Below are 144,179 nucleotides of genomic sequence, written 5' to 3'. Positions count from 1 at the left end.
GGTATGCCTCGATGCTGATGCAATCTTCGCCAGGTCACACTCTATGCTGTACCCAGGATCTCTGTCAATACTGTTACCTGCCCCACCCACTATAACCACGGTGTCTTCCTTAGTGAAATCTTTGCAAAGTGATCCTAAATCCTCTGTCACCTGCTCCAGACCAGCACTAGGTTTAAAAAAATTGGTGACCTGGTATTCTGATCCTAGTTCATCCTGCAAGAGTTGGCCAACACCTCTTCCATGGGAACTACCTAACAACAACACTTTCTTTCTCTTTACTGATTTCCCTACATTCTTACTTTTCAATTTGCTGCTGAAAGTTTGTTGTGCCCTGTCTACACCTGTAACTGCTTGAGGCTCACCAGCTTCTAACTGAAGCAACAGGTCAAATCTATTTTCCACATTCACCATAAAGCTGTCAGACAAAGTTCTAGGCCTGTTCCTCCTGTTGCCTGTTGCCACTTCCCACCTCTCTTTACCCTTCTCCCTCCTTAACCTGTCAAGATCTCCCCTGGCCTTGTCTAACTCAGCCTGAAGGGCAGCAATTTTCCCCTCCTGTTCCAGTATCTTCCTATCTCTACTACAAATCCTACAAAACCACTGATGAGTCTCATTTACTTCCCCTATTCCCACGCCACTACAGTCACCCACATGGAAAAAACTACAGCACCCATCACACCAAAGCCCCGACCTAACAATTCTACGGCAAGTCAAGCACTTTTCACTCATGATAAACGTAATAATTTATTAAGAATAAGTCAGTTAAATTACAGATAAACACGAAAATATGGTTACACAAATTTGGCCTATACGCAACTGTGTGTAAACAAAAACAAAAGTGCAAAGTTTCTGAAACAACAAGTTAAACTTTACGCTACTTTCCGGAAATGCTAGTTAAATAATGAAGAGGTACGCTAAGTTAAATTGCTGGAGAGAGCAAGGAACAACTAAACGAAATTCTATAGATTTGCTGCAGCAGAACGTAAACAGAAAATACGACTGTACGGTCTTTTCGCGTTTTCTGCTATATTACGTAATGAGAAATGAAACCTTTAATGGTACACTTAAACGGCACACTAATACACTTATTTACCACGTAATCAGTACTAATCTATGTGTTTTATAATCTAAAATAACTTATCTTTACGAGAACACCAAACCTCGCGCTAGTCGCTTGGCTGCAGGGCTGCCAATGACAGCTCACTCACTGAGGTGAGGAAGTAATTATTTATTTCTTCTGGGACCAGCATTTCACCTTGTGTGTGGGTTTGTGAATTATATTGGTTGACGATGTCCCATGCTGCTTTACATTTGTTGGGAGCACTTTCAATGTAATATTCGCATGCATGGTTTTTTTATTTTTATTTATCTCCCCCCCCCCCCCCCCCCCCCCCAGGACAGTTTGCCTTTGTAGGTTTTTTTACATTTGAGATAAGCTCTATAAGAAATATGATCTAGCTCAGGTCCTTGTTTACAAAATTTTTTATATGTTCTGTACAGTCTCTGAGCATCTCCTCCCTAGTGAGAGCTAGCTCATCTGTATACCATTTTAGTTGTTTGTTTTTCCGTTTATGCTTATTGCTACTTTTGATTAATGGTGAGTATTTTCAGGAAGTTGTTAAACACCATTTCACCAGCACCTTTCCCAGGTTGTGTGTTGTATACAAAGTCCCAGTTAACATCAGATAATCTGTCAATAAATAAATTAATATATTCATCTTTCTGCCCTCTTATCCATGTGGCATTAGCCTTCATTCAGACTGATGTGTCTGATTTAGGCAACTGATCACAGCAGAATGTTAAAATCAACGGTTCATGATCAGCTAGGGCTCCACTGGCAAGTCTGACGTCATACATATCTCTAAAAAAAATTTAATATTATCTAAGCAAGCATTATCCCGTGTTGGTGTGTAATTTGTACATTGTAAATTTAGTGATCTTAAGATGTTCAATAATGTTCAAGTAACATGTTCATCATTGTTGGCCATTTCAATGTTGAAATTGCCACAGATAATTAATTTTGTTTTAGATTTTAGTATTTTCTTCATAAGCAGCTCAAATCTTTCGAAAAATGTATTTGCATCTCCACTTGGTGATCTGTGTAAGCTAACAATTATAGTATTCTGTGCATTTAGTTTTATACAGCTAAATTCTCCATGTAGTTCCGCACAGTAAGAGCTAACATCTATTTTGGTAAACATAGTATCTTTAGCAAATATTAAAAAACCTCCATTCTTTCTTTCACTTTTACACATAATGTCTCCAACAGCATATCCTTGAGTAACAAAATATTGTACTTGATCTTCTGTCAGCCATTGTTCTGAGACACAAACAACATCAACGTTTTCAATACTGCAAAAATGTTCTAATTGTAATACTTTGTTCCTAATGCAGTGAATGTTCGTTTACATCAAAGTAACAGATGTTTATTATCTGTGAACACACTCTCATTCGAATGTTGCTTTTAGCACCTAGTTCAAGTAAAGGAGGTTTATTACACGCCGATTCACTGACTTTTATGCTAAAAAATTACATACATTCCAGGTATTACTCAAACCGCTACTTTCGTAGATTGTTTTATTCCGTGTGAGTCTTTCTTTAATTATTTCATCGACACATTCCCACACAAACTTTTTCCCTTCATAGTTTAGGTGGTGCTCATAGCTGGTGCGAAGGTTACGTTGCAGTTTACTTATATCGACCACAGCACAATTTGTGTATTCAGAGCACAGTTTCTTTATTTTAATATTTGTTCTTCGAATTTCTTAATTAATGCATGGACTATAGATTAAATCGTGCCTATGAGGCACTGTAGCAACAACTGTATTCCTTGATTTATTTTTTTCTAGAAAGTTCTGAAGCACTTTTACACAAACATCTGCTTTATTTTTCGCAACATCATTTGATCTCATTATGCATACGACAAAGTCATTTTCTTGCGTGGATTTTGTTTGAACGCTAGTGCCTAAAACGTGTTTAGTTCCTGCTCCAGGTTTGACAACACTGGTCACTGCTATGTCTCAATTTATTTCTTGAAACATACTAGATATATTCCTGTCATGACTGTCTGTTAAAAAAAGCTCACTGTTCTTTTTACCTGATGTTCTCCGTTTATCATCATTTTTCTCAAAGTGATTATTCGTTTTCAGTGCATTGTCTTTTGCAAGGTCTGGATCATTTACACTGTCTTCAACACCGTCACTGGAGTGCAGAACACTGTATTTGTTTTTGTCCATAAATGTAACTGCTGTTGCAAAGTTCATTGTTATTTTTCCAGCTAAAGTCCTACCTTTGTGTTTTACTTCTTTACGATTTGTACCTTTCGTCAGGTGCCACTTCACTTGATTTGTTCTTCGACTGTAGTTCCCGATTTTCATTCTTGAGTGTGGTGATTTCACTTCTTAAAGTGTTGACTAAGAATTGTAGAACTGAAACTCGTTGTCTTAAATTTTTTATTTCGACGTTACAATTCTTGCAAACTCCCTTTTTTAGCACATAAATGTAACTTTTTCTCTTATTAGAGTTACACACTTCTACACTCGCGACCATCTTGAACAAATCGTAATACATCCTACGTGCCCGCTGTCCTCCTGACCTCAACCTTTGTTAGTGACTGTCCTCACACATCGAGCCCCTTCCCTGTTCCCATTCCAGCACTATAAAGCCGTCATTCCACCACCATATTCAGTCTTTTTACTTCTCTCCTTTTCCTCTTCTTCCCCTCCCCCTACCCCCTCCAACCCCTCCCCACCTCTCGCCTGCCCTCAGTCTAATCTGCAGCACTTCACTCTCCGCCACCCCCACCATACTATCCCTCTCCCTCCCCATCCCAGCCTCCTCCTTACCCCACCCATCATGCACTGGTCTGCTGCTCACAGTGTGGTTTCAGTTGCCTGAGACTGCAGTCGTGTGTGTGAGTTGCATTTGCACATCTACATCTGTTTTTGATGAAGGCCTTAATGGCCGAAAGCTTTGTTTATTTATGACAGTCTTTTTGTTGTGCCTGTCAGCGACTCTGCATCTCTGCCATATGGTGAGTAGAAACTTTCCCTTTCATATGTTGTTACATTCCATCCTGGATTTTCCGTTGTTTGAAACTATTTCAAATGTTACTCCAGTTGAGACAGAAGTTGCTCAGATGAGGGGGAGCTTGCGCTCACAGACTGTCAACAGACAATTGATCAATTGTCAGAGATTAGTGGGTTATCTTGGAGCTCGCTTCAGCAAATTTTAAAGGAAGATTTCTTCCACCACGACAATGCACCTGCATGCAGAGCCATCTCTGTTAGACAGTTTTTGGCTAAAAATGCATGGTCCCACTGCCCCACATATCTTACTCACCTGACCTGATTCTGTGCGGCTTTTCCTTATTTCCATGAATGAAAAGGGACATGAAAGAACACTGATTTGACAGCATTGAAGAAGTCAAGGAAAAAAAGGAGGGGGGAGCTGTGAGCCATTTCTAAAGATGACTACAAAAAAATGTTTCGAACAGTAGAAGCACTGATGGAACAAATGTATTAGTTATAATGGCGAGTATTTTAAGGAGAACAAGGTTGTTTTGTAAACAATTTGAAAAAATATAGCTTTTTTTAAAAAAATGTGTTTTATCTTAATTCTCTCCTCAAAACAAATCTTTCAGTGCTCATGATATATTAGTTACATTCAGTTGTTGCCCAGTGATCTTTAAAATGACAATAGTAAACAAACAGATCTATCTGACTTCCTTCCCAGTCATTAATAAAGTACAAATATTCCACAAGTAATGCAAGAATTTGTGTTTATGCAATTTTAATGAAACCATACAGCACAGTAACTCTCAACATAGATAACGTAAAAAAAAAAAAAAGTTTCTCCTCAAAGACAGCCAAAACAAGTATCTTCTCAAAATGCAAGATAACTTCTTCACTGTATAAGCAGAAATGTAAACCTGTCTTTCAATCAAATCAGTGCAAAACAGCTTTAGTATAATCATGTTTCAATGTCTCTTTGCCTCAACCAGTAGGATACAAATCCCTTTTCAAAAAATATGTTTACATATGTACAGTATGTCCATAACTAAAATCCAGTTTCAAAATGCTTTTGAAAGAGAACCACTGCTCAGAATGATGTCAAATTTGAACAGTTTGTTATTGATGCGGGGGAGGGGGGGGGGGGGGGGTTCATGGAAGAAAAATTGACCAGTCGATGTTACTGTGTCAGAATATGCACACCAACAGATGCACTGCACACCACTGTTCTATGGTTGGTGTCTGAGAACACCTAACATTAAACAGTACTGTCTCCATCAAGGATGGTGCTCTGCTGGTAAAACACTTTTCGACTGCGCCAGTAGCCATGGAGAAATTCCGGACACTGAGCGGTGTGAGAAAAGTCACTGGTCTCATAGTTGCGAAAGGTATGGAGAAAATGATTATAAAATTTGAAAAGACAGGTTCTCTTGAAGTGAGGCAAGGGGAGGAAAGCAGTTGATCCAACGTCTGCTGATGATGTGGTCACAACACTGCAGGAGGGATCAAGCAGTGGTGTGCACACATGCAGAGCACGGTGTAATCTTACCCTCCCACACATCACTATTAAAATTCTGTTTGTGCACAAATTTGAAAGCTTCTTGAGACACAAGATATACAAAAGAAAAAAACCTTTTTACTTATCTTCATTTTCTCTTGTTGTTGGTTCCAGTTCTTGTGTCTAGGGGTACATTCTCTCAGCTGGAATTTTGATTTAACATTGTGGGGTCCTGATGACTAAATAACTGATGAAGATTTGCGTGTACTACTCTTGAATTTTATTCTTTGTCACAGTTTTCAATAATCACACCGGTTTTACAATTTCCACTTAATACTCTAAATGACATTGTTAGTGTCAATCATATAAATACATCTGTTCCCATCAGAGGCTTACCCACTACTACTTGCATTCTGTGGTACTCACAATATTCTAAAGAGTTTACAAAGCAACAGAGTTTACTTTCTTGACAAAAGAAAAATCTTTACCAAGCCACACCATTATTTTATAAATGAATCCAGAAATAAGTTTAATAATTAGTGCCAGATTGTGCAATTAATAATATGAATTTTAAGTATGCCAGAATTTCTAATTTCAAGTATTTCTAAAAGAAGAATAATGTTAACTGTACGCACAGTGTGGAACAAACTAATTTCTTTTTATACATTTTAGTCTGAAATTTAATCATTGTATACAAAACCAAATGAAATTCTTTCAGTGAAACAGCTGAGAATATTCATCTATACCAGACTCAGGAAAAATCCTGGTATTGTCTACTTCTACAAATAAATTTAAAAAAAGGTTATGTTAGAAAAGGATGTCTCATTACAACATCCCCCTCACAAAATTTGGGAACAGAGTGTTTACAATATTTTGCGACAGACTACAAGGTTTGTCAAATGGTGTACATAATGATGACTAGGACAGCAGATAGATGTATAGAAGTATCTGATACATAACATATTACAGATAACACATGAAAAATATCTACTGTACAAATCATAATCTATACATATATCAGGACATGGTATTCAGATTTTCTGATCTCTGGAACATACTGTCACAAGACAAATAATACAAGGTCAAAACTGCCATATTATACCATTAAACTATAGAAATAAATACAGAGAGAATGTAAATTACTAGAATTATAAATTGTATATTAACATCCATACAATTAAACCTTCAAGATCTTCAAAAGGGAGGAGAGAAAATTTCAGAGCCAAAGTGAATGACAAGCGGGCGGAGTCGAAAAACTCACCACAACGGTACAGACAAGAAGAATGTACTCCATCATCAGTAGGAATCAATCAGCCTCATAAACCAGAGTATTCAAGGATATGTTGACTCATGAAAGAACAAAATAATTCAAAAATATTAGGGCCTAAGTTTGCGTTGTGGGGATCGTCCCAAGAATCCAAACCACACCAGGTACAAACCAGCAAAAAATGTTTCCACACAACAAAATGAATAAAGTTCACAATCATATCAATTATTTCAATCATATGCTAAGAGTAACTATGAGTGTGTCCACAACTTAAGTTCCAATCAGATACAATATTGTAATATTCAGGATAAATACGAGTACATGTAAAGAGTCCTAGTTAGCTGTGAATGAAGACACAATCCAGTAACTTTAGAACCAAAATCAATCTATGAAAGCAGATATGTATACATCTTGTTATATTGTCCATACTAGTAAATGTCTTCCACACTATTTGCCAATCGTCCATGCAAACTAACCTAGGTGCACCAAACACCTAGAACATTAGTTTACAATTGATAAAAAAATATATAGTGATTTAAAGTTACATAATGCATTGGAAAGTCTATCACCTTACTTGAAAAAACATACATTTATGCTGAATAACACTGTCTTTAGCAGTTTTGGCTAATGTTTCACAAATATCAGTCACAACACAGATCCAGTCGACAGATGCTTGAGTATGTAACCCAGCACCCACAATCTCTTGCAAGTTGACTGGGTCCAGCAGGGTATAGCCATACAGCAGAGTGGGGAGTGGATCTGCCCACACTCCAACAGATAGGTAACTTCCTGTCTAGCATTCACATCAAATTCTTAAACATTGGTTTTTGTGTACTAAATTTGCTGTTCAATACCTCCTTCACATCACACGACATATGTTCTTCTTAGTAACTTCTCAAAGTCGATTATATGGGATTTGTGTCAGGTGAAATTAAAAAGTGTTCACATATTAAACGTTAATAAGCAGAGTTAAATGCAATAAAAGAATGGACTGATAAGATACACACAGATATGCCCAGATGCTATTACTAATTTTTGAAGTACAAATTGTGATTGTCCCATTTCAAAATTGCAAAAGGATCTACTCATTTAGTCTCATGACATATATGTATCATATTCTAAAGCACATACGTATTACAGAACACGACTATATAATGTATCATACATTTCAATCCAGTCAACAGGTAAGACAGAACTTTAGGAATCACATTATCTTACTTACTAAATTAAAGACAAACAAAACACAGTTATATAGTTTTACAAATCTACAGGCATAGCAAATATTTTCTTCTAGACTAAAGATCATTATGCATCCATGTTCATAGGTCTTGTCCTCTATACCTGAGATTTTAACAGTTTGCTTTGCTTACCAGTAGCTCCTCTTATCTTTACACCTACAATGGGCATTTCACGAAACTTTTACTATATTTAATCTTGTCTGTAAATTGTACAGATATACCACAAACCAGGTTACCTTTATCAAACAAACAGTTCCCTTTCCACTGATCAATCTTAATGTAAGAACACCCAAAACCTGAATTATCATCTCTGCTGTTCGACACTTTATGTAAAATATAACTTTCAATTTCATCAAATGCTACGTCCACACTGTTTTTGCAGGGTTTTATCAACTTAACTGGTATCACAGCATTACCTTGGTTACTCATGTTGTCAGGTAAAGATTGCACACAGCGAAATGGTTACATAGCACAACCAACATTACTTATTACAGAAGAAACGCAAAATATATTACTGTCAAAATCACACTTCCTACTTAGATATTGTTTCACTTCATTCCACCAATCTGGATACAAATTTTGACTAACCACAGCTAACTTACTCCAGAATGCAAATTTATCTACATTATTGTCTATTTGGTCCCAAACAAATTTCAAAAAGTTTTCAACTTTGTTCTGTGGGTTTACAGATAACTCACCTTTACTGACATTAATGAAAAACTGCATCGACTGGACTGGTATTCCTTGACTCTCACTTACATCGTCACATACATCACTTACCTTAGCTGTATTTACAAATAACTCTGAAACTTAATTATTCTTAAACTCCACAAACACCTGATAATCATCATCATCATATTCTTCTAAAATTACTTCATCAACATCAGTAACAACACAAGTCTCATCACCATCAAAGTCGCACACCCCACCTACATTCATTTGCAATATGCTACCAGTCTCAGACTTACCAATCTCATTTATTTCACAGCTCTCATTCACGTCTACATAAAAATATCACCTAATTCAGTTCAAGAATAGCCATCACCTGTTTTACACATGTCAATAACACTGTTTTCTGACCAAGAGAAGAAATCATTGTACACACTGCATCAAAATTCTCATTACTCTCACGTTCTGGTTTGTGATTAGCACCTGCTTCACCATAATTAAACAAAGTATCCCAAAACTTTTGATCAAGACATAAATGAGAAATCTGATGTTCCTTCTGCTCAACTTAAGATGCCTGTACCACATTATTAATACTGTTATTATTTTCTAATTGTAAGTGTAAATTGGGGGTCCTGTACTTGGTGTTTCCTCACCCAAAAACTGTGGACCTTCATTGAGATGGACTGCCGTTTCCTGAGTGGCCACCTCTATGATTATTTCTTCTATTAAATTGACAATGGTTATCCCCACTATTCCTGTTCTGCTGAGATTCAAAATTTCTGTCTGTGTTACCATTTTGACCCTGATAGAAATTACCATTATCTCTGTTTTTGTAATTATTACCATTGTGATCTCTATCATTTCAATTATTATGGTACATGCTTCTTTCAACTGCCCTACCTACCCTGTCAACATACCATAAAAATTGTTCAAGGCAATCGCCAGGTCCGTGTAATAAATCTCACTGCAACCTTCCTGATAATCTCCTTTATAGTACATCAGTCAATGTCATGACATCGAATGGTTTGTAAAGGTGTGTTAATTTCTTATGTTGATTCTTACAGAACTCTTTCAGGGTACTGTCCCTATTCCTATAATTTGGAACATTCAGAAATTCAAAAAATTGTTCAAATGGCTCTGAGCACTATGGGACTTAACGTCTGAGGTCATCAGTCCCCTAGACACTGAATTACTTAAACCTAACTAACCTAAGGACATCACACACATCCATGCCCGAGGCAGGATTCGAACCTGCAACTGTAGCAGCAGCACTGTTCCGGACTGAAGCACCTAAAACCACTTAGCCACAGCAGCCGGCTCAGAAATTCACTTTTAATTATCCCTCGTTCAGCTCCTGACTAACATTTATTTAAAAAAAACATTTTTTTAAACTTTGGTATCTTTCCCACTGACTTAAATTTAAATTTACCCAAGACAGGGCTTAGACTTCAAGACATCTTAATTTTTTGATTGTCACTCGTGCGTGACACAAAACTATCTCTACGGTGGTATAGAAAATCCACTGGATGTAAATTGTCTGATGGAAAACTTTTGATCGGAATGTTAAGACCACGCAATAGCATTATTTGAATACAGATTGTTGTGAATGCAATTTTCCTGAACTACTGAAATTGTTTGATCTAAAACATTTACATTAGTTAGCATACTGTTTTCAACATTTAAAATCTTTTGATCTAACCTGCTACAGTTCTGTTCCATTTTTTCCTCTACGACCTTCTGTTGAACTCTGACATCATTAACATTCTTCTCCTGATTTGCAGATTGTGTAACTCACTTATTTTCCAAAACAATAAATTTATTTTCTAATACATTGACTTTTTCATTCACACTTCTTAATCCATCTGACAACCCATGTATTAGCTCGGAAACCTGGTGCATTTGATATTTTACCCTGTCCATTTTACAATTGTTTTCAGTTTTTAGGTCGTTTTAATTGTCCTTGTCGTGAAGTAAATTTTTTATCATTGTCCGTCCTTATTTCAGTTAACTGCACTAAATTTGCTATTGGTATCTGTTTTTATTTTGGTTAGCTGATCATTAACTGCACTAAATTTGCTAATGTTATCCATCTTCATTTCCTGTAATTTTGCTAAAATCAACTGCAAAATATCGGATTTCACTGTTTCTTTGCTAACTACACTTTCACGTGGTTCAAACATGTTCTGGCTGGATCCTACGGCTTTCATATCTACATCACCACCTTCTATTCATTTTCTTAGCAATCACATGAGTCAATGAAAAAAAAATTAATTTCACAAATAGTTTGTACTTGTCTTTTCTCTTAGTGATGTCCCTCATCGTAGTTCTAAAGTTCTCTTTCAATTCATCCGGTCCATCATTGTTGATATTATCTCATCGCTGTTGATCTGGCTTTGTTGTGCAGCTCTTAGGGTCTTCTTTCATCGAGTGATTGGAATTACATATGAACTGCAAATGATACGAATGTGTTTTTCCTTCTTCTGCAACAGACGAAACTTCACTATCAGTCAACAGGTCCTGGCGCATACCCACACTTGTAATCTTACCCTCCCACACATCACTTTTAAAATTTTCTGTCTCTGTACAAATTATGAAAGCTTCTTGAGGCTTAAGACATTCCAAAGAAAAAAATTTTTACTTATCTTCATTTTCTCTTGTTGTTGGCTCCAGTTCTTGTGTCTAGGGGTACATTCTTGCAGCTGAAATTTTGATTTAACGTTGTTGGTTCCTGGTGACTAAATAACTGATGAAGATTTGCTTGTACTACTCTTGAATTTTATTCTTTGTCACATTTTTCAATATCACACCGTTTTTGCAATTTTCACTTAATATTCCAAATGACAGTTACTGTCGATCATATGCGAGGCGTCTTTTTTAAGTAAGTATCGTTTTGCCACAGCACTGCGGTCGGCGTTCTGCACATGTGCACTGGGTACCTACATCTGTTGTCTACACACTGACACCATTACAGTCTGATTATTTGTTTACATTGTGTACTGAGTGTTTAAGATGCTTCCGATGATAGTGAGCCCCGCCGACTGTGAAGTACGAGCTGTTATAAGATTTCCTAGTGCTAAAGGCCTAAAAGCGATCGATATTTATCATGAGATCTGTGCAGTTTACGGAGACAACATTATGAGTGATGGAATGGTAAGAAAGTGCGTGAGAGCATTTAAAGATAGCCGCACAAATGTCCATGATGAACAATGGAGTGGGCGTCCTTTGGTCGCTAATGAAAGTTTGGTGCAGGAAGTGGACAATAAAGTGAGAGAAAACAGACACTTTATGATTTCCTCCTTGCAGGATGACCTTCCTAATGTTCCTCATAGTGTTTTGTATGGCATTGTGATCAAGCACTTGAATTACCGAAAATTGTGTGCACGTTGGGTATCGAAAATGTTGACGGATGTGCGCAAAACCAAACGTTTAGACAGTGCATCGACTTTCCTTGAGCGGTCCCACGATGACGGTGATGATTTCTTAAGCCAACTTGTTACGGGCAATGAAACGTGGGTGGCCTATGTCACACCAGAATCAAAGCAACAGTCCATGGAATGGCGGCATTCAGATTCACCTAGAGAAGTGAAGTTTAAGCAAACAATTTCTGCCTGGAAAATCATGTGCACAGCTTTATGGCATAGAAAAGGAGTATTGCTTGTGGAATTTCTGCTTCGTAATGAGACAATCAATCCAGCAGCTTACTGTAAGACACTGCACAATCTGCACCATTCAATTAAGAACAAAAGACATGGCAAGCTGAACAGGGGCATCATTTTGCTGCAAGAGAATGCCCGTCCACATGTGGCGAATCAGACCAAAGATCTCATCACATCTTTTTGATGTGACACTCTGGATCATCCTCTGTACAGCCCCAATCTTGCACCAAGTAACTACTTTCTGTTCCTGCACTTGAAGAAACACCTGGGTGGTCAGCGTCTTCAAGACAATGAACGATGCCAAAGCAGTGGTGATGCAGTGGTTACCAAGTCAGGCGGCAGACCTCAAAAACTGATACAATGTTATGACAAGTGCCTCAATATTGACAGAAATTATGTAGAAAAGTAGAGTAAGGTACAGGCTTTCATGTAAAAATAAAATTATTGAGATATCTTAGCACGTCTTTTCTTTTTAATTTCAAAACGGTACTTACTTAAAAAACACGCCTCATATTTGTAAATACGTCTGTCTCCATCATAGGCATACCCACTACTACTTACATTCTGTAGTACTCACAGTATTCCAAAGAGTTTACAAAGCAACAGAGTTTACATACTTCCTTGACAAAAGAAGAATATTTACTAAGCCACATTATTATTTTATAAATGAATCCATAAATACATTTAATAATTAATGCCTGATTGTGCAATTAATAATATGAATTTTAAGTATGCCAGAATTTCTAATTTGAAATATTTTTAAAAGAAGAATAATTTTAACCATCCATACGGAGTGTAACAAATTAATTTCTTTTTATACGTTTTAGTCTGAAATTTAATACATCATACACAAAATCAAATGAAATGCTTTCAGTGAAACAGCCATGAATGTTCACCTATACCGGATTCGGGATTAATCCTGGTATCAGCTACTTCTATAAAAAAGAAATAGGTTATGTTAGAAAAGGGTGTCCCATTACAACAGGGAATTGCCCACACATTGGACATGCTTGCAAGCATGGTGCATAAATCCTGCAAAACATCCTGCATTGCCATCTAAGCAAAATCATCTATGTTCAGGTGTTGCTTCCAGCTGACCTGCTAGGAAGACAGATTTGCAGTTTGGAATTTCTTGCTCATGTGGAAGTGGACAATGAATGGCCCTGGAACAGTCTGTGGACAGAAGTAGCCCATTTCCAAGAATTTATCAATAAACAGAATTGCAGGATATTGGCAACAGAAAATCCATTCTCCAGAGGTGACTATGTGGTATGGATTGACAACAGTGTTTGTCATAGGGCTGTATTTTTTCAAGGTGATCAGTGCTGTGGATCCTGTTACCTGTAGTATAACTGGTAGATGCTATGAGAGTCATTTGTGGATGAATGCCATTCCAGCTGTTCAACAGTGTGAATGTGTGGGTAAGATAATTTTTTGCAAAATTATACACTGTGCACATTGCGCAATCAGTGAAGCGGCTGCTGCAGAGGCATTTTGGAAATCCTAGAAGTATCAGTCATCATTTCACTTCAGCCTGGCCATCCAAATCGCGTGATCTTAATTTGTGTGTGTTCTGGCTGTGGCGTTATGTGAAAGATTTCTTCAGTGCTCCAATTACAGACTTATAGACAAAATTGAATTGGAGGCATGTCTTGCACAATGCAATCTGAACATGACCCACAAGACATTCTCTCGATTTCAGCTTTTGGTAGAAAACATTGGCCAGCATATTGAACATGTCGTATGCCAATCTCGTGACAATTAGAAATCAGTGTCATTTGTTTTTTCTGTGGATTTTGGTCTCGGGATAATTACGAAATCAATTTCTTCCAACTGGTGTTGTACAACATTATCGTAGTGGATGGGCATACCCAACTAACCGTGCCATAACTGTTGACTGCCAAACGTGTGCAGTCATGCACAGTGAACAGTACATGTGGTGTGATGTACAACTCAAACCACAGGTGGCGTATTGCGATTCATCTGTCATTTGTAGCTGACCCCCTTTAAGGTAAGGTGCTTACAGTGCCATCTATTGGTTAAATTTTCATTAATTGTTTTTATTCTGTGATGTTTCCACCTGCATCAATAATATGCTGTTCAATCATTGTCCCAAGCATTGATTCTCTATCTACAGTCTTTTGAAAGTGGAACTTTGATTATGGACACCGTGTGCATGACTTTTGGGCACTTCACAGTATAACTGCTATGTAACTAAACTTGAAATATCATACTACATGTAACCCTAATACCTATTGAAGAAGGAGTGCATGACAGTATATGATAACTTGAAAGATTCACAGGATAGTTAGAGGATGGATGTGGCTCTGGAAATAGAAATTTTGCTTATAAGATCCACATCAACTTGGGACTCTGTGCTCTCCAGACGTATCATACACAATTGAATGTATACACCCTGGAGTCTTTAACCCTTTCATTGCTGAGTGTGCCATAACAGTGTGCAAATGCATGTTTGGTCTGGATGAGCCATCCATCAGTGATTGCCAGGCTGGGCACAATGTGGTGCTGAGGACTGCAGTGCCTGCTTCTCTGAGGCGATATCAGTGCTGGTTTATTCTCGCAAATAAGTTCTTAAAATGCAGTGTACTTTGAATGTTATTTATTGGTGAAGTTGCTAAAATTAGACAACATTACAAAGAAGCACATTTCAATAAGTATTTTTGTGCAATATATTTCAAAACAAGACACAACGTACAGTCTCATATCGTATTGTTTACAATAGTAACACAATTACTTTCGTTTATTATTCTTGCTCCATATGATGCATCTCCTTAACATGTCCCATGTTGCTTTGCTGACGATTCCACTTTACTTAGAAACTGCAGCAACGGAGTTTGCTCTTCTGTTTGATGACATACTGGTTCTTTCCTTTCTTGGTGGTATATCACTGAAATCTCACGAACGATGCTGCGATGAAATTCAGTGATTGAATTATTCTTTTTGGTATTAACCTTTCTTTCATGCTGCTAGTGAAAGAGAGATGGGCTCGTGAACCAAGTGCCCACATATAGTGGTGTTTTATTTACTAAGAAAACCTCAAAACATATATATCTGACTTTAGCACTGCTGGCATGCTCAGTCCCTGTTGTACATATGGGTCGTTACTACTGGAGATGTGATGGCTGTGCATGTAAATTTTTGTTGCTAGCAAGTAAAGGTATGATGTACACAAATCATCATTATTTTAAAAACCTTCCATTTCTACCTCTAACATAAACTGGACACCCCTTTCTTAGTCCGATGATAAAATCTTGATTCTCACTTTTTTATTTCATTGCTTACCAGCGAAACTGTTTCTTGATGATTTGATTTTACAACCTAAACTGTTACTTAGATCACTTGTCAGTCCATTGATTTTAATCGCCCCCTTTTTTCTGGATAATTCTTTTGTTTGTTTATTAAGTAGTCCAGAACAAAACTTTTTATCTACTCAAAAATATTGTTGTAATAATTACATAAAAATGTTGTAGCCGCTTTTCTCTGCCTTTCCATGGAACGATTTTGCATAACACTGTCAAAATAATAATAATAATAAAAATAATGATAGTAGTAACAATATAACAATTAATATTATTATTATCATCATTATTATTATTATGCACAATTCACATGACTAAAAATACTACTGTCTTTCACTACTGCACAAAAAATACTCAACTTCCTTTTCACGTTTTTCACGATGATGTCCCTTGTAATTTATTTCCAGTGAGTTGGTTCGTCACTTTATTTGTCCAGCCTCCCCCCTCCCCCCCCCCCCCCCCCCCCCCACACCTCCACCCAGTTGGTCCACATTGATGTCAGTTTATCCATATTTGCAATTTGGGGTTCTTTTTTAAAATTTTGAAGTTTGTTTTGTGATGCACTGGTACCTGAAACTTAGAAATGACAAACAAGACTGTCTTGATGATTTTCAATATGTCCCAGCTCAATTCGCCAAATTTAAATGTATCTGTCTTATCCCAGTGACTCCAGTCAAATTAGAATATGATTACCCTTTACAGCTGCCAAGACCATTCAACTCGATACCTAACTTGCAGTTTCTTGAAATTCACAAATGGAGATGTGTATCTCTTTGTTGCAATTATCCCCCTTTGATAGAAAGTCTTAGGCCCTGTGTGTGTCAGGAGTGACTTGTGTTAATCAGATCTAATAAATGATGTGGCTGAAATGAAAATTTACTTGATAACTTGTTTATTTACACCACAAAGATGATGTAACATGGACCCTAGAAAATCTGCAGCAATACTAGCCATGCTAGGGCAGCTGCCACTGGTCCTTACATATCTTATGGTAACTGAAATATAAATACATTAATTCTTCAAAACAGTAATTTTCGGGTTTACAACTAAAAGTTGGTTTGTTTTCTAAAACAAGTTACATAACTTGAATTTACAGTTTTACAATCTTTTCAAAATAATAAACATGCTAAAATAATATTTATCATTGCTAAAATGCATGAAATACCTCCCTAAAATAAAGTTGAAAATGCTTATAACTTTTTAAATACAGGTTGGATTTTGATACTAACATGACTCCTGGATATTTACATACAATTGCTGTCAGGTTTCTGTGTGTGAGGTTTGTAAATGCATGTTTTAACATTTGTTACATATATTTTTGGATATTTTACTACAATAAAACCACGTTTTTATGTTTTCTCGCTTTTTTACGTTCATTTTAATGGGTCCCATAGAAATCCTATTCTGTCAATACAATGCTTTCCCATAATTAATGATTCCATGTTACAACATTTACTGCATTTTTAAGCTTTCTTTGATGTTGTCATGACTTTTAACTTTGTTATTCATTCAGATTTCTGCAAACAGTGCATCCAATTCACATTCAAAGTCATCCTTGGAATGAAGCAAAAAATGCAGACTGTGCACTAACCTATTGATCATGTAACATAGCGTTAACAGGGTAAGCAAACTTTTCATTGTTGATGTGTTGGGTCACGGTCATCTCTATTATTGGTTCGCAGTGTTTGGATGGTTGGGAAAGTATGCTGAGTCACGAGCTTAATGATAATCAGGATCTCTCAATAGTGATTCTAGTAGCAATCTTCCTTCTGCTCATTGTGCTGTCTTACAACATCTTTGATATAATTTCACAATCATATATTGTTCATAAACACCACTTTTGAGGATGGCCATCTCTCTAATGGGATTTCAAGAGTCATTATTACTTCCATGTGAAATACATTAGTCTGTACTAGGCGCACAGTTCCAGGTTTGTATGACATGTCAGATGTTAATAATTCTTCTCAAGATGCTCCATGACAGGATGACAAATTCCACCTTCTTTTTTACCCATGGCATCCCTCACCCAAGAGACCTCCTTATCAGCAACAAACTGTATATTTCATGTCTATTGTTCTGTGTTTATGAAGGCTGCCAACGTAAGCATTTTAATAAATATTGTGTTATTAGTTATATTTAGTGTAATTTTATGATTATCAATAAGAAGTCTCACATTAGAAGACAAATGTGCCTTTTTAATGTTATTCATGAAAGACATTTGCTTCCACGTTTCATTTACGTCATTGGACATGAACGGAATGAAGAGGGAAACTGACGCTTGTGTTTGTCTGTCACTCAACCACTGCCTTTCTGAGTGATGCTTTGTATATTGCGTTAAGACAAGTGGAGCTAATTGCTGTTAAAAAGAAACAAAAACATGTATTTTCAATTTTTTTTAATAGTCAAAATTTAAATTGTTTTCATTTTGTATTTTGAACAATATAAAGAGCATATTTTCACATGTTCCCTGATCCCCTTATTTTACACTTTCCTGCATTTTATGCCTTTTGTGTTAGTCCACTGAAAAGTATAAAATGGGGATTGTATAGTGTATTTCAACATCATTGTGTCCCTGGTACCTCAGTTTCATTAATTCAGTCATGTCCTGTCATTACAATGTGTGCTCATGTGAGTGTGAGTTGCATTTCCGCACTGGCACAGTGTGTTGTATTATTATTATAATGATTGTTCCCCTTTAGGAGAGCGATTGAACTTGAATTCATAATTTCATCTTCGGATGTTTTTCTTCTTTGCTTCCCAGAACCTCCTCATCCTCTCAGAATGCTCCTTCTTCCATTCCTCTGTCCATTTTTTACCAGGCTGACGCAATGTTCTTTCCCCAAACTTCACACTTGTGATTTTATGCCGGCACTCGGTGCGATCTTCGAGATTTTTTATGTTGATCTGCTGTAGATTCCTCTTGACTTCTTTCAGCCATTCCATGCCACATTTACTCCTTGTTATAATATTGAATAATTTCTTTGCTGTTCTGGAGTCTTCCATCCTGTAGATGTGTGTATAAAATTTGGCTCGGCACTTTCTGATTTCATCTGTTACTATGTTGATCTTTCTATAGAGCTCGTTTTGTGGTCTCTTCATCCAAATGCCATTTTTGTTGATTGGACCATAAATCTTCTTGAGAATTTTTCTTTCCTGCTTTTCTATTTCCTTAATTTTAGAATGACCATCAATCACCATTGTTTCAGCTGCATAGATTGCTTCTGGAAGAATCACTGTTGTATAGTGCCTTAATTTTGCATCTGTCGAAATGCACTTCTTGTTGTAATGCGTCCATGTTAGCTTGTAGGCTTTCTGGAGCTTGGTGATTCTTTGTTCATTGGCAATTCGGTTTAATCCTGAGGACTGTATAGTTTCACCGAGGTATTTAAAATGGCAGACTTGTGCAATTTTACCATATTTTGTTATTAAAGGGGATTTATTTTTTGGCTGCCTTTCCATATATTGGGTTTTTTCATAAGATATCTGTAGTCCAGTTTTTTGTGAAATTTCATGTAGTTTTTCCACTGCGTGAATCGCTTCTGTTCTGTTATTGGTGATATTTGCAATATCGTCAGCGAAAGCAAGGCACTTGACTTTAATTCGGTTCTCTTTCTTGATACCAATTTGGATACCCTTTACGTGAGGTTCCCATTCCCTGATTATCTTTTCTAGAACAATATTGAAAAGGATTGGGGATAGTCCGTCCCCCTGTCAGACTCCAGATTTGATTTCGAAGGGTTCTGATACTTCGCCCATGAATTTCACTTTGGCCGTTGTTCCTGTAAGTGTCTGTTCTGTGATTTTTCGTGTCTTTGGGTCGATCCCAAATTCTTCCATGATTTTAAACAGGGTTCCACAGTCCACTGAATCATATGCTTTCCTGAAGTCGATGAATGTAACTACTGTGTTTCTGCATTTCCTCATTTGTAATATTGTCTTTAAGCACCAGATCTGTTCCGCACATGACCATCCTTTTCTGAATCCGGCCTGGTATTCACCAATTAGTGTATCTGCTTGGGATTCTATCCTGTTTAAAAGCGCTTTGGAAAGGATTTTGTAAGCGACTGGGAGCAGGGAAATTCCTCTGTAATTGTTCATGTCTGTCTTGTCGCCCTTTTTGTGTAGCGGGTGAATTAGAGCGCATTTCCAGTCCTCTGGTATCTGCTCCGTTATCCGTATGTCTGATATTATACGGTGTAATTTCTGCATAAGTATAGGATCATTTAGTTTCCAGAACTCAGCAATGATTCCATCTTCTCCTGGTGCTTTGTTATTTTTCAACTGCTTGACTATCTCCATAATTTCTTCAAGATCCGGGGCATGTGAGTCTGGGTATGTGAATACTGGAGAAGAGAAGACAAGTTTTTCTTGGGGTGGTTCGCAGTTGAGGAGGGAACTGAAATATTGGGCTAAGATTTTGCAGTTATTTTTCGTGTTGGTTTCCAAAGAGCCATCGGGTTTCTTGAAGCACAAGCTAGGCGCTTGGTATCCCTGTAAGTTTTCTCTGAAAGTCTTATAAAAATTTCTTGTATTATTTTTGATGAAATCCTGCTGGATTTCAGAGAGTCTGTTGTTGTCATATCCCCGTTTTTCTTTTCTAATTATTTTTGAGGTCTGTTTTTGGGTTTTAAGAAAGTTCTCCCAGTTTTCTTCAGTTTTGTGACTGCTAAATTTTTTCGATGCAGTTATTCAGTTGTCAACTGCCTCATCACAGGTTGCATTCCACCAGCGATGTTTCCTGTTGCGAGGGGGTTGTCCTAATTTGAGGGCTTCCTGAATTTTCTCTGTTAGTTTCTTCCAGTCTGTTGATTTTTCCTGATTAATTTGCATGATGATTTTTTCTTTGTTCAGTTGCAGATATTCTGGATCTGGTTTGGTACTTTTGGGTGGCCTTTTTAGCATTCTGTTGGGTTGGAATTTTGTTTTTATTTGGAGAAGATGATGATTTGATTCAAAGACACCTTTGCGGGTTCTGATGTTTTGAATTTCTTTTATGTTTTCTTTGGAAATTGCGACATGGTCTATTTGGTATTCACCCTGTCTAAGACTGGGTGATCTCCATGTGGTTAATTTATGTGCAGGTTTTTGAAACTGGGTACTCATTATTATAAGTCCAAAGTTTCTGCAGAAGTCGATTAGTTTTTCACCATTCTTGTTGGTATGTTTGTGTTTGGTGTGGGGTCCAATGGTATCTCTGAATTTTTTTTCCTTCCCTAATTGTGCATTAAAATCGCCTACTAAGATTTTCACATGGTGCCTAGGTACTTTATTTGTTGTTTCTTCTAGTGTTTCCCATAAATTGTCCACTGTTTCAGGGTAGATTTTATTGTGGTGATTTGTGGGGGCGTGCACATTGATCAGAGTGTATGCTTTATTAGCTGATTCTACTGATAACAGGGAGACTCTTTCATTGGGAGACGTGAAGTCAATAACTGAGTCAAGTGCGGAAGTGTGTACGGCGAATCCTGTTCCGAAAAGTGGTAGTTTGTCTCTTACTTTTATGGCAGGTTTGCCCTTGTAGATCCTGTAATTCTCTGTGTTAAAGTGTCCTTCATCTGTGAATCTTGTCTCTTGCAGTGCAGTGATTTTCAGGTTAAATTTTCCCATTGCGTTGGTGAGTTGCTTTAATTTGCCTGTTTTAGTGAGAGTGTTCACATTAATTGTACCAATAAAATTTTTACGTTTCGTTTTGAGAGTGTGATGAGTTTTTGAGAAGCTCCGATTCTTCTCCGCATGGTGTCTCTGATCCCCCAGAATCCGATGATCAGGTGAATCCAGTCTATCGACTGGTGCCTGGGGTAGTGACTCTGTGGTCGTCTTTTCCATCACGCGTTCAAGTTGAATTTTAGTTTTTGTGGTGATCTCTGTTGAGACCACAGGTATACGACTCGGTTTTTGAGTTCGAGATTTTGTGCAGCCGCCTCAACTAGAGGAACAGACACTGACCACTGGCCGCCAGATGCTGAACAGACACCACTGGGTTTATTGGTTTTTGGTCCGCCCTGGGTATTTCATTTCCTCAGTACCACCTATATCTAGGAAGCTTTCCCCTATCTGCCACCCGGGGAGGTGCCCGATGGGGGTACCAACAACCCCACACAGGGCAGTGTGTTGTATTAATAAAAAATAAAATATTATTTCTAAATACACTCCTGGAAATTGAAATAAGAACACCGTGAATTCATTGTCCCAGGAAGGGGAAACTTTGACACATTCCTGGGGTCAGATACATCACATGATCACACTGACAGAACCACAGGCACATAGACACAGGCAACAGAGCATGCACAATGTCGGCACTAGTACAGTGTATATCCACCTTTCGCAGCAATGCAGGCTGCTATTCTCCCATGAAGACGATCGTAGAGATGCTGGATGTAGTCCTGTGGAACGGCTTGCCATGCCATTTCCACCTGGCGCCTCAGTTGGACCAGCGTTCGCGCTGGACGTGCAGACCGCGTGAGACGACGCTTCATCCAGTCCCAAACATGCTCAATGGGGGACAGATCCGGAGATCTTGCTGGCCAAGGTAGTTGACTTACACCTTCTAGAGCACGTTGGGTGGCACGGGATACATGCGGACGTGCATTGTCCTGTTGGAACAGCAAGTTCCCTTGCCGGTCTAGGAATGGTAGAACGATGGGTTCGATGACGGTTTGGATGTACCGTGCACTATTCAGTGTCCCCTCGATGATCACCAGTGGTGTACGGCCAGTGTAGGAGATCGCTCCCCACACCATGATGCCGGGTGTTGGCCCTGTGTGCCTCGGTCGTATGCAGTCCTGATTGTGGCGCTCACCTGCACGGCGCCAAACATGCATACGACCATCATTGGCACCAAGGCAGAAGCGACTCTCATCGCTGAAGACGACACGTCTCCATTCGTCCCTCCATTCACGCCTGTCGCGACACCACTGGAGGCGGGCTGCACGATGTTGGGGCGTGAGCGGAAGACGGCCTAACGGTGTGCGGGACCTTAGCCCAGCTTCATGGAGACGGTTGCGAATGGTCCTCGCCGATACCCCAGGAGCAACAGTGTCCCTAATTTGCTGGGAAGTGGCGGTGCGGTCCCCTACGGCACTGCATAGGATCCTACGGTCTTGGCGTGCATCCGTGCGTCGCTGCGGTCCGGTCCCAGGTCGACGGGCACGTGCACCTTCCGCCGACCACTGGCGACAACATCGATGTACTGTGGAGACCTCACGCCCCACGTGTTGAGCAATTCGGCGGTACGTCCACCCGGCCTCCCGCATGCCCACTATACGCCCTCGCTCAAAGTCCGTCAACTGCACATACGGTTCACGTCCACGCTGTCGCGGCATGCTACCAGTGTTAAAGACTGCGATGGAGCTCCGTATGCCACGGCAAACTGGCTGACACTGACGGCGGCGGTGCACAAATGCTGCGCAGCTAGCGCCATTCGACGGCCAACACCACGGTTCCTGGTGTGTCCGCTGTGCCGTGCGTGTGATCATTGCTTGTACAGCCCTCTCGCAGTGTCCGGAGCAAGTATGGTGGGTCTGACACACCGGCGTCAATGTGTTCTTTTTTCCATTTCCAGGAGTGTATTATTAGATATGCATATGAAGACACATTCCTGTAGGATATAATACGACTGCATTATTAGAAATGTTCTGTGCTTATTTAAATTTTTCTTGGCTATCGGACTTCGCTTACATTTCAATTGAAGTTGCAGGCAGCAGACTCTGAGGACACTGGTGTTTGTCATAATCAAGATAGTCCTCCTTATATGGTTTTCACTTCACTTCAATAAATAAAAAGTACTTCACACTGTTGTCCAATATACTATTATTCATGCACACATATGATACATAGAACTTGTAATACATCATATTTAAAACCACACATCTTCATCGCTCTCTACATATGAGAGAGAACGTAAAAACAAAAAACTGAACATACAATTTAATGAATGTTGTTTTCGTTTGTATGCACCTTACTGCGCATTCATAATTAACATCTTTGCCACCTCTTCTGGTCGATCGGTGTTTCATTTTTTTGTTTTTAATTAAATATTAATTTTATGATATCCTGGGGTCTTTCATTATGTACCTACACAATTGCCCCCACACTGTACATTGACACAGTATGGAGACATACAGTGTTTTTTTTTATTTTTATTATATATATATCCATCCACACATACACAGACACAAGCAGACATTTGTAAATGTCTGCTTGTGTCTGTGTATGTGTGGATGGATATGTGTGTGTGTGCGAGTGTATACCTGTCCTTTTTTCCTCCTAAGGTAAGTCTTTCCGCTCCCGGGATTGGAATGACTCCTTACCCTCTCCCTTAAAACCCGTATCCTTTTGTCTTTCCTTCTCCTTCCCTCTTTCCTGACGAGGCAACCATTGATTGCGAAAGCTAGAATTTTGTGTGTATGTTTGTGTTTGTTTGTGTGTCTATCGACCTGCCAGCGCTTTTGTTTGGTAAGTTTCATCATCTTTCTTTTTATATATATATATATATATATATATATATATATATATATATATATATATATATATATATATATATATATATATATATATTTATATATATATATATATTAACACTTGGTTTAAGAATCATGAAAGAAGGTTGTATACATGGAAGAACCCTGGAGATACTAAAAGGTATCAGATAGATTATATAATGGTAAGACAGAGATTTAGGAACCAGGTTTTAAATTGTAAGACATTTCCAGGGGCAGATATGGACTCTGACCACAATCTATTGGTTATGACCTGTAGATTAAAACTGAAGAAACTGCAAAAAGGTGGGAATTTAAGGAGATGGGACCTGGATAAACTAAAAGAACCAGAGGTTGTACAGAGATTCAGGGAGAGCATAAGGGAGCAATTGACAGGAACGGGGGAAATAAATACAGTAGAAGAAGAATGGGTAGCTTTGAGGGATGAAGTAGTGAAGGCAGCAGAGGATCAAGTAGGTATAAAGACGAGGGCTAGTAGAAATCCTTGGGTAACAGAAGAAATATTGAATTTAATTGATGAAAGGAGAAAATATAAAAATGCAGTAAGTGAAACAGGCAAAAAGGAATACAAACGTCTCAAAAATGAGATCGACAGGAAGGGCAAAATGGCTAAGCAGGAATGGCTAGAGGACAAATGTAAGGATGTAGAGGCCTATCTCACTAGGGGTAAGATAGATACCGCCTACAGGAAAATTAAAGAGACCTTTGGAGATAAGAGAACGACTTGTATGAATATCAAGAGTTCAGATGGAAACCCAGTTCTAAGCAAAGAAGGGAAAGCAGAAAGGTGGAAGGAATATATAGAGGGTCTATACAAGGGCGATGTACTTGAGGACAATATTATGGAAATGGAAAAGGATGTAGATGAAGATGAAATTGGAGATACGATACTGCGTGAAGAGTTTGACAGAGCACTGAAAGACCTGAGTCGAAACAAGGCCTCCGGAGTAGACAATATTCCATTGGAACTACTGACGGCCGTGGGAGAGCCAGTCCTGACAAAACTCTACCATCTGGTGAGCAAGATGTATGAAACAGGCGAAATACCCTCAGACTTCAAGAAGAATATAATAATTCCAATCCCAAAGAAAGCAGGTGTTGACAGATGTGAAAATTACCGAAGTATCAGCTTAATAAGTCACAGCTGCAAAATACTAACACGAATTCTTTACAGACGAATGGAAAAACTAGTAGAAGCCAACCTCGGGGAAGATCAGTTTGGATTCCGTAGAAACACTGGAACACGTGAGGCAATACTGACCTTACGACTTATCTTAGAAGAAAGATTAAGGAAAGGCAAACCTACGTTTCTAGCATTTGTAGACTTAGAGAAAGCTTTTGACAATGTTGACTGGAATACTCTCTTTCAAATTCTAAAGGTGGCAGGGGTAAAATACAGGGAGCGAAAGGCTATTTACAATTTGTACAGAAACCAGATGGCAGTTATAAGAGTCGAGGGACATGAAAGGGAAGCAGTGGTTGGGAAGGGAGTAAGACAGGGTTGTAGCCTGTCCCCGATGTTGTTCAATTTGTATATTGAGCAAGCAGTAAAGGAAACAAAAGAAAAATTCGGAGTAGGTATTAAAATTCATGGAGAAGAAATAAAAACTTTGAGGTTCGCCGATGACATTGTAATTCTGTCAGAGACAGCAAAGGACTTGGAAGAGCAGTTGAATGGAATGGACAGTGTCTTGAAAGGAGGATATAAGATGAACATCAACAAAAGCAAAACAAGGATAATGGAATGTAGTCTAATTAAGTCGGGTGATGCTGAAGGAATTAGATTAGGAAATGAGGCACTTAAAGTAGTAAAGGAGTTTTGCTATTTGGGGAGCAAAATAACTGATGATGGTCGAAGTAGAGAGGATATAAAATGTAGGCTGGCAATGGCAAGGAAAGCGTTTCTGAAGAAGAGAAATTTGTTAACATCGAGTATAGATTTAAGTGTCAGGAAGTCATTTCTGAAAGTATTTGTATGGAGTGTAGCCACGTATGGAAGTGAAACATGGACGATAAATAGTTTGGACAAGAAGAGAATAGAAGCTTTCGAAATGTGGTGCTACAGAAGAATGCTGAAGATTAGATGGGTAGATCACATAACTAATGAGGAAGTATTGAATAGGATTGGGGAGAAGAGAAGTTTGTGGCACAACTTGACCAGAAGAAGGGATCGGTTGGTAGGACATGTTCTGAGGCATCAAGGGATCACCAATTTAGTATTGGAGGGCAGCGTGGAGGGTAAAAATCGTAGGGGGAGACCAAGAGATGAATACACTAAGCAGATTCAGAAGGATGTAGGTTGCAGTAGGTATTGGGAGATGAAAAAGCTTGCACAGGATAGAGTAGCATGGAGAGCTGCATCAAACCAGTCTCAGGACTGAAGACCACAACAACAACAACATATATATATATATATATATATATATATATATATATATATATATATATATATATATATATATATAAAACAAAGATGATGTGACTTATAGACACACAAACAAACACAAACACACACACAAAATTCAAGCTTTCGCAACAAACTGTTGCCTCATCAGGAAAGAGGGAAGGAGAGGGAAAGACGAAAGGATGTGGGTTTTTATATATATAGGGGGGGTTGATGCCCTTTGTTGTCGGCTTCTTTTTTATTTAATGGAATGGATTATCTCGTGTATGTTAGAATTCTACAAGAAATTAAAAGATTATATACATAATATAATAGTCTATTACATATTTGAATTTAGTGCACTAACAATAATGTTCAGTTTGCTTCATTCTCATTGCCGGATTTTGCGCTGGTGCACTGGCCGATTTTGGCGACTAAGAGCTAGATGCTAACAGTCAATGTGCTAGATGCTACCGTCACACATGCATGCACTTGCTTTCTTAGTGCTGATTTCACACTGAGTGTCACACTTTCACCTGAGTATCACAATTGCCGTGTCATTTGTCTTCATTCTGGGTGCAGTGGGAGTGTGGTTATTGTTCAAAATCCAATGCTGTGGTAGAAGATCTCCATTTTTATTTCCCAGGTGTCATTATACCCATCATCCTTGCATTTTCAGTGGAGAAAACCCCGTCCAACAACATCCATCGATGAGTTAAGTACCGGCTTGAACAACTATAGTTTACTTGTCGATGTGTCAAGCACCATGAGCCACAATACTCAGAAGTTATTTCATTGCACATGCATGTTCATGTCACCACACTTGACCATCTACTTGTTAAAGGACTCATATAGCCATCCAAAACATTGTATAAATTGCATGTCTTTAAAATTCATTTCTTCATATAGAGGTTCGTTTCCAATGAAAATTCATACAAGTATTGAGTTACAACACTATACATAACATGATAGCTTATACCTATGGCTGACATTCCATCTATTGCTTATACTATGAACATAAATTTCTTAAGTTTTAAAACATCATAAAATTCTCATTAACTGGTTTCTGTTACTACAGTTTGTTTGTTAGCTTCAACTTATCTTCATTCACATCACATATACAAATTAATTACATACACATTATCATAATACGTTACAATCATATGATACATTTATGTTTCATTTTATAGATAGGCTTTTATCAGTTGACAGTAGCCTGTTCAGTCAGCTTCAGTGACTGACATAAGGGAATCATGTGCAAGTTTAAGGAGATTTTCTGCAGACATGTCTCCAGTGACATTTTGTTCCTTAAACACTCTCCTTACTTTTGCCCACACAAGTTCGAATGCATTTAGATCACAGTTATAGGATGGCAAGTGTATCACTCTGTGACTTTTGCTTGTGGCCAACATGTCGACAGCACAGCATTTATCCACAGGCTTATGTAGCTGAATTAACAAGCAGAGAGCCTCCTTTCTCATGCTCGTGTTGGACTCCATGTTTTTTTCCTCAGCCATTCAAGCATTTCCACCTTGGAATCGTAGTATGTGGGAGGTTTTTCCAGCTGCCTACTGTGATAGGGCACACTGTCGAACACAATAACTCAGTTAGGGGGAAGATTGGGTAAAATTATTTCTTCAAACACTTTTTGAAGTTATTAGAGTTGATCTGCCCATGGTAATCTTCTTGGCTGTTTCTGGAAAAGAACTTGAGCTCAGCTGCCCTCACAAAACCATTCTTAGAACCAACAGTTGCTACTATTAATCTGTTAGAAGCTGTTCCCCAAACTGTCACACCAACCACATCTTTGCTTTGTCACCATTTGCTGCAAGTAAGATTGTTATCGAGCCAAATTCGTCTAGGTAGAAAATTTTGCTTCCTGCCTCCCTAACGGCTTTCATCTCTACAAGAAAACAAGATCTCCAGTCCACAATGTCCTCATGTTTGAGTAACAATGTCCTCTTGTTTTGAGATGTTTTCCACATGAAACCCACTGAATTCAAAATTGTTCTAAGCAAATTACCACACCAGTTCCATCCTGTCTTGGATCTCAGAACTGGCAACAGTTTCGTTATGCTGGGAACAACTTTCTGCATTGTATAAAAGTCTCTTATCATGTCACGAATGACACGCTTGTCAAATTCATCCAATTCCTCTTGAATGTTACTATGTCTCCTATTAAGGAAAGAAATGAACACCTCTTCAAAACTTTGATCACTTTGTACAGTTATTATATCAAAATACAATACAGTACTTATACACAAAGTCATTGAAGTGTAATCAACGACACATGAAAAGAAAAATTAGTATCCAATAGAGGACAGTGGAACAGTAGACTACCAAATTAAACTAACCTTTTCTTTTTTGGCGTTTCTGGAGACTTGCCAGGATTAGTTTTCGTAAATTTTACCATTCTCTTCATACTAGACACACTTCGTCCTGTGTACTTAGCAGCTCTCTTCCCTGCCTGTGAAAGGGGTAGAACAATTTCTTCTGCTTTTTTTCTTCTTTTCAGCACTTTATGGCATTAAACACTATTTTACATGCTTGGCTACGCAACATTTTACTCCCTTTCCAATTAGGAGTGGAAGGAGTTAATAACTCCTCAGAAGGACCAGCATCACGCATTAGGAATCAATTTTATAAACAGTATTTACCCACAACATAAAACTCAACACACCGAAGGCAACACAGATTGACAACAACAATACCAGTAGGCAGTATTGCACAGCACCTATATTAGAACAAAGGTTGGTAGACATCCAAAACAAGTGAATATCGGATCAGAGTCATACACTGTCTTTCGACTTTGGTTGATTCTGCTCTCCCCCCCCCCCCCCCCCCCCCTCCCCCCGCCCAACTACAGCACCATGGCTCAACATTGTTTGTGCGACTAATACCTGCTACTCTCGTCGTAATTCTCTTTTTCTGCGCCGTGACGTTGCACTGGTCATTGAAAGAAAAGTACTTAAAACTAACTGCATGATGTAGCTCAGTGGCCATTGGCCATTGCACCTCTTGGCAGATATTTCCATACTCAATTGAAATTCATAGATTACTACTGTGATGTAGTTCAACATGGCACAAATAGTGAAAATTCGAGATGCCTTGAGCTAGTGATGAATGCTTGCGTTAGATACGTATGCAATATACGGTTGTATGATCATATCAGTCCTTCATACTCCCAGCTAGGTTGGATACGCCCACATAAGGCACGCGATCTCCACATGATGTGCTTACTTCATCAATTTCTTAGCCACTGATGCCCCCAATACTTATCTTCTCACATTAAACACCTATCATCATTCCACAACCGCAATACCAGATCGGATACATCTAGCATCTTGGCTGTACCTTTACATAACACAAAATCTTTCTCTGTGTCATTCTCCATCTCAGCCATACGACTATGGAACGCACTCCCCTGTGATCTGCGTCTTATCAAGAACCACTTAACATTCAAGAGGGAACTCAAGACTTACATATTAGGGACGGTATAGCCACCATTGTTGTGCCCCTCTCATCTCTTTCTTTCTCCTCTCCATCATAGCTTCGAATTTTACCATTCTATTTCTCTTCCTCTAACCTATCTACCTCTTCTATATCTCTTTCACCCCATTCTACGGTCTTATGTCTCTGCTTGATGAGAATAACTCACAAGCTGCAAGAATATAACGAGAAAATTCCCAACTAGCAATAAGACTGACATTCATAAAAGAAAAATATGTTTACTTTCATATACATAGTCATTACTATTATTATTATTATTATTATTATTATTATTATTATTCTTGATTGTTATAATTATTTTTTGATTGTTATAATTATCATTGTACTACTTTTATAATCTCCATTTTTTTTCTTTAACATTAATACTGTATAACATGTTATATGTCCTTAATGTTCTGTAGAAACTGAAATTTGTTGAATCTGAGTATGCCTGCTTAGGTGTAAGAGAGGGCCTGAAGGCCCTAATCTTGCCAGGTAAAATAAATGCATAAATAAATAAATAAATGATCATTTACCCTGCAAAGAAAATTATTTGACAATTCTCATGGTATTTAGTCATAAATCCTTAGCTTAGTTCTTATAGTTTTTCGTAATGCTTCCTTTTGGTTGTAAATATTTTATATTTAGCTTAGTATTTAATTAAATTTCTGTGTACACATATCAGCAGGTTCCTTAGTTCTTAGACAGTAGATGTATTTGTGTAGTATTTCCATTTACTTTGTAGTTAGGTTAGGTACATATTGCATTCCTATTTTAGTTGTGCGCTTATTGAGTGCGCTACAACTGAACCATACGCTAATTTTGTTTATACTTTCGCTTCACATGAAGCTGTGTATTACTTCTCATTACTGTTAATTTTTATGCCTATGTGTGCAAATCAAAAGACTTACATATGGCCGGGGTGGCCGAGCGGTTCTAGGTGCTACAGTCTGGAACCGCGCGACCGCTACGGTTGCAGGTTCGAATCCTGCCTCGGGCATGGGTGTGTGTGATGTCCTTAGATTAGTTAGGTTTAAGTAGTTCTAAGTTCTAGGGGACTGATGACCTCAGAAGTTAAGTCCCATAGTGCTCAGAGCCATTTGAACTTACATATGCCTATACACATTAATTTATCTTAAAATACACTCCAGAAGAAAAATTACACTTAGAATTATGTTCACTATGTCCAATTATCTTGTGATAATTCTATAAAGGCTTTTATATCTTTGTGAGGGTGGAGACCCTTGTCTCTCCCTGTTTTCTCATAGGCTAATATGTACATCCCAGGGTATGGCATTTTGGAAATTACATATGGTCCTGAGTAGTGTAATTGCCACTTCTTAATCAGTTTACGAAATTTTGTCGATTTAGGGTGTGTCCTTAAGAGGACTTGCTGCCCTTCAAGAAATTGTGTTAACCTGTTTTGGTTTCTGGTTATAAATTTTCCTTCTATACGCATGCTTGTTTTCTAGTGTAACCATGGCTTGTTTGATTTTGTCTTGTAGTGTCATTTCTGAAGTTGGTTACTTTGGTATCGGCGACTCCCACTCATTCATTCATTTGTTTTGCCTGGAACACCAATTCATTAGGTGTGAAATCTGTTGAAGAATGTGGAAGGTTGTTGACAACTTGCATCAGGCTGATTTGTGAGGGGTGTATGTCCTAATAAACCAGTTAAATTCTTTAAAGACTCAGACTACTGTGCTTGCTTCTGGGTGAAAAAGGCTTACTAATATGTGCTTTATGCCCTGTGAGGTCATAGATTGTTTACACTTTTGCCCAACGAAATATGAAGCATTATCAGTTAGTAGTACCTTTGGTTTACCTAATCTTCTCAAATAGTCTCCCTCGGTTCTTTTTCTTATATTTGTGGCTGTTGCATTTTTGATGACACACATTTTGATATGTTTCAAGAAAATATTGTATAGTGCTACTGCAAATCTAATTCCTCCTTTACTTCTTGGATATGGACCAGCTATGTACAGGGATACTAAATCTAGAGGATTTTTTGTGAGTATTGGGTGCAGCTCAGTATATTTTGACACTTTGGACTGTTTTGACTGTTGAGATGCTGCACATTTTCTGAATACCTGTAGGACCCGCCTTCTCAAATTTGGAAAATACCAAAGTGTTGCAATTTTTTCAGTTCATTTACCAACTCCATAATGTCCCCGTACTTCATGTGTGTGTGTCTTAGAAATATGTTGGTATGATCTTCAGGAATACACACACCCCGTTGATCAGATTTTTCATGTTTCCTATGAAACAAAACGCCCTTGTACTCCTGATACAATTTACTTACCTTTCCACATTCATCTTGCTTAAGATTGTGCATGACTTGACTCCATCAGCAATCTAGCTGTTGTATAATTTTCATTTGCTTGCAAAACTTATGGTAATCAGACTGTTGCCTTAATAATGTTCTGAGTTCTGCATCCTGCTGTGTTAATTAACCAAATTCCTCTAAACCTTGTGGTAACCTGGACAAGGCATCTGCAATAACATTTTGACATCCTTTAATATAACTTACTTCGAAATCAAATTCTTATAAATATAGACATCACCTAGCTAATCTACGGTGCAATAGTTTACACGTAAAAGAAACAACCAAGACTGATGGTCACAGTAAACTTTTGTATTCTTGCCCCACAAAAATTTTCAAACTTTTTAAATGCCCATAAACTTTCCGCTTCCGATAATGTGCGACTAGCAAAACTGGGTACTTCCTTATCTTCTTCCTCTTGCATCTGCAACAAGCTTGCCCCCAGCCCTGTGCATCTGTGCACAGACGAAAATCCTCGGACATATCAGGGTGGCTAAGGATGTTTGCATTGACTAATACCTGCTTAGTGTTATTACAGTCCTCTTGACACTTATCATCCCATAACCAAAGCCTATTTTTTCATAACAAGTTGAGCAATCCATCACTGTTCATCAGTTGTTGTGGTACAAACTTATGAAAAAATGAAGCTAAGAAAGACTTTTAGTTGTTCTTTATTTGTTGGAACTGGACAATTGCGTACGGCATCAAGTTTTTTCGGATCATGTAATATACTTTGTTCTGATACAACATGTCCTAAAAATTTGACTCACTTCTTTCCAGAACTAGACTTTTTTAAATTGGCCGTTACTCCATAACCTGCAAATCGTTGAAACACCTGTTCAATGAGCCTGATATGTTCTAACTAAGTGGGTGTGGCTATTAGCATGTCGTCTACATAAACAGTGATTTGCTAAGCAATTCTTGTCCCAAAACCTTGTCTAATGCAGATATAAACACTACTGCACTAATGTTCAGTGCAAAAGATAGATCACGGAATTCATAACTTCTGCCCCCACAAACAAATGCTGTGTCTTTTCGACTTTCTTTGTGGAGCTTTATTTGCCAGTAGGACTTCTTGAAATTGAGTATACTGAAATATTTTGTATTGTAAAACTTTTAGCTGTTCGTCCAAGTTGTCTGGTCTTATGTGTACTGGTACTATAATCTTATTGGTACCTCTAGCATCGAGAAATAATCTTACAGAACTGTCTAGTTTACTTACTGGTAAAATTGGACTACAATAGGGTGAAAATGGAACTTGTATAATTCCCCATTTAATCACACGATTGATCTCTTCCCTTGCTGCCTCTCGTTTTGCCAATGGGACATTACACACAATGTCTCATGAGGATAAACTTCAAATGTATATTCATGGTCTTTGATTACTCCTGGCTCCTTACTGAAAACATTTGCATACTTAAATAACAAGTTAGAAAGTTTGTGTTGTTGCATCCCATTTAGTACCTGTGATTCACTTAGTTTCTACTCTACCATTTCGTAACTAACCACAGTGTTTGCTTCTTGTTCAGAATCAAATTTATTTGTGAAATGTACTGCTGGAAAGCAATATTGGACTTAATTCAATACCTGGAGAAATTATTGTTTGTTGCACTGTGTGGGTACTTCACCAATTTGTGTCGTTAACTGCTGTGCCATTATTTTGCTGCCCAAAGGTCGGCTGCAGTACAGTGTATGCTCTGAAAGAATTACAATATCATCGGCAAACCTCAAAGTTTTTATTTCTTCTCCATGGATTTTAATTCCTACTCCAAATTTTTCTTTTGTTTCCTTTATTGCTTGCTCAATATACAGATTGAATAACATCGGGGATAGACTACAACCCTGTCTCACTCCCTTCCCAACCACTGCTTCCCTTCCATGCCCCTCGACTCTTATAACTGCCATCTGGTTTCTGTACAAATTGTAAATAGCCTTTCGCTCCCTGTATTTTACCCCTGCCACCTTTAGAATTTGAAAGAGAGTATTCCAGTCATTATTGTCAAAAGCTTTCTACAAATGCCAGGAACGTAGGTTTGCCTTTCCTTAATCTTTCTTCTAAGGTGAGTCGTAAGGTCAGTATTGCCTCAGTGTTCCAATATTTATATGGAATCCAAACTGATCTTCCCCAAGGTCCGCTTCTACCAGCTTTTCTATTTGTCTGTAAAGAATTTGCGTTAGTATTTTGCAGCTGTGACTTATTAAACTGATAGTTTGGTAATTTTCACATCTTTCAACACCTGCTTTCTTTGGGATTGGAATTATTATATTCTTCTTGAAGTCTGATGGTATTTCGCCTGTCTCATACATCTTGCTCACCAGATGGTAGAGTTTTGTCAGAGCTGGCTCTCCCAAGGCTGTCAATAGTTCTAATGGAATGTTGTCTACTCCGGGGGCCTTGTTTCGACGCAGGTCTTTCAGTGCTCTGTCAAACTCTTCACGCAGTATCGTATCTTCCATTTCATCTTCATCTACATCCTCTTCCATTTCCATAATATTGTCCTCAAGTACATCGCCATTGTATGGACCCTCTATATACTCCTTCCACCTTTCTGCTTTCCCTTCTTTGCTTAGAACTGGGTTTCCATCTGAGCTCTTGATATTCATACAACTGGTTCTCTTTTCTCCAAAGGTCTCTTTAATTTTCCTGTAGGCGGTATCTATCTTACCCCTAGTGAGATAAGCCTCTACATCCTTACATTTGTCCTCTAGCCATCCCTGCTTAGCCATTTTGCACTTCCAGTCGATCTCATTTTTGAGACGTTTGTATTCCTTTTTGCCTGCTTCATTTACTGCATTTTTATATTTTCTCCTTTCATCAATTAAATTCAATATTTCTTCTGTTACCCAAGGATTCCTACTAGCCCTCATCATTTTACCTACTTGATCCTCTGCTGCCTTCACTACTTCATCCCTCAGAGCTACCCATTCTTCTTCTACTGTATTTCTTTCGCCCATTCCTGTCAGTCGTTCCCTTATGCTCTCCCTGAAACTCTGTACAACCTCTGGTTTAGTCAGTTTATCCAGGTCCCATCTCCTTAAATTCCCACTTTTTTGCAGTTTCTTCAGTTTTAATCTACAGTTCATAACCAATAGGTTGTGGTCAGAGTCCACATCTGCCCCTGGAAATGTCTTACAATTTAAAACCTGGTTCCTTAATGTCTGTCTTACCGTTATATAATCTATCTGAAACCTGTCAGTATCTCCAGGCTTCTTCCATATATACAGCCTTCTTTTATGATTCTTGAACCAAGTGTTAGCTATGATTAAGTTGTGCTCTGTGCAAAATTCTACCACGCGGCTTCCTCTTTCATTTCTTAGCCCCAATCCATATTCACCTACTATGTTTCCTTCTCTCCTTTTTCCTACACTCGAATTCCAGTCACCCATGACTATTAAATTTTCATCTCCCTTCACTATTTGAATAATTTCTTTGATTTCATCATACATTTCTTCAATTTCTTCGTCATCTGCAGAGCTAGTTGGCATATAAACTGGTACTACTGTATTAGGCGTGGGCTTCGTGTCTATCTTGGCCACAATAATGCATTCACTATGCTGTTTGTAGTAGCTTACCCGCACTCCTATTTTTTTAATCATTATTAATCATACTCCTGCATTACCCCTATTTGATTTTGTATTTATAATCCTGTATTCGCCTGACCAAAAATCTTGTTCCTCCTGCCACCGAACTTCACTAATTCCCACTATATCTAACTTTAACCTATCCATTTCCCTTTTTAAATTTGCTAACCTACTTGCCCGATTAAGTGATCTGACATTCCACGCTCCGATTTGTGGAACACCAGTTTTCTTTCTCCTGATAATGACGTCCTCTTGAGTAGTCCCCAACCGGAGATCCGAATGGGGACTATTTTACCTCTGGAATATTTTACCCAAGAGGACGCCATCATCATCTAATCTTACAGTAAAGCTGCATGCCCTCGGGAAAAATTACGGCTGTAGTTTCCCCATGCTTTCAGCCATTTGCAGTACCAGCATGGCAAGGCCGTTTTGGTTAGTGTTACAAGGCCAGATCAGCAAATCATCCAGCCTGTTGCCCCTGCAACTACTGAAAAGGCTGCTGCCCCTCTTCAGGAACCACACGTTTGTCTGGCCTCTCAACAGATACCCCTCCGTTGTGGTTGCACCTACGGTACAGCCATCTGTATCCCTGAGGCACACAAGCCTCCCCACCAAGTGCAAGGTCCATGGTTCATGTATTTCTTATTTTCATCTGGTGGGACAATGGAAAATGAATCAGTGTGTGAAAAGTAGAAAACAGAAGAAAGTGATGAGGATACGGGATTGGAAACTGAAGGAGAGTGTATGTGCTGAGAAGTACAGAGAATTAATCACACAAAAATTTCCAAAAGAAGTTTTCTGCAATGTAGAAAAAGAATGGAGTTTATTCAAAGACACTTTAGTCGAAGCAGCACAAAAAGTATGTGGCAGAACATCTGGAAAGGAAAAAATAAGACAGAGAAGTGGGATGATACCACAATCCAAGCAGTTAGAAGAAAAAATGGAGCATAGAGAAAGTGGTGGAAAACTAAAAATGACGAAGACCATAAAAGACATATAGAGGAAAAGAAGAACTGCAAAGAAATAGTGGAAACAGCAAAGAAAAAGGCATGGGAAGAGTTTACAAAAAAAACTTGAAGATGTGAAGAGCAATAAGAAAATGTTCTATAAAATGATGAAAAATAAAAGGAAGGCTTCTGAAGTACCAGTAAAGATGGAAACAGAGGACAGTACCATTATTGAAGATCCAGGGAATATAAAAGATCTCTGGAAAGAACATTTTAAGAAGCTGTTAAACGCTGAGGAGCAGGTACATGAGGAAACAACAAATAATGGAGAAATTGAGAGAAGTTGGGAACCAGAATTAGGACAAATTACACGGGAAGAAATGGAAAAAGCTGTGAAGAAGATGAATGGGGGAAAGCCCCAGGACCTGATGAAGTATCAGTGGACATGATGAGAGCAGCAGTTCCAGTGGGAATGCAGTGGCTGTACAGAGTACTATCAAGCGTGTGGAGAAATAGTACAATACCTGACGACTGAAGAACAGGAGACATTGTTCCCATCTTCAAGAAAGGCAATAAAACACTTTGTAAAAACTACAGAGGAATAACCCTTATGAGTCATACAGCGAAGATTTTTGAAAGAATTTTACTAAATTGAATAAGTGAAAAGATAGAAAAGGAGCTGAGTGAAGAACAGCATGGGTTTAGGAAAGGAAGAAGCATGATCGACCTGATATTTTCTATCTGTCAACTGATGGAAAAAAGTTGGGAGTATAACAAAAGGGTAATAATGGTTTTTATGGACATAGAAAAGGCATATGACTCAGTTGACAGGGAAAGACTCTGGGAAGAAATGAAGAAGATAGATATAGAAGATGGATACATTAATGTTATAAAGACAATGTACAGAGGACACAATTGTAGAATTAGAACACCATTGGGGAACTCTGAATACTTTGAAATAAGACAAGGACTTAAGCAAGGAATTATTCTATCTCCTGCACTTTTTAATGTTGTGATGGATGGAATGAATAGGGTAGTCAAAGATATAGTAAAAGAAAAAGACAAAAAGATGATTTTTGCAGATGATATGGTAATATGGGGTGCTAAAGAGGTAGATGTACAGTTACAGCTTGATGCGTGGAAGGAAATAATGAAAAGGTATGGATTAAAAATAAATAAAGATAAGAGTGAAGTAATGGTATTTGGAAGAGAGAAAGGAATCAACGGAAATATGATCTTGAATGGAGAACCCCTCAAAGTGGTAGAAAGTTTTACTTATTTAGGGAGTGAAATATCTAGGGATGGAAGAATAACTAACGAAATTAATAGGAGGTTACAGAAGGGAGGCAATTTCTACCAAACAATAAAACACCTGATTTGGAATAATGAAGTTTCAGAAAGAGCAAAACTCCTTATGTTTAAGAATTATTACATCCCTATTGTCACCTATGGTGGAGAAACATGGACAATGACAGAAAGGGACTGGAGCAGACTGCAAGCAGGGGAAATGAAATTTCTCAGAGCAGTTAAGGGAAAAACAAGAATGGACAGTGTAAGGAATGTAGAGATTAGAAAGGACCTCAAACGAGAAAGTATGAGAGAGGAAATTGAAGGAAAGAGATTAAGATGGTATGGGCATATTAAGAGGATGCATGGGCAGAGACTCCCCAAAATTACGGAAGAACTAAAGACGGATGGGAAAAGACCTAGAGGGCGCCCAAGAACACGGTGGAAAATGGGAGTGAGAATATCTGTAGAAAGGAGAGGTGTGACCTGGCAGCAAGTGGAGGAAGAAAAGTGGTGGGAGGGCCGAGCCAAATGGAGAGGACTCATCAGCACCCAGACCCGGCAGTAGCTGGAGCAGGATTCGGATATAGATAGATAGATCTGTTGATTGACATTTTTACTGACATTCGCTTGTTAACGAGCAAATATGGTTATCATGCTGATGTAGTTTCAGGTTACTCCTGTTACCTTTAGGCTAGTGTGTTGCATTGAATTTATGAGTTACTTCTTATCTGTGGATTCACCTACAGGTTACAAGGTATCTGCATACATAATACCTAACGTGCTTCCCTTTACTTAAAGCTGGTTCACAGTTTTACACTTCCTTACTCTAATTGTATTCTGATGGCTTGTAGCACTATGTGTATTTGATTGAATTATTCATGTAGTACTGACAGCTTTGCTATACAATTGAATAACATAAAAAATATCCTTGTCACTTGTACTCACAAGGACTACTGGTTACATTACATTGACACTACTGTTTTATACTTATTTCTGTTAGGTGACTGATGTCCTTGCTTTGTGTATGTATATCATGTTGTATGTTTGTAGTAATCTTTCATCATAAACTGAATATTTTTTTTCATTACTGGTTTCTTTTACTTATGTACATTGATATCTATCATTTGTTTCATTTATGTAATATTATGAGTGATTTCCTATAATGTGTTTATCTGTTGTCTTGTAACTTTGCAATACAGGCCTGAAGATGCCATGATTGGAATATCAAAATTGGTACAGTATTATTACATTTCATTGACCAGTGGCTTTCCTGCACTCTTGCCCCAAGATGGAGTTACACTTAGTCATGGTCAGGGTTCACTGTAGACTAGGTGAATGTCACTTTTAGTCTCTGACAGATGAGGTAGGTTTGTTGTGTGTTGTACCACTTCTATAAAAATTCTCTTAAATATGGAACGGAGCAGAAAGATGAATTGTACAAGGCGTATCTTGAATGTAAGAGAATCTACAGAGCTAAACTTAGAATGACAAAAAGAACAGCATACGAAAGATACATTGAAGGGGCTCCTAATAAGTGAAAAGCTGCATGGAATGTTGTTGCACAAGAGCATTGCAGGAATGATGAACATAGCATATCTCTTGACCCCGATAAAGTTAATCGTTTTTTCATGGACTCTGTAAGTGATATTAGGAACAAAATTGAAACAACAAACACTAATACAAGTGATATACTTAAGCAACAAAAACCTGCAAACAATACCTTTAAATGGAGGACAATCACACCCACTGAGATTACAAAGGTAGTGGCAAAGTTCTCAAACTCCAAGAGCATGGACTACTCTTGGTTGTCCAATTACATAATTAAAAAAATAGTGCATATAATTAGTGAACCATTGGCCTTTCTGTGTAATGGCTGTCTAGAGTTTGGAGTCTATCCTACAACTCTAAAAATATCGAAAGTTATCCCAGTGTATAAAAAAGTGGACAAACATGATCTCAAAAATTACCAACCAGTTTAATAGTTCCCAATTTCTCGAAAATATTTGACTCCCTTATTTATAACCAACTAGACTACTACTTTGAGTCATATAACTTACTCTCTAATAGTCAATTTGGCTTCCGCAAGGGAAGGAATACCACCACTGCTGTTCTTTCAATTGTGAATCAAGTAATAACAACCTTCGAGGATAAAAATAAAGCCTCACTTATTTTATGTGATTTAAGTAAGGCATTTGACTGCATTTCTCATGATATTTTACTTGCTAAACTCAAATTCTATGGTGTATAAGGCTCTGCAATGGCAGTAATTGAATCACACATAAACAATAGGAAGCAGTTTGCATCTGTCAAAGACAAAGACTCACAATTGCTAGAAGTTAAGACAGGAGTCCCACAAGGTTCTGTCCTTGGGCAACGGCACAAAGTAGGGGATTGCCTTTAGGGGCGATGTACAGCGGGGACTTTGTGTGCCCCAGGACCGCTACGGTAGCTGAGAAGGCCCTATGGGAACCCTGAAACGTGACGGCTAACGGGGCTCTGGTGAAGCTGCGATAGGCCTAGCAAGCCAGTAGTGGATAAATCAACTGCTTTCAAAAAGGGAACATGCCTCGGATCACGGAACGGATTTAAAGGAAACCGACCAAGCAATGGAAAAGGATTACGAGATGGTTTACGGCTGGGCACCTTAAACGTAAGGACTCTAACTGGGAAGTTAGAAGAAATTGTAGAAATGATGGAAAGGAGGAAATTGGACATCTTGGGACTTGCTGAGACTAGGTGGAGAGGAGTTGGTGAAAAACCACTAAGTAAAGGATGTAAACTGTACTGGATAGGGAATGAGAGGGGAAGAAACGGAGTGGCAATAGTGGTCAGAGAGGGTCTGCAGGAGGAGGTGGAAGGTATCAATGATCGAATGATAAAAGCCAGAGTACGGGTGAAAGGAAAAAGCATTGAAATCATCCAAGCATATGCCCCACAGGTGGGGTGTACAAAAAAGGAGAAGGAGGAATTTGAAGATGACATGCAAAAGCAGCTAAATGGAGGAAATCAGATTATAATAGGGGACCTCAATGCACATGTTGGCACAGACAGGAAAGGATTCGAGGAGATAATGGGACCAGAGGGCTGGGGGAACCGAAATAGAGAAGGAAAATTGTTGCTGGAATTCTGCAAGAGGAATGGGCTGGCGATCGCAAATTCGTGGTACAAGAAGAGGAGTAGTCACAAAATAACTTGGTACAGTGGGGACTGGTCCCAAACTTCAGTAGTAGACTATGTACTAGTGGATAGGCAGATGATGAGCAGCCTCACAGATGTTAAGGTCATACCATCTGAGGCCTTAGACAGCGACCATCGGCTGTTGGTAGCCACCCTGAGAGAGAAAAAAGATAGGAGGGCAACAGATATACAGGAGAAAAGGTTGAAGACATGGATGCTGAAAGAGGATGAACGGAGGACCCAGTACCAGACACTGATCAGGAAGAAGCTGCCAAAGGAAGATCAGAGAACAGTGGAAGAAGAATGGGGCGATTTTAAGAGGGCTCTAGTTGAGGCGGCTGAGACTGTGTGCGGAAGAACTAGCACAAAGAGGAGAAGTAGGGAAACCCCATGGTGGAACAACATATGTAAAGAGGCAGTACTTCGAAAGAACAAAGCCTTCAGAGAATGGTTCCAGACCCGAACAGAGGAAGCTAGGGTAAAATATAAGGAAAGCAAGAAAGCGGCACAGACCATAGTAAGGGCGGAGAAGAAGAAGTGGATGGAAAAATGGACAAGAATGTTAGAAGAGGACAGTGAAGGGAACAAAAAAGTACTTTACACCATGGTAAGAAATAAGAGGAACGACAGAAGCGAGTGCCTGAGGATCATGGATAATAATGGAAGAGTTGTGGAGGAAATGCATGAGCTCAAAAAGATTTGGAAGGAGTACTTTGAAGATCTGTTGAATGCTGCCAAGCAGGTAACTAACAGCGATGGAGAGCCTAAGGCAGCAGACGATTATAATAGTGGGGAAATTGATGATCTAACTTGGAATGAAGTGGAAGAAGCCATAAAGAGGATGAAAGGGGGCAAGGCACCAGGTTGGGACGAAGTAACAGTGGATATGATACGAGCAGCAGGAGAAGTAGGAACCCAGTGGCTATACAGAGTGCTGAGGGTGGTGTGGAAGGAGAACAGAATTCCTGAGGATTGGAAGAAAGGAATTATAGTCCCGATCTTCAAGAAAGGGGATAAAAGGAGATGTGAGAACTACAGAGGAATCACCCTGCTATGCCACTGTGGAAAAATCTATGAAAAGATGCTGGAGAAGAGAATAAGAAGCAGTATTGAAAGTAGACTGCAAGAGGAGCAGTACGGTTTCAGACCGGGAAGATCAACAACGGACCTCATATTTGCGGTAAGGCAACTGCAGGAAAGGCACTATGAGTACGGGAAGGACTTAATCATGGCCTTTTTGGATATTGAGAAGGCGTATGACAGTATCTGTAGGGACAAGCTCTGGGATGTGCTGAACGCAAAAGGGATAGATGAAGAGATTACACGAAAAGTCAGAAAAATGTATGAGGGAAGTGAGAGTTGTGTGAAAGTGGGGAGGGAACGTACTGCATGGTTCAAGTTGGAAAATGGGCTGCGACAGGGAAGTGCACTTTCGCCTTTATTGTTTATTATTGTTATGGATGAAATCCTACAGCAAGTATCAGATGCAGTTGGAGATCATAAAATGAAAGCAGTGCTTTTTGCCGATGACCTGATGTTATGGGGAAACTGCGTGAAGGAGGTGCAAGAGCAGTTAGATGCATGGGAGGCAACGGCAGCACAATATGGAATGCATTTCTCTGCAAAGAAAAGTGAAATAATCGTCACAACAAGGAAGAAGAATAGGCCAAATGTGGATATAACTTGTGGAGGGGAAAAACTACAAGTGGTAGAGAACTTCAAGTACCTGGGAAGCGTGATTGAAAGTAAGGGGGGAAACGCAATGGAAATAAATGAAAGGTGCAGAAAAGCAGGGCAGTTCTACAAATGCATTAGGGGGCTTATTTGGAGCAAGGAGGTGCCACAGAAATCCAAGGGAATTATATACCGAACCTACTTTGTCCCCATATTGACATACGGAAGTGAGACATGGGTAATGCACAAAAGCGACAAAAGTAGAATACAGGCTAGTGAAATGAAGTTCCAGAGGAGCAGGTTGGGTGTAACAAGACGAGACAGATTGCGAAATTTGTATGTGAGGGAAAGACTAAAGGAGGAACCAGTACAGGACAGGATAGAAAAATCAAGACTGCAGTGGTATGGACACATGAAGAGAATGGATGAGGGAAGAATTCCAAAGAGGATGTTTGATCTGCAACTGGAGGGGAAGAGGCCCAGAGGAAGACCAAGAGATAGATGGGTGAAGGAAGTGAAGGAATGTGTGATGAGAAGAGGAGAGAACTGGACGAAGGTGGAAGAGGGGGAATGGTGGAAAGACAGAACACGATGGAGAGGCTTGTGTTCCCGACAGACCCAGCCAGTGGCTGGAAACTGTCCAAGATGATGATGATTTACCCCATTGTATCCCCAATACTGTTATTTGTTGTGCTGATGACACAACTTTGCTTGCTCAGCATGAGAACACATCAGTTCTGCAAGATGGCCTGGAGCAGCACTAAATTGGTTCTCATAAAATACATTGCTTTGCAATCCTGAGAAAAACCAACAGATTATACTAAAATTGTCAAAAGAGGTAGAAGTGAAAGCAGTTAAAATTCTAGGAATTTATGTAGACTCTACCTTAACGTGGGAAACACACATCAACCATACCTGCACAAAATTGTCTCGAGTTACATAGTTAACGTGGAAACTGAGAAACCTGGTGACAAAAGAATATTTAAGAGTTATTTATTTTGGACTCTTTCAGTCACATATAGAGTATGGACTGCTGATATGGGGACACTCTCTTCATGTCACTGAAGTTCTAATAATTCAGAAGAAAGTGATACGGGCAATGAGCAATTCTGGTAGTTCAGAGCACTGCCAGCCACTGTTCATTCAGCTGAAAATATTAACAGTTATTAATCTTTATGTATACGCCTCAGCATTGTATGCAAAAAACCAATATAGCAGATTTTGAAATGAAGGAAAACGTACACCACCATAATACCAAAGGCAAAACAAAATTAGACATACCTAGGCACAAGCTGACAAGAACAGGGAATTCCCATCTAATCAATAGTCTAAAAATATTTAATAAACTTCCATTTTCTTCTCGGTCGGCTCACATAAGTACCTTCAGGAGCAAGCTACTAAACTGGTTACTAATCAATCCTTTTTGCAATATAACAGAATTTATGAATATAAAATCAACTGACATTAATTTTTAAGGATTTCATTATGTGATGTCACTGAATGTATTTATCTTATATTATGGTGTATGTTATCATCTATGGGCACTATTTGTAATGCTCATTTAGCTTTAAGGTACTATTCAAGGAAAATGCTATATGATATCCATGTAAATTGCCTATTCCACCTCAGGTGGTCAATGGTGAATAAAGAATCTGAATCTGAAGTTTGCAACTTCTGCTGTCAGTTTCTCTGAGCAAGTTATTGGTTATGACATGCAATAGTATTGTTGCCCTGAGGTATCCATAGAAAGTGATACAGGCAATGTGAATATAATTCACATAATCCCCTTCATCCATCTCATCTCTAAATACTGCACCTTCATAAAATAATGTGCACCCCACAATACTACCCTACAACCTTCCTGTCTCACATGCTACACCAGATTCAACTTATCATCAAGATCTTGAATGTTGCTTCAAATCCTTATTTCTTCTATCAATGTCCATCTCATATTATTATTTTGGTAAATTACTCATCGGTTATGGCACACTGATTACTCTCCAACATACCAGAAAACACATAACCAATATCAACAGCACTCAACACTGCATTACCAAGAAGAAACTTTTTCATAAATTACATTAGTTCTTGAACATTTCAGCATTACCACCTTCTTACCTTAGGTTTAACTTTTAACCTTCTGTCTGTCACGTCTTGGAGTGTTTCTTTGTTGCCGGCCGCGGTGGTCTAGCGGTTCTAGGCGCGCAGTCCGGATCCGCGCGACTGCTACGGTCGCAGGTTCGAATCTTGCCTCGGGCATGGATGTGTGTGATGTCCTTAGGTTAGTTAGGTTTAAGTAGTTCTAAGTTCTAGGGGACTGATGACCACAGATGTTAAGTCCCATAGTGCTCAGAGCCATTTGAACCATTTTGTTTCTTTGTTGGTCAACGTGCTTTTCAGGTTGGCATACATTATAAACATGATGCTCCCTTGTTGTGCCTTAAAGCTTTGAATTTCACATATCATCCTCCTTTATTTCATTGCTGAATGGGGTTCCTCTACCATGCAGGTACTCTTCCCGTCAACAGCATGGGCAGACTCATATCCAAATTCACATCATTTCACAATTGGACTCATAGATCTCTTAGTTCTATGTTCATATTGGTATAACAATATAAATACATCATTAAATCACTGGTTGGCTTACAAATTAATTGTATTATTATTCATGTCATGCGAATTTCATCATTTGAGGCACCTACAGAGATCATCCACAACTGCCATCCACCCACCCACCCTCCCCAGGCAGATTAAGAAGTAAATAATCTCATTCTTAATTTTTATTTTCAGTTAAATTGTTGCACTTTTTGCACATTTTTTTTTTTCCGAGGTATTGACATCTCTGTTTGAAATACAATGTTAACCAATGATGAAGTGCTTCATTTAACAACAAACACACTCTTCTAGAGGCTTTAAATGTTAAACAAATATTACAGCGCAATATATAAGCAAATTGCCAATGACATTGCTGCAGTGGTAACACTAGTTCCCATAGATCACTAAGTTAAGCACTGGAGGTCTTCGCTAGCACTTGGATAAGTGACCGCCCAGGTCTACTGTGCTGTGTTGGCAAGCGAGGCATATTCAGTGCTTGTAAGGCCAATTGAAGGTACTTGACTGAGAAGTAGCACATCCAGTCACGAAAACTGACAACTGGCGCAAAAGCGGTGTGCTCAACACACACCCCTCCATATCTGCATCGAGCGATGTGTTGTAAATGACCACAATGTGCTGCAACACATGCTTCAACACATTTCTTCATTTTAGATGATATTTTTTGGGCGGTGGCTACACTTTTGTGGGATACTCCTCATGCATGTGTAAATAAATTAATGGGAAGAGTAAGCAAACAGACAGAGGAAGTATTCAAGGAATTTCCGTATGCGAACTTAATAAATCTAAACAAATTAGATAGATCCATACATACTAGCTATAGTCTTCATTGAAATTGCAGTAGGAAAACAGGTTTTTTGTTTAAGAAATCTTTCATTTAGTACACTTGAGTCACAAGAGGCATAATATAGAAGCAGTTCAAGTACTTTGGACAAATAGAGAGATGTGATGTCGGATAAAAAGAGTGATTGACATTTTTCAAGAAGTAGACTGTGTAACAAAAAAAATGTGATACAGAACTAAACTGTAAATACACACTAAAGATTGTACAACAAAATGTCAATCATTGATTAACAAAAAGCTGAAGAAATAAACATATCCTCAACAGTAAATGAAAGATGTTACTTTTTTTTTTTTTAAGATTGGCAACAAGACGAGTATTTTTATCACTTAAAAATAATAGATTTTAAGTTTGCAAACTGCTTTTGTAGAATGGGGTCAAACGGGGAGGAACTTGTATATATGCAAAAGAAAATGTAGATCATAAGACTATAGCCTCTGTATGCAAACTAGATTGTGAAAGGGACTTTGAAATTTCTACTGTTGAATTAGTGTTCAAAAAACTATTATTTGTGTATATAGATCTCCTGTTAACAATATACGTGTGTTTTTTCCAAACAACTGGACCTTGCTTAAGATTACTGGAAAATGGAAATGCCATGTGGCTAGGGCCTCCTGGTGGGTAGACTGTTCGCCTGGTGCAAATCTTTCGACTTGACGCCACCTCAGCAACTTGCGTGTCGATGGGGATGAAATGACGATGATATGGACAACAAAACACCCTGTCCGTGGGCAGAGGAAATCTCCGACCCAGCCAGCAATCGAACCTGGGTCGTTAGGCACGATAATCTGTCACGTTTACCACTGAGCTACCAGAGGCAGACATTACTGGGAAAACAGTTGATATACTGATTGATTTTTATTTGGCCCCATTTGATTACATTTGCAATATAAGACAGGTCAACTTAAACCTATTTTCTTGCAATATTTAACTTATTTATTACAATTTAATACATTAAAGTGGCAAACCTTACAATAATGTTGCATACACTTTTCACCCATATTTTAGGTTCTGATAATTATTTACATACTACATTATAATCATATTTACATTTTTCTCTCAGTATTCATGTTTTCAAGTTATTTACATACAATAGATTCAATTAGTTACAGTACCTCTATAACAGGAATAGCAGCATTTTTCATTCATTGATACATATACTCTTCTGCACTACAAAATTCTTTTTCCATTAAATAATCCTTTAAAAGTTTTTTGGAATGCCGTTTTGCTCACATTGTCATGTGAGTTCTTTGGAAGGCACTTTATGAGTTTGACACCCGAGTATCGAGGTTCTTTTTCAGTAACTCTGTGTCAGTGTTGTAAACTTCTCAGCTGGCCTTTATTTCTTGTTTCATATGTATGAACGTCTGCATTTCTTTCTAGTAGTGCATTTCCTTTTATTAATGATATTATTGCTTTGTAAATGTATAGAGATGGAAATGTCAGTATTTTTAGACTATGGAAAACAGTTCTGAATGATTGTCTTTGTTTCTTGTTCAAGATGGCCGAAACAGCTTTTTTTTTTGCAATGTAAATATTCTTTTTGTATTTTTGTTGCTGGAATTTCCCCAAACAGTAATTCCATATCGTAGGTATGGCTCAAATAGAGCATGGTACACTGTACATAGGAGCTCCTTGTTGACATAATGTGCAAGTTGTTTCATAACAAATATTCCAGTGCTTAATTTACAGCAAACTTCATCTACATGTCGTCTATATGTTGACTCCACTGGAGCTTATTGTCAACTGTAATCCGCAGTTAACAGTTATGAACTTACGGGCCACAAATTATTTAACAAACTTCCACAAGTTATACAAAATTTACCAGAGCAACAATACAAACAAACACTTTATGACCGGTTGGTTGTAAACCCATTCTACAATATAAAGGATTTCATGACCTGTGATATTAAACTGTAACGTTAATAACAATTCTGTTCTGTATTGTATTATGTGTATGACTTGGTCTATTGCTGTAATGGCTTAAAGACAATAAAATAATAATAATAATTATTATTATTATTATTATTATTGTTATTACTATTATTATTATTATTATTATTATTAGTAGTAGTAGTATTACCATAGCTTTCAAGTTTTTCAATAAGTGTAGTATGGGTAATTGTGTCACACGCTTTAGACAAATCCAGAAAGATAGCAAACACAGAGTTTCTTTTGTCCACAGCATCTGTAACATATTTTGTGAGGACTGAGATGGTGCTGTCTGCATATTTCCCTTTTTGGAAACCATGTTGTGCTGGAATCACAATACTGTGTTTCTCCAGGAATGTGGTCAACCTACTATGCCTGAGTATCTCTAATATTTTTGAGAAACCAGACACTGGTCTGTAGTTATTTTGATCCTTTTTGTCTCCTTTCTTAAATATTGGTACTACTTTGCTTACTATTAATTTTTCTGGAAATACTCCTTCTCCAAATGACCAGTATGCAATGTCCAGAAGAGGTTTGATTATTCCTTCATTGACATGTTTTATTAAGTAATTTGATAGTTCATCATCTCCTGCAGACGTTTTCGGATTTAATTTCTGGATTATTTTTATGAGTTCTGTTTTTGTCACTGGTTCCTGGAAAATTGAGAGGGATGATTGGCAAGTGTTTTAGCATGCTTCGACCACTGATGATTTGTTTTCCCTTTTTAATATTGTACAACATCTATAAAGTTGCTGATTGCATATTAAGAGTTTTTGTCTTATCTGCAACTATGTTGTCATCAATTCTCATTGATTTAATAAAATCGTTTTTTTACACTTTTTTGGCTATATCTTTCACTGTTGATTATATCCCGTGTTGTTTTACTTTTTTGCTTCTCTTAATAATTGCCTGTACTTCTTCGGATACTGTTTATGTCTCCATACTCTGTGCTTGTCTGAGTTCCTTCACTCTAGTCCTGAGTTCTATTATTTCTTTTGTAATCCATTTCTTACTGTAACCCTGCTTTTTTTAATAGGCTACTTTAAAGAAGATTACATGAAAGTGATGCATTAGTGTGGTAAGAAATGTATCATACTTCTCATTTGTACCTTGTACTTGTATTGTTTCCATTCATCTTTCCTCAGTATTGTTTTGAAAATGTTCATGTTTTGTGCATTGATAAACCTGACATCTTTCTTATCTTGCATTTCTTCGGTTTTCGAGCTCCTATTTATGTGGATGTGAATTATTAACCCATGATGGTCAAAGATTGCTGTCTGTAGAACTTTTGCTTCGCATTTACTGTTTTCAGTATTTGTGATTATGCTGTCAATGATGGTCTGATTGGTCAATCATTCCTGTACGTTCAGCTATTATTGTTTCCATCTACATCTACATCGATACTCCTCAAATCACATTTAAGTGCCTGGCAGAGGGTTCATCGAACCACCTTCATAATTCTCTATTATTCCAATCTCGTATAGCGCACAGAAAGAATGAACACCTATATCTTTCCGTATGAGCTCAGATTTCCCTTATCTTATCGTGGTGATCATTCCTCCCTATGTAGGTCGATGTCAACAAAATATTTTCGCATTCGGAGGAGGAAGTTGGTGATTGGAATTTCGTGAGAAGATTCCGTTGCAACGAAAAATGCCTTTTTCTTAATGGTGTCCAGCCCAAACCCTGTATCTTTTCTGTGACACTCTCTCCCATATTTCGCGATAATACAAAACGTGCTGCCTATCTTTGAACTTTTTCGATGTACTCCGTCAGTCCTATCTGGTAAGTATCCCACACCGCGTAGCAATATTCTAAAAGACGACGGACAAGCGTAGTGTAGGCAGTCTCCTTAATAAGTCTGTTACATTTTCTCAGTGCCCTACCAATAAAACGCTGTCTTTGGTTAGCCTTCCCCACAACATTTTCTGTGTGTTCCTTCCAATTTAAGTTGTTCGTAATTGTAATACCCAGCTATTTAGATGAATTTACGGCTTTTAGATTAGACTGATTTATCGTGTAACCGAAGTTTAACAAGTTCCTTTTAGGACTTACGTGGATGACCTCACACTTTTCGTTATTTAGGGTTAGCTGCCACTCTTTGCACCATTCATATATCTTTTCTAAATCGTTTTGCAGTTTGTTTTCATCTTCTGATGGATGACTTTATGAGTCGATAAACGACAGCGTCATCTGCAAACAACCGAAGAAGGCTCCTCAGATTGTCTCCCAAATAGTTTATATAGATAAGGAACAGCAAAGGGCCTATAACACTATCTTGGGAAACGCCAGAAATCACTTCTGTTTTACTCGATGACTTTCTGTCAATTACTACAACTGTGACCTCTCTGACAGGAAATCACAAATAATCAAATAATTGATACGATATTCCATAAGCACGTAATTTCACTACGAGCTGCTTGTGTGGTACCGTGTCAAAGTCCTTCTGGAAATTCAGAAGTACGGAATGAATCTGAAATCACTTCTCAATAGCACTCAACACTTCATATGAATAAAGAGCTAGTTGTGTTTCACAGGAACGATATTTTCTAAACCCATGCTGACTGCGTGTCAGTAGACAGTTTTCTTCGAGATAATTCATAATGTTCTAACACAATATATGTTGCAGAATCCTGCTGCATATCGACGTTAGCGATCTGGGCCTGTAATTTAGCGGAGTACTCCTACTACCTTTCTTGAATATTGGTGTGACCTGTGCAACTTTCCAGTCTTTGAGCACGGATCTTTCGCCGAGCAAACGGTTATATGTGATTGTTAAGTATGGAGCTAATGCATCAGCATACTAATTGGTTTACAGTCTGGACAGAAAGACTTGGTTTTATTAAGTGATTTAAGTTGCTTCACTACTCCGAGGACATTTACTTCTACGTTACTCAAGTTGACAGCTGTTCTAGATTCGAGTTCTGGAATATTTACTTCGTCTTTTTTTGTGATGGCATTTTGGAAGGCTGTAATTAGTAACTCTGCTTTGGCAGCACTGTCTACGACAGTATCTCCATTTCTATCGCGCAGAGAAGGCGTTGATTGTTTCTTGCCACTAACATACAACTTCACATACGACCAGAATCTCTTTGGATTTTCTGCCAGGTTTCCAGACAAAGTTTAGTTGTGGAAACTATTATGAGCATCTCGCATTGAAGTCCAAGCTAAATTTCGAGCTTCTGTAAAAGATCGCCAATCTCGGGGATTTTGCGTCTGTTTAAATTTGGCATGTTTGTTTCGTTGTTTCTGCAACAGTGTTCTAACCATTTTGCGTACCAAGGAGGAACAACTCCGTCGTTTGTTAATTTATTCGGTATAAATCTCTCAATTGCTGCCGATACTATTTCTTTGAATTTAAGCCACATCTGGTCTACACTCTGGAATGCGTGGAGATTGTCTCTCAGGAAGGCATCAAGTGAATTTTTATCTGCTTTTTTGAATAGGTATATTTTTCGAGGATTTGGGGATTACAATATTCAATCTCGCTACGACAACCCTGTGTTCACTAATCCCTGAATCGATTTTGATGCTTGTTATTAACTTAAGATTATTTGTTGCTAAGAGGTCAAGTGTGTTTTCACAACCGTTTAGTATTCGCATGGGCTCATGAACTAACTGCTCGAAATAATTTTCAGAGAATGCATTTAGCACAATTTCAGATGATATTTTATGCATACCTCCGGAATTGAACATGTATTTTCGCCAACATATCGAGGGTAAATTAAAGTCACCACCAACTATTATCGAATGGGTCAGGTACGTGTTTGAAAATCAAACTCAATTTTCTTTTGAACCTTTCAGCAACTGTTCCATCTGAATTGGAAGGTCGGTAAAAGGGTCCAATTATTATTTTATTCCAGTTGCCAACCACGTCCTCTGCCCATACTAACTCACAGGAAATATCTACTTCAATTTCACGACAAGTTAAACTACTTCTGACAGCAACAAACACGCCACCGTCAACCATGTTTAGCCTATCCTTTCGGAACACCATTAGGTTATTCGCAAAAATTTCGGCTGAGCTTATATCCGACTTTAGCCAGCATTCAGTGCCTATAACGATTTAAGCATCAGTGCTTTCTATTAGTGCTTGGAGCTCTGGTACTTTCCCAACACAGCTACGACAATTTACAAGTGTTATACCAATGGGTCCTGTATCTACTTTCTTCCTATGTTCAGCCTGCACCCTTTCTGACTGAAGCCCTTCTTGTGTTTTCCCAAGACCCTCTAACCTACAAAACCGCCCATTCCATGCCACACAGCCCCTGCTACCCGTTTACTCGCCTCCTGCGTATAGTGGACACCTGACCTATTCAGCGGAACCTGAAACCCAACCACCCTTTGACGCAAGTCGAGGAATGTGCAGCCCACACGGTCGCAGAACCGTCTGAACCTCTGTACAAGAGGTCCGCAGTCGGTCCTGTCGACTACGCTGCAAATGGTTAGCTCTGCTTTCATCTTGCAAGCAAGACTGGCAGCCTTTACCATTTCTGTTAGCCGCTCAAAACCAGAGAGAATCTCTTCTGATCCAAAGTGACACGCATCATTGGGACTGACGTGAGCAACCACCTGCAGTTGGCTGCACCCTCTGCTCTTCATGGCATCCAGGAAGATCCTTTCCACATCTGAAATGACTCCACCCGATATGCGCATGGAGTGCACATTGATTTTCTTACCCTTCTTGTCAGCCAAGTCCATAAGGGGCCCCATAATGCGCATAATGTGGAGCTCCCAACTACCAATAATCCCACCCTCTCCAATTGCCCAGATCTTGTAGGCAGAGAGGTTTCCTCTGAAACTGGACAGGCGACAGCATCTGGCTCAGTGACAGTATAATAATAAGAATGTCGTGTACGAGGGTCTCCCATCGGGTAGACTGGTCGCCTGGTGCAAGTCTTTCTATTTGACGCCGCTTCGGCGACTTGCGTGTCGATGGGGATGAAACAATGATGATTAGGACAACAAAACACCCAGTCTCTGAGCGGAGAAAATCTCTGACCCCGCTGGGAATCGAACCCGGTCCCTTAGGATTGACAGTCTGTCGCGCTGACCACTCAGCTACCGGGGCCGGATTCAGCGACAGTATTAGCCACAGACAGCACCTGGAACCTGTTTGTCAGACAAACCGCCTGGGAAGTCTTTCGCCGCCTGCTTCGCCCTGAGGCGACTTCCCACTCGACCACAGGTGAGGGATCAGCCTCAGTGCGAGCAGTAACTGAGTTGGCCACTGGTGAGGACTGACTGGAGGACTCAGACATGCTGGATGTCCGTTGGATCCCCACAGCTGGTCCACAACAGTGGTTCCAATCTGCTGCAACCTCAAGCTGTGTAACCGAAACCATCACAGCCTGAAGCTGAGAGCGAAGTGTCACCAACTCGGCTCGCATCTGCACACAGCAATCGTAGTCCCTGTCCATACTGAAGACAGTGGAAAACTAAACTATGCAGATAAACGGACTATCGGCACGTGCTGAGCAGCTCTACTGTAGACCTGACGTTTAATAGTATGCTGATATTCAAAAACCTAATTACTGAAGCACACTAAATAATTCGTCCCTGATTATGAACTTGTAATATGTCACAAAATCGATTTACTTTCCGACGCCAATGAAAACGCCAGTGGCTATTAGATATTGAATTTACACGCAGAAACTCAAGAAACTAAACTATTAAGGCATACAGATGATATAATGAAATTCGCTCCTGGATAGGACCTCGTAAATGTTCAAATGGCTCTGAGCACTATGCGACTTAACTTCTGAGGTCACCAATCGCCTAGAACTTAGAACTAATTAAACCTAACTAACCTAAGGACATCACACACATCCATGCCTGAGGCAGTATTCGAACCTGCGACTGTAGCAGTCGCTCGACTCCAGACTGTAGCGCCTAGAACCGCACGCCCACTCTGGCCGGTTCTCGTAAATGTCACAAAAGCGGTTACTTCCCTGTTGCTGCGTCTGTCTAGGTTGGCTGCTACTGCCTGTCTTACACTGTAATAATGTCTCTATCAATTTTTGGTTTGGTTTTGATTCTGTACCCATATCTGTGTTATAGTCTTCACACATTACATCTTTCATTTTAATCTCCAGTAATAATTTTTCTAGTTTTTTCAGAAATGTTGCAATATTACCACTTGGGGACCAGTATTCACAGATAATTCTGAGCTCTTCACTCATTACGCCAGTAATTTCAAAATATTTTTCAGAGCAAGCTGGAAGGTTTACATATTTACAGTATTCAGTATCTTGCAGACTTCCAATTTTCTTCTTGTATATAGCAACACCTCCTCCTTTATGTTTTGATCTACAGGAATAGTCAATCAAATCATAGTCTTTTATTATTAGGCTGCTAAGTCCTGGTTCTGTGTGGAGATTTTAATGTTGATTTTCTGAGCCGTAGCCCTCACAGAGAAAAGTTCTTAAATATTGCAGCCTAATAATAACTGTCTAACTGTTATCTCTCCAACACATGTAACAAAAACTAGTGGCACTCTCCTGGATCAAGTATGTGTAAACATGGACATGCATACACTAGAAATCAGTGAGACCAGCTGCAGTGACCACCTTTCGTAATTACTAACAATACCTGTAAATCACATTTCAAACAGTATGCAAAATATTATCCATAAAAGGGGTTATAGTTAGAGAAATATTGAACACTTCAAGTATCTAAAAACTGAACAATCTTGCAGAGAAGTATATAACACCTTTATTACCAATGATGAGGATGATGGCGATGATGTTTGGTTTGTGGGTGCTCAACTGCGCGCATCAGCTCCTGTACATATTTCCAATCTGTACACAGCCCAATCTGGCCACTTTTCGTAAATGGTGATGCAATGATGAGGGCAACACATACAGCCAATCCTGGGGCAGAGAAAATCCCCAACCCAGCTGGGAATCGAACACGGGGCCCCATGATCCAGAGGTAGCAACACTAGCTGCTAGACCATGAGCTGCAGACGTATTGCCAATGAGAAGATGGGAACATTTTTGAACATTTTCAAGGATAATTTTGATATAGCTTGTCCAAAAAGGAAAGTGGTCCCTAGAAGGACAGACAGATTTAAAATGTGGATTACATCAGGCATTAGAGTGTCTTGCAATAGGAAGTGCGAACTTTTTCTACTCTGAAAAACTGACAGCAATCCAGAATTTCTTGGTTATTTAGAAAAATACAAGTTAGTTTTGAAACGTGTCATAAAAAGGCAGAATTAAGGAGAATGACAAGTGAAATCATCCATGAAAACTAAGTTGATGATTTTTAAATGATACTTCAATTCATAGCACTTTAGCACACAATATTGATCAACAATAAACATTATGAAGTCTACTTTAGCCACTAATACACTTTATCCGTGTTAGTTCCTCAGTTCCGATAGTACACTGAGATTTTTTGTGTCACGGATGTTATCTCATAATCTCGCTTACACCGTTCAGTACCTGGGTGTAGACTACATGACGTGACGTAACGTCCAGTACGACGTTGACGTTACTTGACGGCTCGTTGACGGCTAGTGTCGTAAAAGGTGATTACGGGTAAAGTGTCTTGTTAATCGGTCTAATAATGGGAGATTATTATTTTTGGACATATTTTCAGTTCTTATGAGAACAATTATCCCAAACAGATCGTCAGGTATCGTACGGAAAGAAATTAACGGCTGTCTGGATCCAAGAGGTCGGGGAAGAAAGGAATGCTTCTCAGAAGACTTTAACACAAGAAGAATGTACAATTCCACTCACTGGAGTCAGTGAAAAGACATAAATTTCATCGAAATCTGTCGGCTTCGTGGGTAAAGTGGCAACATCGGTGGAAGGAATCGGTCAACTCATAGACCGTATACAGGGTGGTCCCGAATTCATGGTACAAACTTTAATGGTAGGTGCAGGACATTGTAACAAGGATATATTGTATAGGAATGTATAGTCCCAGGTGACGCGGTGAGGCGTAAACAGGGGAAATAACGGCCGAAAGGAAAACGAAAGATTTTATTGAAATCATTGTTGACAAGTGTCATGTTTACAGTAAGTGTTCAAAATTGCGTCCACCATGAGCGATACATGCTTGACAGCGTCGGTGCAGCGATTGGCGTACACGTTCAAAGATGCCTGGTATTTCACGCACACCTGCAGCAGCTACAGATATGCGAGCAACGAGATCCTCATCTGAGTCAACTGGAGTCTCATAAACAAGACTCTTAAGATGTCCCCATAAAAAGTAATCGAGGCAAGAGAAATCAGGAGATCGGGGTGGCCAAGGGACTGGTCCACCACGCCCAATCCATCTAGCACCAAACGTGGCATTCAGGTAATTCCGTACAGCAGTGCTGAAGTGTGCTGGCGCTCCATCGTGCTGAAACCACATGCGGTTACGAATGGCGAGCGGAACATCTTGCAGCAGTTCTGGTAACACTTCTTGCAGAAAAATAAGATAGCTTTCGCCACAGAGTCGCGTGGGTAGTAAGTATGGCCCAATCAAAAAGTCGTTCACAATACCAGCCCACACATTAATACCGAAACGTTGTTGATACGCATGTGGACGCGTTGCATGTGGATTATCTGTTGCCCACACATGGGAATTGTGCGCATTAAAGACACCCTCGCGTGAAAATGTCGCTTCATCTGTAAATAGCACATGACCTACGAAATCCGGCTGCAACGCACATTGCTGCAACAACCACTGGCAGAAGTTCACGCGAAGAGGATAATCTGCCGGATTCAATGCTTGTACTTTTTGAAAATGGAAGGGGTGTAAGCGATTTTCATTTAACACTCTGCATACAGTCGGATGACTCACATGTACGTCACGCGCAACAGTTCTTGTGCTTGACTCGGGTCTATCAGCCACTATGTTCAAGATGCGTTCTTCCAGTCTTGGAGTGCGTACAGCTCTTAATCGACCAGGGTCATGTCTGTTGACGTCGAACGTACCTGTTTCACAAAGTTGACGATGTAACCGTTGAAAAATTCTATGATCCGGCATTCGTCGATTAGGATACTCCGCGCGATACATTCGTAACGCAGCTCTGGCGTTACCATTTGCACGGCCGTACATGTAATGCATGTCTGCTTTTTCTGCATACGTAAATTCACCCATCGTCTACGGCAGCACAATTGTGAATGGCGCTTGTCCCTACTGCGATACATCATGTTCATCTACTGCCCTCTACCGGCAGTGACACCAACCGATCACTCCATTTCTCTTTCCCCTGTTTACGCCTCACCGCGTCACCTGCGACTATACATTCCTATACAATAAATCCTTGTTACAATGTCCTGTACCTACCATTAAAGTTTGTACCATGAATTCGGGACCACCCTGTATAACGATGGTCTATGGGCAGGGATCTCCATAATATAGAGAACACTATCTATGTGGCAAGTATTCGAATCTCCTTGGAAGTGTAGCAAAAATATCTCTGCTCTGCTGTGTTTTGTATACAATACACTCTCAAAAGTAGAGGTGGGCCAAACGGTTATTCGGGAGTAACCGTTATCACAGTTCCAGTTATTCTTTGATAACCGTTATCGTTAACGGTTATTAATAACTGCCAAGTTATTTTTCGCTAGCGAATACCGATAACTCCGACAGTTAAATAACGACATAGTTGGAATCCATCAGTTTAGTTATCAGTATAACTGCGAGTAGTGTGAAATAGCAGGAATGTCGTATGAATCGTGTAATAACCTCAGCTTATTAACTCCGAGTACATTTTAGTTGATGTTAGAACGATTATTAGTGTTTCAGATTATATGTTTGTAGGTTATCGGTCGCTATTAGAAATATTATCTTCGCAGCTGCGACAGAAAGTACGCGGAACTTCGCCAAAGCACTGTTTAAGTAAAATGTTAACAACGTGCGTTTTTAAGTATGAAGTAATATGTAAACTGAGTACTGTAGGTTAAATTCGAAGCTTAATTTCTTGTGCTGCTCACATAATAGAATAAAGTGTACAGCCTTGTAATACAACAAAAAATATACGTAATGTGACAGATTCGTTTACTCCTGTGCTGTAAAAGCTAGTCCTATTGGAGAAAGTGTGAGTACGCTAATCCAAGTTTTATGTCAGATTTGCAAACTGCTCGATTTCTCCAGCGACAGCATGTTTATAACATATGAAGACATGCAGATCGAAAAGGTTGACAGTGTTACATTTCTGGGACTACAACTCGATAAGAAATTCAGTTGGGAAGGGCATACCACATTTTTTCATTCTATTATTTCATAAGGGAACATATTCTGTGGTAACTCATCAAACGTAGCAAAAGTTTTTCGCATGTAAAAGCGTGTAATAAAAATCGTTTGTGGTATCAATTCAAAGAACATCATGTAGGAACCTGTTCAAGGAACTTTGTATTCTAACCACTGCTTCCTAGTATATTTATTCCTTAATGAAATTTGTTACAAGTATTTCCAACCGATAGCTTAATACATAATATCAGTACTAGAAATGGGAACAGCAATCTACATAAAGACCTAAAATTACTTACATTGGTCCAAAAGGGGTCCATTATTCAGGAACATGCATTTTCAATAAGCTGTCAGCAACCATTAAAAACTTGGTTTCAGATAAGGCACGGTTTACAGTGTGTTTGAATGACTATTTGATACATAAGTGTCTGATTCCACCCATCATCAATATGCCGGAAATGTCTATTTTAAGTGTGTCTATGACGTCACTACATACACATGGCAACAAACACGAAGATACATATAAATAATGCAATAACATTTCCCACTAAAAATACAATCAAACCAATGGGACAACTGCGGGAAGTTGGGGGTTTTAGGGTGAGGACAAGCTAGTAAAAAAAACACACCATGATCCCAAAACACAAAATGAAGAACAAAAAGAAAAAAAATACAGCATTCTGCTACACCAACAAAAATCTGCAGGAATTGGACACTTCCCTTGAACAATATAGGTCAACTATAGGTGACCATACCAAAACACCAATACCCACAACTAAAAGTACGAAAATTGGAATCAGACATTTCCCTTGACCTACATAGGTCAACCTCAGATGACGATACTAAAACATCAACACACACAATTATGAGAATGGGAATCGGTCATTATCCGGTGACCTATGTAGGTCCACCACAGCTACTGTTGCCAAAAAACCAACACCTACAACTGCGAAAAATAAAACCGCAATCCCAAAAGTCCACAAATCAATCATCCCTACATAAATTAAATCACATTCAGTACTTCATAAATACACAAAACATCACAGCTAGAAAAAAAAAAATTAATTACCACCAGCAAATTCCGGCACTGCAACCTAGATCGACAGCCAGCCCCCCCCCCCCCCCCCCCCCCCACACACACACACAAAAACCAACTCATAAACACCGTGCCGCAATGACATTCACACACCACAACACCTTTACGTCGAAGCAGACGGGTGGAATCAGACGCTTCCAGTGACCCCTCCTTCTACTCTGTAGATGAATATCGTAACAGAGACTGATAGACCAGCTTAGGTAAAAATTCTGCTATATTTCAGTTTTGACAGCACTTGGTTGCAACAGTCAAGATCGGGTATTCTGTGTACGATAAATTTATTAAAAGTACGTAACTGTGTTTTATTCTGTCAGTGTACCAATTCTGTAAATATTAGCAGTTACTGTGATATATTCACGTATTTTGACAATCTCCTGACAAATGATGAGGATAATAATTATTATATTCCACTGTCTTATGTTATACTTTCTGACATGTTATTTGTCATTCGTGATGGCCAGCGGCTATTTCCGTAGCAGTACGAAAATATTTGTTCGCTCCAGTTACTATCCTCTCTGGAAATATCACCTGGAACTACGACCTTTAACTGGAGTCACCGAGTCAGGAACGTCTAGACACACAGTTATTCCGTTACCAGCTTCCAGGTTATCTGTGGTGGTAGCCCGATAACTACCAGAGAACTAGAACTACGAGCCAATAACGATAACTGCCAGAGGAGAATACCGGCTCTGACAGTTATTTCCATAGTCGCTCGAATTCCTTAGTAACTTTCCTTGTACTATCCGTCCAAGCTAAATTAACACGTAAGGCGGTGGCTTAAGGGAACGACCGTACTTGTTAATGCCTGTACTGCAGCTCCTATCAGCCACGGCTCGAACATTAACTTTATTTAATTGTTTATGCTAAAAGTAACGAAGGCCCAAGAAATAGTACACAGTTATTATCAACAGATGGCGCGCAGTCTCACAGTTATTCCCATGGTCTATAGAACGCCTCCAAATGTGCAGTACGATCTTCGGTCAACAGATGGCGCGAGGCACTGTTGGCACTAAACAGTTATTGAAATAACTGCCAGAATCAGAGGAACGGTTATCGCAGTAACCGTTACTTCTCAGTAACCGGTTATTTCTATCAGTTACGTTATTTTTTGCCACCTCTACTCAAAAGACTAAGAGCATGTTTAACGTGAGACTGTTGTTGACTTGTCGTAAAGTGTGTTCTGATTGCAGTTCTGTTGGGGCGAGATGGAGGAAGCAGAGGAGGAAAATACAAGGGTGATTTGCTTTATTCGTATATCCTACATATATATATATATATATATATAAAAATCCGATCGCTCACAATCTTAAGAAAAAAAGGCAGAATGTAATTCACAAACAGGTGATATGTTAGCTGAATAAAGTTTTTATTTACGCCCAAGAACCCAAATAACAGCAGTTGTATAAATGTAACGAAACGGTCATTTTAGTGTCTCATATTAAGATACAGAATTGGAAAGTAATCGTGGGTTTGATTTTATTTGCTCTATAAATTACACTTTGTGCAGTTGTGTATTGGTAACATGCGACCAGTCATTATGCTTATACATTATAGGATTCAGACACATAATAGTATGCACGTATATGACATCGAATGTCCGTCAACACTTTTGATGATTTACTGTACATATGGAGGTTTTGTAAGCTCTGATGATATTGCTAACGCATGATGATATTTTTCGCAGTTGTAGCAAAATTATATATTCATGATTCGCAAGCCAGACATCCAACATCACCGCGTTGATTACACATATACTCTTAGTTGGAGCTTCAGTATATTCGTTTTACATGCTAAATTTGTTCAATTTTGCAGGGCAAATCCTTCCCATTGTTGATTCTTTATAGATTTCTTGACAGTTGTTGTATTGATTCCTAAGTACTGGTTTCATTTTCATAAATGTGCAATATATATGAAAGACGCCACAATTATTTACTGTTTCTTGAGTTGTCTGTGTGAAAAGGTCGCATTGGTTTTAGTTTTGTGGGGTCTTTGAAGGCAGTCACACAAAGATTTAAAATTATAGTCATGGGAAATTCTTTGTGGCAGTTGCTAGAGTGGCTGTGAAAAAATTGGACTGTGTAACAATTAGGACTTTGTACAGTATTATTTTTGTCCCTGTTACCGTAAAAATGGAAGTGAATTTTTAAATAAAAATTAGAAAATTCTTTTTGTCCTTTGGTGGTGGAATTTCCTCCACACTGTGACTCTATGTTGCTTGTATACAGGAGGATAATAGGAATGCTCATTTGATCCAAAACATTCTAGTAAACATGGGGTCAAAAATGGATACCTAAAGAGCTATGAGGATGTCTTCATCTTTGATACTGTGAAACAAATCCCTCCTGCTGCAAGATATTTGCTTTACATATTTTGAGAGGTGGTAGTATGAACAAAACAAGAAAAAAAATGTGTGTAGTATTTATGCACTCTAAAGTGCATAGCTCAAGGGCTGTGAGCACTTGTCTATCTTTGCTACTGTGAACCGTTTCTTCACTGAACAACTGCTCATACTTCTTAGGTAGGCATTTTTCAGCCTATGTTTACTAGAAAATTTCTTCTTGTTTTGGTCCATATTACACTCTCCAAAAACATTTCACCTCATAATGTTAGACATGTCTTCAGATGCAATCATTACTTGATTTTAAAATCTTAAAAAATAACTCAGCAAGCAAAGCTGTTTGTAAAATATTAGGGCATGGAAATTAAGCATGGAAATGTGCCTTGGATCACTACCTGGTGCCTGTATATCTCTCTTTATGTTGTATCCCAGAATCTTACAACAGGTGGGTACCAGCTATATTGGATGGTGGTTTTGGGATCACTTCTGCTACTCTTCTTGTAGACGATGTTACACGTGGGTGCTTCTAACCCATGGGCACAGTTTATTGTTTGATGGATCGAAAAGTGCTAACACAGATACAAGTTTTTTATACAGTTTGATGGGAATTCCTTCAAGATCTGGAGCTTTGCCCAAATTTAGCTGTTTCACCATATCCCTGAGTATCTATGTCATTTATCTTTTCAGTTGTATGAAGAATAAAGAGGGGCAGTATTCTCGAATTTTGCATTGTAAAGGAACATTTTAAAGTGAAGATAGGCATTTCTACTTTTGCTTTTCAACTCTCAATTTCATTTACTTGACACAACATTTGATCCCACTGACAGCTTTTATATATGAGCAGAATTTCTTTGTCTTCTGTGAGAGATCGTTCCGATAAGATGCAGCTACAGTGCCCATTGAATGTTTCACATATTGCTGTTTTGACAGCTAAATTTGTTTTATTTTGCATCCCTCTGTTTACAGCCTCTTGCTTTGTTTTACACCTATTGTGCAGTATTGTGTTGACTGCACACAATGAGATTGAATGCAGCCTTGTGGCACTGCATGCTTATAACATGCTAAGAAAAGTCCGCAGCTGGAACAGAGATTAATGGAGAAACATTTTAGTGATGTGAGCTGCAAGGAAGGAAAATCCATTGATTTAAATGACTTTGACATATGGCAGATTTGTATGGCCCAGCACCTCGACCAACTATCTTGAAAACTGTAAGGCTACATGGCTGTTTGCCTGCTACTATTGTGAACGTTTGTGGAAAGTGGTTAAAGGATGGTGAAACCGCAAGTAGGAAGCAAGATGTTGGAGGTCCGTGCCTCATAATGTGGAGGCTTAAAAACTCTATGTGCCAGATGTGATGAAAACGTACAGTTCTGATGCATGGGCAGGTATGTTAGAGTACACCGTTCAGTGGAGATTATTGAACATGGGGCTCTGCAGAAGATGACTGCTGTTTGCTCATATGCTAATGACATCATTATTTATAATTACAGTTAGCTCAGGATCATCGAGATTAGACTCTGGGTCAATGGAAACATTTCACCAGGTCGTGTGAATCATCTTTTTGCTACACCAGGTTGGTGAACATCCAGGCAAATGGCTGCATGAAATGTGTGCCGTGTCAGAGTTGCACGTCAGTGGTGGAAGTATTATGTTATGGGGGACATTTGCCTGGGCTTCCATAGGACCTGTGGTAGTGACTGAAGGCACCATGAGAGATGTGGACTACATGAAGAGCTGTTTGAAGTTCCTCCTTTACATGTACATCTCTACCAGTTCACTGAAACTGAAATTTTTATTTTTGTTTTTATTGCTCTTGATTGGCTAAAAATAACAAATGCATGTAACTTCACGGTGCTTGTGTTGTTGAAAAATGAGACTGTGAAGGTCATACTGCATCACTAATTTTTCTGTTGCATTTGTCTGCGTGTAACTAGCAGGCGATTGAAATGGGCAGAGTTAGTGCATCTCCCACCGATTGTGCGATGTGGTCCGTCATTCGGTCTGACAACGGATTACATGGGATAAATGTGTGAGAATGGTGTGGTATCAAAAATTTGTTGTGAGGCTCGTATGAAACCCCAAAGGTCATTCCAAAACAAACGGTGCCCCCCTCCCCCCCCTGGAGGGGCTCGCCACTCTTTGGTGGGTTCATGCTTGGCTACCATGGGGCCCCAGGCTTTGCAACATTTTTTCCGTTCCGTACTGGATGTCTATCCTCTTGCTATCCTTTCTCCCCTCCCTTGGGGAACATGTCTGGGGTGTTATTGGGAATGTTCTGCAGTCTGTCGCTGACGTAAGACCAATCTCACCTTTGTTTTTTGCTCCCTTTTCCTTTCTTTGTTTCCCTTCTCATCTCATTCCTCCGCTTTGGTGTTTGAGGTTTCTCTTTTTCTCCATCCTCCCTGTGCTCTCCTGAAGGCCGGCTCACGCATCTGTCGCATAACAGGTGACTGGGTAACATGTAATTCCCGACCCCGGGTCAACAGGTAGGGTTCACACATATCCCCTGGTACAGGCCAGGCCCAGGGAGGGGTGATGGCCTGAGCTGCAACCTTCCCAAATTGCCAATTGGCCCCTTTGTTAGATGTTCAGGAGGTGTGACCTGAGGTGTGAACTATCACCTAAGGCAGGTGCGCCCCATTGTGAAGAGGGCCGCCGCAGCTGGAAGGAGCGAGCCATCGGAGATGCTGGTAATCGTGCGGGATTTCCTCATAAAGAGTCAATCAACGTCTACCAAACGTAAATGTAATGAGGCTAATGATTCAAAGAGCCTTCCCGCTGCACCACGGTTCCTTGTGGTCACACATACTGAAGACGGACAGTCCTTCGCCACGGTAAATCTGTTTATTATTCAGAAAGGTGTTAATGCAATTCCTGGCCCTGTGAAATCCTGCTCTCATTTACGGAATGGCACTTTGCTTTTGGAGACTACTTCTGATTCTCAAGCACAATTGCTTGCTGCCTCACTTCTCCACAGCTACCCTGTTTGCGTCGAGGCCCATAGACCTTAGAATTCTTCGTGTAGTGTAATCTACACCAGGCTGCTCGGTGCTCTAACCGAGGCCGAAATCCAGTCTTACCTCTCTGATCGGGGTGTCGTTGCCATCCATTGTGTAATGAAAAAGGTATATTCCTCCTTAGTCCCCACCCGCACTCTTTTGCTCACTTTTGATGGAGTGGTGCTGCCGTCCATGATCAAAGCTGGCTATGAAATTATCACAGTCCAGCTGTACATTCCGAACCTGATGTGCTGCTACCAGTGTTATTGTTTCAACCACACTAGAACGTCATGTCAACACCTAGCCAAATTTGTAACCTGTTGTAGGGATGTACATGAGGGCGATTGTCCACCTCCTTCTCCCCTCTGTGTCAACTGCAATGGTGGCCGTGCCGCCTCCTTTCGGGATTGTCCCGTGTATCTTGATGAGTGGACTGTCAGAGATCTGGATAAAGGAAAGTGTACCTTACCCAGTTGCTCGCAAGTTACTGACTAGTCGCAAACCCTGTGTTCTTCCATATGCACCTATAGTTCTGTTCGTGTTATATCTTGCTTCCTGAAGGACCTGGTCACACAGATATGCGACCTCAAATTCAGCTCTAAGGTTGTGAAATCACCCAGTGTCAAGGTAGCATCGCCGTCCTCTGTCCAGCTGTGCAACAAACCATCAAATTCTCGCCTCAAGGTGTGAAGCCACCAGCTACACAACCAGTAGGCCGGAAAGGACAGACGGAGTACTCCTGCGTAGACTTTCTCCATCTCTCCAGCCTAACAACACCCGAGTCTTCCTCTAACCTGATAGCCTCGTAGAAGTCCACCAAAGTCAAACGGTCTTCTCCTTCGCCAACTAGAAGATCCTCTTTGACGGTGTCGCCACGTCATATCCTTGCCCAGCTGGCCTCCATGTCACCGGTGCATGCAACCAACCATTTTTTTGCATTGGACTCTGCACACCAACAGCAGAAGAAAGCTGATACTTCTGTGGATTTCATGGAGCAGGATCCTCCTGCCTTTGTGCCCTGCAGCAGCAAGTCTTTGCAAGCTGGCACTCGGCAGCCACAGAGATGACATCTCTTCATTTTTTCCCCATCATGACTCTCGTCCAGTGGAATGTTTGCAGCCTTCTATCCAACAAGGAGTATTTACGGCTGGTTTTACAATCACAGGGTCCACTTTTACTCTGCCTTCAGGAAACAAAATTGCGTCCTCATGACTGCCTCGTGCTCTTGCATTTCTTCCCGGTCTGTTTTGACCTTTCACTGTCGCCACCCCCTCCCCCCTCCCCCACCCATCTCATGGGGGAGTCATGTTGCTCATACAGGATGACGTTCACAGTCAACCCATCTCCCTGACTACCCATCCTCAAGCTGTTGCAGTTTGCCTTTTCCTTCCTCACTTAATGTTTTCCCTTTGTACCATTTACACCCCTCTGTCATTCGACGTCACAAGGGTAAACTTCATTCAGCTTATTAGGCAGCGACCTCCCCCATTTTTGCTACTCGGTGTCTTTAATGCGCATCATCCCCTTTGGGGTTCTCCCAGGACCTTTCAGAGAGTTGCCCTCTTGGCTGACTTTCTTAACCAACTTAACCTCTTCTGCCTTAATTCTGGAGCACCCACTTTCCTTTCCGACTCCTTGCACACCTATTCCCATTTGGACCTGTCCTTGTGCACTGGCCAACTTGCCTATCGTATTGTGTGGTCCGTTCTTTCTGACACCTACTCAGGTGACCATTTCCTGTGTGCTATCCGTTTGCTGACTCCTACCACATCTGTGTGCATGCCCAATGGCAGCTTTACTCCTCCCTGGGGACCTTCAAAGAACAAGATTTCTCCATTTGTGATGACCAGGTGGAATATCTCACAAACATTATCCTTACTGCTGCAGAATGTTCTTGCATTCCTCACACTTCCTCTTTACCATGAAGTGTCCCATTCCTGTGGTGTACTAAGGCATGCCGCGACACAATTCACACACGGAGATGTGCTCTCTGCATTTTTAATGGCTATCCTGCGATGGCAAACTGCATTCATTATAAACAGATGCATGCAAAGCGTCGTCGTGCTCTTCGGCATACCAAAGAGCTAGCTGGATTTCATTCACTAGTTCATTTAACAGTTCCACCCCTTCCCCTGCCATATGGGCCAACCTCCTATGACTCTCTGGGACCAAGATCCATTCCGAATTTCTGGCCTGACGATGTTATTGTGGACCCTATTGGTATCTCCAACACCTTGGGCCACCATTTTGCGGAAATTTTGAGCTCATCTCACTATCACCCTGCCTTCCTCCATTGGAAATGAGTGGAGAAGGCAAGGGCGATACCTTTCTCTTCTCCAAATCGTGAGTGCTTCAATGCCGCCTTTACTATGAGGAAGCTAGATCATGCTCTGAGTTCATTCCGATCCTCCTCCCCAGGGCCAGATGCAATCCGCATTCAGATGTTGCACCACCTTCCTCTTGTGGGCAGGCACTTTCTTATTACCACATATAACTGCGTATGGCCAGAGGGCACATTTCCCAGATGCTGGCATGAAGCCACCGCCATACCCACACCTAAGCCTGGTAAGGACAGAAACCTTCCTTCTAGCTACTGCCCCATCTCTCTTACCAGCTGCGTTTGCAAGGTGACAGGATGTATGATTCATGTCCTGCTGGTATGATGGCCTGAGTCTCGCACTTTACTGACACAGCTCAGCGTTCTGCAATTGACCATCTTCTTACTTTGTTCACCCATATCCTGACTGGTTTTCTGTGGATATCCTAGACTGTGGCCATGTTTTTCAATTTGGAGAAGGCCTACGACACCTGCTGGAGAACTGGTATCCTTCGTACCCTTTACTAATAGGGCTTCCGTAGCCGCCTGCCCTGTTTCCTTCAGGCATTTTTAAAAGATCAAGTTTTCAAGGTGCATGTGGATTCTGCCTTGTTGGACACCTTTATTCAGGAAAACTGTGTGCATCAGGGTTGTGTCCTGAATGTCGTCCTCTTTGTTGTCGCCATTAACCCTATAATGACCTGTCTCCCCGCCGGGCATCTCCGGCTCCCTTTTTGTTGATCATTTTGCCATCTACTGCAGTTCTCCACGGACCTGTCTCACTGAGCAGCGTCTTCAGCAATGTGTTGATTGTCTTTACTCCTGGAGCATCAACAGTGGCTTTCACTTTGCCACTGACAAAACTGTTTTTATGAATTTCTGGTGACGCAAGTGGTTTCTCTCACCATCTTTACATCTTGGGCCTGTTGCCCTTCCGTTTGTTGAAAATACAAAATGCCTGGGGCTCATGCTCAGTAGGAAACACTCTTGGTCCTCCCATGTGTCTTGCCTAGCAGCCTGCTGTGTGCGGTTCCTCAATGTCCTACGTGTCCTCGGCAGTACTTCCTGGGGCCTGGGGTGCTGATCGAACCACCCTCCTCCGTTTGTACCAGTCCCATGTCCACTCAAAACTCGACCATGGGTGCTTTGTTTATGCGCCTGCATGCCATCCCTCTTACGCCATTTCAACGCTATCCACCATCATGGTGTCCATTTTTGTATGGGTGCCTTTTACAATAGCCTCGCTGAGAGTCTGTATACTGAAGCTGATGAACTACCACTGTCCTACTAATGTGACTTTCTCCTCAGCAGGTATGCATGCCATTTGTCTGCCATGTGTGGCCACACATCCTATGCCTCCTTCTCTGATGATGATGCCTTTGACTGTCAGCACGGGGTGCGTCCCTCTTCTCTGTTACCTCCTGGAGTCTGCTTTCAGCACTTGCTATGGTGGCTTAACTTCACACTACCTGAAACTTTCCCAGTGGATGTGAACCCTTCACCACCTTGGCTTCGTGATGCGGCCCATGTTAATCTTGGCCTTCATTTGCTTCCTAAGGACACTACTCCAGCCTTGCTCTCCTTGCTCTATCGCCTTCAGTTTTACGACCTTCGCATGGAACTTCACGATAGTATCTTTGTGCACACTGATGGCTCTTGGACTGACCATGGGGATGGGTGTGCCTTCATCATTGGAACCCATGTCTTTCAATATCGGCTTCTGGCACACTGCTCAGTATTTACAGCCGAGCTCTTCGTCTTGTATCAGGTCATGGAATACATTCGGTGACAAGGCCTTTTCAATTGTGTCCTCTGCTCAGACCTTCAAAGTCTATGTATGCTGTACACTGCCCATCCCTTAGTGCAGCGGGTCCAGGAAAACTGTCACTTGCTCACTCTTGCTGGAGCCAGTGTGGTGTTTCTGTGGGTTCCTGGTCATGTCGGTCTGCCAGGAAACGAGGCTGGTGTACTGTTGCCAAGGCTGCAATCCTCATACCTCAGCCTGTGAGTACCTATATTCCCTCTGATAATCTCTGTGTTGCTGTCTGTCAGAAGGTGGTGTCCCTTTGGCATGGCCAATGGTCTTTCCTTCATAGGAATAAGCTCCGGCTTATTAAGCCTCTCCCAGCAGCTTCGACAACCACCTCTTGGCCCTCCTGCCAGGAGGAGGTCATTTTAACTAGGCTGCATATTGGGCACTGCCTTTTTAGCCATCGTCATTTGTTAAGTGGTGCTATCCCACCAATTTGTACACATTGTGCCCAAGTTTTAACTGTCCGCAACTTCCTGATGGAATGCGCATTTTTTAACCGTTTACGTTCCCACTTGGGCTTGCCGTTTGATTTATTGGCCATTTTTACAAATGACATGCGGGCTGTGGACTGCGTTTTACTTTTTATCCACCAAAGCAGTATGGCAAAGGTCATTTAATGTTTAGTTTTGGAACTCCGTTTCTGTATGGTGCCTTTTGAGCCCTTTTTCCATGTGCCTGTTTTTAGCTGTCTGCTATTATGTCAGTTGGGGCTTACATATAGTCATTTTTTGACTCCTCTCTGTTTTTGTGTTCTGTAGCTTTGACTTGGACATGCATGACTCTGGTTGTTTTTTGCATCCATAAAGCAAAACAAAACAAAACGAAACGCACACACACACACACACACACACACACACACACACACACACACACACACACACACACACACACGCGCACGCACACACACACACACACACACACACACACACACACACACTTATGCAAATGCAACTCACATACATGACTGCAGTTTCAGGCAACTGAAACCACTCTGCGACCAGCAGAACCAGAGCATGATGGGAGTGGCGACTGGGTGGTGGTAATGGAGAGGGGAAGCCACAGTATGATGGGGATGGTGGACAGTGAAGTGCTGCAGGTTAAGCGATGGGCAGGGGAGATGTGTGGATGGGACCGGGGGGGGGGGGGGGGGGGTAGTGGAAAAGGGTTGAAATAATAGAGAGAAATAAAAAGATTGGATGTGGTGGTGGAATGATGACAGCTGTGTAGTGCTGGAATGGGAACAGGATGAGAATATAGGATGTATTGCAGGAAAAGTTCCCACCTGTGCCAGTTCAGAAAAGCTGGTGTTGGTGGGAAGGTGATGTTAGTGACCGGAATGGAGTAGGTGGTGGTGGGAGGATGTATGGGACAGGTCTTGCATCTAGGTCTATTGCAGGGGTATGAGCCATGAGGTAAGGGATTGGGAGCAGGATTCTGGGTTTTTTGGAAGGATTCCTCTAGATGGCCCATCAATAGTGTGGCAAGAATGGTGCCATGTGGGTGCCCATAGCCGTACCCTGGATTTGTTTGTAGGTAAGCCTTCAAAGGAGAAGTTATTGTGGGTGAGGATATAGACGGTCATGGCGAGTAGGAAGGAGGTTGTTGACTTGGAATCTATCGGGTGTTGGAAAAGGTAGTGTTCAATAGTGGTAAGGTCATGGACATTAGGAATGTTAGTGTACAGGCAGGTGGTATCAAGAGTGACGAGCAGGGCACTGTGTGGTAAAGGGACAGGAACTGTGGAGAGTTGGTGGAGGAAATTGTTGTTATCTTTTGTATAGGTGGGTAGGTTTTGGGTAATAGGTTTAAGGTGCTTGTCTACAAGAGCAGAGTGTCTCTCAGTGGGAGCACAGTAACTGGCCACAATGGAGCATCTTGGGTGGTTATTCCCCTGCGGGTCCGGGGATTAGAAGAAGTCTCACACATTTTGACCTTATGTGATGTTCCCCTGTAGGGTTTGACCTCCATTCTTCAAAATTTTCACTGAAGAGCGAGCCAATTGGGGAAGGGCGCCTTACATGGTGCATTGTGTCCAGCCTGCATTGACATCTTTAGAACACTTTCTCGTTGGCGCATTGCTGTCCTGGGAGCGTTTTCCACCAAGCACTATGCAGTGTTGCTTTCTGCGTCGACGATGATCATGGGGTTCTTTGCACCTGATATCCAGCATGGCAGCCAGTCTGTTGTGGTGTGGCCGCCATGTACCCTGTTGGTCGTACTGGGTGTATACGATCCGGGACATCCGGGAAAAACCCGGGAATTTTTCGTCCGTGAGAAAACCGGGAAAAACCCGGGAATTTTTCATTGTTTTAGTTACCAGTTAAATTTTTGTGATTTTGACTGTTAAGAACCAATATTCTAACGAAAGATATTACTGTATCCCGCTTCTGCAGAATAATACTGCAGCAACAAAACATGAACGAGAGAAAAAAAGAACAAAAATAAAACTTAAGCCGCGAAGGAAATGCGCCATATACAACAACAAAACACAGTTCACATACAAGCGTCTGCGAACCAAAGTGTGTCAGAGGCTTTAGGAAGAATATGCAGTGCTTCCTAACAACAAATTGCCTCCGATGAGCGGGACGTGACAGCTGTTTACATTAGATTCATTTGAGCAGTTGCGGGCCGGCTCTTGCGCATGCGCAGTTGAGTCGCGTATGAGTAGTACCTTCTCCCGCTTCTGGCTACAGATCTAAATTGCTCCGGTTCGGAAACATCGTAGATCCAGGGCTGATGCACAGAGCAGTCTGAGTTGTAGTGGGGAGGTGGGTAGTCTCCACGTGACCTGTGTTTACATTTAGTGATTTTGCTATTTCGTCTTCGTTTATTGCTCTCACATTAAATGAAAACAAAACGAATTTCTGTGGCTGAGAGCTACCAAATGAATTAAAATACATTCGCATGATTACAGAAGTTTCAGGTTTTATTTTCTCCTTTCTGACAGTCAAGCATCAATCGCCTTGCAGAACAATGAAGTTATTTTTGTCGGTTTTCTGAAGAGATTTGGCTTTTATTAATCTTTTGCGCTGAGGCAGTCAGTTTATTTGAAACGAAGTGTTTAATTTCACACTGTTGGCTGGTTTCAACTGTTCGCTGCATTTCAAGTGCACGTTTTACATCTTCTAGCTCGTATGGCATTATACCGTAATAAATAACCAAACAGGAGATGATAGAGTATTGGTACTCCAGAAAATTTACATCCGAATCTGGACATACGATTGTGCACTTTAAGCCGAATTATGCATTTTAGTATGGTTCACGAAATTCCGATGCTCTTGAAGTATCCTTTGATGTCTTGTTTCTTTTATGACGTCATGCAAGATCTTTTATTGTTATACACGTACGAACATTGGGGGCTTCCTGCGTCATCGTAGCTGCGCAGGCGCAGTGACGCCTGTTATCTGGCGCTCTCTGGCAACTGCTGAAACGAACCTATTTCTAACGGGTCACGGGAAAATTATGCGCATGGTGGTTTGAAAAGTGTTACTTTCAAAGTAAATTTTCTTTTACGCAAGATGAATTATGTGCGAGAATGTACGATGAATTTCTTAAATCACAGAGCGTTTGACTCTAATTTAAAAATCAACTCTTTGAGGACGGCCATCTAGAATAATTTCGAGCCCAGAAGATCAGACATTTACGTCGTTATTAAAAATTTTACTGGCACATTTGTGTGATGTATCTTAAAGTGTAACACGCGCAAAAAGATCAGCATTATATGTGGAAGTTTAGCTTCTCTTGCAGCTTATTAATCTTAGAGACCAATATTATTCTTGAAAGCTTTGTTTTTCTTGTAGCAACACTATGTAGGCTATATTGATTTAAACCATTAACTTTTCTTTTTTGTGTATTCGCGCTACTGAAGATTGATCTTTGCTATTGGTTGACTACGTCACGTGTCCTACGGTGTCATCAGCTGGCGAGATCACGTGACATGAGCTGTGACTGGCTTACAAAAGCGCGTCGTAATCTCGATTTCATTGCTTCGGAAAGTAACATACTGTGTTTGGTGGAATTCGAATTTATATCTCAGTAACACGAAAAAATGGAGAGTACATGTTGCTGCACATCGAAGATCTTTCCAAAATGTGTCGCCCCCCCCCCCCCCCCCTCACCCGGGTTCGTTTTGAAAAGTGCCGGCAAATTCAATGTCTATGTAGAAAACCATAAACATTCTAAGGATTGATAAGTTTTACAGTGCCGAGGAAAAGTATACTGTCACTTAACACGGGAAAAGTGTGTTTTCACCCGGGAGGAAATGTATTTTCAACGGGGAAAAATCAGGGAATTTTTTTTCCTTGTCCATGTATACACGCTGTTTTAGCCCCCTGACCACACAGGGATCGCTCTGCTGATGCCTGCGCTGTTAACTCCCCACATATGCTGAGGAGTAGATGCCCGTCACTCTGGGACATCGGGACTCCCAGCAATGGCCACCCTGCCAAGTGGCCTTTGCTGTGGCTGGGTGGCACCCGTGGGGAGGGGGGGGTCCCTGGTAGGAGTGGGTGTGGCATAAGGGCAGATGACACGCGATGAAGTGTAGTCCATAATCACTTGCTGGTGGTGAAAAACCAGCAGTCTCTAAGCATTCACGAATTCAATTCAATGCACAGAAGTACAACCCCAAATCGTTCCCCTCCCTGGCCACACCAGGGTCGGGCTAAGGATGGCGGCAGATCTTATTCGCCCCCGTACCTTGTATGTTCAAGAGCTGATGGGGAATCTTTCATGACAACAAAGCCTCAGTTTTTTGTTGGGCATTTAGAGGACAAGTTTGGGAAGGTGGAGGGCTTGTCCAAAATGGGATCTGGATCAGTCTTGATCAAAACAGCATCCTCTGACCAGTCATGGGAGTTACTCACTTGTGACAAGCTGGGGGTGTTTCTGTAACCATCATGCCCCATAAGAGCTTAAATATGGTCCAGGACCTTCTTTTGCAGTCTGACGATGAGCTGTGCGCCAGTTTAGAGCGACGAGGTGTACAATTCATCCGACGTGGCCACCGGGGTCTGAGGGATAATCAGGTTTCCACCAGTGCCTTCATCTTGGCCTTTGAGGGTGATACATTGCCTGACAAGGTCAAGATGATGGTCTACCGCTGTGATGTAAAGCCCTATATCCCTCCCCCGACGCAGTGCTTTAAGTGCTGGAAGTTCGGCCATATGTCTTCCCGCTGTACTTCTGGCATCGCAGGTCTAGTTGTGGATGCACATCACATCCCAATACTCTATGTGCCCCACCTCCGATCTGTGTCAGGTGCGGAGAGCACCATTCGCCTCGCTCGCCAGACTACGGGATTCTCCAGAAAGAAAGGAAAATCATGGAGTACAAGACCCTGGACCGATGATAACATCGTCTTATGCCACCGCTACAGCAGTTCTGGCACCATCAGCTCCACCAACCCCAGTCACCTCTCAGAGCTAGAAGACTACACTTGCTCCCTTGATGCTGGGGGGCATTTCCCTTCCTGTTGCTCCTACACCAACTTCTTTGGGGGCACCCCCCCACCCCAAACCATCAGGGACATCTGTCTCCACTTATAAGCCAGAGAAGCGTAAGTCTTATTCGGCTTCTCTCGCTAGGAAGGGGTCTCTTGGGTCACTCCCTTCCCAGGTTTCTGGTAGTGGGAAAAATAACACTCGCCAGTGGCTGAGGAGCCCAAAAGCAGCTGGTCATAGGGCTTCGCACTCATCCTCAGTTCCGGAGACTGGGCCAGGGAAACCCAAGCAGCAGTAAGAGACAACCAAAAAGAAAGCGTCAACTACCAGGGAAATTGCGGTGACACCCACACCACCGCTACCTACAAGCTCTGCGTCTGAGGAAGGGATGGAGATTTTTGCATCCGCTGAGGACCTAGATCTCGCCAGACCCTCAGACACAATGGATATAGACTGCTCAGGCAATAAGTCGGATGTAGCAGGTGACCCTGAGGCGTAAACTACCTCATTGAATATTCCATGCCTTCCTAGTGTCATAATGACATCATCCTCCAGTGGAATTGTGGCAGTTTTTTCCACCACCTGGCAGACCTATGGCAACTTTTAAGCTTTAGACCTGCTATCTGCTTTGCCCTCCAGGAAATGTGGTTCCTGGCAATGCGGACCTCTGCCCTCTGCGGCTATGAGGGATACTACAAGAACCGTAGCGACTATAATAGAGTGTCGGGTGGAGTTTGCATTTATGTCCTAAACTCAGCCTGTAGTGACACTGTGCCCCTTCAAACCCCTCTTGAAGCTGTGGGTGTCAGAATGAGGACAACGCAGGAAATAACTGTCTGCAATGTATATCTTCTTCCAGATGGTGCAGTACCCCTGAAGGTATTAGCTGCACTGATTGATCAACTCCCTAAACCTTTTCTAATTTTTGGAGATTTTAACGGCCATAACCTCTTGTGGGGTGGCACTGTGCTTACTGGCTGAGATGTCAAAACTTTTACTGTCTCAGTTTGACCTCTGCCTCTTAAATGCTGGGGCCACCACACATTTTGGTGTGGCTCATGGTAGTTACTCGGCCATTCATTTATCAATTTGCAGCCCAGGACTTCTCCCATCTATCCACTGGAGAGCCCATGACGACGTGTGTGGTAGTGACCACTTCCCCATCTTCCTATCACTGTCCCAGTGTCAGGCCCATGGATGCCTGCCCAGATGGGCTTTGAACAAGATGGACTGGGAAACTATCACCTCTGCTGTCACCATTGAATCCCCCCATATGATAACATTGATGTGATGGTTGAGCAGGTGACTACAACAATTGTTTGTGTGCCAGAAAACGTTATCCCTCGCTCTTTAGTGTGCCTGAGGCTTAAGGCAGTCCCTTGTTGGTCGCTGGAAGTCACTGAACCAATTAAGGAACATTGGCAAGCTCTACAGCAGCACCCTTCCCTGGAGCACCTCATAGACTTTAAACGGCTCCGTGTCCACATTAGCCAGCTTATCAAACGATGGATGCGGGAGTGTTGTAGAGATACGTCTTGACCATTGGGTGCCATACGTCAGCTTCCCAAGTCTGGGCAAAGATCAAACATCTTTTCGGGTACCAGACTGCAACAGGTGTTCCTGGTGTTACCATAGATGGCGTTTTATCTGCCGATGCAAACGCGATTGCCGAGCACATTGCTGAACATTTCGTTTGGCCTCTGTGTCGGAGAATTACCCCCAGCCTTTCGTACTCTCAAACGGCAGCTGGAAGGGAACGTCCTCTCTTTCACTACATGCCACAGTGAATCCTATAATTCCCCATTTACAGAGTGGGAGCTCGTCAGTGCCCTTGAACATTACCCCGACACAGCTCCTGGACCAGATCGGATCCACAGTCACATCTCTCATCTGACTACAAGCAACATCTACTCGTTGTCTTCAACTGGATCTGGTGTGATGGCATCTCTCCATCGCAATGGCGGGAGAGCACCATCATTGCGGTGCTCAAACCTGGTAAAAACCTTCTTGATGTGGATAGCTAATGTCCCAACAGCCTCACTAACATTCTTTGTAAGCTGCTGGAACTTATGGTATGTCGGCAGTTGGGTTGGGTCTTGGAGTCATGTGGCCTACTGGCTTCATGTCTGGGTGGCTTCCGCCAGGGTCGCTCTACCACTGATAATCTTGTGTCCGTCGAGTCTGCCATCCGAACAGCCTTTTCCAGTGGGCAACACCTGTTTGCCATCTTTTTTGATATACGAGGGCAGTTCAATAAGTAATGCAACACATTTTTTTTCTCGGCCAATTTTGGTTGAAAAAACCGGAAATTTCTTGTGGAATATTTTCAAACATTCCCGCTTCGTCTCGTATAGTTTCATTGACTTCCGACAGGTGGCAGCGCTGTACGGAGCTGTTAAAATGGCGTCTGTAACGGATGTGCGTTGCAAACAACGGGCAGTGATCGAGTTTCTTTTGGCGGAAAACCAGGGCATCTCAGATATTCATAGACGCTTGCAGAATGTCTACGGTGATCTGGCAGTGGACAAAAGCACGGTGAGTCGTTGGGCAAAGCGTGTGTCATCATCGCCGCAAGGTCAAGCAAGACTGTCTGATCTCCCGCGTGCGGGCCGGCCGTGCACAGATGTGACTCTTGCAATGGCGGAGCGTGCGAACACACTCATTCGAGATGGTCGACGGATCACCATCAAACAACTCAGTGCTCAACTTGACATCTCTGTTGGTAGTGCTGTCACAATTGTTCACCAGTTGGGATATTCAAAGGTTTGTTCCCGCTGGGTCCCTCGTTGTCTAACTGAACACCATAAAGAGCAAAGGAGAACCATCTGTGCGGAATTGCTTGCTCGTCATGTGGCTGAGGGTGACAATTTCTTGTCAAAGATTGTTACAGACGATGAAACATGGGTTCATCACTTCGAACCTGAAACAAAACGGCAATCAATGGAGTGGCGCCACACCCACTCCCCTACCAAGAAAAAGTTTAAAGCCATACCCTCAGCCGGTAAAGTCATGGTTACAGTCTTCTGGGACGCTGAAGGGGTTATTCTGTTCGATGTCCTTCCCCATGGTCAAACGATCAACTCTGAAGTGTATTGTGCTACTCTTCAGAAATTGAAGAAACGACTTCAGCGTGTTCGTAGGCACAAAAATCTGAACGAACTTCTCCTTCTTCATGACAACGCAAGACCTCACACAAGTCTTCGCACCCGAGAGGAGCTCACAAAACTTCAGTGGACTGTTCTTCCTCATGCACCCTACAGCCCCGATCTCGCACCGTCGGATTTCCATAAGTTTGGCCCAATGAAGGACGCAATCCGTGGGAGGCACTACGCGAATGATGAAGTTATTGATGCAGTACGACGTTGGCTCCGACATCGACCAGTGGAATGGTACCGTGCAGGCATACAGGCCATCATTTCAAGGTGGCGTAAGGCCGTAGCATTGAATGGAGATTATGTTGAAAAATAGTGTTGTGTAGCTAAAAGATTGGGGAATAACCTGGTGTATTTCAATGCTGAATAAAACAACTCCTGTTTCAGAAAAAAAATGTGTTGCATTGCTTATTGAACTGCCCTCGTACGTAAAGCATACGACATGACCTGGTGACATAATATGCTTGCTACATTGTATGAGTGGGGTCTCCGGGGCCCGCCCCCAATTTTTATCCAAAACCTCCTGTCGTTTCGTACTTTCCATGTCCAAGTTGGTGCCTCCCATAGTTCCATCCATATCCAGGAGAATGGAGTCCCGCAGGGCTCTGTATTGAGTGTCTCTCTATTTTTAGTGGCCCTTAACAGTCTAGCAGCAGCTGTCGGGCTGTCTGTCTATATGCAGACGACTTCTGTGTTTCATATTGCTCCTCCAGTACTCGTGTTGCTGAGCGTTGCCTACAGGGAGCTATCCTCAAGGCGCAGCCATGGTCTATAGCCCACGGCTTCCAGTTTTCAGCCGCGAAGTCTTGTGTCTTGCACTTATGTCAGCATCTGCCATTCATCCGGACCCAGAACGTTACCTTCATAATGATCCACTCAATGTAGTGGAGACATATCAGTTCTTAGGACTGGTTTTGACTCTCGATTGACTTGGCTCCCTCACCTTCGTCAGCTTAAGCAGAAGTGCTGGCAGCACCTCTGTGCCCTCCATTGCCTGAGCAACACCAATTGGGGTGCAGATTGCTCTGTGCTGCTGCGCCCTTGGCTATGGGAGTGTGGTTTCTGGTTCGGCAGTGCCCCAGCATTGCATTTACTTGGCCCTGTGCATCGCTGCGGAGTTCGACTAGTGACAGGAGCTATTAGGACGAGTCCAGTGACCAGCGTACTGGTGGAGGCTTGGGTCCCTCCATTGCAGGTCAGATGTGCACAACTGCTCGCCAGTTACGTTGCACACATTCGTATTTCTCCTGAGCATCTGAATCACTGTCTCCTTTTCCTACACACGGCAGTTCGTCTCCCGTATCGGCGACCCAGGTCAGGGCTAAAGATTGCGGTTCGCGTGCGGTCCCTCCTCTCCGAAATTAAGTCCTTCCTTTTACCACCTCTACTTGTGGTCCGATCACGTACGCCTTCATGGTATATGCCTCTGCTGCGGTTTCGTCTGAACATTTCACGTGGCCCTAAGGACTTCATTAACCCTGCAGCTCTCACTGTCACTTCCTCTCGATTCTACAAATGTTCCAGGGCTCTGAAGTGGTTTACACCGAAGCCTCGATAACTGGTGGTCATGTAGGCTTTGCATATGTTCGTGGAGGATGTATTGAACAGCACTCCTTGCCAGCGGGCTGCAGTGTTTTCACTGCAGAGCTGGTGGCCATATCTCGTACTCTTGAGCACATTCGCTCATGCCCTGGCGCGTCATTTCTGCTGTGTACTGACTCATTGAGCAGCCTACAAGCTATCAACCAGTGCTACTCTCACCATCCTCTGCTAGCGTCCATCCAGGAGTCCATCTATGCCCTGGAACGGTCCCGTGGTACAGTGGTGTTTGTCTGGATCCCTGGACATGTTGGAATACCAGGCAATGAACTTGCCAACAGGCTGGTCAAACAGGCGACGGGGAACCGCTTCTGGAGTTGGGCATCTTTGAAGCTGATCTGTGTTCTGTCTTACACCACGCGCGTTTCAGGCTTTGGGAGACGGAATGGCATAACAGTATGCACAACCTACGTATCGTTAAGGAGACGACGAATGTGTGGAAGTCTTCCATGCGGTCTTCTCGCAGGGAACCAGTTGTCCTCTGCCGGCTCCGCATTGGCGATACATGGCTAACGCATGGTCAACTACTCTGTCGCAAGGACCCACCTCTGTGTCGCTGTGACTCCCAAACGACAGTCGTCCACCTCTTGCTGGACTGCCCAATTATAGCCACTTTTTGGTGGACTTTTAACTTTCCCAGCGCCCTACCTTCGGTGTTGGGCGACGATGCCTCAGCAGCAGCTTTAATTTTAAGTTTTATCTGTGAGAGTGGGTTTTTTACTTCTATGTAGGTTTTAGCACATGTCCTTTGTCCCTTTGTGTCCTCCACCCTAATGCTTTTAGGATGGAAGTTTTAATGTGTTGCAGAGTGGCTGGCTTCTCCTTTTTATTCTTGTAGTCGGCCAGCTACTGTAATCTGCTTTCTTGTATTACTCCTCTTCTGTTTCTAATGTCTCTTTTGTGTCTCTGTCCAACCTTGGGTGGCTAGATTTATGGACTTTAGAGTATAGTGATGCAAAATATAATAGTAACAAAAGAGTACAGCACTGGGTTAGGACTGAAGAAAAGCTGTCAGACAAAAATCAAACAAAGGAAAATTGTAATAGACCTAGATGCAAGACCTGTCCCATACATCCTCCCACCACCACCTACTCCATTCTGGTCACTAACATCACCTATCCCATCAACGGCAGGGCTACCTGTGAAACCAGTCATGTGGTCTACAAGCTAAGCTCCAACTACTGTGCTGCATTCTATGTAGGCATGACAACCAACAAGATGTCTGTACACAGGAATGGCCACCGACAAACTGTGGCCAAGAAACAAGTGGACCACCCTGTTGCTGAACATGCTGCTAAATGGGATATCCTTCATTTCAATGATTGCTTCACAGTGAGTGCCATATGGATCCTTTCCACCAACACTAGCTTTTCTGAATTGTGCCGGTGGAAACTTTCCCTGCAATTCATCTTATGTCCTACGTTCCAGTAACCATCTCAGCCTCAACCTTCGTTAGTCACTGTCCTCAGCCATACAGCCACTTCCCTGCTCCCATTCCAGCCCTACACAGCCATCATTCCACCGCCACACCCAGTTTTTTAATTTTCTCTAATTATACCCTTTCCTTTTCCACTACTCCCCCCCCCCCTCCCCCCCCCCTCAACACCACTTCTGCAGGCCCGCGGGTAGGATAGGCCTGAGGTATTCCTGCCTGTTGTAAGAGGTGACTAAAAGGAGCCTCACACCTTTCGGCCTTTATGTGATGGTCCCCTGTAGACCTCCATTTTTCAAAATTTTCTCGAAGAGCGAGCCAGTTAAGGAAAGGCGTCTTAGATGGTGCATCATGTCCATCATGTATTGAGATGTTAAGCCCACTTTCTCGTCGCGGTATTGCAGTCCCGCTCATCCTCCATCTCTTGAGCGAGGAAGCCTTCCAGGGTACATTTTCCTCCACTCAATATGCAGTGTCGTTTTCTGCGCCTAAGAAGACCGTGGAATTCTTTGTGCCTCATATCCAGCACAGTAGCCAGTCTGGTGTGGTGGGGCCGCCATGTACCCTGTTGGTTGTAGCCCCCTGTAACACCCAGGGATCGCTTTGCTGATGCCTGTGCCGTTAACTCCCCAGGTATGCCAAGGAGTAGATGCCCGTCACCCTGGGGCATTAGGACTGCTGGCAGTGGCCATCCTGCCAGGTGGTCTTTGTTGCGGCTGGATGGTGCCAATGGGGAGAGCCTGTGGTCGGAGTGGGTGGCATCAGGGCAGATGGCACTAGATGAAGCGTATCACGTCATCACTTGCTGGTGATCAAATTCCAGCAGTCTCTCATGTGTTTCAAGTCTCAGTTCAATACAAGGAAGTATGATCCTAAATCGTACCCCTCCCTGGCCACAACATGGGAGGAATGCCAGGCTAAGGATGACAATGAACCTTATTCGCACTGGTACCTCATGTACGAGAGCTGATGGGGACTATTTTGTCTCGATGAAGCCTCATTTTTTGTAGAGCATTTAGAGGACAAGTTTGGGGAGTTGGAGGGCTTGTTCAAAATGCGGTCAGGGTCAGTCTTGTTAAAAATGGCGTCCTCTGCCCAGTCACGGGCATTACTCACTTGTAACAAGCTGGGGGATGTTTCCATTACCATCAAGCCTCGTAAGAGCGTAAATATGGTCCAGGGTATTATATTCCACAGGGACCTTATTTTGCAATCTGACGACAAGCTGTGCACCAACTTAGAGTGACTAGGAGTTCATTTTGTCTGGTGCATCCATGGGGGTCCAAAGGATAATGAGGTTGCCACCGGTGCCTTCATTTTGGCCTTCGAGGGTGACACATTACCCGAGAATGCATCGCGTGCGATGCATTCTCTCCAAACTGGAGTCCTTCCCTTTACCACCTCTACTTGAGGTCCATTCACGACAACCTCCATGGTGTACACCTTGACCAAAGCTTTGACAGGATCTTTTGCATGGCTCTACGGACTCCATTGACCCTGCTGCTCTCCGCTGTCACTTCCTCTCGTTTCTTGATGTGTTCCGGGGCTCTGAAGTTGTTTACATCAATGGTTTGATGGCTGATAGTAATGTTGGCTTCGCTTGTGTCCACTGAGGCCATATTGAACAGCATTCCTTGCCCGATGGCTGCAGTGTGTTCACTGCAGAGCTTGTGGCCATATCTCGTTCAGTTCAGTACATCCGTTCCTGTTCTGGTGAGTCGTTTATTCTCTGTTCTGACTCCCTGTGCAGCTTACAAGCTATCGGCCAGTGGTACCCTCGCCATCCTTTGGTAGCGAACATCCAGGAGTCCGTCTCTGCCCTGGAACGGTCCAGTCATTCAGTGGTGTTTGTGTGGACACCAGGATATGTTGGAATCCCAGGCAACGAACTTGCTGACACGCTGGCTCACCAGGCTAGGCAGAAACTGCTCCTGGAGATGGGCATCTCTGAAACTGACGTGCATTCCGTCTTACACTGCAAGGTTTTTCGGCTTTGGGAGATGGAGTGGCATGAGAGTATGTGCAACTAATTGCATGTCATAAAGGAGACTGTGAATATGTGGAAGTCTTTTCTGCGTCCTTCTCACATGGAATCAGTTAATCAGTTGTCCTTTGTCGACTCCGCATTGGCCATACGTGGCTCACACATGGTTACCTCCTCCGTCACGAGGACCCACCTTTGTGTCGCTGTGGCTCCCAAGTGACAGTTGTCCGCCTCTTGCTGCACTGACCACTTTTAGCTGCTCTGTGGCAGACTTTTAACTTTCCCAGCACCCTATCTTCAGTGTTGGCAACAGTGCCTCAACAGCAGCTTTAGTTTTATATTTTATTTGTGAGGGTGGGTTTTATTATTTGATATGAGTTTTAGCGCATGTCCTTTGTCCCTCTGTGTCTTCTACCCTAGGGCTTTTAGGATGGAGGTTTTAATGTGTTGCATAGTGGCTGGCTTCTTTTTTATTCTTGTCATCAGCCAGCCATGTTAATCCGATTTCTTGTTTTTAATCTCCTCTCTCTGTTTCTTGTGTGTCTCTCTGGTTTTCTTGTCCTGTTTTGTCCATTGTAGTGTTTGTCGTCCTTCTGGTTCTTTCTTTCTTCTGTTATTGTGCTGTACGTCTTCTTTGTTTTCTTCTTTCCCTTGGGTAATTGTTCTCCTGGGAACAAGGGACCGATGACCTCACAGTTTAGTCTCTCCTCTCCCCCCCCCCTCCCCCTTTTAAACCAACCAACCAACCAACTCCCCCCCTCCCCACCTCTCCCCTGCCCTACGCCTAGCCTGCAGCACTTCACTGTCCATCATACTGTCCCTCTCGCTCCCCACACCAGCCTCCGCCTTACCATCATGCACTGGTGCTGTGTGTGTGTGTGTGTGTGTGTGTGTGTGTGTGTGTGTGTGTGTCTACCTATTGTTGATGAAGGCCATTGGCCGAAAGCTTTAAGAGTGAAAGTCTTTTTGTTGTGCCTCTCTGTGACTCAGTGTTTCCACTATATGGTGAGTAACAACTTTCATTCACATAATATTGTCACTGTAGTCAATTTCATACTTCATTATGAATGTTTCAACATTTGATGACAAGGATTTTAATAGTCTCATCTGGGTTGGGGGGCTTCTTTTAGGTCCTACACTAATACTCTTGGTATCCTTGAGGTATAATTATCTAGACTGGATGGAGAGTCCCCTAATCTAAATACACTACTTGTTCACCCCATAACCCCTTAGCTACCTGGGGAGTAGCACCTGATATGCAGTTAACCCCTGCCCCATTTTGGGGGAACCCACACTTCTCAACACTATGGAATAAGCCTGAGAAGTCACAGTAAAAGAACCTTCAAAGCCTTCATTCAGATCTTCCACTTGATTCAGAACTAGAGGTCTATAATGACTTCTAGGGACAATGTTGCAGATTATGACCTTTATTGAAATTCCATGAGCAAGGGAGTCTTTCAGCCTCTCTGCCAGTCATGGGAATGATCCATTGTAACTTGCTATCTGTCACCGTACCTAATAACGTCACAGGAAGTACTACGTCTGGCCTTGTTTCATCAAAAAATATGACAATATGTTCTCTTGTTTGTTCGTTATTGAAACCTGCGTGCGTTGATATTTTCAGCTCTACGGCTATATCATTTTCCATGTACTATATCATTGATATGCTTTTAAGTGTTGTTCTCAGTTAAACAACTGTGAACTTTTATATTAAATGAAGAAATATTGCTTTCAAAGCCTTTTCTACTAATGGTTGTGGTTTTATTAACCTTTTGTTTGTAACATTTAATGCACTTTCATCATAGACCTAACAAGCTGCGAACTTTTCTTCTTCACTTATAGCCCAGTCTGCTTCTCCAGTTAAAGGTTTAAATGTGCCTTGGTAAATCCATTGATACATGCAATGTAGTGTAAAAAAAAAGTAAAAGACACACTTCATGACTTGACTTCATACAAATAATTATAACCTTAAACATACTTCTCTTTTTCTATTCTTTGCTTCTTTAAACTTTATTCATTTATTTGTCAGAACTAAATGAAACAAATGGACTACTTATAGTACTAGGCCTACATGTTCACTTTATGCAGAGTTATGGCACAGTGATTGATGGGAGTAGCTGTTTCAGATCACTCAGTCAGTGCTAACAGCTTTCTCAGCACACCTAACCTTGTCAGTCATAGTTAGCAAATGGCGAAGTGTTCAGTGCATCTACAAGCTCGTAAACAAAAGCTGATGTAACACGGAGTTAGAGATCGCAGAAACATTTTATGTAATCGAATTTGAAATATTTTAAATTTGTAGTTGCCCAATAAAGATACTCTTCGCACACATTATTGGAAGCTAAGGTTGGTAGTGACCGGGAACAAGTGAATGTTGGTCAGGAGTCATACACTTTCAATTGAAAGAGCTAGTTCCATCAGCCACTGTGCTACAGCTGTAGTCTTTCATAAAATGAACTAATGTCAGACGATACCTAATATTTTAGACTACTTGCAAAGAGTTTTTACCAAAGGAAAGTCTAGCTTTAATACGAAGCCCGTAAGCCTTAAAATTGTCTAGTACGTCAGCACACTTATTTTACTTGCACACAGTATCTCCTTTTCATTTCGGACTGTTAGTGTATTCATTGCAAAAAGAATCCCAGTACCTTCTCAGATTTTTTTTTCTGAGGTAGAAAAGTCTGGTACTGGATCCTGCTTATGAATACTTCTGTGAACTATTTTATTTAAATGTGTTGCAGGTTTATTGACCATTTTAAATTTTATTTTTGTTTTCATCCCTTTGTTGTACTTTTTTGCATTTAACGGAGAACTACTAAATTTATACAGTACCTTCGTTTCTGCGAAAATGTTTACAGCTACTGTTACCTTTTTTTAGGATTTGCAAGAAGAATGCTCAAGTCGCTAAGGCTACAAAGCATACTCAGTGGCAAGAAACAACATTTTTCAAAACAGAGGTACATACTCATTCCGTGTCAAGATGTAATATGAATATCAATTCTGTCAAAAGCTACTAACATGGAGTTCTCATTAAATGAAAGTAATGGAAAACATATGCAAATGAAGATAAAGTACAATACAAGCAATAAAACTGCAATGCATTTAAATTGAATGATTCACACACAGATTTGTCAGCAGGAATTAGTATACATGAGTCCACAGAACACCATGCAACAAAGGTAAATTCTGTTTGATATGAAACAAAAACAAATATGATTCTGTTTGATTTGAAACAAAACAAATATGGAATCATTTACCCAGTATTACCTATTGCAGAATATATATTTACAATACAATTCAAAGAGTGCAATACACACAAGAAGTCTTGATAAAGAAAACAATGTGACCAGCTTCTGTTTACTACAAAATGAAAGGATTGATAAACTTGCAATGCTCCAAGTGACCTGGCAGCAAACTATAGTAGTGTTACGGGAAGTCCCTATATAAGTTTCCCCCCTGGGCCAGAGTGCCAAGCTGTTGTTGAGGCTATGTGTCTACTGATGTGGTATGTTTATGAGATATTAAGCAGAATAATGAAAACCACTTGTGTGTGTCGGTGATATTGGGTTCAGAGTTTGTTGGTGCATGGTCGTCAGAATAATGGTCATATAATATAATTTATTGTTACTGCCTGACGGCTAACAGCGATGCATGTATTGGAAAGTGTGTATACAAGTGTACTTATAATGTGAGTAAGGGCAAGTTTCAGTTTAATAAGTAGTGTTTCAATACAATTGCTTTGAGTGAAGAAATGTTTATTTCTTACTGACAATAGGCATATTGTATGACATTATAGATGAGTGTTTGGTATTTGCTACTGTCCTTTACCAGTGAAGACTTACAGGTGGCTGCTATGTTCAGACAATCTCCAGTGAAGAATTGTGCAGAGAAGGATAAACTGGGAGAACTGTTAAAATTAAAAACTGATTTTAAGAGAACTAGAGGTACATACCGACAATAGGTGGGACAATACCCATTGCCAAGGGGAGGGGCAGTGCAGTGGACCAGGCAGCCAGAATGAAATTGAATTTTCAAACTGCAAATCGAACAAATACAGTACATTCGCAAATGCGAAACAGTGGAAGAAACTAAACATAAGGGATCAGCCTTCTAAGTCACAGAGCACACCACACTATATGACTGTAGCAGCACAAGATGATCAACAGTAAGTTTGCAGTAAACAGATTATTCAAAGTTAACTATGTAGAACTGTACTTTACGTGTTTGGCCAAATTGTTAAACTTGCTTTATTAAAAAATTATTCATCACAGCTGAAACTGGAGATAATGTTAAATTCAGTGGCCATTTTGTTAAGGGCCATGAGAAGGGCAACAAAAGGACTAAATGTAATTAGTGGCTTGAGTTATCCTTCTGTTCCTCCCCTCCTCTTTCTGTTTCACGTCCACTTTTTTCTAGCAGTGTGTTGTTTTCCATTAATGCCACCTCCTTTTTCTCCTGTAACCATAATAAAGGGTGAAATGTGTACAGTGGAAGCTTTAGTACTACCAAATCTGTGTGCACATTGCATATTACCAGCAGACTGGATGACAGAATGTCAAGTAGTGGTTGATTTTAGTCAAAACACAATGAAGATTTATTAGAGGTGAAAAAGAACAAATGGTTATACGTAAAGAGAAGTAGACTACAGAAAATACCAAGGCATTTATGAGGATGTACTGCACTATGATAGCAGAAGACTGGTGAGCAGGCACAAATGGATCACGTAAAATGCAGCAGTGTGGAACAGCATCTAGAAGAGGAAAAAAGCACCATTGAAGGAGAGAAAATTACCCATGATTACCATGCAGTGGATGGTACTAAAACCAAAGAAAATTGCTCAAAAAAGCGTAAAAGGAAAGTGAAGAGAGGAAAGATACAGCAAGGAAAAGAAGAGTAGATGTCCATGAGATGGGGAAGCCAAACAAGACAGAGCACTCAGAAACGTCACACATGTGCCACAGAAGAAGCAATGGAAGTTATTTTAAGTGATGTGAGAGAATGGTGGAAAGAAGAAGAAAGACAAACTGCAAGCTTCATTGCACAGTGAGCACAGTTGTCTTCATAAAAAAAAACTTTACAGATGTAAATTATTTTGTCTAAACGATATCTGTGAGTAAATGCTTAGGCGCTATTTGTTTTTGTTTGATTTTCTGAATACGTAACGAGTTAATGGCAACAGTAATTGCGGGCATCAGCATTGAGTAGGCTTGTGGGATCACTGAACCTGACTCTGTGCACACATGGGGCCTATCACGAGCAGCTGGCACCAGTGCAAGATGTTCACCTCCAACTGGTTCTGTCACAGTGACAGCTGTTTACTAGCAGGTGCACCTATCGTATCATAATGGGCAGGGGGGGGGGGACATTATCAGTTCATAACGATATTGCGAGACCCTATTAAAAGCAGCGCAAAAGGAGTATTCAAGATAAAAAGGGGGGGATGCTAATAAGAGGAGTGTGCTTGTTGCACAACAATTCTCATCCTCACACAGGCTTAGCCACCATGGCATTCTTCGACTCATTTGGTTGGAATGTTTTTAACAATGCCCCCACCCCCCCACCCCCCCACCCCCCCTCCACTCATATTCCGCCTGACTTGGTGCCTACAGATTATCATCTTTTCACCTTCCTGAAGGCACACATGAGTGAATTAAATTGTCAGTAGACTAGCAGGTGCAGAAGGAGGTTCGGAAGTGGGGGAAGGAGCTGATGGAAGAATTCTTTGAGAGGGTATAAAGAAGGTTGTGCCACAGCTCACCACATTCACTGAACTGGATGGCAGTTTTGTAGAAAAACAGTTGACAAGTGTGTCAACAATATCTTCTTCTTCTTCTTCCTCCTCCTCCTCCTCCTCCTCCTCCTCCTCCTCTTTTCCCACGTATACTTTTCCTAAAAATATACATAAAAATCTAGTACACTTACTTTCTGAACATGCCTCATACTTCCAACAAATAACATACAATGCCAGTCAGGATGTCGCATTCCAATGCAGATGGGAATTACCAGTGAGTGTGTGGTTGAACTTTGGGTTTAATAACATCGGAGTGCCACAGCCCCTCTCTTTTCTTTCCGCTCCTGGGCAGCATCCACTATCTTTGGCTTGTAATACAGTGACAGGTCAGAGAATGTGCACTACATGTTTCAGCATTTAAATGTGGAATCCAAAACCTACCTCCTTATTCCTTTTAATAGAATCTACTAACACCCTAATTCCAGGTGGAGTGCATTCCTAATTCCTCCCCAAAAGATTGGAAAGGATCATGTCAACTCAAGTAGTTATTAGAGTGTAAAAGATGTCAGTTACATAGGAAAGACTTTGGAACAAATAATTAACAGCCACTTAGGACAGACATTTTGATTCAGAAACTTCTTGGCTTCCTACTTTGTGGTTTCCATAGATAATGCTCCACGCTTGATAATCTAATACTACTGGAGGCAGCAATACAAAAAAAAAAAAAAAAAAAAAAAAAAAAAAAAAAAAAAAAAAAAAAAAAAAACTTTGCATAGGCAGCACTTGACAGGAATGTTTTTTGATTATAATAAATCTTATGATACGACATGATATAGGCCTCTATACAATATCATCAAACAGCTACATGGATGGGGCTTCCAGCATATTCTTCCCAGTATAATGCAAACCATCAGAGGATATTATAAGTGTAGAATTGCAACACACTCTCAGACTGGTATACGCAGGGAGAATCTTAAGCGTTGCCCTTTTTGCAGTAACCATTAATGGTATAATGTCAGGACTCCAGCCAATGGTCTCTTTCTGTGGATGATTTTTCGATCTTTCATTTGTCTTCTAGTCTTGAGGTAGCTGCTCGGTAACTGCAACCAACATTAAGAAGGCTAATATTTTGGGCTAGAACTTCAGATTTCAAAATTACCTCTGATGAATGTGTTACATAAAGTTTAATTGTGTATATTGTGAGCTACACTTAAATATAATGCTTGAACAGTATTGCCATTTTAAATTTTTTGCAGGTTTCCTTACAATAAACAAGTGTTCTGAATCTTCTACTGATCACGTTTAAACATTTTTCTTCTTACTGCCCTACGTCTTGAGTTACAGTGAGACAGCATCAAAGTTCTGGCTCATCAGCTGGTTTCAGAGGCCAGTATTATGCAGGTTACAAAGCAATGAAGATTAGATGCTTTACTGTTTGATGCAGAGGGCTTACCTCTTCTGAAGGTAACAATAGTGCACTTAACAGTTAAATCTCCTTTGACAGCATTTTGTCAAAGCAGCATCCCCCCCTGCCTATTGTAAGAGGTGACTAAAAGGAGTCTCATACTTTTCGGCCCTATAAGTTCAGGTCCCAATTTATGGTTTGACCTGTCACTTTCCAAATTGTACAGTAGTGCGGGCCATATGGGGAAGGACGCCTTATGTGGTGCAGGAGTTATCTATAGTGTCCTTAGATTCAATATCCTGAACCTCTTGTCACGGTTTCGCAACTCCACCTGCAATTCAACTATTTGGGCGAGGACACTTTCCAGGGTATGTCATCTTCTTTCGTTCTCTCCTGTCCTCTTTCGCCCCCATGACAATATTGGATTTCTCTGCGCCCAATATCCAGCATGGTAGCCAGTCTGTTGTGGTGGGGCCATCATGTACCCATTTGGTGATAGCCCCCTGACAACACAGGGATTGCACTGCTGATGCCTGAGCTGTAAACTCCCCATGTATGCCAAGGAGTAGATGCCTGTCTTCCTGGGGCATCAGGACTCCCAGCAACGGCCCTTATGCCAGGTTGCCTTTGCTGTGGCTGTGTGGCACCCATGGGGAGAGCCCCTGATCAGAGTGGGTGGCATCAGGGCGGATGACCCGCAATGAAGCGGACTAAATCATCTCTTGCTGGTGACCGTAAGGCACTATCAATCTCTAAGAAGGGGAAGTTTGAATAGAATGCTGACAGATATGACCCTAAATTGTTTCCCTCCCTTGCTACACCATGGGAGGAATGTAGGGCTACAGAAAGAAGAGAGCCATATTCGCCTCGGTATTTAGTCTGTAGCAGAATGGATGGGGACTCCTTTCTACCTATGAAGCCTCAATTTTTTGTTGAACATTTTGAAGACAAGTTTGGGGAAGTGTCAGCACTGTCCAAGATGAGAAGCGGTGCAATCTTGATTCAGACAGCATCCCCAGCCCAATCCTGGGCATTACTCGCTTGTGACCGGCTGGGTGATATTTCTGTTTCCGTCACTCCCCATAAAAGCCTCAATATGGTCCAGGGGATTATTTTCCATCATGACCTTCTCTTGCAATCGGATGACGATCTCCACACCAATCGAGGATGGCTGGGTGTTCATTTTATCTGGCATCTTTACAGGGGACCCAAAGACAATGGGTTGCTACCAGTGCCTTCATCGTGGCCTTTGAGGATGATTCAGTGCCTGAAAAGGTCAAGGTGATGGTTTACCGCTGTGACGTTAAACCGTACGTCCCTCCCCTATGTGGTGCCGGAAATTCAGGCACATGTCTCGCCGCTGCATTTCCAGCGCCACGTCGTGACTGTGGGCGTCCACTGCATCCAGATATTCCGTGTGCACCTCCTCCCACTTGTATCATCTGTGGAGAGCAGCATTCCCCCTGTTCGCCAGACTGCACAGTACTCCAAAAGGAGCAGAGAATCGTGGAGTACAAGATTGTGGACTGGTTAATGTACCAAGAGACTAAATGTAAATTTGAACGATTACACTCCATTCGGTTGACGTCCACATATGCTGCAGCTACATTACCGTCACCGTCACAAGCACCTGTCGTACCACATTCTGTGCCACGAACAGTGGGCCCTCCGGGCCTCCAGAATACATCTGCTCCCTTAGTGGTGGGAGGAAAATCTCCTTGTGTTGCTCCCAAAGTACCTACTTCAGGAGCAAGGCCCCTCCAAATGCAGGAGACATTGGTCATCTTCCCCCAAGCCGGAGAAGCAACAGCCTCCTCCGGCTCCTCTCGTGCCGAAGGGGTCCCTCAGGATCCTCTTTCCCAAGCTCTCTACTAATGCCACAGAGGACACTCGCCAGTGGCTAATGGAGCCGAAAGCTGCTGGACGAAGAGCTTCACGGTCTTCCTCTGTGCCTGTGCCTCTGTGCATCGAGCCCCTAAAGAGAAGCGAGAGGGCAAGCAAACAAAGAAGACTGCTAAGAAAAAGGGCCCTCCAGTGGCCTCAACACCACCACTCCCTACCAGTTCTGCACCTGAAGATGAGGTAGAGATCTTAGCGTCCCCTGAGGACCGGGATCTCACTGGTGCCTCATCCACAATAGGAATGGATACAAATACTCAATCGGTGGCAGCAGGTGACCCTGAGGTGTAGCCTGCCTCCTTGTGTGCTTCATGCCTTCCCAATCTCACAATAACATCATCCTCCAATGGAATTGCTGTGGTTTTTACCACCACCTGGCTGAGCTATGGGAACTGTTAAGCTCTTTACACCTGCTTTCTGCATTGCTCTCCAGGAAACTTGGTTTGTGGTAATGTGGACCCCTGCCCTCTGTGGCTATAGGGTATACTACAAGAACTGTAGCGAATATAATAGCATATCAGGTGGAGTTTGTGTCTATGTCCTGAACTCAGTAGGCAGTGAACCTATGCCACTTCAAACCCCTCTAGAAGCCGCGGCTGTCAGGATAAGGTCGACACAGGAAATAACTGTCAGCAATGTATATCTTCCTCCAGATTATGCAGTACCCCTGAACGCATTGGCTGCACTGATTCATCAACTCCCTAAACCTTTCCTACTTTTGGGAAATTTCAACAGCCATAACCCCTTGTGGGGTGACACCATGATTACTGGCCAAGGTAGAGATGTTGAAACTTTCCTGTCTCAATTCGACCTCTGCGTCTCAAATACTGGGGCTCCCACACATTTCAGTGTGCCTCATGGCACTTACTCGGCCATTGATTTATCCCTCTACAGACCAGGACTTCTTCCATCTATCCACTGGAGAGCCCACAATGACTTTGGTAGTGACCACTTTCCCATTATCCTTTCACTCCCGCAGTGCCATTCCCCTGGACATCTACTAAGATGGGCTTTAAACAAGGCAGAATGGGATGCTTTCACCTCTGCTGTCACCATTGAATCTCCCCCACATGGTACCTTAGATCTGGTAGTTGAGCGGGTCACTAGAACGATCGTTTCTGCGGCGGAAAACACGATCCCTTGTTCTTTAGGGTGCCCCCAGTGGAAGTCAGTACCTTGATGGTCGCCGGAAGAGGCCATAAAGAGTGTCGGCAAATCCTACAGTGACATAAGTGGCACCCTTCCCTAGAGCACCTAATAGCTTTTAAATGGGTCCATGTCCGCGTTCACCATCTTATAAAAAGACGGAAACAGGAACGTTGGGAAAGGTACGTCTCGACCGTGGGGTGCCAAACATCACCTTGATGGTCGCCGGAAGAGGCAATAAAGAGTGTCGGCAAATCCTACAGTGACGTAAGTGGCACCCTTCCCTAGAGCACCTAATAGCTTTTAAATGGGTCCATGCCCGCGTTCACCATCTTATAAAAAGACGGAAACAGGAACGTTGGGAAAGGTACGTCTCAACCGTGGGGTGCCAAACATCACCTTCCCAAGTGTGGACGAACATCAGATGTGTTTGTGGGTACCAGACCCCGGCAGGTGTCACTGGCATTAACATCAATGGCGTGTTATCTACCGATGCAAATGCAATTGCCAAGCACTTTGCTGAGCACTATGCTTGAGCCTCCACATTGGATAATTAGCCCCCAGCATTTCGCAACCTCAAACAGCAGATGGAAAGGAAGCCACTCTCATTCACTGAACATCACAGTGAACCCTATAATGCTTCATTTACAGAGTGGGAGTTCCTCAGCACCCTTGCACATTGCCCCGATACAGCCCCTGGGCCAGATCAGATCCACAGTCAGATGATCAAACATCTCTCGTCTGACTACAAGCGATATCTCCTTGTCATCTTCACTTGGATCTGGTGCGATGGCGTCTTTGCATTGCAATGGCGGAGAGCACCATCACTCCAATGCTCAAACCTGGCAAATACCCGCTTGATGTGGATAGCTATTGGTCCATCAGCCTCACCAACATTCTTTGTAAGCTGTTAGAACATATGGTAAGTCGGCGGTTGTGTTGGGTCCTGGAGTTACGTGGCCTACTGGCTCCATGCCAGGGCAGTTTCTGCCAGGGTCACTCTACCACTGACAATCTAGTTTCCCTCAAGTCTGCCATCCAAACAGCTTTTACCAGACACCAACACATGGTTGCCGTCTTTCTTGATTCACGAAAAGCTTAGAACATTTAGAACATGAACTGGTGACATCATATCTTTGCCACATTATATGAGTGGGGTCTCCGGGGCCCCCTCCCAATTTTTATCAAAAATTTCCTGTCGCTTCGTACTTTCGATGTCCAAGTTAGTTGCCTCCCATAGTTCCCCCCCCCCCCCCCCCCCCCCCCCCATGGGGTCCTGCAGGGCTCTGTATCGAGTGTATCTCTATGTTTAATGGCTATTAACAGTATAGAGCAGCTGTTGGTCTGTCTGCCTGTATGCAGACAACTTCTGCATTTCGTATTGCTCCTCCAGTACTGATGTTGGTGAGCGGTGCCTACAGGGAGCCATCCACAAGGCACAGTCATGGGCTGTAGCCCACAGCTTCCAGTTTTCTGCTGCAAAGTCATGTGTCATGCACTTCTGTCAGCATCGTACTGTTCATCCGGAACCAGAACTTTACCTTAATGATGATCCATTTACTGTAGTGGAGACGTATTGATTCTTGGGACTGGTTTTCGATGCCTGATTGACTTGGCTTCCTCATCTTCGTCAGCTTAAGCGGATGTGCTGGCAGCACTTCAGTGGCCTCCGCTGCCTGAGCAACACCAACTGGAGTGCAGATCGCTCTACACTGCTGTTCAATCCCAACTTTACTATGGGAGTCTGGTTTATGGTTCGGTGGCACCCTCAGTGTTGCATTTACTCGACGCAGTGCACCACTGTGATGTTAGATTGGGAACGGGAGCTTTTAGGATGAGTTCGGTGACCAGCACCCTGGTGGAGGCAGAGTCCGTCCATTGAAGGTTAGGCGTGCAAAACTGCTCACCAGTTACGTTGCACCAATTCGTAGTTCTCCTGAGCATCTGAATTACTGTATCCTTTTCCCACCCACGGTGGTTCATTTCATGCATCGGAGGCCCGGGTCAGGGCTTAAGATTGCGGTTCGCATCTGATCTCTTTTGTCTGAAGTGGAGTCCTTACCACCTACACTTGAGGACCATTCACGTACACCTCCATGGTGTACACCTAGGCCGAAGCTTCGCCTGGACCTTTCACATGGTCCTAAGGACTCAGTTAACCCCGCAGCACTCTGCTGTCACTTCCTCTCTCTTCTTGACATGTACCGGGACCATGAAGTGGTTTACACCAATTGCTTGATGGATGATGGTCACGTTGTCTTTGCATATGTCCAAGGAGGACATATTGAATAGCACTCTTTGCCAGATGGCTGCAGTGTTTGCACTACAGAGCTAGCAGCCATTTCTTGTGCTGTTGACCACATCCGTTCATGCCCTGGCGTGTCATTTCTTCTCTGTACTGACTCCTTGAGCAGCCTACAAGTTATTGACCAGTGCAATCCCCGCCATCCTTTGGTACCGACCATCCAAGAGTCCATCTATGCCCTGGAATGGTCCAGTTGTTCCATAATGTTTGTGTGGGCCCTAGGCCATGTCGGAATCCCAGGAAATGAACTTGCTGACAGGCTGGCCAAACAGGCTACATGGAAACTGCTTCTGGTAATCGGCATCCCCGTAACTGACCTCGATCATTATTATGCCGCAAGGTTTTCAGCTTTTGGCGACAGAATGGCATAATCTCAGTATGCACAACTAACTGCATGCCATTAAGGAGACTACGAACATGTATAAGCCCTCCATGTGGGCCTCTTGAAGGGACTCTGTGGTTCTCTGCCAGCTCTGCATTGGCCATACATGGCTAACACATGGCTACCTCCTCCGTAGCGAGGACTCACCTTTGTGTCACTGTGGTTCACATGACTGTCATCCACATCTTGCTGAACTGCTCACTTTTAGCCCCTGTGCGGCAGACTTTTAACCTTCCTAGCACCCTACCTGCGGTGTTGGGCGACATTGCGTCAACAGCAGATTTAGTTTTACTCTTCATTCATGAGGGGGATTTTATCGTACCATCTAAGGGTGGGCTTTTAATCTTCTCTCCGAGGCCGCAACCCTCCCTCCATTTTAACTCTGTCACACTTCCTTTGCATTTGTTTGTCATGGTGGTCGTCTTTTCCTTACATGTTTTCATCCCGTCTTGTCTTTTTGGGGTGGACAATCAATGTGTTGCACAGTGGCTGGCTCATCCTCTTTTATTATTGTGATCCGCCACCCCAGACCATCTGGTATATTGTTTTAATACTTTCTTCTATTTTTCTTTGTGGTGTATGTTTTCCCCGTATTTTTGTTTGTTCTATTCATTTTCTTTGTAGATGTGGTTCCCATTCCTTTTTCCCCTTTAACTTTCTCAAACATACTTTGGGTGTTTTTGTACCTTGAGCCTTGCTTGCATCAGCAAAAAGGGACTGCCTTTATACCCCAAACCAACTAAACAACCAATCAGAGCAACATCGCCATCAAAGCATAAATCACCACCATCACCACCACCACCACCTCCATCACCACAATGTCTTCAAATTAACTTCTTTTAGGTTTTTTAAGTTTGAATGTAGAATGATATTGATTTCTGTATGTCAATTTTTTACTCTGTCATATGTCACTATGTTGACTGTTAATATGTAACAGAGATACTACTTGTATAGCTGGCCATCAGAGAGGAACTTGCATCTATGAGTTTTGAAGATATCCTAAAACTGAAGGAAGAGCTAGGAGCTAAAGTGTACAGTGAAGCTGTGTTTGGTGCCAAACGTGTCCCTAAAACTGACTTCAAAAGAGCTAATAAAAACAGGTGAGTTAAAAGGTTAGTTGTAAGATGAAAAATATGAAAGATGAGATTTACGATATGAATGTATGATAGTCATTTATATTTGTATGTGACTATACAGTTGTCGGTATTTTTGTAGTGATTAGTATATTTTTTATTTTCTTTATTTTACTTTCTCTCTCAATGTAATTCCTGAAAGTGATGTTACGTAATGTCACATTTTTATTTTTTTATTTCGTTTGATGTTCAGAACAGATCAAATAGTACACTTATTATTTATTCTGATGCGAACAAGATAATTACATTTTTTCTGTCTGCAGGCCACGTGAAATGTCATCCAAGATACCAGTTCACAATACAAAAAAGTTGAGAAACAATGTGGGAAGGGATCCCAGGTTTGATCCACTTTGTGGTACTTTTAATGATGAGGTTAGAATATGCTGCCTTATGCAATGAAATTATTATATTTATATCTAAAATGCAAATCTGGCAATAGTTTTACTGAAAGTCCTGTAGAACAAGAGTAAAAAACCACTAATCACTGAATTTAATCTACAAAATTAGACTGAGAAAATTTGAGTGCATACCAGTAAAGAATGATAAAATTTTTTCCCCTCATGTGTGGTACACACGTTTCATTGGAAGAGCTGTCAGGGCTCGTGCACTGGTAACGATAGAACAATGTTTCGTGTCAGTTCTGCTTGAACATAAAAAATTTATGAAAAATTTCCAGTTGTCCTGTTTTTTGTGAAGTTATCTTTCTAAGTTTTCTTACCCTCCTTTATTTTTCTTCTTCAGTGACGCATTTCTTGGTCCTTCACACTTTCTCCTTCAAACTACAATCCACCCCAGCATGACCTCAACAACATTATTTTTACTGAAAGTCCCAACTACACCAACTTTTTTTTATTTTTAGTCCTTTTTTATTTTAGTCCTTTTTTATTTTTAGTACTTTGTTATTTTTACCACTTTGTTATTTTTACCACTTTGTTATTTTTACCACTTTGTTATTTTTACCACTTTGTTATTTTTACCACCAAACAATTTTTCTTACTTTATTTTTATTACTAAATCTTCAATAGCTGTACATTTGAAATCAGACCTGGACATGAAGGATATCTATATTTGTTATCATTAATGTTTCACTTTCTTAGTGAAGAGATTTAACATTGCTATTGAATATTTTGATCATAGCTTTTGTGAAAATATTACCATTTAAAAAATTCTCTAGCCATATTCAGCACTCAAATTTTAACACCTGCCTCCCCATTTGTTTTTGTAACTGAATTCTTGAACTAGAAATGTATTTTTAACTACATTTCTAGTAACACAGAGGTTATGTTTTAAGCTGATGTTAACTCTCATCTCCTTAGTTTAATTGATGTTGATGCTTAGTCCCACAGCTTCTGATGTATCCTTTAACTAAAATGAGTAAGCAAGAAAATGAAACACTTTTCTTCTGTCCTCCAGAGCTACTCTTAAGAGCTATATTTTTAGCTTTTCCTCATGGACAATATCGTGTTCTAGTTAACTGGGTTGGAATCTTTTTATTTAGTCCTCCACATAATGTCTTGTTTCAAGAATCAGATGGCTGTAGAGTCTCTGAATTCCAGATGTAAACTTTTCTATTTACATACTCATGTTTGTAAGTTAATGGATCTCACGTTTCTGTGAACAACAAATGGCATTGTGATAATGAGTGGATAAAAAGTGCTCTGGCAACATAGGGATATTAAATATGACTAGATCATTGGCCAGCCACAGTCAAGTATGCTCTGGCAACATAGGGATATTAAATATGACTAGATCATTGGCCAGCCACAGTCAAGTATGAGCTAGTCATTTATACCACTTATCCTGAGTGATGTTTGTGTGCTGATGCCATACAGAAAATCAATATGAATGCCCTCCCAATTCAGTAAGTTTACTAAATGCCTTCTTATTCTGTAGATTAGTACTTCCTGAATGGCTCGTGACAATGCCTTCCATCACTGGACAAGTGCTCTCTGGAGGTGAGCAGTGATCCTTAGGGATCGTGTTATGACTACAATCATTTGTCCGGGAGCATGCTATGCGTGCTAAGTATTGTCTGTCAGATGAAACCTGAGTCCATATCCACTACGAAGAAAGCATATTATCCCGATGCTCTTAGAGCCCATTCATGTTTGACAAGACAACACATCAACTGTGATATGTGTTATCACTTTCTGAGAAGATTGCATCTGAGCATGTTGCCAAGAATACAGATCAACCTCTCAAATCCATCAATATTGCCTTACAGGAGGTGTATAGAGTATCTAGCCAGAGAAGATGCTGTGTTGGTATTGTGTTTTTGGATAATGATCAACATGGGTGTAGTCCGTGCTCAAATTTTCTAATGCCATTGTTGAATGTTCTCTCTTCCTGGAAACTCCTCCATAGCCATGAAATTATACTATGGGCAACATTCAGCTCCCAGCAAAACTCACACTTGTGGCCGGGCAGTGATCTACCCATATTTAATGTCTTTGAAATGTATTCTCTGTGTCATCCTGTTTCTCTGCAACTCAAATACTATATGCCAAATGCACACAACACTCAGTCAGAACCACTACACCCAAAACCACTGCAAACACTGACTGTTTGAAGGTGCATAAACTGTCTCCTCCTTGGATGCATATATGTCACTTGTTTCCATGTTGTTCCACCACAGTTTAGCCTGTAAGCTACAACAAGAAAATACAAGATGAAAATAGCATGCAGTCGGGATGACACTGTTCAGCAGAAGCAACTCATTTGCAGAAAAACTGTGCTCATACATTGCTGTAGTTTTCTTTTATGATGGGCATTCAATAAGTAATGCAACACATTTTTTTCTTAAGGCAGATTGCTTTTATTCAGGATTCCAGTACACCATATCATTCCCCACTGTAGGCTACAACACACTATTTTCATCGTAATCTTCGTTCAGTGTGGCGGCCTTACACCACTACACTTGGAAGGACTGTATGCCTGCATTCTACCTACCACTCCACTGGTTGATGTGGGAACCATCATCATCCTGCATCAATAACCTTACTGCTTCCCATGGAGTGCATCTTTCATTGGGCCAAACTGATGGAAGGTGGAAGGTAGGAGATCGGGGCTGTAGGGTGGAGGAGGAAGAGGAGTCCAATAAAGTTCTGTGAGCTCCCCTTGGGTGTGCAGACTTGGCAGCAGTATCAACAGAGATGTCCAATTGTGGAATGCACCTCAAATACAAATACTGTCTTGAAGACTGTGTATAGTACCGCCACCTGTCGGAACATCATGAAACTGTGTGGGGTGAAGCGGAAATATCTGATGAACATCTGTAACAAATTCCGCATTTTTTTTTTCAACTAAAATTGACTGAGAAAAAAATGTGCTGCGGTGCTTATTCAATGCCCCTCATAGCACTGTTTTTATTATTTGTCAGTTTTCAGTTGTCATTTTCTATTTCTTAATTATTCTCCTTTTTAGCAACTATATTTTGATGTTAGTTGTCATCAAATGAATTGAATTGCATTTGTTATAAGCATTAGTTTCCTGATACAATTGGTAAATTACATATAAATTTACATTCTATGGATTTGTCATCAAAACAGCATTTATGTTTTAATGTTACAGACTTTCAAAAATGCGTATTCATTTGTTAATGAAATTCGTGACAGAGAGAAAGAACAACTTAAAAATGAGCTAGAAAAGGAGACAAATACTGCCAAGAAAGAGAAGATCAAGTACATTTTACAAAGAATGGTTTGTGCTTATAAAACTACTTCTTAATTTTAACAGTTAAATAGGTTTAGAATTACTGACTTGCCTGGTCTCATACAATATATCTTTCTCAACTACACAGTGTGAAAAAGGTAACTCTTCTGCTCAGTATGGACCAACATTGTGTTGATTATGTGTAACCAGTATGAGTGTTCCTGAGTGGGGCTCAATGTGAAATACTTGCATATTGTCGGCAGCTGTTACAATTTGCAATACCAACTCTCAACATTCTTAATTTTGGATTGTTGCAGCTAGTGACTTGCTTTTTAGGATATCTTACAATTTGTTTGTGTAAGTGTTACATGATTTTTCTTTCTTACTTTACAACCACGCTCTTGTTTTATATCCCTCAACTGAACCACTCCCAAAATTTGAACTCCATTTGGATATTCTTACAGTGCTAACTCTGAAGATAGCCTATCTTCATTCATCAAGTACAAAGTAAAAACTGAATTCCTGCACTGGAACTTTCCAAATAGCACCAAAAGCTTCACAAAATTTCACAAAACTAATAAAATGCAAGAAACATGGAGAATATCTCAGTATTGTTGAAATGCATAGACATACTGAATATCAGCAACGATGCTGTATTGTGGAGAGCGTGATACAAAAAATTAGAATTTTTAAAGCAATAATAGATGGCTACAATTTTGGAAGCTAAAGAAATATTGTAAAGGAAATAAATAGTGAGTCAGAGGAAACATTTAACAAATGATACTCCATCCTAAGCTAGGCTTACCTACCTAAATATAAATTCTTGTTTTCCAAAACCTATAAATTGCTACAAATGCTACAACACAGTCAGACTGTCAAGACATTGTGGAAAATACAATTTGATTGCACATGAAACTAATACATATGTAGGGTGATTATAATTAAAGTTAAACTAAAAACACTATAGAAATAACACCACTGGCCAGAATGACGTCAAATTGCAACGGAATATTATCGGAGAGATGGGGGGGGGGGGGGGGGGGGGTGAGGGAGGGAATGCATGGCAGAAGAAAAGAAATGGTGTGAAAATTGATCAATAGATGACCCTGTATGTGTCAGAATACGTAAATGAAAATGCCTTTCATGCACTTGACCCATTGAAGTTGGTATAAACATGCCAGGTACATGGCTTTTCCTCCTTTAGCATCCACAACGTTCGCCATGACTGTCTCAATGCAGGATCATGCTCTGCTTGTAAAGCTGTATTACAAGACTGATGACTGTGCACATGTCACTCTACAGAAATTCCGGACACTGAAGGGTTTGAAGAAAGGTGTTGGTCCGATTACTGCCATGGGTCTGGATTAAATGATTTGGAAATTTGAAAAGATGGGTTCTTTTGGTGTGCAACATGGTAGAGGGAGGAAACAAATTGATTCAACATCAGTGGAAGCAGTGGCCACAGCAATGCAGGAGGAGACAGGTGGTGGTGTGCAAATGTGTAGTGCAAGGAGAATTGCCCGAACATTGGACATACCCATGAACAGGGTGTATAAAATCCTACGAAACATCCTTCTTTGCTATCCATTCAAAATTACCCATGTGCGCAAGTTGCTTCCTGTTGACCTGCCAGCAAGAGAGATCTGTCCAGAATGAGATTTTCACTCTGCAGCGGAGTGTGCGCCGATATGAAACTTCCTGGCAGATTAAAACTGTGTGCCCGATCGAGACTCGAACTCGGGACCTTTGCCTTTCGCGGGCAAGTGCAAGTTGGTAGAGCACTTGCCCACGAAAGGCAAAGGTCCCAAGTTCGAGTCTCGGTCGGGCACACAGTTTTAATCTGCCAGGAAGTTTCATATCAGCGCACACTCCGCTGCAGAGTGAAAATCTCATTTTGGAAACATCCCCTAGGCTGTGGCTAAGCCATGTCTCTGCTATATCCTTTCTTTCAGGAGTGCTAGTTCTGCAAGGTTCGCAGGAGAGCTTCTGTAAAGTTTGGAAGGTAGGAGACGAGATACTGGCAGAAGTAAAGCTGTGAGTACCGAGCGTGAGTCGTGCTTCGGTAGCTCAGTTGGTAGAGCACTTGCCCGCGAAAGGCAAAGGTCCCGAGTTCGAGTCTCGGTCGGGCACACAGTTTTAATCTGCCAAGAAGTTTCAAGAGAGATCTGTCCTTTAGAATTTCTTGTTTGCATGGAAATGCACAATGATTGGCTGTGGAAGATTTCGTGGACAGACGAAGCCCACTTCCATCTGACAGGATATGTCAATACACAGAATTGTCGAATGTGGGCAATGGAAAAACCACACGCAAATCAACCAGTACCTCTTTTTCCCGAGAAGGTTACTGTGTGGTGCAGGTTTACGGTGTCATTTATCATGGGGCCACATATTTCCCCCCCCCCTTAAAAAAAGCAGCAGGTGCTTCCGGTTCTATTACCTGTACCGTCACTGGTAAGTGCTATTAGTGTCTTTTGCGCAACCGCATCATTCCAGCTCTCCAACAGTGTGGATGTGTGGATGGGATCATTTTTATGCAAGATGGCGCACCTCTGCACAATATAAATCCAGTTAAGCAGCTGCTGAAGTCCCATTTTGGAAATGCTAGAATTATCAGCCGCCATTTCCCTACAGCCTGGCCGTCTCGATCACCTGATCTTAATCTGTGTGACTTCTAATTGTGGGGCTATCTGAAAGATGTTGTGTTCAGTGTTCAGATTGCAAACTTAGCTGCGTTCAAGGCACGCATTGTGCAACACATTCTGAACGTGACCTCAGAAACACGTCAATCAGTTGTGGAACATGCTGTTTCTAGGTTTCAACTTGTTGCAGAAAACGATGGACAGCATATTGAACATGTTTTGTGCCAGTCACAGAAATTAATAATCCGATTGATGATTTTTATGCATGTTTTGGCCTCAGGACAATTAAAAACCAATGTGAGTGATGCTTTTTATGCAGTTTTTGGCCTCAGGACAATTAAACACAGATTTCTCCCATCCATGATATTGCCATGGTGGATGGGCTAATGTATCGGACAGTATCATACCTGTACACTGAAACATTGAGTAGTACAGTTTGTTTAACATCTAACATACATCTTTGGCATTTTTGTGTGTAATTCATTTGTCATTTGTAGTCGGCTATGATTAAATTATCATGCTTACAGTGCCATCTATTGTTACATTTTGTAACTATTTCTTTTTCTGTTGCCATACATTTTCCTCCTCCTCCGATAATATTCCGTTGCAGTTTGACGTCATTCTAACCAGTGGTTTTATTTGCACAGCAGTTTTAAAGTTTAATTATAATCACCCGGTATACTGTGACAAAGTATCAATTGCTTCACCAACCATTCAATCCAGAATAGAGACTGCATACTTTCTCTTGACAAACAGAAACTTCAGGAGCTTTAGTATCCATCTGAATTTTACACAGTGAGGACAGTAGTGTACTTAATTCGATAACGATTACTTAGTTGAAAAAATACAATGAAAACCGCATCTAAACGCACAAAGATAAACAAAAATAGTTATGGTGAAACCAGGGAAAAAATGATACATTACATGCAAATATCAAAGTGGTGGAATGCTTTAGAGAAAGCATGGAAAACATTTCACATAAATTCTCCGATTGTACTGTAGTTAAAGGAGATGTCTATTGAGGAGATGCCTATCGAGAGACACACATGCTTAGTAAAATGTAGGGACAAAGACTCCTACATCACCATGCTAAATGTATTTTCTGAAAATTATCTTGAGCAGTTGATGAGACAACCAACCTGTGAAGGAACCATATTGGATCTATTGTTCTCAATCATGACTGGAGAAAGGAATCTTCAATCATTGATGAGCAATGATTAATAAGTTCAATAAGCTATTGATTAGAAACTACCCAAGCAGTAAGCAGCAAACATTCAACTCTGGAGAGGAGAACCTGGACATTCTCTGGTGCATATCGTAGGTCATATCTCAGAGGAGCTTGTGCCTTTGAAGAGAGTAAGTGATGGACATATCACATTGTAGTTCAAGAAGAGTATCAGAAAGTTACTACAAAATTAGACAGTTGTCCAGCAGAGACAAATAAAATGAAATCTTTGCTATCTTACAGAAGCTGAACAAAGTTAAAAGAAGAATAAGGAAACGTAAGTCAGAAATGTTGAATGAAATCAAAATCGAGGTTTTACCTTCAGAGTCATTTAAAATACCCAACCATGTTTTGCTCCTACATGAAATAAGTAAATGGAACAAAGTTGTACCTGCAGATTCATGTAAAATACTTAACCAAGTTTTGATCCTACGTAATATAAAATAAGTAAATGGAACAAAACATTGGTCCACATTCTTGTCGATCATGATGGCAGCACAATGGAAGATAGTATGACAACTATAGAAATAAATTAACATGAAACTGAAGTCAACTCAGATTGTTTGATAGAGGAAATGCTTGATGGTATGTCTGTCAGTTTCCGTATTGGATAAGCAGAAGAAACAGCCCCACATCTAGCAAGTGTTAACAACAGTTTACGGTAGTTGTCTGAAAAAACAAAGCATGATTTGTGACTAAAAAGGCACAGGTCATTCCGATATAAGAATGATTGCAGAACCATTGACCTACCTAGCTGATGTCACATGTTGTAAAATTATGGAGCATATTTTACACTTCCGTGTGGTAATGTTTCTGATGATAGAATAACTATTCTGTGGGAATTATCATGGTTTCTACAAGCACAAATCATGTACAATCCAACTTTTTCTGTTCGTTCTTGCATTAGGGACAGTCATCGATAACAGAATACAGATTCATGCCTTGTTTCTTGACTTTCAGAAATGTTGCAATATAATTGTTCTTTGTTACCTTATAAACAAAATATGTACGTACAGAATATTCAGACAGATATGCAGTTCGATTGAAGACTTCCTATCAAACAGAACTCTGTACTTCATAATAGGAAAGCATCATAAAAAGCAAAAGTGGCATTTGGGTATTTCAGTGTATGCTGATAGGATTATTACTGTTCTTAACATATATAAATGACCTTTCAGATAATCTCCGTAGCTATCTGGGGTTGGTTGCACATGACAGACTTGTGTATATGGAGGTGAAATTCCTAGGAAACTGTTATGAAATGCAGTGAGAGTTGAAAATGATCAGAAAGTAGTCATGTCATATACAAGCTCTGTTGCAATTTCTATGCAAGTGTGACCACTGACCAATTGTCCACTTGAATGAGCTGAGCACTCAGTGGCTGAGCACGACATGCTGGATTCAATGGCTGCTTCACAACCAGTGGATCCTCACCCCCTTCCCCCAACACCAGCTTGTCTGAACTACATAGAATGGCAGTTTTCCTTGTAACACATTCTTTGTTCTCATAACCCTCCTTCCCTAAATCTCTGCCTGCACCCACACCCTCTTTCCTACAATCTCCTCTTCCTCTGTTCTGTCATGTGTCTCAATCCACTCCCCAAAGTCTTTGTCATTGTGCACTGCAAGAACTCATCATTGCCCTTGTGTCATATTGCTATCCTGTACACCTGCTGCCTCTGTCCTCTTGCATTACTATCCTGTATAGCTGCTGCCTCCCACTGAGGCGTCAAGCCACCCTTCCCCAACCCTACCTCCCACTCCCTGCCTCCTTTGTTCCCAATACAACCTCTCATCCCAGGCAACCCATAGAACTGCAGTCCTAGCATTGTGTATTCAGCTGGCACAATGTAACTTTACAAGTTTTGTGTGTGTGTGTGTGTGTGTGTGTGTGTGTGTGTGTGTGTGTGTGTGTGTGTGTGTCTATATACTCTAGCACTGTAGCTTGTTTAAAGATTTTTCTGGAAGCAAACAGGTTTTCAGTCTTGTTTATGTGCCTTTTGATGACTCAACATGTCCATTATTTGATTTGCTGCATTGTTACATTTATTCCTGAATGATTGCTCGTAAATTGACAAAAAGACCCAGTATTGTTTGACTATGTGATGGTGATCGCTTGCAAAAATTAGATATCCAAGAAAATCTCTGTGGAGTAATTGGAGATAGGATGACCACATAAGTCTAGATGTGGGGGAGCCAGGTGACTTATTGGAAAAATCGTAAGGTGGTGTAATTTGCACACCATAGAGGTCATTTTGAAAACCCCCTTTCAACAATTTTTTGTGTATTCAGTGGACATGACTCTTATCACGTAGGATAAACAGAGAAGATTGAGAAGATTTAAAGAAGAGCTATGTGCTTCACCGGGGGTTTGTTTAGTCAGTGTTAAGGTATCACAGAAATTCTCTACAGATTTCATTTAAAAAGACTATAAGCCAGGCATGTGGATATCAGAGACATGTACCTAGAAAATTCCGAGAGCCCACATTCCAAAACAAGTGAATAAATAATTAATATCACCAACAGACATCTTTCTAACAATTGCAGTGCTAAACTTAAAGGAGAGATTCATACTGTCACATATCTGTACTAACAGTGTTTCCTCATACATACCAGTGAAGAATGGAATTGTAAAGAAAATGAATCCATTGTAATATGTACCTTCAAGTGGCTCTGTGGAGTACAGATGTAGATAAAGATGACATTGTTGTTATATATTTTATATTTTACTTTCTGGTATTGATGCTAGTCTTTCCATGTTTATTCTATAGGGTGTCCCGGGAGGAATGGAATATCCAGGGCTATGATTGAAACAATCATTTGAAATGAGAAACTTCATGTGGGTATATGTCCTATACTGAATGGTTTCAGAGATAGAATCCATTTAATGCATAATGCTATTCATTTTCTATATTATTCAATACCGTGTCAGGTTTACAGATGTACACTTGTAAAACAATTAATGAACATTACAACATGCATTTTACAAAGTATCAATTAAAAAATCTGTATATTTAACACATTCATCTCTAAGCATCTCCTACACATTACGTTACAGTTGTTGTACAGTTCACAGTAAGTGTTCAAGTATCCCACTATCAACTTTAGTGCATTTCTGCACTCGTGGGAGAATGTTTTGTGTTGTGTGTCACAGTGCCTCTGCACATTCCCTAATGAGGTCAACAGCAACCATGATGCAACCAAGCAGTTCATCTAACATATTCACTTTTCATTTTTACACCTCAGATTTCATCCAACACCATAAACAAAAATCTAATGGTCTAGTGACCTTACACCATTGTAGCTAATTGTGCTACCATCACCAATCCACCTATTAGGGTTGTATGGTTGAGATGTCCCTCACATGTCTGGGAAAGTGTGGAGGGGAAATTGGTTTCCACTGGGGCATGTGGATTTTCCTCCGACCGTTGAGGATTATTGCATGTGTTGTTAACTCAGTTCCCTGTAAACTTAGCTTCATCGGTGAATGGTAGTAATGAAGCAAATGATGATTGTCATTTAACCAGTGACAAAGTTAGTCATGTGGCATTGTCACCAATGTGAAGATTGTCATACACTGTATGTGAAATGCCCGCAAGTTTTCTGCATGTAATGTTCACCGTACATGTCATGGGACATTGATACACGCAGAAAGTTGCCTTGTGCTGGTAGTTGGACTACACTGTGCTATTTCAACAATGTGTTGCTGTTCCTGTACAGTTTGTTGAACTACGTGTTCAGGGGGAAATGGTAATGTGTAAAAATACCTATTTCACGCAATGTGCTAGAAATTAGGGAACATCATTGTATATTCATGAATTTGATGTATCGGAAAGTGCCAGTGGTATTCTTTGACAGCAGCAGAAGTGCCACAATCTCAGAAACCATATACACTGTGTGTCCTTCATTAGTGAAGATGTGTGGCATTTCAACCAGTGCATGTACTAACACAGTTAACCTGTGCTTCTCTCTGATACACTCTCATTCTCTCTCACTACGTCACTCTCAACACGCCATGGACTACTGCACATTCAGTGGGCTAGTTTAATAGCAGAAAGATCCTGAGAAAAGAGGTTGAAAGCAGTGAGGTAGGTTGAGCGTGAATAAAATGTCAGAGGTTGTACGTGTAAGACATACAAATGCACGCCACTAGAGAAAGATAAAAAAAAAAGAAAAAATTAAATGTGTTCTGGGAACTATTCTGAATAGGGAATATATACATATGAATTTTTTTGCTTCAAATGAGCATTCCTGTTGTATCCTTGAATATTGTCCATTTCGCCTGGGACACCCTGTTTACCTGTCTATATTTCATTATTTATTTCTTATAATATGATTATTACTATCATCTTTATTGGGAATACTGCATGTCTCTCATTTGCCTGTCCTGCTTTATAATTTCCTTCTGTAACACTTGAAAAAGCTGTTCTATTGATGGGAATGAACATGTGAAGTATAATTACTTTTGGACTTTCCTCATAAAGATGCCTTTTCTTTAATTTTTTCAGGGCACTGTGATCTTACAATAGTTCCCTCTAGTTAGCACACCACCTTACTTCTGTCTTTTCTTTTTCATTATCTTCACAACCCTTCTGCCTGCCTGATCAATGGCCTGGGTTTTCCCCTTCTCATTTCTCGTGTATGTTTTCTTTTTCTTATAACTATTTCTTATGCAGTGCCTCAATGCTCTTTGGAATAAAACATCAGGAACATGCAATGTTGTTTCTCATGTGGGGTCATTTAGTACCTGCTTGAGGTGTCAGATGTGATGTGAAATTCCCCTTGCCCATTCTGAAGACATCTCATCTCTGTAAAGTGACTTCGCCGGCCTTGGTGGCCGAGTGGTTCTAGGCACTACAGACTGGAACCACACGACCGCTACGGTCGCAGGTTCAAATCCTGCCTCGGGCATGGATGTGTGTGATGTCCTTAGGTTAGTTAGGTTTGAGTAGTTCTGAGTTCTAGGGGACTGATGACCTCAGATGTTAAGTCCCATAGTGCTCAGAGCCATCTGTAAAGTGACTTCAGTTTGCCTGTATCCCATACTTCCAAGACCTAGTCTTCCAGTGGCCACCAGCAGTGGAGGGTGAATCTTCGACAATGCCAGTCTCTTTTGTTGGCATAGTGTCAGAAAAAATTTGAAAAAAAAAGTAAACCCAAGATCCTGGGAAAAAAAAACCAACAGGCATTACGTCAGCAAGTGACCAAGAAAGTGGCAACAGTTTATCAGGCATTAACTTTCATGGCACTAGAAGGAGCCTCACTAGGCCAAAATGTAGGGGCAAACAGAGCTTTGAACGTAGCCAACAAATAACTAAGGATGTTGGGGGTGAGAGAAAGAGGTGATTGTAGGAGGGGAAGTCAAGGTAGGCCACAGACTGTTCTCTCCCCTCCTCCCCTTTTTTCCATAAAAAAGGGGGGTCATGTTAAGATCTTTTCTCACACAGTCGTGTACATTACACTCAAGGTTTTTCATTATCTATTACGTTATCTAAATTTTTCTCTTGCTACAACAACCCTCTGTGCTTCCTCCTGTATCTCTTCAGCTACAACACATTAATTTATTTCTCTTTCTGGGGAGCAAATTGAAATACTTTCCTTCCTCATACAATTGCTTTATGTGCAGGTAAATTAAATTTTTGTGTAAAAATCACTGTTAGTAAAATGTAAGAAGTAAAAATGAAAAAAAAGTCTACTTATCAAGCATTAGCACAATGGAGACATATCAAATCTATGTGAATCTTCAGGTTTTGGCGGCGCAAAGACTGTTCCATTAAGTTTCAGGTGTGCAGCCGCAAGAATTCTCCTTCTTTTTCTTCTAATATTTTGGCTGTATAATGTTCAGCCACCTTCAGAGTGAGCCACAAGACTGCCGCTCCAGTGCACTGGAGCGGCAGTTTTGCAGCTCACTGAAGATGGCTGAACATTATAGGCCGAAATATTAGAAGAAGAAGAAGGAGAATTCTTGCGGCTGCACACCCGAAACTTAATGGAACATATCAAATCTATGTTTTATCATTAGTAGCTTATTTCAAATTGGTTAACTAGGATGGAAATCCTGTCTATCAGATCACTACAACCAGTTACAATGGGGCATCCAGGTGGTTAGGGTTGAGAATTTTTGAAAGCATTTGGAAAATGAGTTGTTATAGAGAAAAAGAATATTGATTTGATAGAGTGTTTATGGTATGAGCCAAGGAATGAGAGCATGAATTGGAAGTCAATCTAGACTTTCTGAATAGGACCCTTAAAGTTAGGCTTGTAGGTTGTAGAGCAATGTTTCAGAGATGGTTGGCTGAGATCTTCTGCCAAGTATGAGGATCATTCCAAAAGTAAATTCTCCTATTTTTATTCATGGAAACTACAGGAGATACATAAATCACAACAGCACAGCTAAATAGAGCAATATTATAGCTACAACTGTCATTTTTCCACACAGTCACCACAATTCAATATGCCGTTTGCCAACAATGAACCAGAGCCTGCATGCTGCGCTTGTGAAAATCGGAACTAGCTGAGGCTAACCATTCCCTTACAGCTTTGACAACAGCATTTGAGTCTTGAAAATGTTCACTGCGTAGTCTATCTTTCAGTGGCTCAAAGAGATGAAGTCTGAAGGTGCTGAATCAGGACTGTACGTTGGATGTGGTAAAACATTCCAGCTGAATTTTGCAGTGAGTTGCATGGTCACAAAATTGGTATGGGGCCTGGCATTTTCGTGTTACAGGTGAAAGTTGATCTTCTTCTCTGGCCTTACCATGGAAATTCCAGCTTTCAGCTTATTCAATGTCTTCTTGTTGCATGCTGAATTGACAGTTTCTCCAGGCTGCTGGACATCCAAAAGAACCACACCCTGTCTATCCCGGAAGACTGTGCACATCACTTTGCCTGCAGACAGCTGTGTTTTGAGTTTCCTCTTTTGACAGAGAATTCGCATGTCACTATTCCCTGGACTGTCTTTTGGATTTTGGCTATTCCGAAAATTGTCACCTCTAGCTTTGTAGTGGTCCAGCACATCATGACAAATTTCCATTCAGTGAGTTTTTTAACCTACTGCAAGCAACCACAGGACCCATTCCGCACAGACTTTGTGATAACCAAAATGTTCCAACTTTGTTTCCAAGGTTGACATTCAGCTTTCTGTGGTAGTTATCTGCCAATCAGCATGGATTAGTTGATCAAGACGCTCTTCATAGCGAGGGATGACAGCTGTGCAGAGTCGACCGTGTCATGGCTTGTTGTACACATCCTTTTCACCACCTTGAAAGTACCATACCCATCACCTAACATTGCTCAGGTCTGTTGTATCACCTCCATGCACCTTAATCAAGCATCAGTGGATTTCAATTGACACAATTTCTTCAGCAGTGAGGAATTCAATCACACATCACTGTTTTATACATGCATCCAAGGTAGACTCTGTTTTGGAACACTCCTCTGCTGGCGCCAACTACCGCAGAACAATAGAACCACCTGCAAATGAAAGAGGAAGGTTGCATTACATCACAACAGTGCTGCAGTGTTTACCTGCAAAGAGTATGATCAGATTAGGATCTGCTTTAAGACTGTGTTTGGCTGCTGTGTTCTCCAACAAAAGGATTGTATCAGTAGGAAAGGAAACATTGGTTTTGTGTCTGCATTTGTCAGATTTTTATATCTTTGGAGTATAGGTACAGGCGAAGTACAGACACACGTTCAAGAATGTAGATGAACAGATGATTCCAGGTTAATGTATGCAAAGAAGTAAATTGTTTTGTAAAACTATCAGAATGAAGTACAGGAAGCAAGGACTAAAAATGTTCTAAATGGCACTACTGTGCATATAGAATCAGTTGGCATCTGAGAGGTTCCAGTCCAACATTTCATTGTGTTATCTATTTAAAATTAATGAGAAAGGGGTGTTGCGAAAGGCTAATGGGGAAAGGCAAGAGGGTGTCTCATGGTGCACATATTATACAGATTTACTTCAAACTTCGTACATCTTTAGTAGGCCATTAAAACAACATAATGTGCTGGAAGTAAGGTGCACACTCGGACTACTCTAGAAAAATCACAAGAGAAGTTGTACGAATCTGTTGTGTGACTGATGTACCTATGCGTAGGTGCCAGATGCTAGAGTTCATAGTGATTAAGTGGTTAGTGTTCGAGGCAGTAACATGAATGTGTATGAATCAACACTTAGACTCTCACTAAAACTTAATTTTTAAACTGTGTTTTTTTTTTTTATCACTGGTCATATTATTTAATTTATATGACATTTGAGAGGTAATAAAATTAAAAATAAAAAAAAAAAAAAAAAAAAATGTGTGTTTGTGAATTTCATGTTGTTTGTGGATTTCATGTTATTTGACTACTTAACTTTTTAAAATTAAATTTAATTATTAGAGCAAACATATTTCTAACTATCAAAGAGTAAATGAAGAAACGCATAGAGTTCTCTTAAAAATGTATGCCTGTCATGATTTACAAAATCTCTTATACAGGCTGTCTGGTAAGTTACATGGAACGACTCGTACTTGCTAATGTAGCAAGAATGGATAATGTAGGTGAAAATTTTTTGAATATTAAACAATTTACACTTGTACTTCTAAAAGGAAGGTCTGAATGGAATTCAGACCATCGCCTCATGCACGTTTGTCTAGCGAAGCTCGAATGTTAACCACTTGACCACCATGAATTCTAACGTCCGGCACCCACAAATAGGTACATCAGTTATATAACAAACACATAAAAGTTCTGTTGCAAGTTTCTCAGAATTTCCAGAGTAGAGCACCTTACTACTTGCAGGTTATGTTGTCTTAATGACCTACTAAAGGTGCAAAAAGTGTGAAGTAAATCTGTGAGCCCAACGTCATGGCTTCCTCTTGTTAGTGTGTGCTTGTATTCCAAAGAAGTTAAGAAGACAGTAGATCAGATAGCTTTTTGATGTGGTGTTTGACTAGTAGAAGAGTGAAAGCGTTCAACTGGCCTGTGGAGTGTAGGAAACTTCGAATGCATAACAGTCGTTTGTTATGACAGGAGAAGAGGTTGCTGAGGGTTACTTTTGCTATGGATGTTCGTTTCTGTTGAACTAGATTTTTGTGAGTGATAGGGAATGATGAAATCTTAGAGTCGTGTGGTCTTTCTGGACGGGCAGGAATTTTTATGGTCCAGCCATTTGAGTGGAGTTCATGGGATAAGCTATATTTCAAGAACAGTCTGTGGGATGAGATTTTGGCCAAAGAAATGAAATGAACACTTCCTTTAGTTGAGATGGTTGCAGCAGGGATGTATTATGAATTGGGTGTAGTTATGTGGAAAGAAATGGTACCTCTAGAAAACAGTGTTGGAAGTAAACAAGGAAGAAATGGCAACAATGAGACAAAAGTGATGATTTTTGCCCAAGCCCATGGCCTTGCTGCCATTGATCACTATCTCTATCAATCAGATTATAGAATCACACACAGCTATAAACCCTTTGTATATGCCAATCTCCTCATTATCCAACATATATCGGTACTAGAAAAATTTGACCATGACCTCCACTAGTGCTCCATCAGGAATCTGAAATTAGGAAATATCCATGCAAACTTCTTTCCCCTGTCACAAAATGCTAGTCTGTAGCTACCCGACATACTTGTGGCACTCACATTTCTAACTCCTTGCCACATGGATCATTTCTGTGATGGAGACCCAGGTATAGTCCATGTCTCGTGGATCCACCCAGCAGATGCTCTTGCAGTCCTGCCACAGGTACACACTTTCTTATCGTAGACACAGAATCCAGTGAAAGTTGCAGTGTGATTCACCTATTCAACCGCACACCTCCCACTTGTAGCTTTTTTCCTCCACCCCTCTTCCTCTTAGGTGCTATACACCTGTCATGTACAAACTAATTCTGTGTATATGTGGGTATCAGTGTGCTCTGAAGAACAACTCAAGTTCGTAAGCCGGTTTACTATCGTACAGTTAATTTTTATATGCCTATCTACTGCTCAGCACTTGTACGCGTTACTTAATGGTTATGTTTATTCATTTTATAATTTCTAGTTAATATGATGGGGGCATCTAGAGGAGATGTTGAGCTGCAGACAGACACAACAAAAAGACTGCTACACACTTGAGCTTTCAACCACAAGGCTTTCTTCCAAAGCAGAAAACACACACACACACACATTCACAGAAGCACAACTCGCACATACTTGACCATTGTCTCTGACTGCTGAGGCTGAAACTCAAATGTATAGCAGTCTCTTTCTTGTGCTTGCCTTCAACTTAACATCTCCTCTTTATGGTGAGTAGCAGTCTATCCTTTCCATAATATTGTTATTATTCTATCCTAGATTTTCCATTGCTTAATGGTCGAAAATGTAAATTATGATATATTTCTTCAAATACTATAGTCATTAATTTAAAATAAGCCTATATGTAATGTGATATGTCGTGGTGATATTGTAGGGCCTCTGTAACTGTGACTTGACGTGCTTATTTTACAGTGCTCGTTGCAGCACATTGTAACACACTGCTCAGAGATAGAGATTTCCTTCTCAAGAGTATGCCTTTACATCTCTGGCAATCAAATTTTTCAGGAAAATCAAGATAGAGAAGAGCGACGACACAAAGAGAAGTTGGAAAAACTTAAATTGGAACGACAAGAACAGATTGAAATGCTGAAGCAGGGTAAAAAGCCATGGTTTAAAAAGAAATGTGAGTTTATTTTATTTTTTAACCTAAAAATTATTCTGTGGTTGCTTGTGCTCAAATGAAAAGCTACTTCATTTTCACTCTGAATTACTTGTTAGGTATATTTTTCCAAATCAAGTACATTTGCTGACAAAGCTGTAAGTTTGTAATTATTGTAACACAATCAAACAGCATAATAAAAGTTCACCTATTAGTTTCCCTGTACTAAGATTTAATATCCTTATTGTCCTTACCATCCTTCTATCTCCAGCCTCTTGCCAGTAATATGTTGAAAATTAAGTATTTGTTTGTTTTTCAAATCTGGACTGCATTTTTTTCTGGCAGCTGAAAGAAGAGTACTCCAGTTAGTGGACCAGTATGAAGAACTGAAGAAAAAAGGCAAGTTGCAGAAACATATTGAGAAACAGAGAAAGAAGTCGGCTCATGTTGCACGAAAGAAACTTCCAGACCTCAGTAATGCTTCACATTGAAATTCTTAAACATTACCTGGCAGCAGGTAAGGATTTTCCCACACTAATTTTTGGTTCCTTTCATTTATTCACTATTTCTAAGTGAGCTCACTGTGAAACACAATTAAAAATCATAATTAAAGCTATTACATAAATAAATAAATAAGTTAACTTTACATTCTTTTGGAATATGATTACTGCTTTCTCATGTTTGTAAAACTGGGCATTATTACTTTTCTTTTTATTGTAGTGTAATAGCAAATTTTTCTTCTATCAGATATGGTTGTTTTGTTTTTGTTTTACATTTTTCTGCAATATGGTGAACATTTTGTGTTTTTCGGAACATACTTTTGGAGAATGTCACTGATTCTGATTGGTGCATCTAATTACACAAACATTTTATTTCTTGAGCATCATTGATTATGACTGTTCACATGATGTAATTCTATTTTTTGTCCTATTTCCTGTAGTTCAACTTATTCATAGTTTTTTGCCACATGTTCAGTTTTACTCCACTTGTTACTTGGTTGAGTTGATATTTTTTACCTCTGTTGACTGTGATGGATACTCTTTCTGTAGTCCTAAGTAAGCTAATGAAATACATTTTTAATGTAGATATTTTAGTTCATTTGTGATCTAGATCTCTTTAAACAGTTCAGTTTATCAAAATGTGTTTGTTAAAATCCATTACAAATTTCTGCTTATCCTTCTTGTTTGGGGTGAGCAGAGAAGTGTATGTATGTGTGTGTGTGTGTGTGTGTGTGTGTGTGTGGGGGGGGGGGGGGGGGGGGGGGTTTGATGCAGCCCTCTATGAATTCCTTTCCTGTGCCAACCTCTTCATTTCAGATTAGCACTTGCCTTATTATTTGTTGAATATAATCTAATCTCCATCGGCCTGTACAGTTTTCACCCTCAATAGCTTCCTCAAGCACCATGGAAATTATTCTTTGATGTCTTAATACATGTCCTGTCATCCTGTTCCTATTTCTGACCAATGTCTTCCACTTGCTTCTCTCCTCACCAGTTCAATGGAAAACCACTACATTATGTATCGATTACCTCATTACGCACTTCAGGTCTCTTCTTTCTTGGTGTTCTTACAACCCACAATTCACTTATATATGATGATGTGCTCCAAATGTGCATTTTTGGAATTTTTTCCACAAATTAAGGCCAATATTTCCTTATACCAGAAATACTCTCTTTGGCTGTGCCAGAGTGCTTTTCACCTCCTCCTTGCTTCATCTGTCATGTTATTTTGCTTCCAAGGGTAGGACAATTCCTTCATAGTGTCTCTTTGTGGTCCCCAATTTTGATGGTCAAGTTTCCACTAATCTGGTTTTTGCTCCTACTCATTATTTTCATCTTCCTTCATTTACTCTTTACGTGTTCTGTGCTCAGTAAACTGTTCATTCCATTCAACAGATCTCGAAATGCTTCCACATTTTCATTAAGGATAGCAGTTTCATCAGTGAATGAATTATTGGTGATTGTTCAGCTTGAGTTTTAATCTCAGTCCTGAAACTTTTTTTATTTTCTTAGGGACACGCAAATCCCCAAAGTGGTGTCCAATTGAAAGGCTTGAACCAAGCCACTGAACCATATGACATTATTACTATTATATTATTATTTCTGTAATTGCTTCTTCTGTGTAGAGATGAACAGTAGGGTTTAAAGATTACATACCCATCTTACAACATTTTGTTCTTGGTTTTATATTCTTGTTTCTTGCCTCTTGATTCTTGTACATATTGTGTAGTACCAATATTTCCCTATAGCATTCACTGCTCATATATTGTTGTACACTTTTTATCGGTTGACAATGCAGCGGGGTGGTGCGGTCGTCTGCATTCTCTCCCCCTGAATTATCGAACATCCACCTACCTTAATATTCCTTCCTTCCAACGTCCCTTCACTCTGTAGTAGCAGATACGTGCTAGGCAATGTAAAGCAGTGCTGATGAATCCACTACCTAATACCTGTCACAAAGAGGCCATGTAACTCGAGTTGAAAGTCAGTTCCTGAAAGTTCATACTTAAAAAATCAGGCATTCGGAGGATGCATTCTACTTGCAGAAAGCATTTAAAATTTAGATTGAATCTGGTTTTTATTCATACGGAAACACATGAAATGGCTATCAAGTCCGTATTTAATGTGGTAAACTTTATCCTTCAAAATTCACTGTCAGTACAACACATTTTCACTCGCAAGCAGCCAGAATTTTTGCAAGTCTGACCCGACTAAATTTCATAATCTAACAGTCACAGCTCCACCACTCTTCGCGAGTTAAACATTTGGTCATTTCAGTGGTCTTCTTAGTAAGAAGTGCTCAACAAAGTATTCCGTACAGAGCGTGAAATATGCCACATGGAATTGTTACTAGGACCAGAAAGTTCACACTCTCATAAATCTCCAACTATGTAATGTAGAAACACCAAACTTTCATTAAAATGTTTGTAACTCCAGTCGCTTCAGTCACAACATGTTCTAACTGAAATGAACTCACTAGTTCATCATCTTAGACTATTTTTGTGGAGCTATCTAACATGGTGTTAGCCATAGACCAGTTAGCAAGTGGCTCTCTCGAGCTCCTCTACTCTCTGCCCATCTCACTATATTTGCATGGGACCAGCTTAGTTCTGCTATGAAATCTTCACGGGTTATCAGTCGAGTGGCGTTGTCTTCTAGTTGCAACGTTTCAATGTATTGTGTGTCCATCATCTTAAGGCAAAATGTCTGGATGCTGTTTGTCGCGCACCTTTGTAGCCACTGGACCACTATCAGATTCCGGCCGCCGACCAATCACATGCCAGCAGAATCACACCGGGTGCTTGGCGCCACTGGTGGTGGGGGGGACGTGCGTGCGGGCATCGATTCCCACTGTCTGTTCATATCAGTGCCGGCTGCGGTCCCCTTCGGACCGGATGGTTCTTGCCGAATTTTCCTAATTGCAGGATCCCAAGCTGTACACTGAGATGGTAACCACTGTCTCGATTAACTAAATTTACGTGCAGACGAATCTCTACCGCTTCTTTTATCACCAAATCCCAAAATCCGATGGCATCGCGTAACTTCTTTGTTTCTTCTAATTTGAAGGTATGCTTTTCGTTGATGCTGTGTTCCATCACCGCGGACTTGTCAACATGCCCAAGATGCACGTTTCTTATATGTTTCATACGGTGCTGTGTAATGCAGCGTTGCATCTGCCCTATGCATTCCACATTCACATCCAATTCTATAAATACCCGGTGACATTAGTCGTAGTGGGTCTTTGGTCGATCCAAGAATATCCTTGATTTTCTTTGTTGCGTGAAAGACCGTCTTACCTTGGTGCTTCTTAAGGATTCTTGCGATCTTTGCCGTTGGTGGTCCTGCATATGGCAGGAACGCACAACCTGTTGTGTCGTCCTCTTCTGGTCTCTCTCCTCCTCTCTTCTTACTGTCCCTCAAAGCTCTTCCTATTAGTTTCTCGCTATAGCCGTTTCTTCTGAAAGTTTCCTTTAGATCCTGTAATTTGCGCAGTAAGTTCTTCTTGTAGCAAATGGATCTCGCCCTGTGTGCTAAGGCGGTAAGTACAGAGCTGCGTTGCGCTGGATGGTGACAGCTCCTAGCGTTGAGATATAGGTCCATATGTGTTTCCTTCCTATGTACTGAATGTCCCAGCATGCCTCCTGCGTTTCTAGTAACAGTGATGTCCAGGAATGGTAGGCTTCCATTTTTCTCTATCTCCATGGTAAACTTGATGTTTTCATGTATACTGTTGAGGTGCTGCAGGAACTCGAGTAGTTTATCTTTACCATGTGGCCATACCACAAAGGTGTCGTCCAGATATCTGTAAAATGCTTTCGATTTCAGTGGAGCCGTGTCCAATGCTACCTCCTCGAAGTATTCCATGTATAAGTTAGGCACGCTTGGTGCTAAGGGGGAACCCATAGCAACTCCATCTATTTGCTCGTAGAATTTCCCACCACATTTGAAGTAGGTGATGGTTAGTACATGTCGAAAGAGTTTGACTTTGTCCTCATCCAAGTGTCCCTCGAGCAGTGCTAGAGAATCTTCCAGTGGTACCTGTGTGAATAATGACGTCACATCGAAGCTGACTAACAGATCTTCTTCAGTCAAGCGCATTTCTTGCAGTACCTTGACGAATTCCGCCGAGTTTTTCACATGGTGGAGACAGTTCCCTACAAGTGGTTTCAACAGCTGTGCCAGATGTTTGGCAATGCCGCATGTCGACGTGTTTATCTTATTTAAAAGCGGCCGTAATGGAACCTCCTCCTCGTGAATTTTTGGTAGGCCTTGGTGGTGCTGGTGCCCTCGGGTACAGTCTTCTGATAGTGTTCTTTTCTAGTTCTGAGTTATCGAGCAACTCGATGGTCTTGCGTGCCACTGAGGGAGTGTCCATTGCAGTTGACACAAATATTGTCTCTATTGAGGCTCAAATTGAGTGTGAGAGTAAAGTTGTTTGGTCACGTATAACAGTCTAGGTGGAACCAAGGTAATTGTTGGGTGTTTTATGGGCCACACAATTCCTTTGTGACAGTTCTAAAGAAAGTCCACAATCTGTAACACACAAATACCCAGATCATGCGATATAGTTAAAGGTGACTTTAACCTACTGTGTATAGACTGTGGTGTCTATGGATGTATTGCAGCACGTTTTGTTTTCACTACTGTTTACTATTTGAGTCATCTCGTGAACTAACTGCCTGAAACCATTTTCAGAGAATCCATTTAGCACAATTTTGGATGATGTTTTATGCATACCTCTGGATTTAAGCATGTATTTTAGCCAACAGATTTATGGTAATTTGAAGTCGCCATCAACTATAATCGTACGAGTTTGGTACATGTTTGAAATTAGAGTCAAGTTTTCTATGAGCCTTTAAGCAGTTGTATCATCTGAGTTGGGAGGTTGGTAAAAGGATCCAATTATTTTATTCTGGTTGCCAAGAATGACCTCTACCCATACTAACTCACAGGAAGTATCTACTTCAATTTTGCTACAAAATAAACACTTCTAAGGCTAAGCGCAAATTGAGACGCATATAGCACGTGAGACGTGACACGAAACATCAGCACGGCACGCACATTCCGCACATGTCGCGTGGGTCGCACACATATTTGCACACCCCGGTTGACCACGCTCTGTGCTGCTGACGGAAACGAAGCACGTGCACACAGTAATCTTTCTCAAATGATTTTACAGAAACGACCCAGTAAAAATATTTCATTTTTATCTTGCTTGTAACGTTAAATGTCAGCTTCATGGGGAAGTGCCCATCATCTCACTAATGGTCATACTTATTGTGGTGTACACATTTTAGTAAGACGCTATGCAAAATTCGAAAAGTTTGCAATGGAAAATAGGGGTTGCTATGATTTTGCATTTGGTGCATATTACATCATATGTTGCTGCATATGAAATTTAACTAACATGTTGAATTTTTGTTTAGACTTAGGAGGTGGTCTCTATCTGCCTCCGATTTTGAGAAAATGGATCCTTTGTAGCGTGCTCACTTCCGATCTCATGTCCGCGAGAATGAAATACTCACAACATCTCTCATATCTCCTAAACCGCTCTAGACATCAAAACCAAAGTTTGGCAGATGATAGCACACAAGGAGGACAGTATTTTGCCAATTCGTAAACACACGGAACTTTCTTATCTATGTTGATATATCAGTACTTATACTTCCCTCTGTATTTTTTCACACCAGTGACTGCAATTATTTAAGAGTTGTCGACAGCTTTCGAAACAGAGTTTCCTGCTATCAAAATAAACATGAAATTTCTTCCAGAATGAGATTTTCACTCTGCAGCAGAGTGTGCGCTGATATGAAACTTCCTGGCAGATTAAAACTGTGTGCCCGACCGAGACTCGAACTCGGGGCCTTTGCCTTTCGCGGGCAAGTGCTCTACCATCTGAGCTACCGAAGCACGACTCACGCCCGGTACTCACAGCTTTACTTCTGCCAGTACCTCGTCTCCTACCTTCCAGACTTTACAGAAGCTCTCCTGCGAACCTTGCAGAACTAGCACTCCTGAAAGAAAGTATATTGCGGAGACATGGCTTAGCCACAGCCTGGGGGATGTTTCCAGAATGAGATTTTCACTCTGCAGCGGAGTGTGCGCTGATATGAAACTCTAGAAGGGGCGTAACTAGGCCTAAGTTGGAAAGTATGCAACTTATCAACAAGAATAATTACTGGAAACAAATGAAGATATTTGGCAAGGAATTCATGAACATTTTCCAAATGGTAAAGCTCAGAAGCAACTACTTGTGAACTGCTGTTTATTACGAGGGTTGAATGAAAAGTAATGTTTCCACCTTCGTTAATTGGGTTTGGATGGGAATATTTTAATAAATCAAAGGCACAAATAGTCCTTAGAATGTGATCTTTAATTACCAATATTCGCTTTTCCACTTAATCACCAGCCAATTGGATACATTTCTGCCATTGATGAACAAGTTTTCTGAAGTCGTCACGGATGAAGTAGACACACTGTTTCCGCAACCGTGGTCTCTCAGTTCTTTCAGCATCTTCATCAGAAGCATAATGATGTCCCCACAGATCGTCTTTCATTATCGGGAACAGATGGAAGTCAGACGGTGCTAAATCTGGACTGTATGGAGGATGCCATACGGTGGTGAGATTCAGTCTCTGAAGTTCTACTGTGGTGGTACATGAATTGTGTGGTTTGGCATTGTCATGCTGCAGGAAAACATTTCCCTTTTCCTTTCGGACCCTATTAGCCGTCATTTCACAATTTACAATGTTGTGATGTAATGCTCTGAATTTATTGTAGTTCCACGATCAAGGAAATCGACATGGATAACACCATCTGCGTCCCAGAACACTGTGGCCATGATTTTTCCAGCTGAAGGCTGCATCTTGAATTTCCTTTTGTGGAGTGAGTCTTTGTGTTGATATTCCATAGACTGACATTTCGTCTGTGGGTCGTAATGGTGTTACCCACGTTTCGTCTCCTGTCACAGTTGAGTGGAGAAAGCAGTCACCTTCATTCTTGTAACGCAAGAGGAGTTCCTGGCAAATTTCAAGTCCGTGCCCTTTCATTTCAGGAGTCAGCATCTGGGGTACCCATCGTGCACAGATCTTCCAACAGCCAAGCAAAGCAATAATGTGACCCACACGTTCCAGTGAAATGCTGATTGGGCTTGCAATTTCTCTCTGAGTGATACGACGATCATCCTGAATCAGTCTATACACATTTTGCTCATGAAACTCGATGGTTGCTGTCCCAGGACGTCCAACTCTTTGTTTGTCACGCAGGGCAGATGTTCCTGCCTCAACATCTTTAAACTAACTCACCCAACGACACACAGTACTCACACCAACACACCTACCATAAACTGCTTTCATTCTCTGATGAATCTCATTTGGGGTGACACCTTCTGCTGTCAAGAATTCAATAACTGCACGTTGCTTAAATCACATTGACCGACCGTCTGCACAGGGTTCCATACTTTACACTGTAACAACACAACCGTTCGATGCTAAGGCCTCCCGCCAACTGGAGCTGTAGAGAAGAGGCTACGGAACAAGACAGTACCTGCCGCATACCTATGCTGCCAAGTGTTGAAGAGTTACGAAGATGGAGGCATTATTTTTCGATCAACCCTAGTACTTACAGAGTCTGTAATGTAACATCCTCTGCAACACTATTCTTTAACTACCTTCTAGGTTCCATCAATTAACAACCACTTCCATTGAAGAGAGAGCCATCCGTGAGATAATTTAGTGATATTCCAGCTGACTCATAGCAGGGTTTCTAGTGTTTGGCTCACCATTCTGGTTATTTTGATGCTTCCTTCCTGTGCTGGGACATCAAAAGTGAACTTATTGTACATAAGCAGAGAAAAAGTCGTCTTATTTCTATTTGAGGCAGTTCTTAATTTAAATCTCACACAATCCATCCTCACTTAAGTGTTTTATAACCACACAAATGCCTAGGTTTTCCTTATACAGGCAGCAACCACGAGCTGTAATCTTATCCATCCAATATTGTCATCTCTAATGATCTAAGTGTCAGTAAGGCATCTTTGCTATCTTCTTTTCTTTGATTTTGTTTCTTTTTCACAATTGGGCCCTTCGTGTTATCTGTGCTTGTAACCCCATTTATTTCCTTTTTTTTATCTGATATTAGGACCGTTTTCTGTGCTGTGGCATATCTGTTGTCTTGTTTGTCACTTCTAATTTGTCAGGTTTTCAGCTTTCATCTATTTCTATCATTACCGTATAGATTAGTTTCCCTTAATTATGCTGGACAATGAATTAGTTCTCAACCTCACCACTGGAGGTCTGTTTTCTATAATTCATTTTTATCTTGTTTGTAAGGAATCTCTGATACTGCATGCTAGTAGGTCTGTTTTCAAATGTCCATCTGGGCCGAAGGCTTGGCATCGGGCATTAAAATTATTATTATTATTGTCTTTCCAACTACACAGCCCATTGGAGTTGAAAGTGCTGAAGCGATAAATGTTCCAGAGAATGCCAGGAGGGTATCAGAAAATGAGCATCTGCTGCAGTACATAGCCAATCCCATGGATCTTGCCAAGAAGATATCAGTGTAGATGAACTCTCAGTAGCAAACATGTCTGCTTGCAGCACACAAAACGGAAATTACCTGATAAGACATTAAAATATCATGAAGAATGGAATCGTCAGCCTGGCTGGACAACCAAAAGTTTGTCTTACGACAATCGCATTGAGAAAACCACAAAAATCCATGAATTCAGATGATTGCATCCTCTCTCATTAAGCTTTCTCTCTCTCTCTCTCTCTCTCTCTCTCTCTCTATCTATCTATCTATCTATCTCTCTCTCTCTCTCTCTCTCTCTCTCTCCGCCCAAATAAAGTGTCATTTTTTGTCATACTTCCATCGCACACACTAATTTGTCAACTGACCATTTATGTATCAATTGGAATTTTATTTACATATTCCACAAGTACCCATACAGGGAAGATCTGTGGCTGTTAAATTGGGTTCTGCAAGCCTGCTTTGCATTTATACTGTAACAAATCACATAATGCAGTTTTGTTTGTGTTTTAGGGCAACGCTTCATTGTTGCCGCAGTTCTAGAGAAGTATCATTTTCAGCAAGTGCCAATGGTAGCCTACTACAGTTTGCACTTGATATCTTGTAACAATACTACCATCAAGATTCTCACTGTCGTGAGTGTAGGCACAAGCTTGACTTAGGCAATTTCAGAAGTACTGGGACAATGACAATTGCTTGTCATTTAATTTCAAACACAGTATCTCTGCATAAAAAGAAGTGTGTCCTGTTCTCTCATCATTAAACACTGCTGAACCAAAACATTATGACCACTTGCTTAATAGCTTGTTTGTCTGTCTACGGAACAAAATAAATCACTGACTCTGCATATGAGGGATCCAACAGTTTGCTCGTAGGTTTCCAGAGGTATGTGGCATTAGACATTTATGCACAAGTCATGTAATTTGTGCAAATAACAGGCCTCTGATTTGCGTATGTGGTGATGGCGCCCTATAGTGACCCAGCTTGGTTTCCTAGGATTTATATCAGGTGAATTTAGTCACCGAGACATCAAAACAAGTTCACTATAATGCTCCTCAAACCACTGTAGCACGGTTCTGGCTCAGACATACAGACAGTTATACTACTGAAAGATGATATTGCCGTTAGGGAAGACATCAAACATGAAGGGATGCAGGTGGTTTGCAGCTGTGTGCATGTCTTCGATTACTACCACAGGTTCCATGCAAGTGCAGGAGAATGTCTGCCATTGCCTGCATCCATGATGCTCTACATGTTTTGAGCCATTGTACACTTGGATGACAGTGTTTGTGGAGATGACCGGCGACCAAATGTAGCAAAAATGTGATTCACCAAAAGAGCTGTCATGTTTCCATTGATCGACAGTCGAATTCCGATGGTCCCATGCGCAGTGCAGTCATAATTGACTGTGCTGTTGGGCCAACATGTGAACATGTAGGGGTGCTCTGCTGAGGAGCTCCATATTCAATAGCGTACGGTAAATGATGTGCTCCAAAACACTTGCATATGCACTAGCTTTTGCCCTTTTGACAGAGATGCCACAGATCACCATCTATCGTACTTTACAGAGCAGACAAGCCTCTGAACCTCACATTCTATTAAGAGCCGTGTATGTCCGATCATTTAGCACCTAATCGTAGTTTCACTGTCCTTCTACCTCTTTCCGTAGATGCTCGTGGCAGAACAGGTGAACATTTGACCAGCTTTGTCATTTTTGATATACTCATTCACAGGCTCTGTGTAATAATAATCTGCCCTTTGTCAAACTTGCTTATCTCAATGGACTTCCCCATTTGCAACCTCTGTCTTTGCTAGGTTGATCCCTCGTCCATGTCTGCACTGCTTAAATATTTCTGTTACCATGTCACGTACTCACAATACACCCAGGTGGCATCCAACATTATAGTGGGCAGTGGTTATAATGTGTTGGCATATTTACGAGCAGGAATAAGAGCCTGATATATTTAGGAAGTTCAGAGGATGGATACAGATATAGGGAATCACAACAATGTAGGAAAAGATAGGTTGCTACTTGCCGTAAAGAAGACACGTTAAGTTGTAGACAGACACAATTAAAAGACATTTACATAAAGCTTTCAGCCACAGCCTTCCTCACCAAAAGAGAAACACACACCCTTCATACACTCAAGCAAGCGCACTCATGCACACATGACAGCCAGCTCTGGGAGCTCATGCTGGAATGCAAATATCATGTGGGACACAAGCAGCAACCTAGAGGGAGCAGGGAAGGGGAAGAGCCAGAGTGCAGGGAGAGATGAACACTGTCTGGCAGTGTGTGCAGGGACTAGAATGACAGTGGGAACAGAGTCAGGAGTTTGTGGGGTAGAGAGGTGGGGGGAAAAAAGGAGCGAAAAAGAAGAGGAGCAAGGAAAGATGGGCAGGTGCTTTGACAGATGGTGGCAAACAAAGAGTGTGGGAGACAAGAATGAGGAGGTGATAATAGAACAGGGGGTAGAAACTGTTGGGTGGAGGGTGTGGGTATGACACATTATCGTAGATTGAGGCTGGGTTAATTATGAGAGCAGATACTGTGTTGTAAAGATAACTCCTATCTGCGCAACTCAGAAAAGCTGGTGGTGGAGGGAAGGATCCAGATGGCTCAGGTAGTGAAGCAGCCATTGAAATCAGGCATATTATGTTCAACTGCATGTTGTGCCATAGGGTAGTCTACGTGGCTCTTGGCCACAGTTTGGCAGTGGCCGTTCATCCTAGTGGACAGCTGATTGGTAGTCATATGAATATAAAAAGCTGTGCAGTGATTGCAGCAGAGCTGGTAAATAACACAGATGGCCCAGCCCCTGATGGGGTAGGATAAACCTGTGACAGGACGGGAATAGGAAGTGCTGGGTGGGTGGATTGGGTATGCCTTGTGCCTGGGCGTTCCACAGAGGTATGATCCTTGTGGCAAAGGGTTGAGATTGGGCATAGCGTAGGGATGGACCACGATGTTGTGGAAGTCGGATGGGTGATGGAACACCACTTTAGAAGGGGTGAGAAGGATCTCAGGTAGGATGCCCCTCATTTTAGGGCATTATGATAGGTAATTAAAGCCCTGGTGAAGAATATCGTTCAGTTGTTCCAGTCTGGGGTAGTACTAGGTGCTTTGTTGTCAGTTCTTGGGGGTGGTGGGAGGGTTGAAGGTGTGAGGGGAAATGGTACAAGAGATTTGTTTGTGGACTAGGTCTGGGGGATGGTGCCTGTCTGTGGAGACCTTGGTGAGATCGTCACCACATTGAGCAAGGGAGTTCTTGTCACTGCAGATACCCCACTTTCTGGTGAGCAAGCTGTTGGGGAGGGACTTTTTCGTGTGAAAGGGATGGCATCTGTCAAAATACAGGTACTGTTAGTGGTTAGAGCCATCAGAGTGGAGGAGGTCAATGTCTAGGAAGGTGGCACACTGGGTTGAGATGGACCAGGTGAGAAGGTGTTGGAGTTGTGAAAGAATGAAGATAGAGTGCCTTGCTTTGAGTCCAGATCATGAAGATATCATCAGTGAACCTGAACCAGACTAGGGGTTTGGAATTTTATGAGGTTGGAGGTGTTGGCCAATGAGGGCCAAAATTCTTTCAGTGGGGCTACAATAACCAGCCACAATGGGAGGGGGTGGTCCAGGATTCTTGAGTTTGTGGATTTTGGAGAGCATGTAAAAAGAGAGAGTGCAGGGTGTCATAGGAGTGAATGAACAAGGAAATGGAGTGGGGAAAGGGGGGGGGGGGGAGGTTATGGGAAGGGCCTAAGTCTTTAAGCAGGGATTGGAGATTGTGTTCGACTTATGGGATGGGATCACTCTGACATAATTTGTAGGTGGAGAAGTCAGATAATTGGCGGAGGCCTTCTCCCAGGTAGTTATTGCGATTCATAATAACCGTGATGGAACTTTTAACTGCAAATAAGATGATTAGGTCATGGTTTGTTTTGAGGTTGTGTAGGGCTGTTATTTCTTTTACTGAAAGGTTGGTGTTGTGAGGAAGGTACCTGGTGAAGGATGAGGAGGCTAAGTTGAACGTAAGAAATTCATGGAAAATGACCAGCAGGTGCTTAGGTGGGAGGGGGATCACGTTTGGATGGTGGTTTGGACTGGAAGAGACATGGTTAAATGCTGGAATTAGGGTGGTTTTGGTTTGAGGGATTGGCGACAAAGAAGTGCTACCTTCCCATACACCAACATCCTCCATTCCCATGGTCTTACTGCTGTTGAACACTACCTTTCCCAGTGTCCTTCAGACTCTATCCCACAACTATTTCTCCTTTCAAAGGAATGAACACAAACAAATCCACGACACAGTACCACCCCAGACCGGAACAACTGAACCACATCCTTCACCAGGGCTTTAATTACCTATCATTGTGCCCTGAAATGAGGAACATCCTACCCAAGATATTTCCCACTCTTCCTAAACTGGTGTTCTATCACCCACCCAACTTCCACAACATCCTAGTCCATCCCTATGCCACTCCCAATCCCAACCCCTTGCCCCCTCCCCCAGGGGGCTCACTGTTCTTTGCCGAGTTCATGCTTAGCTACCACAGGGCCCCAGCCTTTGCAGCATCGTTTCCCTTCCATGCTGTATGTTTATCCTATTGCTATTGTTTTTCCTCTCCCATGGGGAACATGTCTGGGATGTATTTCGGAAAGTGTTTGGCATTTCCAGTAGCTGGAAGCAGAACACTCTCTCCGCTGTTTTTCGTTCCTTTTTTCCTTTCTTCATTTGCTGTCTCCTATCATTCCTCTGCTTTGGTGTTTGAGGCTCCTCTTTTTCTTCTTCCTCCCCGTGTGCTCCTGAAGGCCACCCCAAGCATCTGATGCATAACAGGTGACTGGGTAACGCGTAATTCCAAGCCCTGGGTCAACAGGTAGGGTTCGTACATAGCCCCTATTACAGGCCAGGCCCAGAGAGGGGTGATTGCCTGAGCTGCTACCTTCTCAAATTGCCAATTGGTTCCTCTGTCAGGTGTTCGAGAGGCGGGTAAGTCCCACATGGCGGGTGGGGGGGTGCCAGTTGGGAGATGTTGACAGTCATGGGAGATTTTATCATACTGAGCCAATCATCATCTTCACAGTCCACGTCTACCAAACGTAAATGGAATGAAGCTTCCAATTCAAAGATCCTCCCACTTGCACTGTGGTTCCTCGTGGTTTCACATACTGAAGATGGACAGTCCTTTTCTACAGTATATCCATTTCTTATTTAGAAAGGTGTTATTTACTCAATGTCACTTTGCTTTTGGAGACTACTTCTGATTCTCAAGCACAACAACTGTTTGCCACTTCTCCTGTTCATGTCGAGACCCTTTTAACTCTGGAGTCTTGCTGTGGTGTTATTTACACTAGGCTGCTCGATGATCTGACCGAGGCAGAAAACCATATGTATATCTTTGATCAGGGTGTCATGGCCATCTGTTCAGTGATCCTTAGTGCCCACACACACTCTTTTTTTCACCTTTTATAGAATGGTGTTTCTGTCCAAGATCAAAGCAGACTGTGAAGTTATCACAGTCCAACCGTTCATTCCTATCCTTCTGCATTGCCCAACATGCCCATCGTCTTAATTGGTCCATTCACTCAGACACATACTCAAGCAACCATTTCCCGTGTGCTATCTGTTTACTGACTCAAACCCCATCTATATGCTCACTCAAATGGCAGCTTACTAATGCCGATTGGAGGCAACCTTCAACGAACATCATTTCCTCTCTTATGATGACCAGGTAGAATATCTTATAAACGTTATCCTTACTGCTGCAGAACGTTCCATTCCTTGCACTTCCTCTTTACCACACCATGCCCTGGACCCTTGGCGTACTGAGGCGTGTCCCGATGCAATTCGCACACGGAGACATGCTCTCTGCACTTTTAACTGCTACCCTATGATGACAAACTTCATTCATTATAAACAGTTGTGTGCACAGTGTCATTGCATTCTTCAGGATAGTAAAAAAGCTAGCTGGATTTCATGCAATAGTTATTTTAACAGTTCCACTCCCTCTTCTGTAGAGTAAGCCAACCTCCGATGACACTCTGGGACCAAGATGTATTCCCCAGTATCCAGCCTGATAGTAGCAGACGATATCATAGGTATTATCTCAAACGTCTTGGGCCATCATTTTGCGGAGATTTCGAGCTCCTCTCACTATCCCCCTGCCTTCCTCCATTGGAAAGGAGCGCAGGAGGCGCGGGCGATATCTTTCTCTTCTCAGAATCGTGAGTGCTGCAATGCCCCATTACTATGAGGGAGCTAGATCATGCTCTCACTTCATTCTGATCCTCCATTCCAGGGCCAGACAATGTTCACATTCAGATTTTGCAGCACCTTCCTCTTGTGGGCAAACACTTTCTGCTTCATACTTACAACTGCATCTGGGCAGAGAGCATGTTTTGCTAGAGGCTGGCATGAACCCACTGTCACACTCATACTGTAGCCCAGTGAGGACAGACATCGTCCTTCTATCTACTGCCCCATATCTCTCACCAGCTGTGTTTGCAAGGTGATTGAAAATATGATTCATGCCCGACTGGTACGGTGGCTCGAGTCTCGCAATTTACTAACTGCTTCATCATGTGGATTTCGAGCACGCTGTTCTGCAGTAGACCATCTCTTCACTTTGTCCACCCATGTCATGATTGGTTTTCTGCAGAAATCCCAGACTGTGGCTGTGTTTTTTTTTTTTTTTTTTTTCTATTTAGAGAGAGCCTACGACACCTCCTGGGGGACTGGTATCCTCCATACTCTCTACACGTGGGGCTTCTGTAACCTCCTTCCTCATTTCCTTCAAGAATTTTTAAAAGGCAAGTTTTCAAGGTACCTGTAGGTTCTGCCTTGTTGGACACCTTTATCCAGGAAAACGGTGTGCCTCTGTTTCATTCTGAGCGTTGTCCTCTTTGCCATCGCCATTGACCCTGTAATGGCCTGTCTGCTGACAGGCATCTCCGGCTCCCTTTTTGTTGGTGATTTTGCTATCTACTGCAGTTCTCCACAGACTTGTCTCATTGAGCGGCGTCTTCAGCAGTGTCTCGATCGACAATGGCTTTCATTTTTCCACTGACAAAACTGTTTGTATGAATTTCTGGTGACACAATTGGCGTTTTCCTCCGTCATTATATGTTAAACCTGTTGCTTTTTCGTTCATTGTGACTATGAAATTCCTGGGGCTCATGCTCGCTAGGAAACTTTCTTGGTTCTCCCACATGTCTTACTCGGCAGCCCACTATATGTGGTCCCTCAATGTCCTACATGTCCTCAGTAGTACTTCCTGGGGAACAGATCAAACCACTGTTTGTACCAGTCCGTAGTCCGTCTGAAAGTAGACTGTGTGTGTTTTGTTCATACATCTGCACATCTGTCCCTCTTGCGCTGTCTCAGTACTATCCACCATCATGGCATCCATTTGCCACTGGCACCTTTTATACTAGCCCAGTTGAGAATTTGTATGCAGAAGCTGCCAAACTACTGCTGTCCTACTGCTGTGACTTTCTCATCAGCAGAAATGCATGCTATTGGTCTGCCATGCATGGCCACCCGTCCTGTGCCGCCTCCTTCGAAGACTCCTTTGGTCGCCAGTATGGGGCATGTCCCTCTGTTACCTCCTGGAGTTTGCTTTCGGCTCTTGCTCTGGCAGCTTAACTTCACGCTACCTGCCACTTTCCCGGTGGGTGTGAACCCTTCACCACCTAGGCTTCGTGTGGCGGCCCGTTTTCACCTTGGCCTTCATTCATTTCCTAAGGACACTACTGCAGCCTTGGTCTATCACCTTCAGTTTCACGACCTTCGCACGGAACTTCGCGGTACTAGCTTTTTGTACATTGATGGCTCTCAGACTGACCGTGGTGTTTGGTATGCCTTCGTCACGGGTGCCGACGTGTCTCTGTATTGGCTTCTGGAACACTGCTCAGTAATTACAGCAGAGCTCTTCGCCCTCTATCAGGGCACGCAGTATATCCATTGACACAGGCTTTTAAATTGCGTCATCTGTACGCTGTACACCATCCGCCCCTTAGTGCAACAGGTCCAGGTAAGCTGTCACTTGCTCACTCTTGACGTAGCCACTGTGATGTTTATGTGGGTTCCTGGTAACATCAGTCTGACAGGAAACGTGATTGCTGACACTGCTGCAAAGGCTGCATTCCTCGTACCTCAGCCCGCTAGTTCTTACAATCCCTCAGATGATTTATTTGTTGCTGTTTGGCAGCAGGTGGTGTCACTTTGGTATCACAATTGGTCCTCCCTTCATGGGGAGAAGCTCCAGGTTATTAAGCCTCTCCCAGCAGCTTGGACGACCTCCTCTCGATCATCAGACAATGAGGAGATCATTTGAGCTAGGATGCGTATTGGGCACTGTCTTTTCAGACATTGCCATTTGTTAAGTGGTGGTCCCCCACCACTTTGTGCTTATTGCACTCAGCCTTTGACGGTTCACCATTTCCTGGCACAGTGCCCTTTTTTAAACATCTTACGTTCTTGTTTTGTGTTCGCTGTCTGAGTTATTGACTGTTTCAGCAGACGACCCTGGGTTGTCAACCGCGTTTTACTTTTGATCCATCATAGCAATGTGGCGAAGGCCATTTAATTTTTAGGTCAGGACATCCGTGTTCCTATGGCGTATTTTATAGACCTTTCTCCATGTTCCTGTTTTTAGCTGTCTTCTCTTCCATCGATTGGGACTAACGTGTAGTCATTTTTAACTCCTCTCTTTGTCTTCATGTTCTATAGTTACGACATGGAAGCATATGACCCTGGTTGTTTTTGCCCTCTAAAACAAATAAAATAGACCACCCTCTGCCACAAGGACCATATTCTTTGGGAAGACCCAGATGCAAGACGTGCCCAATCCATCCACCCAGCACTTCATATTCCAATCTTGTCACAGGTTGATCCCACCCCATCAGTGGCCAGGCCACCTGTGAAAGCAGCCATGTCCTTTACCAGCTTTGCTGCAATCATTGCACAGCTTTTTATGTTGGCATGACTACCAACCAGCTGTCCAGGATGTACGGCCTCTGCCAAACTATGGCCAAGAGCAAAGCAGACCACCCTGTGGTACAACATGCAGCTGAACATAATGTGATTGATTTCAGTGGCTGCTTCACTACCCAAGCCACCTGGATTCTATCCTCTATCACCAGCATTTATGAACTGCACAGACAGGAGTTATACTTACAATGCATTCTCCACACCTGCAATTATCCCAGTCTCAACCTAGAGTAATATACTGGCCCCACACCCTCCAGTCAATGGTTTACACCCACTCTGTCCTATCATCTCCTCCCCCTTCTCGTCTCCCATGCTCTTTGTTTGTGACCCTCTGTCAATGCAACACCCAATCTTTGCCCTGCTCCTCTCCCTTTTCACGCCTTTTCTCCCCACCTCCCTGACCCACAACCTCCTGCCTCCTGATGCTGTGCCTGCTGGCATTCTAGTCACTGCACACTCTGCCAGACAATGTTTGTCTCCTCCACTCCCCCCCCCCCCCCCCCTCCCACCCCACACACTACTATCCCTTGCCCTTCCTGTTCCCATTTCTCTCCCCCAGACCCCTCCTGGTCGCTGCTCGCATCCCACTCAATACACTATGTGATCAAAAGTATCCGGACACCCGCAAAACATAAGTTTTCCATATTAGGTGCATTGTGGTGTCACCTACTGCCAGGTACTCCATTTCAGTGACCTCAGTAGTCATTAGACATTGTGAGAGAGCAGAATGGGCACTCCATGGAACTCGGACTTCAAATGTGGTCAAGTGATTGGGTGTCACTTGTGTCATACGTCTGTATGTGAGATTTCCACACTCCTAAACATCCCAAGGTCCATTGTTTCTGATGTGATAGTGAAGTGGAAATGTGGAGCAACATGTACAGCACCAAAGTGTACAGGCCGACCTTGTCTGTTGATTGACAGAGACCACCGACATTTGAAGAGGGTCTTAATGTGTAATAGACAGACATCTATCCAGACCATCACAAAGGAATTTCAAACTGCATCAGGATCCACTGCAAGTACTATGACAGTTGGGCAGGAGGTGAGAAAATTTGAATTTCATGGTTGAGCGGCTGCTCATAAGCCAGACATCACACCGGTAAATGCCAAACGACACCTCTCTTGGTGTAAGGAATGTAAACATTGGACAATTGAACAGTGGAAAAATGTTGTGTGGAGTGACGACTTACGGTGCACAATGTGGCAATCTGATGGCAGGGTGTGGGTATGGCGAATGCCTGGTGAATGTCATTAGAAAGCGTGTGTAGTGCCAACAATAAAATTTGGAGGAGTGCCAACAATAAAATTTGGAGGTGGTAATGTTATGGTGTGGTCCGGTTTTTCATGGAAGGGGCTTGCACCTTTTTGCTTCTCACTGTTGAAGAGCAATTTTGGGATGACAATTACATCTTTCAACATGATTGAGCATCTGTTTATAATCCACAGCCTGTGGTGGAATGGTTACACGACAATAACATCCCTGTAATGGACTGTCCTGCACAGAGTCCTGACTGGAACCCTGTAGAACACCTTTGGGATGTTTTGGAACGCCGACTTCTTGCCAGGCCTCATCTATCTTGCGCTGTGTTGATATTCCTACCTGGGTATTCCATTGTTTGAAGATGGGGAGTCTGTAATACAAATAGTGTGAAAATAAGTAGTAGTTTTGTGGTTGTAATTATGTACTACCGTATTACTTAAAAAATTTTGCTCTCCTTAGTGCTATATAATTATTTTATATAGGAAAAAGTATCTCACATCATTATTAAAAAGCCTTTTTTCTCCACTTTATTCAGATTATACTGTTCTTTGTTTCAGATCCTGGATATTTGTATTGCAAACAAAATGCGGCATTGTCCTCCATTTTAAGTATAAGTTTGGAATTTTTTATGAAACACTCTGTTGTTTAAGAAATATTGTAGCAGCTGAGTCAACATATGTGAATCAAAGTAGTATCATATTTTTGTAATTTCAGAGATTGGGTCATCAGCAAAAATATGTAAGGGACATAATACATCAAAACTGCCATACTCATGTCCTGATTGGTACAGTTTGTATAACTAAATATTATTAATTAATTGAAAAGAATTCACTACATGAATTTTCAAAGTAGTCTATGAAGTCATGCTAATAAAGGTCGATACATATAAAATCATAATCGTGTGAATATTTGCATGATTTTAACGAGGCAAATTTAGTGGGTAGTAAACACGAGGGAGGAATTCTGTAAATACACTCCTGGAAAATGAAAAAAGAACACCCATGAATCCGTTGACCCAGCAAATGGAAATTTTATTGACACACACTTGGGAACATATACAACACACAATCACAAAGACAGAGCCATACCCACATAAGAAAAGTCAACAGAGTGCACGCAGTGTTGGCACTAATACTGTGTATACCATCCTTTTGCACTAATGCAGGCCACAATTCTCCCATGAAGGTGATCATAGAGGTGATGAATGTAGTCTTGAGGAATGGCCTGCCATGCAGTGTCCACCTGGTGCCTCAGCTGGGCCAGATTCTGTGCCGGTCGTGCGGACCACGCAAGATGACGTTTCATCCAGTCCCAAACATGCTCAATTGGGGACAGATCTGGGGATCATGTTGGCCAGGGCAGTTGGGGTATACCTTGAAGAGCACGTTGGGTTGCACGGGAGACGTGGACATGTATTGTCCTGTGGGAAAAGCATGTCGCCTTGTTGGTGGACGAACTGTAGCAAGACCAGTTGAATAATGGTTTCAATGTACCGTTCACTGTTCAATATCCCTTCTACTATCACCAGTGGAGAACGGCCAGTGTAGGCTATGGCTCCCCACACCATTATTCCAGGAGTTGGTCCTGTGTGCCTCTGTTGTACACACTCCAGATTTTGGCGCTCCCCTGCATGACGCCACACACGTTAGACTTTCATTGGCACCAAGGCAGAAGCGACTCTCATCACTGAAGATGACCTGTCTCCATTTGTCATTCCCTTAATGCCTATCGTGATATCACTGGAGGTAGGCTGAGCGATGTTGGGGCATGAGTGGAAGATGCCCTAGCGAATGGTTCTCGATGATACCCCCGGAGCAACAGTGTCCCTAATTTGTTGTGAAGTGATGGTGCTGTCCTGTACGGCACTTCGTAAGATGCGACAGTCGTGGCATGCATCTGTGTGTCGCCGCTGTCCGGACCCAGGTCGACGGGTATATGCTCCTTCTGCTGACCACTGGTTACAACATCAATGCACTGTGGAGATCTCTCGCCCCAATGCTGCCCAATTTTGCGCTATGTCCATCCGCCCTCCCGCAGGCCCACTATATTCCCTCACTCAAACTCGATCAGTTGCATAAACAGTTCATATACATGCTGTCACGGCATGCTGACAATGTTGAAGACACACAAGGAGGCCCATATACCGTGGCAAACTGGCTGCCATTGGCTCTGTGGGTGAACAACCGCTGAGAAGCTTACAATATTCCACGGCTGATAATGCAGTTCCTGGTGTGTCTGCAATGTGGCGCATTTGGTCATCACGTGCACTGCCCTCTCATAGTGTTTCATGCAAGTATAACAGGTCTTATTCACTTGCGTTAATGTGTTGCTTTTTCATTTTCCAGGAGTGCATAAATGCAATGTATGCTTGAAAAATAGTATTAATCACATATATAATGCACAAATATAACATAAAATATGTGTACCGACATGTTATGTAACATATGTACTTGCCTATTCATAATTTGTATTGATAAATCCATTTTTAAGTATGTGTAAACAAGCTTTATTAATAATGTTCCTCACAGATACTTGTTATGGATGTTGACAAATGATTATAAAGCGTGATACCTGAAACAGTCATGTATCCTTACTATCAGTAGAGTGCTTCGCAAATTTTATTTGAGTTGTTATATTGTATGCAATTGTTATGCATTATATACCTAAAAATACAGGGTTAAGTTATTAAGAAAGTGATGTGATTATGTTTAATGTCCCACCATGGCTCTACCAGTGAAATCTGCAAGTTATGGTTCCATTATCTAATGCTTGTAGATATACTTGTATGCTGCGCACATGCGTGCGCGCGCACGCGCGCGCCCACACACACACACACACACACACACACACACACACACACACACACACACACAAAATATTCTTGTTGTCATAAAGAAGAAGATAATGATAATACTGGGTAGGAGATTGGGAAAATAAAGTGTGGATGTTAGAAACAATAGCTGACACAGTACGTAATCACGATTAGATGTGGCTACAGATTCTTATGGTGCCCATACAGGTACTTTATATAGGGATAATAGAAGGCATGTATTGATGTCATTGCCCCCTGTTGCCTCCAGTTTATTCATAATGTTCTTGGCAGACACACCACCTCTATTTATAAGGACAAATAAGTATCCTTCACATTATTTTCTTTGGAAAATTTGGAGTGCATTAATTTATTAATTATGTTCATTACATTTATTTCATTTTATATGTTCAACAAGTCGATTCAAATGTACTCTCCAGCAATTATATCTATTTGCATGTTCAGCTCTACACACTTTAGGATTTAGTGTCAGTGGTTTTTTTTATGTTCTGGTGCTTGTTTTATGTTCTGCGTGTAGGAGAGCAAGGTGAAAAGTTCTTGCTTGGTCTGACACAAAGATGAAATGGTACTGACAACTGTTCTTTTGATTCTGCACAACCATGGTAGCTATTTACACTGATTTGAATTTTTATGTGTTGCTGAATTTGTATCAGCGAACCAATACATGTTGTTCTTTCAACATTTCTTTGTGGATGATGATATGCTGCAAGCATAATGTAATCTTTGGTGTGACATAGCTTGATAATGGCTGAGGGGGTGAGATTAGCTACTCATTAATAATGAAATAAAGTCTTCATTTAAAATTTTAAAAAAGGACTACCATGTGCAGGAAAATGTCTCCATTCAAAGAGATGGAGGTATTTTAATGTACCAAAAGGTTGTACACTGTGTTTTCTGGGATGATATACTTTGACAGTGGATGTGTGACATTGTAATGGTACTTTGACTTTCGCAAAGTTATAATTTACGATCGCGCACACAGAAGAGCGCTGTTCTTTACTTTTGCGTAGTTTTTTGTTTTTAAGAACTAATGGAGGTCTCTCTCTCTTGTCTTGATACTATGTGGTCTATTTGATTTTCGGTAACGTGGTCTGGAGAAACCCACGTTATCTTATGGCAGTTACGATGTGGAAACAATGTGTCTCCAATGACTAGGTCATGTTCAGCGCATGTATCTATCAAAAGTTCACCATTTACATCCCTGATCCCCATGCCATGCACCCCCATAATATGTTCAAGCCCTTCATTTTCTGAACCAACTTTTGCGTTCAAGTCACCCATTAAAATTTTTATGTCCCTAGAATTTGTTTGTCTAAGGACTCCGTTAAGCTCTGTATAAAATGCATCTTTTAATTCTCCTTTAGCTATTTCAGTAGGTGCATAGCATTGAATTACAGTGACATATCGCACATTTGTTTTAAAGCGTGCGGTTATTATCCGTTCTGAGACTGGTTTCCACTCCAGTAAGCTCTTCTTGCTTCTTTTAGATAGTAAGAGCCCTACACCATTCCTATGCATTGCGTCCTCACCTGTCTGACCCACATACAGCAACACTCCACCATTTTGCGTTTGGAATTCCCCAGATTCTGGCCACCTTACTTCACTTAGTCCCAATATATCTAGTCGATAGTTCTCCATCTCTTTTTCAACGTGTCTTAGCCTCCCTGCCTCTCTCAACGTCCTTACATTCCAAAAACCGATACGGGTTTTCCTTTTCAGGCCAAAGGTCATATCCTTAAGATCCATCCGGCTGTTTCTCCTTTTAGTTTCTGTGATATGTGTTTTTTGGTGGTGCGGGTTATCAGCCCACAGCCCCCGAGTGTCCTGGTGGGGCTGCCACCTCATGGCCTGGACACCTGCCAAGGTTTTATTTCAGGGCCTTACCCCTTAGATAGCTTGTCTTCACCACGAGTACAGAACGCTATCCATCCCTTCGCAGTAAGGCCTATGTGCATCAACGTTGTCCTGGTTTCCAAGGATCTTCCACTGTCCACATTAGGGGACTGTGTCTGCTGCCACACAATCACAAGGAGGAAAAGGAAAGGAAGGGAATGTATAGGGTGGGACAGAACAGAATAGGATAGGACAGGACACTAGACGGGACGTTGTGAGACACACTTTGTCTGGATCCTCCATGGAGACCTGTCCGGCTTGGGAGGCCCTGCCGGTAGTTACACCACCACCGGTATAGCCCTCCACTCGCCCACACGGACAGTGTTTCGCTAAGGCGGTGTCTCCTGAGGGGGTTGACACAAAATACAGGACCCATAATACCATCGGGAGTAGCTGATGAAACATTAGTACGACATGGATACTTTCAGACATTTTCATGTGATGAGAAAGACAAAGTGCATCCGATTGTTTTCATCCGCTCTTTTGATGGCATTTTCCCGAGACATTGGTTAGAAGCCGACAAAATTCGATATGTTACAAATTTGTTACGTGGAAGAGCAGCTAAGTGGGGAGCAGCAATTAAAAGACGATGTTTAACATTTGAACAGTTTGAACAAGCATTTCTTGAGGAATTCTGGTCAATCACAGAACAGCAAAGTTTAAAACGAGAAGTATACAATCCAGAAATTTACAACCCGAAGAAAGAGACTTTACGACAATACTTTGAACGCTACCTAGACAAAACATTATATTGGACAAAACCAGCAGATTTACCAGATGTAATTAGAACACTTAAAAGCCACTTACCATTTCCTTACCGTGATAAATTAATAGGAGTGTCCGAGGACAACATAAAGAATTTTTTCAGTTATGTTGATGAGATAGATGTTGTTTACAGAGATGAGATCAGGAATTTCAATCAATTGTATCTGATCCATCCAAGCAATTCGCGTACGCAGAACAGAAATGACAGAGGCTATTGGAATCCGCCTCCGACACCACAACAAAACACTCAAAGAAACAATTCACACTACACTGGGACAAATCCATTCAATATTAGGAGACACAACTCACAGCATTGGCAAGGAAACAGTAATTATTACTATAATGGTTATCCGAATAGTAATTACAATCAGAACAATAACAGTTATATTCAAAATAACAACAACAGAAGAAGGAACCGAAATTATAGAGATCAAAGAAGAGAGGATAACAGGTACCATCCAGGATATTTTCAGAGAAACAACATCCAAACATGTATTGCAGGAATAACAGTAATGACAATACCAGTTACAGTCATGGGCGAAATAATGTATGGGGAAATCATAATGGACAACCGCCACAACACATGCAATACAGCAACCCTCAATTTGTACCTAACGGAACTCCCAATGCGACGCGGGGTAATGTCAACAACCAAACAGCTGATACTTGGGTGACGTGCGACAAAAATGTAAATATTATTGAGTTGGGCAATGAACCCAACCCGCAGCAACAACCGAATTTGCCGGAAAACGAACGATGACCGAGCTAAGCGCTCGAGTTACGGTCAATACGGAGCAGAGCGCAACGGAACCGACGATTTGTTTTCTCCAATATGATGACAGTAAGAAAATAGAAAAAGAATTATGTCAGGATGTAGATTTTAATAGTACCAGTAAAACAAAGAAGATTATTCAGGCTATAACACGAGTTATGATTGGTAGTTATGAAGTGGAAGTAATGTTAGCTACAGGAGCAGCAGCAAGTGTCATTTCAATGTCCTTATATAATGAACTCAAACAAATAATGAACATACAAACATTGCCAGTACAGAATTGTCACATTATAAGTGCCACCGGTAACAAATCAAAGAATGTGAAATTTCGAGCGCTAATTAACTTCACATTTTCAAATATACCACTCAATTACAGTTTTCTGGTAGTAGACAAATTAGTTATGCATTGCATATTAGGAATTGACTTTTTGAATGAATATCAAGCAATCATAGATTTGTTGTTGTTGTGGTCTTCAGTCCTGAGACTGATTTGATGCAGCTCTCCATGCTACTCTATCCTGTGCAAGCTTTTTCATCTCCCAGTACCTACTGCAACCTACATCCTTCTGAATCTGTTTAGTGTATTCATCTCTTGGTCTCCCTCTACGATTTTTACCCTCCACGCTCCCCTCCAATACTAAATTGGTGATCCCTTGATGCCTCAGAACATGTCCTACCAACCGATCCCTTCTTCTGGTCAAGTTGTGCCACAAACTACTCTTCTCCCCAATCCTATTCAATACTTCCTCATTAGTTATGTGATCTACCCATCTAATCTTCAGCATTCTTCTGTAGCACCACATTTCGAAAGCTTCTATTCTCTTCTTGTCCAAACTATTTATCATCCATGTTTCACTTCCATACATGGCTACACTCCATACGAATACTTTCAGAAATGACTTCCTGACACTTAAATCAATACTGGATGTTAACAAATTTCTCTTCTTCAGAAACGCTTTCCTTGCCATTGCCAGCCTACATTTTATATCCTCTCTACTTCGACCATCATCAGTTATTTTGCTCCCCAAATAGCAAAACTCCTTTACTACTTTAAGTGCCTCATTTCCTAATCTAATTCCCTCAGCATCACCTGACTTAATTAGACTACATTCCATTATCCTTGTTTTGCTTTTGTAGATGTTCATCTTATATCCTCCTTTCAAGACACTGTCCATTCCATTCAACTGCTCTTCCAAGTCCTTTGCTGTCTCTGACAGAATTACAATGTCATCGGTGAACCTCGAAGTTTTGATTTCTTCTCCATGAATTTTAATACCTACCCCGAATTTTTCTTTTGTTTCCTTTACTGCTTGCTCGATATACAGATTGAATAACATCGGGGAGAGGCTACAACCCTGTCTCACTCCTTTCCCAACCACTGCTTCCCTTTCATGCCCCTCGACTCTTATAAATGCCATCTGGTTTCTGTACAAATTGTAAATAGCCTTTCGCTCCCTGTATTTTATCCCTGCCACCTTTAGAATTTGAAAGAGAGTATTCCAGTCAACATTGTCAAAAGCTTTCTCTAAGTCTACAAATGCTAGAAACGTAGGTTTGCCTTTTCTTAATCTTTCTTCTAAGATAAGTCGTAAGGTCAGTATTGCCTCACGTGTTCCAGTATTTCTACGGAATCCAAACTGATCTTCCCCGAGGTTGGCTTCTACTAGTTTTTCCATTCGTCTGTAAAGAATTCGTGTTAGTATTTTGCAGCTGTGACTTATTAAACTGATAGTTCGGTAATTTTCACATCTGTCAACACCAGCTTTCTTTGGGATTGGAATTATTATATTCTTCTTGAAGTCTGAGGGTATTTCGCCTGTTTCATACATCTTGCTCACCAGATGGTAGAGTTTTGTCAGGACTGGCTCTCCCAAGGCCGTCAGTAGTTCCAATGGAATGTTGTCTACTCCGGGGGCCTTGTTTTGACTGAGGTCTTTCAGTGCTCTGTCAAACTCTTCACGCAGTATCATATCTCCCATTTCATCTTCATCTACATCCTCTTCCATTTCCATAATATTGTCCTCAAGTACATCGCCCTTGTGTAGACCCTCTATATACTCCTTCCACCTTTCTGCTTTCCCTTCTTTGCTTAGAACTGGGTTTCCATCTGAGCTCTTGATATTCATACAAGTCGTTCTCTTCTCTCCAAAGGTCTCTTTAATTTTCCTGTAGGCGGTATCTATCTTATCCCTAGTGAGATAGGCCTCTACATCCTTACATTTGTCCTCTAGCCATCCCTGCTTAGCCATTTTGCACTTCCTGTCGATCTCATTTTGGAGACGTTTGTATTCCTTTTTGCCTGCTTCATTTACTGCGTTTTTGTATTTTCTCCTTTCATCAATTAAATTCAATATTTCTTCTGTTACCCAAGGATTTCTACTAGCCCTCGTCTTTTTACCTACTTGATCCTCTGCTGCCTTCGCTACTTCGTCCCTCAAAGCTACCCGTTCTTCTTCTACTGTATTTCTATCCCCCATTCCTGTCAATTGTTCCCTTATGCTCTCCATGAAACTCTGTACAACCTCTGGTTCTTTCAGTTTATCCAGGTCCCATCTCCTTAAATTCCCACCTTTTTGCAGTTTCTTCAGTTTTAATCTACAGGTCATAACCAATAGATTGTGGTCAGAGTCCACATCTGCCCCTGGAAATGTCTTACAATTTAAAACCTGGTTCCTAGATCTCTGTCTTACCATTATATAATCTATCTGATACCTTTTAGTATCTCCAGGGTTCTTCCATGTATATAACCTTCTTTCATGATTCTTAAACCAAGTGTTTAGTTATGATTATGTTGTGCTCTGTGCAAAATTCTACAAGGCGGCTTCCTCTTTCATTTCTTCCCCCCAATCCATGTTCACCTACTGTGTTTCCTTCTCTCCCTTTTCCCACACTCGAATTCCAGTCACCCATGACTATTAAATTTTCATCTCCCTTCACAATCTGAATAATTTCTTTTATTTCATCATACATTTCTTCAATTTCTTCGTCATCTGCAGAGCTAGTTGGCATATAAACTTGTACAACTGTAGTAGGTGTGGACTTCGTATCTATCTTGGCCACAATAATGCGTTTACTATGCTGTTTGTAGTAGCTTACCCGCATTCCTATTTTCCTATTCATTATTAAACCTACTCCTGCATTACCCCTATTTGATTTTGTGTTTATAACCCTGTAGTCACCTGACCAGAAGTCTTGTTCCTCCTGCCACCGAACTTCACTAATTCCCACTATATCTAACTTCAACCTATCCATTTCCCTTTTTAAATTTTCTAACCTACCTGCCTGATTAAGGGATCTGACATTCCACGCTCCGATCCGTAGAACGCCAGTTTTCTTTCTCCTGATAACGACATCCTCTTGAGTAGTCCCCGCCCGGAGATCCGAATGGGGGACTATTTTACCTCCGGAATATTTTACCCAAGAGGACGCCATCATCATTTAATCATACAGTAAAGCTGCATGCCCTCGGGAAAAATTACGGCTGTAGTTTCCCCTTGCTTTCAGTCGTTCGCAGTACCAGCACAGCAAGGCCGTTTTGGTTATTGTTACAAGGCCAGATCAGTCAATCATCCAGACTGTTGCCCTTGCAACTACTGAAAAGGCTGCTGCCCCTCTTCAGGAACCACACGTTTGTCTGGCCTCTCAACAGATACCCCTCCGTTGTGGTTGCACCTACAGT

General features: G+C 41.3%; 1 protein-coding gene across 2 annotated transcripts; it reads left to right on the top strand.

Annotated features, from left to right (window-relative positions):
- Nucleotides 1-57,792: 57,792 nt before the first annotated feature.
- LOC124790090 (ribosomal RNA processing protein 36 homolog) lies at nt 57,793-136,933 on the top strand. 2 transcript variants are annotated; one of them, XM_047257660.1, is made up of 9 exons: nt 57,793-57,869; nt 60,834-60,935; nt 85,655-85,733; nt 96,599-96,744; nt 97,041-97,149; nt 100,348-100,476; nt 114,861-114,978; nt 115,300-115,471; nt 134,798-136,933. In XM_047257660.1, the coding sequence occupies exons 2-8, from the start codon at nt 60,838-60,840 to the stop codon at nt 115,443-115,445; spliced, it is 825 nt and encodes a 274-aa protein (XP_047113616.1). In that variant the 5' UTR covers nt 57,793-57,869; nt 60,834-60,837; the 3' UTR covers nt 115,446-115,471; nt 134,798-136,933. The 2 variants fall into 2 exon arrangements, with proteins under 2 accessions (XP_047113616.1, XP_047113621.1); XM_047257665.1 differs by lacking the exon at nt 85,655-85,733 and having other exon boundaries at nt 57,805-57,869.
- The last annotated feature ends 7,246 nt before the right edge of the window (nt 136,934-144,179 follow it).

Source organism: Schistocerca piceifrons, chromosome 1 (assembly GCF_021461385.2).
Source record: "Schistocerca piceifrons isolate TAMUIC-IGC-003096 chromosome 1, iqSchPice1.1, whole genome shotgun sequence".
NCBI classification, from domain to species: domain Eukaryota; kingdom Metazoa; phylum Arthropoda; class Insecta; order Orthoptera; family Acrididae; genus Schistocerca; species Schistocerca piceifrons.
Note: the sequence above shows the minus strand (reverse complement) of the source record. Positions and strands in the feature narration are given on the sequence as shown.

Coding starts and splice junctions, on each gene's coding strand:
- LOC124790090 (XM_047257660.1), top strand. CDS start 60,838: ATGTTTAACGTGAGACTGTTGTTGACTTGTCGTAAAGTGTGTTCTGAT. Junction 96,745..97,040: donor AAAAGAGCTAATAAAAACAG/GTGAGTTAAAAG, acceptor TTCTGTCTGCAG/GCCACGTGAAATGTCATCCA. Junction 100,477..114,860: donor AGTACATTTTACAAAGAATG/GTTTGTGCTTAT, acceptor CAAATTTTTCAG/GAAAATCAAGATAGAGAAGA.